This window comes from Hydra vulgaris, chromosome 07 (assembly GCF_038396675.1).
Source record: "Hydra vulgaris chromosome 07, alternate assembly HydraT2T_AEP".
Lineage (NCBI taxonomy): Eukaryota > Metazoa > Cnidaria > Hydrozoa > Anthoathecata > Hydridae > Hydra > Hydra vulgaris.
In genome coordinates this window covers 38,489,453-38,622,500 of record NC_088926.1, presented here as the reverse complement: position 1 = coordinate 38,622,500, position 133,048 = coordinate 38,489,453, and the positions used below count along the sequence as shown (strand labels likewise).

The following is a 133,048-nucleotide window of genomic DNA, read 5'->3' as shown; positions in this document are numbered from 1 at the left end:
CGGACTAGGGCTGCAGACGGGTAAACTGGTATCTGCCCGTTGGTTACTACCTGGGTAGCATTATCAAATGCTTCTTTGTTCAAAAAAAATTCTTCATTATTCAAATGCTAATAAAAGGTAGCATTATCAAATGCTACCCGTTCTCCCAATTACCCAAATGTTACTGTTATCCAAGCAAAAACATTATATATATTTTATAATTTACAGATGATTAATTATGTATATATTTTTTAAGCTTGCAATTATTAATCATAATAACTTAAAAATATTAACTTGTTTTGTGAAAGAAGATCTTGAAGATCTTGTCAAAAATTTCAACTGTAAAGATTTCTTTATCATAGTAAGAATTATCGACTTACAGTTTTTTGATAGGTTAAGTGAATTTATTTTTTTACTTTCTATCATTGATAAAAGCTTAAACCAAGAGTGTTGCATGTAGCAATCACAATTATTTCTATTCACTTTTTGTTCAGTGCAAGTCTTTGTAATTTTAAATGGTTATATATATTTAAAAAATGTTCATAAGTTGAAAGTTAAATTAAATTTTTTTTTTAAACATTTTACTTTACATAATTTTTTCTTGAAGTCGTAAACTACTACTACTATTTAAAATGTTTTTGTTTACTTTTTTCATTTCATTTTTATTTTTCTACAGGAGGAGGGGGACTCTAAAAGTTTGACAAGTTGTTGACAAAGGAGAGGGGGAGGGTAAAAATTGTCAGAAAATTGTTGACATAAGTAGTTTTAAAATTAATTGAATTCAATAAAAAAATATTATATCATAGCTTTTCATTAATTTTTGCAATGAAAATAAATTATAGAAAATATTATAAAATGTTATTAATTTCAGTCACACACACACACACACAAAACGCAAGAATGAAATAATTTTTAAAAGTTTTAAGCATCTATATTTATATATCTAAAATAATAATAGATGTTTAAAATTGATTGTTTTTGAAAACTTTTAGTTACTAGTAACTAGAGACTATGTTTTTAATTTTAATTTTGAAAATAAATTTATCAAAACAACTAACAGGGCAATAATAGTAACATTTTTTCAAAGATCTTACATAAAACACAAGTTTCATGTAAGTTCTTTGAAAAAACTTACATAAAGCACAAGTTTTGTACTTTATGTAAGTTTAGGAAAATTTTCTAGTGAAAAGTAAACTTTACTAAAAATGAAAATTATTTAAGATGTCACAGGATAAGCAGAATTATGATAAATTTATATAGTTGATCATCTATAGGGATGATCAATTATCTTAACTTTAAAATATGTTTTAAAAATACCTTGTTGCACTTATATATGTTACTTTGAACAAATACTTGAATTAGTGTTAAGCTTAAAATCAAAACTACTTTAAATTAAACTAAATAAACAAAAAAACTAATTTTTTAAAACAAGTTTTGAATGTTTGATGTCTTTTAAAATTTTTTATATTTAATCCTACTTTATTATCTTATGTAAAAAGCTTTTGTTATAATATATTAATTATTTAGTAGTAGCATATCTATTTCTTATTTCTTATTTCTTTTTTACTTATTTTATAGGTTTCCACTTATTTATTTTTAAACTCTTATATTTTATTTTTAACTAAAGTTACAAAAATCTTTGTACACAAATGGCAGGTCTTGTTTGCAATCAATAATTATATATACATATATAAATATATATATATATATATATATATATATATATATATATATATATATATATATATATATATATATATATGTATGTATGTATGTATGTATATATATATATATATATATATATATATATATATATATATATATATATATATATACATATATGTATATATAACATAATAAAAATTATATATTTATAAAATATACATATATAATAAAATCAATTTTTAAAAATTATATAATAAAAATTATTTTCATAATATAATATAATAAAAATAGTTTTTATTGCTTTTAATATATAATAGTAATAATTTTTATTATGTTTTAATATAAAAATAACATATTTATCAACCCAATTATTGTAAGCATCAGTGACACAACCAGGATTTTTTTTTTTTTTTTTTTTGGGGGGGGGGGGGGGGGGGGTAATGTAGAAATATTTTTATATTTTGTATCACATTTGCATCTCAAAAAAAAAATTAAAGGTCCTCCATTTCTAAGATATTTTAGGACTTTGGACTTTCAGATTATGGTGGTGGTGGGGGAATGCATAAACTCATCCCCCCCCCCCCACCTGGATCCATCACTGGTAAGCATAAATATAAAAAGATTGTAAATCTAATTTAAAATATTTTTTATCAAACACCAAAATAGTATTTGTATTAATTGTACCTGCAATTATATTTATGATCATTATAAATAATAAAAAGTATTGCATTAAATACGAATTTGTATTGAAGTAATAAATATAAAATAAAATACCCAAACATGTGAGACTTTATTATTACTTTCTTTTTGTATTTTGAAATAAATTTGTATTTTGAAGATAAATATTGTCAGTAAAGCATTTGACAATGATATTCCAGTGATTTTTTAAACTGGTGCAGAGCTTTTCTAAAAAACAGTACTTAGAGAAAATATTTTTGAATCTTATAAATGGTTTTCATCAGGGATCAGTAATTGGACCATTATAATTCATTTTATACATTAATGATATTATGTTAAATATAAAAAACAAATGTAAACTATATGCAGATGATACAGAATTAATCTATATTAAATTATAACAACAGTACAGAAGATTTACAAGAAGTTCTGAACAAAATGGTTCATTGGACAAAAAATTAGTTGATAAAATTTAATTATGACAAGCTCAAGGTTATGCATATTGGAAAAATAATCCTAAAAACTAGTACTTGATGCCTCATAATTCCAAAGATAAAACATTTGCTACTAAACTAACAAAAGCAACTTTAGATAAAGATTATGGTATATATGTACCAAATGATCTTAACTGGAATTACCACATTAACTATACAGTTAATAAAGCTAACCAAAAATTAGGCCTAATAAAACACTCTTTTAAATATTTAGATAAAATAGATATAAAACTACTATTTACTTCATTAGTCAGACCTTATCTTAAATATGGAGCACCGTTATTATAATGGTAGACTTTGTTAGACTCGTTCAATCATATTGATATGTTTTTGTAAATGTGGATCCTATAATGATTATAGAATCCACAAAGAGCATCTCCTATCCACACTTTAAAAGGTTTACCATACAAAATATATTAAATAAAATTATTCTTTCGAAATTGAAAAATAGAAAAACAGAAGGTCGAGGGGTGATATAGTGCAACTATACAGGTTTAACTTAGTCGTAATTAATTGGTACAATTCTCCTATATTTATAGAAAATTAAATTACAAGAAGGCACAACAAAAGAATATGTAGACAACAAAGCAAAAAAACAAACGGTCGACATAATTTTTTTATAAATAGATTATTGCACAAATGGAATGTTTACAACAAGATGTTGTGGATGCGAAAAATTTAAACCTATTCAAACCCCTTATAGACAATTATTTTAAACTGCAAAAAGCTGTTACAGTCTGACATCTACCGTTGTTAGACTTTATACACTATAATGTGTATCACAGCTTGTTTGTTTATTTTATTTATTTATTGTAACTTATAAGTAAATAAATTAGCGAATATAATAAGAAAATGTACTACGAAATTCAAAACTTTTAACAACACTAATATAAATTACGTTTATCAACGTTTATATAAATTACGTTTATATAAATTACGTTTATATAAATTACGTTTATCAACATTCCAACGGAATCTTACAACAGAATTACATACGCACGTGTGGGATTTAATCGACACTGCGCGGATAAATTGTGTTGCATAGCTATATTTTTATATAACTATATTTTTATTATAATTGAATCTAATAATTTTATTATAAAAATATAATAGATATAGTATTATTTTTAATAATACTATATCTGTTATATTTTTATATTACATGTGCTATATGCCATTTAAACACATTCATAAAATTTTTGAGAAAATCTATATTTGTTTAAAGTCGACAAATTTTAACTTAATCACTTATTTCTTCGTTCTTGAAAAAATTTCATTTTGGTACCATAACTAAACTTACCGTAGTATTAAAAGATTGCATCTGTTTCTTTTTTCTACAATTACTACGATGGTTGCTGCTCAAGCGAGCTATCATCACTTTTTCCATCAACCGAAACCAGGTCTCGCGTAACTCCGTCATACAGCTAAGTTGCAACATCATACATATAAGTTGTAATCTTTAGCTGTAACTGTTTAATCGTGCTAAAAAAAACTTTCCATCTTCATGTTTTCTAGAAACACACAGCAAAAATATATTTTTAATAATAGTTACTTTTTAGAATAAATAATATTCATTGTAAAACAAATATATTTATATTATATATTTATATTATAACATAAATGGTAGCTTGCCGCTATGCTGTAAGTGGTTTTATTTAGATAATGAAAATAATAATAATATAAATAATAATAATAGTATATATATATATATATATATATATATATATATATATATATATATATATATATATATATATATATATATATATATATATATATATATATATATATATATATATATTGTATATATGTATATAAACCGGACAAGAGCATAGTTCGACATAACAGTTGAACGAGAGTCGCATTTCTTTCAAACTTTCACTGGAATGTGAAAAAATTGATTTTATAATTAAAACAATGAGTTTTTATCAAATCTAAGCAATCTAATCTTAAAAGTTAAGTTTATTAAAATACGTAAAAAGGATTCGGACAAAAAAAAATATTTCGAGTAAAATTTATTTTTAAAACATTTTGTTTTTAAATTAAACTATTTTAGTTTTAAACAAAATTGCATTAATTCTTTGTCGGGAAACCCTTTAGCCTAAGAATGCTGTTTTAAAACGACGAGTTAAACGAGTCCACAACTTGATAATCTTATCAACGTAAATATTTTTCTTTTATTGTATTAGAACCTCAATTAAATCATGTGTAATTGTTGGTTTTCGACCAGAAATTTGTTGATCATGGTGGAAATATAGATGTTCGATTAGATTAGAGGTCGAGACTTTGCAAAAGTCATATTTTTTTTAGTATTTGAAAAAAATCTTAGGAGGTCTGAAGCACGCTTTGGATCGTTGATATCAAACATTTTCAATACCATCAGATCTAAATAACATTAACTTCTTTTCAGCACCAAAAAGTACTTTGCCCATTAGTCTCTTATCCATATAAAACGTTTATTTGCAAATTTCGCGCGTGCGTTTTGATTCTTTAATAAAATAAAAAGCTTCTTAGCCGGACGTTTTCCGAAGTTTGCGGACCGAATAGGTTTTCCGGTTTGCAGACCTCAAACTTGAAGAAATTTAACAACTTTGAATGAACTTTATTAGCCTTTAACCATTCACTATAACTTTTTTATTTAAAGTTCATTTCCGAATAAAGTTGCAAATGTCATTGTTTGAAAGATTTATGTCGTCAGCAAACTTTATCAAGATTAGCTTTATTAACGCATTTTTAAAATGTTTAGCATTATTATGTTAAAACATGAGTGGTTAAGAATCGGCTTTTGCGGAACTCCACTTATAATCATCGTTCACTCATCGTTCTTCAGATTCCTAAATAATAAAAACATATTGTTTTCTATTAATAAGGTTGAAATTTTGAGACTCGAAAACCAGATTTGGATTGTGTAAAAACCATTGTCGTCAACAATTTGTCAAACTTCCAGAGACCTCCTCCCCTCCCTTTCCCTGCCCCCTTCTTCCTCTCCCTCAAAAGTTACATCAACATTTGATTGTCCCCACCCTCTTCCCCTCTAATAATTATATTAAATTAGAAAAAAAAACATTATTTTAAATTGACTAGTTTCAAATAAACAAACAAGGGTTTAAAAGTAAAACGTTTAGGAAAAAAAAACTTAAATTTTATTTTATGAACATATTTTACATCAATGTAACCTTTAAAATTACAAATGCTTGCTATAAACAAAAAGTGAATAAAAGTAAAAGGTATGAAAAAAATTGATAAACTTTTAACTTATGAACAAGTTTCCAATTTTTAACTTAAGAACATATTTCACAATAAAGTATACGCCTTACACGTTTAAATTATAAACATATTTCAAATTAATATAATTCTCGTTTCTTTAACATTAGATATAATCCTTATTCAGAGTGAAAGTCAGTTATTTTTAATAGAGTCTAGAAATTGTATAAAACCAAGGTCGGCAGCCTTTTGAAATGGAACTTTTGAAAGTTACAATTTACCAAGTTTTTTCAGTTTTTAAAAATGGAAGACCCAAAAGTTATGCGGCCGTGGTGTAGTGGTCAGAGCGCTTGCTTTATAAGCCAGAGATCCAGATTCGAAACGAGCTTTGGACATATTTTTGCATCACGGTAAGGAAAGAGGAATGACCTTCCTGGTTAAATGCACTTCCGCGGAGCTCAGTGACAAGACCGTTAGGTCTTCTTGGGGCACCTTTACAACAACAACAAAACAAAAACAAAAAAGTTACAATTTTCCAAGTTTTTTTCAGGTTTTAAAAAACATCATTTTAATTTAAATATTCTGATGCAAAAATTAATTTAAAAAAAAAGTAAACTATTACTTATTTAAAAACACAACTTTTTCAATAAACTTGTAAACAAGAAAAATATTTCATCAATAATTAAAATATGAAATATTTATAAATAAATGTTATTCTTTAATGTCCATTTTGAAATTAATACAAATATACCCTTTACCAGCATAAAATTAACATTTTACGCAAGACCATAACTTGCAAACTTGGCTTTGGGTTTTGATGTTCTTCAGGTAAACTTTCAGAATAAGTTCATGGCATTCATAATCAGAATAATTCATAATAAGGCTAGCATAATCATGTTCTGCACTTACTTTTAAATTTTCTTTCTTCAAAAAATGTATTAGAAGATTTAGGAATAAGAAACGTTGTTTGGTAATCAATATTACCTTTGATTAACCTGCAGATAAACGTGCAGATTATTGTTAAACGTGCAGATTATTGTTAAACGTGCAGATTATTGTCAAACGTGCTTCTGACTTGGGTTTGATCTGATAGATCTCAGACAATTTGCTTATTCTAAATGGTCTGTGACAAATAATGTTAAGAAATTATCATCAGCAAAGATGTATGCATTGTATAGGTAAATATCATTTTAAAAAACCTTGTGGACTTATTAATAACTTTTTAAAAATTGCAAATACTGAAGTTTCTAGTTGCTTTAAATTATGGTTACAGTGTGGCAAGAGTGATATCATTACTATTTTATCAATTTCATATGAGAAAAGTAGTTGTTCAAGATCAACAAAACTTTATATTCATTGAAGACTTCAAATACCTAATATAATGTTTTGACCTACCCCAATACAGTCAAGTGCAGCATTTGTAATTTTGCGATGAAATTGGGGAATTTCCTTAAGCATTTATAAGATTACCAATTGGACATTGGTCTTGTGTCAAATATGTTAGTGTGTTCTACAAAAAGAAAGTTTATAAAGAACAGAGCAGTGATAAATTAGTAAAAAAAACACTTATCTAACTTGAGTTGATTAGGTTGGTGTTCTAAAATATATATTTAGTAAATTCCTGGGACCCTCTAATTATGCTCCTATTGATGTAATAATGCAGTATGCAAAAAATCTTTGAAATAAATTATCGTTTAGATATGTCTTAAAAAATTCGATTGGTCCATAATAAAAATGCATAAAAACTCTTCTAAAACATGTACACCCACTCTTGCTCCATTTTTTCTCTTTCTTCGCGGCTGACAAATAAATTTATAATTAGGAAATTTGTAATTAGAATTCAAATCAAGTTTTCGTTCCAGGTCTCTAAATAATATACGACGTTAACGTGTAATTTATAATATTTAAAAATTCTTTAATTTATCAAATTTTTTATTTATGTTTCTAATATTTATCTAATATTAATTTAAATCTAATATTTATGTAGTATTAATTTAACTGACACAGAAAAAGAATTGATTACTACTGTTTTTTTAAATTTAGAAACATAAAAGTAAAGTGTATTTTAAATTTTCAATTCCTTTGAGTATCTTAAAAAATAAATTAGGTATTTGATAAAATATCTTCAACAGGTTCAAAATTTGATAAAATGTCTTCAACAGGTTGAAAGTGTCTTCAACTGGTTGAAAATGTCTTCAACAGGTTCAAATTGTCTTCAACAGGTTCAAAATGTCTTCAACAGGTTCAAAATTTCTTCAACAGGTTCAAAATTTCTTCAACAGGTTCAAAATGTCTTCAACAGGTTCAAAATGTCTTCAACAGATTCAAAATGTCTTCAACTGGTTCAAAGTTTAAATAATAATTTAAATCTTTTTCAAAAGCTTTCTTTAAAATGAAATAAATTTTTAGAATAAATCTTTTTTAAAAAACCCTTGATTCAAAACTCCAATCCTAATCGCTTGTTCAAACTTGATTTGTCATTTAATAGATCTCAACAAGGAGTTTATTTACTCTGCCTTCTGTTTTTTCCATTTTTTTGTCGTTGTCGTCTCTTAATTAATCCATCAGTACGCAAGTTTTTTACTCTATTTCTGATTCTCTATAATAATTTTTTTTTTTTTTTTTTCGCTGTTAATATAAAAATAAAATTACAATGAAACTTTTACGTTACACAAAGAAATATAAAACAGACAGGGGATCAAAGAAGATACGGATGACTGGTGTCACCACAATCTTTTCATAGAGCCCCTTTACAATAACATTTAAAGCCCACATGGCTTTAGTAAATTTACAATGAAATATTTTTTCTAAAAAAAATACTACGTGAAGAATAAAACTCAATAACATTTAATAACATTTAAAGCCCACATGACTTTAGTAAATTTGCAATAAAATATTTTTTCTGAAAAATACTAGGTGAAGAATAAAAACTCATATATACATCCTCATATGTACACATACACAAACACATATATAAACATACTTACACACAAATATATAAACATACTCGCATATATATCAGAAGTTTAGGAGATGCAATTTCATTTGTCGTTTAAAAGAGAAAGTGCTTTTCAAATCTTTTATATTGTTATTTTTTAATTGATTCCATAATGACGGACCTTGGTTAATAATTGAGAATTTTGACACTTGTGATTTTACTCTGCTCAATTGATAGTTATGGTTGCTATTTGACCGAAGATTGTATTTTTGTGAAAACGCCAATGTAAAAGTATCAGAAAATACTTTTGGCAGCAAGTTATTCTTATATTTATGCATAAATATTAATATTTGAAGCGAATTAAGTTTTGATATATTTAACACATTCATGTATTTCATTACAGAGGAACGGTTTTCTAATCTTTTTAAATAGTTAACCGCTTTACATGCGTGGTTTTGTAGCCTCTGTAATCTTATTAATTTAGTTTTGTGTGTGTTAGCCCAAACAATATTAGCGTAAGAGAGATGACAATGAACAAGACTAAAGTAAAGCATTTTGCGTGATTTATAATCAAGAAAGGCCCTAGATTTATATAATACACTTATAGCAGATGATATTTTTGCTTCAATAAGACTAATATGTTTTTTCCATGATAGGTTCTCATCAAATATTACTCCCAAAAACCTTGTATAATTTACTCGATTTATTTCATTTTTATTAATTGACAGTTTTGGCAACTTTAACGGAAGATTAGTTGATTGTCTTATTTTATGGAAGAGAGTAAAGCTTGTTTTTTCACAATTTAATGATAACTTATTAGCTATAAACCATTGGTTAAAGCTTTCCAGTTCAGTGTTCATTGTTTCGAACAATATTTTTACATCAGAATTGTTGTAGAATAAATTTGTACCGTCTGCATACATAATTGACGATATTTTATGAGAAGCTTTATTCATGTAATCATAAATTCTAATAAAAATTACCCTTTCAAATATTTTTGAAAAGACAGGGAGTAGTGATATAGGGCGGTAATTGGAAACAGAAGAACAATCACCATTTTTAAAAACTGGGTGAATTTTAGCTAATTTTAATTTATCAGGAAATATACTATTCTCAAATGAAAATGCTATTAAATAAAATAATGGTTTACTTATACTATCCATAACATAGATAGCTACATTACTAGTAATGTCGTCATATCCACATAAATTATTACGCTTTAGTTCAAATAGCACTTTGTTAAACTCGTGTTTATTTATTTTTTCAATAGATATGCTAGTCGTGGGTTTATCTCCCAAGTATTCATCAAACACTTTAGTCGACTGAACAATATTAGATGCAAGAGAGGCGCTTACATTAACAAAATATTTGTTAAATTCTTGACATATATTTTTCTCACTTGTTATAGTTTTGTTGTTAATAATTACTTGTTTTGGTAAGCAAGAGAGTTTCTTTTTCTCTCTTCCAGTTTATAATAGACCAAGTTTTCTTGATATCAAACTTGTTTTTAACTTTAGTTCAATATTGTCTGTTGAGGATTTTTTTCCTGCATTATCTCTGCGATAATTATCATTATCTCTGTGATCTTGTTTGACTTTAATAGTTTTTTATTTACAGGTTTTTATTTCTTACATCATTCTTTCACCTTTATTTACAACTTTTTCAAAGAACAAAATTGTCGCATTTTCTAAAGCAATAAAACGGCAAAAGATAAAAATACTATATGAACAATAATATAGCAACAATAAATATAGCAACCTTGAATTATAGCTAATTTGCTTTATTAAACTATATAAAAAGCTTTTGTTTTTGGACACTATTTTTTATCCTTTTTAAAAATCTGGTTCAAAAAAATACCTGGTACTGATCTTTTTGAAAAGTATTAAATTCAGTAAATTGACTTTTGTGAGGCATATCGGGGCAAAAAACTATTTATATAATTGATTATAGTCAGTTATATAAATGGTAGTAATCTATAAATTACTACCATTTTATAGTGCTTTTTACAATGCGATGATTTTTTTTCTAAAATATTGTTTTTTTATTTTGAAAATTAATATTAATTAGCGGATTCAAGGTAGAAATTATTAGAAAAGATGGCGATACATATTGCATCCAAATCTGTTCTACGTCGGCATATTACCAATAATCAAGGTCATCAAAATTGTTGCAAAAATATTGCCAGTTATTATATAACCATTATTAGATATAACTATCACTGACAAACATAATTTTTACAAATAATGAAAAAAATTTTTTTGTTACCTAACTTCACCTGTTAGCGCACACATCTCTATATGATTTAAGATTACTATACTTGTCGCAAAGTATATATACAAGTTATTGTTGCTATAGTATTGTTATTATATTTGAATATTTTAAATTTTTAGTTGAAACTGTATGAAAATAGAGTTTATATGAAAACTAGAATCCAAGTTTAGTGCTGCATTATACAACTTTAAATGACTATATTTTATACTAGTAACTTATACTAATGACACATGCTTCTACAGTATGCAATACACATGCTTCTACAGTATGTAATACACAACCTACAATGAATAAAAGCATCACCTGCACTAATGACACATGCTTCTACAGTATGCAATACACAATCTACAATGAATATAAACATCATGTGTACAACTATAACAAATTTTAACAGTTTACAAGTCTCACCAGCGCTCACTATACACTGCAACAAATCACTATTTTCCTGTTTTGCACGGCTAACTTAAAAAATAGGAAAAGTTTGCTATTACAGATTTTCACTACTTTTGTTTTTGCAATTTTTTATCTATAAGTTTGAAAAAATTTATTAAGATTAGTATTTGTTTCTTAAGTGTCCCTATATACCCCCTTCACCTAAACTGCTTTTTTTTTTCAATAAAATACTTATTGTGGAAAAGACTTTAGAAGTATTCAAAAATTCTCTGTTGATTAACCCTGTACCTCTTCTTTATCTAATAGAATGGCGTAGATGTACACCTAATTTATATTTTCCTGCCTTAAATTATGAAAGCTAGATCTTTGTGACTATACTCATGGGTTGTTATTTGGTTGGCTGTGGCTGTATCTTTCTATTATCTTCTAATGAGAGCACAGCTCTAAAACTCAATTTTATAATGCTGAGGCTGTCTGGTAGTGCGGTTTTCTGAACTCTGTGATAGCTCTAAGAGAGACTGATTCAACAGCTGTAAATTATTAGAGTATTAACATTGATATTTTGAATATCGTTGATGTCCCTGTTGATTCTTTTGTTGAGAACAAAAAAAAGAAGCTCTTTGTTCGAATTTACGTTGATTAGGGGAGTGAAGCATCTGCATAGCTTATTACTTAATGTACCATACACTATTTATAGTCTATGTCAACTGTCATGCACTACCTATCTATAATTATGTAAACTCTATATTTTAACTCTGTTAATATCATGAATGAAATAAAATATCTATAGAACTTGATAAAAAGTAAAAATGGAGTGAAACGCATTATGCAAGAAAAGTATCCAAAATCAAATAAACTTTAAAATTTGGAACAGAGTGTCAGAATGCGAGAAAACGTTATCGAGCAAATTTCTATGGAATAAATTTTGAAGTGAAAATTGCTGAAAATAATTTTTTTTTTATTTTAAGTTTTTTGTTGGGCTTGATAAACTTAAAAAAGTAGAGTCGAGTTTATTGTAATCTGTGATATAATTTTTCACCAGCGAAATTTTTGTTCAATTCAACATTCTTTTTCAAATTACACAGGAATTATTGAGTAAGATAAGATGACTCTAGATAAAAGTTTATAAACTAAATATCACTTTTGTGATTATTGTAAATGATGACACTTTAATGACTCTAATTATTACAATTATTATTATTTTTATTGTTATTATTGCTATTATTGTTATTGTTATTATTGTTATTATTATTATTATTATTTTTATTACTATAATTATATATATATATATATATATATATATATATATATATATATATATATATATATATATATATACATCATAATTTTATTTACTATTGGGAGAGAAGCTGTAAGCAAAGTCAACCTGAATTTTATGTTATCCTTTTTATTAGGTTTACAAAAACATTAATATCATCTCCAATTAAATTAGTTTATAATTTACTTGCCTTTTAATCACCCTTAGCGACAATAGCCACTATAAATATTCTTGGCATTCAAGGTAACGACTTATCCAATTTGTCGAAGTCAATTTTATTCCACTAACTAATAAGTTTTTTCCACATCTTATGCATCATTAGGCATTAGTTTTTGACATTACTTTTGGTTCTTCGCATAAAAATCCGATAGGAGAGAGATCTTGTGATTGGGGAGGCTAGATCTTGCTTTTCTCCTTTAAAAAAAAGTTGTTTATAGTTTGCAAAGTCATAATAGTTTTATGAATATCTATCACTGTACAGTTACATTAGGTTTAAAACACCGAAATGTTAAAAATGCATTGACTGTGTTCATTATAACGATCAGAGATATTTTCTTAAAACAAAATGTATTTTCTTTGTTTTCTTTTATAAATGTGGGAAAATTTGTAAAGCATCTATTTAAACGATGGTTTGTTGTTACCTAGTTTTTGATATTTTTATTATCGATGTTTGTTTCATCCGTATACTATATTATAACTACAAATGGAACAAATGTTTAAGGATTTTTTTTTTGTGTGAGAGAAAGAGAAGCAAGAACTCAGCTATGATAGATAAGAAATGTATTCCTGGAAAAAGTTAGTTGAATAATGTATGATTTATTAACAGGTTTATGATGAATATTTAATAATTAGGTTGGTTTATGATTTATTATTAGGTTGGGTAAAGTATAAATATATATATGTGATTGCGAGACCAAAAGCTAAGGGCACTAATTTTAATTTATTAACCTTTCAATAAAAGTCTTAAAAATATTGATCGCCAATATCAATAACAAGAATTAATTTTGTTGGGCACCTTAATAACATGATAAATATGCTTAACCCCAAAATATAATGTAAGTAAAAAAGTTTGTACAAAAACAAAAACTTGAAAATGTGAAAGATTATTATTAAAAAACGTTTTTTATTACAGATATATTACAGTAAATGAAAATAGAATAAAGGCTTGCTTTAGAAAAAAACTTATTAGTGACGCGCAACATAGCACGGGTAATAAACTTCACAATTGTATTAATAATAATATAGTTATTATCCTAACTTAGTTTTTTATACATTAAAATTAAATTATTTTACTTAATATTACAAATTAAATCAAATTATTTCACCTTATGTTAAAAAATTAAAATCCAAATAACATCTACCATATCTAAACCTTAATAACCTAAAGCACATCCATCAGATCTGCTTTCTGAACCGCACCATAGTACTCGATTACCTTGCTCGTCGTAACGAACCTGAATTATTTGACCTCGTCCAAACATCGAACGACTAAATTCTGAAACAACTACAACGTTATGACCCAGACCTTTTAATTCTTCAATTATTTTCTCCGGAATTCCTTCTTCTAGATATACGATATGCGGTTTAATGTTGTGGTACTTAACGCAGTATCTAGGGTGACAGAGGGCATTTTGAGGTGTCATACCAAAATCAATCATGTTTGACAAAGCCTAATTTATTATTGAAAAAAATATATAATAAAAAATATTGTCATAAAAATTAATTTAATAAAACTTAATTAAAATGCTCTTTTGTTACAAAACAGAAATATTTATAAAAACTTTATACATAAAAACTTAACAAAATCACTCATACTCTTATATTAAAGAAAAGTTATTAATGCAATAGTGAACCAGAGTTGTTAACAAAGCAAAAAGTAGCAGGGCCATGGCCACGGCCACATGTTACAAAGCCAACGCTAAGACCAAGGCCAAAAGTTACAAGGCCAAGAGTTTTAAGGTCAAGGCCAAGATTAGGAGTTTCAAGGCCAAAGCCTACGCAAACATTTTCAAGACCAAAGACTTCAACTTTTGCATTACGTTTAGGCCAATTATTAACAAAACTGTAATTAGCAAGTGCTGTGACAATAAAACCACATTTTGTAAAAATAGAGCAAGATTATGTGCAGAATTCAACAAAATCAATAAGAAAATATGTATTTTTTTAAGGCCAAGGCCAAAACAATCAAGGCCAAGACCACAATTTTTAAGGCCAAGGCCAACAGTTTCAAGGCCAAGGCCTCAATTTTTGGCCTTAAGGCAAGGCCGAGGAGTGATCCTTACGTAATAATTAATGTTTGGATAGATGTATAATGGATTAAATGTATAATAAATAAAATGTATGGATAGATGTATAATGGATTTAATTGGTAATAAGTAAAATGTATGGATAGATATAAATGTATCTACTATGTTGCAGCAAAGATGATAATACAGGAATTTAACACAGAGTTAACGACACGGGGGGAAAGAAGGGACCAAGGAGGGTCCCCACTTTTTTTCTAAAAGACTTAAATTTTTCTAAAATTTAAGTTAACTTTATATTTATTTAGTGTAGATTTAGGTTGTGGAGCAGTTTTTGAAAACATCAACATGATACATCTTTAAGTGACGCTTTTTCTTTTTTTTAGAAAATTTAGATATATAGGACTTTTTTTAGAAACTGACGATTGTGCCCTCCACTTCGAAAACCGTGTTGGCCATGTAACAAAACGAGTTAAGTGTTCTTAAAGTGTCCTTGATCTTAAAAATAATTTAACTCAAAAATTTGAACTAACCAAAAATGAGTAACATATTTTTGAGGCTCATTAACTTATATCAGAGGAGGAATATCATTTTATACAAATGAAAAACATTTGTACATAAATGAAATGTAATTGTTATAGTCTAATTAATGGTTTATAAGTTTTAAATACACAGAGAAGTAAAAAAGTAACGCACTAAATAATTTTTTTTGAAGTGTTTAACTGTATGATCTTTTTCTGATTAACTTTTTTTTAAATATTTATTTCAATTATTACTAGGAGTTACTAGAAGTTATCATAGTTACTAAAAGAGTTATCTGCAGGTGGAGCAAAAATTAGGTGTTTCAATGTTCTGAAGTGTTAATGTGAAGATTTTCTAAAGTGGCTGTTCAATATTCTCAAGTTTCTTTATCAATAAAGCCTGTTTAAGAAGAGTATATCTTTTTTTACATTTGTATATTTCTTTAAAGAAGTGCTGTTTTAATTTTCCATGTTAATTATTTTAATTGTTTAGATATATTTTTTTCTTAAACAGCTTTGTGACCAACATAACTTGCTGAAAAAAAGAATAGGTTGCAGAACAAAAAACAGGACAGGTCTGCAAATTATATTTAAAATCTGCAAGTTATTTTTGAAATCAACATCTACACATGTCGTTGTGAATTTATATGTTGTCAATTTTGAGGAAAATATTGCACTTAAAGTAATGAAAATTAGTTGAGTGTTTAAATATATGAAACATTTTAATAAAAAAAAAACAGCTAAAATGTATGATTAATATATATGAAACATTTTAAATTAAAAGAAAAACGTTTAAAATGATGATTATTATGTGAAACATTTTAAATTATAGAAAAGTTAAACAGATTAACAGTTTTAAAAATTTGGTAAATTATTTTATTTAATTAACCACTAAAACAGATGAGATCTATCACAATTTGGATGTAAGGTTCATTTATGTTACTATATAAGCCATTTATTGTAAACCATTGTCTTAAATTATTAGCAGATAACATGATTGTGATTTTTTATAACTTTTTATTTTAGGTGCCCCAAAATATACCTTACAAAATAAAATTCAATTATCAAAATGTTTATGACTCATATGCAGCAGTCAAAAGTATTTACTGTGCTTTTCCGACATTATGCCAGCATGTTAAAATCTGTATACCAAATTTTTTATGAATAAGATTAAATGATAAAAGTTAGTGGCAACTATTTCACAAAAATAAGTGGTTGCTGCATTATTATGTCATGTAGCTCATAAAATAGAAATTATAAGTAGATACTTGCCTTAAATTTATAACACAAACCACACTCCTATATCAGATCGTTAATGCCCTAGCATCGGTTTTCCGCTAACGAAACTTTGTTAACAAGCTAACAACATAGAGTCATCTGTTCTCTGATTAACCTTGTACAGGTTGCAATCATCGGACCGTTAAATGAAATAAATAATTTCTATTGCCTATTTCCAATTTTATAAAAAATATAACTACCAATTTATAATTAATAATTATTAAAATTTTCAAGTTTTATTTCTAACCTGCACGTGACCTTGAGGTTGCATAAAAGCCCCCGTATTTCCAAAACATGCAAATAACTCATTATTTGAAACATGTGTGACCATTCCAGGAATGATTGTATGATAACTCCTTTTTTCTGGACCAACACAGTTTCCGTGGTTATCACGTAGAGAAAAATTTGATGCTCTGTTCTAAGAAAATATAATTTAACTTTATATAAATATGAATATCAAATAGTTTATTACAAACTAGTTTTTTTGTAAAACAAAAATGATATAATATAAATACTGACATGGAGAGCAAATCCGCAATTTTTTGGGACTAAACCACTGCCAAACACATTATAAATACTATTGATAAAAGAACAAGCGTTTCCATCGTTGTCAACGACAGAAAAGTAGACAGTATCTGATCCAGCATGTACCCCGGAACGGCAATAAATTTTCGAAGAAGCTCTAAATTCGTTTAAAGTTACAAGTAAATTACAAAAAATACAATGCTACAAAATTTAACTATTAATTTTAGACTTGAATTCAAAGATTTCTAGTAAGTTTTAACGGTTCAAATGAGGTTATGTTTCAAGAAAATTAAATGGTTCAAGGGGGGTAATGTATCGAGTGAGTTTTAACGGTTTAGTTCATTCCTTACCACATCCCTGGTATAACCGCGCTCAACTTGTTTCTCCGCGCAGCGGCCTTGTTCGTCAAGGTTTGTGTTTCAGAGTTATAGATTTGAGAGAGAGTTGTAACCACAGCTAAAGTAGCCTCCTCGACTGTAGTGGCCTTTAAGGCCTTGGGGAGGTGAACTTAAATTGAAAAAACTTTGAGGTTGTGTTTCGAGTAAGTTTAACGGTTAAAATTTCTTATATTTAAAGAAGTATATACCATTCACTTACTTTTCAAGATTTATGCTTTTTCTCTTTTCTTCCGCATTTGTTTTTGATAATAATAATTCGAGATTAACAGGTTTAACTGATGGATCAAAAATACATTTAAATCCTTGTTCAAAAGCAAGATTAGTTGATTCGATCAGTTTATGTATTAAAGATGACGACATTCGATTTTCTGTAAGATTAATACGCTGTTTGTAATAAATAAAATGCTGGCAAACTTAAATATATCAAATAAGTATTACGCTTAAATAATCAAATAAATATTATTTAAATATTTTTTTATCATAAATTGTTATTGTTATTATAATGAACTATAACTTTATTATATGTTTTTTAAAGTGCGTTCGATTGTTCATAATTATACTTTTTATTTGTCTACTCTTATCTTATTAAAAATGAAATAAACAAAGAATTTGATTTAAAAAAAATAATTCAAACGTGGATGTCAATTATCAACTTACGCGAATGTAACTCTTTTAAAGACTCTTCTTTTACACTAGGAATGTTTATTGATTTGCCTAAAGCATTTGATACCGTCAAGCATTTGATACCGTCAAAGCATTTGATGCAGTCAAAGCATTTGAAACCGTCAAAGCATTTGATACCGTCAAGCATTTGATACCGTCAAAGCATTTGATGCCGTCAAAGCATTTGAAACCGTCAAAGCATTTGATACCGTCAAGCATTTGATGCCGTCAAAGCATTTGAAACCGTCAAAGCATTTGATACCGTCAAGCATTTGATACCGTCAAGCATTTGATACCGTCAAAGCATTTGATGCCGTCAAAGCATTTGATACCGTCAAAGCATTTGATGCCGTCAAAGCATTTGAAACCGTCAAAGCATTTGATGCCGTCAAAGCATTTGATGCCGTCAATCATCAAGTGCTGTTTTAATAACTTTTTTCATGTTATGTTTCAAAAGTTATCTTGCTAACCCCAAACAGTTTATTTACAAAAATGACTCTATATCTCATCTATTAATGATTATAACATATCGTATTCCACAAGGATCCATACTCGGTTCACTCATACACAGCATACTCGGTTCACTCATTTGTATAATATACATAATAATTCATTAAACTTAACAACAATAAACTTTGCAGAACAAAAATTTTTTTCTGTCTCATAGAGATAATGTGCTTTTATTAATAACAAATGAATTAAAAAAAGTTTTTGTTTGGTTTAAACAAAATAGATTATCTCTAAATATAGAAAAAAATAAAATGAACACTCTTTTATCCACCTTCAAAAAAAACCAGAAACTGCATATATCATGCCGCTTTCCCTATGTCATACCAGATCTTTTAAATGGTAATATAAACATTAAAGAAACAGAAAAATTTTCTTGAGAGTATATATTGATAAAAATATATCTTGCAGAAATCATATCGATAATACCTAAATAAAATTGCTAAATGCATCGGAATTCTATATAAAGCAAAAGGTACATTAAGTAAATACCAGTTAACACAATTGTATTATTTATTTAGACGTTCTTATTTAGCTTGCCTAAGTTTTTAAAAAAAAAATTAAAACTTATTGGGCAGCTCGCCCAATAAGTTTCAAATTTTTTTTGCATGAAACAACTTTTTAATGAAATGAATGTTTTAAAGGAATATCAACTAAATGTCTTTAATATTTTATGTCTTATGTTTAAATGTAAAGAAAATTTGTCGCCAAATGTATTTCAAAATTTTTATTGTTTAAAACCTAAAAACAAATATAATCTTTTTATTAATAACTATCTTATTGCCCCTTTAATGCCCCTTTTTTCCATAAAAGCAAAAATAAGGTCTTTTTGTCTTTTACCGAGGTCTATATATACAGGGCCTTCGAGAGAGCCAATGGCGCCCGGGTCGAAAATAGAGAACGGCGTCCTTATTTCAAACCAAGAAATTACAAAATTTAAAGTTTTGTGAATGCAGCAAATATCAATTTCTGATACAGCACATTGTATTTCTGCGATACTATTATTTCTCTCGAATCAGGAACGGTTTAATAATCAAAACTGAAATATTCTAAAACATTAGTTTTAAAACTATATACACAAAGTCAATCAACAAAATCTTCGAGAAAGGTAAATAAAGAGGTTAAAAGTAATTTTTTCGAGCTTTTCTGGCTGCTAAAATATTGATGACATAATCGTAGCTGATCTTTTTAGTCAAATCTTCTTCAATAAAAATAATCAAAAAAACAGTAACGCGATCCTGGCACATGGTCAAACGATGAGTGCTTTTTACAATATTCTGTTTACTAAACGATTATTCATGATTATTAGTGTTGAACATCTTGAGCATGATACAAATGAACAGAAAAAGGCGTTCAGCCTTCTCCTCGAAAATTTGATTGAATAGCTGCAGTGAATTTTCTTGTTTAAAAATTTTTAGGGGCATTTTTAAAACCTCTTCAATGAGATCCTCTTTGTTCACGTCTTTCAGATAAAACTGTACAAGTTCGCAAACTTTATTTTGAACGGAAAGATCATCATTATCCAGCCAGATGAATAAAAACAAATTGCCAACCGTTCTGCTCGCCTCAATTCTTGAACCAATCTGCTGGATCTGACTATTTAAACCAACATTAAAAAGATTGACTTAGAATTCTTTTGTTTGGTTATCGTGGAAATAAACTGTGTTTGATGACTCATCGCGAAAGCGCTTCAGGTTACGTTTTCTTTTAGAAGCGAGTTCAGTTTATAATCCTAGCGGTCCAGCTACATGTACAGCCTCTTGGAAAAATTGCAACCAAGAGCCCCTAATCCATTTAAGACCTTCCACTAGCTGTATAATCAAAAGTAGCTCGTTATAGATGGTATTGGCTTCAGATTGTAGAAGACGACTAACGTCGTTAACAACATTAAGGGTTTTGTATCTAATCGTAATTATCAAAACAAATTCAAAAGATGATAACCTTTTTATAAGGCTCTTTCTTGGCTGTGCTGCTCACTAGTTTGATCAAGGTTTTTTATGAATGGGTTAAAAGCTGCCAACAATTCTCCAGGCATCTTTGCGAGTGGTTTGATTGCGTTGGTACAAGAGCTCCATTGTCTCATAAAAAGTCTCTGCGGTAAAATTCCTGTCACATCAGTGAGGATCTTCCATTAGGCATGGCTTTCACTAAGAAATACGTACAAAAGTTTGACATTTCCAAAGAATACTTTGATCTCAATGGCTGATTCAACTGCGTACACACCAGCAAAACTCAGACAGTAAGTGCTAGAGGAAACGTACAGAGCTTCCGAATAACTTTGTCTTATTAAGGTTTGAGTTCCCTTGTAAGCACCTGATATATTGGATCCATTATTGTATAGACAATATTGTATTGTACGCGATATATATTGTACGCGACAGTTTCAAATATCTGAACCAAGCTTTGCAATCACATCAGTGATAACCTTTAATTTATTGACTCCATTCTTCTTCTCAAAAGCTTCAACACACAAGAATCGTTCTTTGATTTGTCAGCAATTAGTTTCTCGTTCAAAGAGGAGAAAACGAATAACCAAGGTTATCTACTCAGTGTAAAATGTATCGGGTTACCATTGATTATGATGGTGAAGTAGATACCATTCTGGATTTCTTTCACAGCTATACTTCGGATGACACCAACACATTCTCTGATGAACCCATTGAGTCGACAAAGAGAGGTACCAATAAGCTCCATACCGGCAAGAAGTTATTTATTTCCTTTCCCAATCACGTGCATTGTTGAATCTGCAAACATAATTTTATATAATAATTATAATTAAATTATTACAATAACTATAGAAATAATTAAAATTGATATTTATAGAACTTTATAATTAGTTACCTAGAAAATTTCCTTGAACCCAAGAAAAGAGTCACACCTAAAATTCCACAAAGAATTGTTCTCTATTAAGCTGTCTCAGAATTAATTTGCTTCTTGAGCTCTGAATATATACCAGTGGAGACTGTAAAACAAATGTATGCCTCTTTCTTGAACTATTGATGCAATTGGGTTGATTGAAGATCCATTACATTATTTATGAATTTCCATCATTGATCTCTAGTTCCTCAGTTCCAACAAAAAAGGGCTGATACCCGCTTTTGAATATTGCTTTCGTGCTTAAGAGAGAGATCAATAGAAACAGTAGAGAGCATTGGTGGTTGAGCATCAAACCAAAAATCAATTTTGAATTACTTAAAATGTTTCTAATTTTTCCAAATTAAGCAAAAATTGATAAAACATGTTTAAGGGAAAGACTTTCTTCTTAGAATCACGCAGATAACCTCGTTGCTTTAGAGAATATTTAAAATAGTTAAATCAATCTTTTTGACTCAAAACAGAATAATTGGGTAAAAGAACATAAATTAGTTGTATTTTTCTTACGGTTTTGGCGTTAGAGTGTTTGCAACAGTCACTGATTGTGTTTTTGCTATTTTTTTCGTTAAAAACTATTCTATTGCCTTATTTTTTATTATTAAAGATACTGTTTAAAATATTTTAATTTTCAGAAAACTTGTAACATTCAATACAATAAAATAAATCTGCAATAGACCATTACAACAAATCCCAAAAAACACTTCGTTGTAAACAAAATATTGGCTTGTTTAGAAAATGCAAAAATAACTTTAGGTGCCTTAAGGAGCCCTTAGGGCCTTATCACAGAGCAACTTATTCCTACCCAATCTTGAAAAACTTGCCCAGAAATGGCTTTGAACCACTGATCTCGTGCTTCTGAGGCAAGCGTGTTACAATATCTAAAAAAAAGGTATAAAATTTTAAAATCCTTACGTAGGCATTTCGTCTACTTAAAACCCGATACAAAAACTCAAATACCTAATAACTGATCGGGTCCTGGTGGAGGCAAGGCCGTTTATTTGCCTAAAAAATGCTAAGCTGTGATTCTCTCTTTTGCTTCAACAGTCAAATACTGTTTGAAAGTTATTGTGAAATTGCCAACAAATGTCTCGTTCGCTTCAACTCTTCAACAATCGCGTTGTTCACCCATGAAAAGGATTACCTAACGAAGTTTTCAGTGCTACCAGTGTCGGTTGTTTCAAAGTGAAGTTTGATTAGCTACCATTATGACTACCACAGTGCATCATCTTCTGCACAGTTGAGCATAAGCTAGCATGGCTAACTGTACATGGACTTACGGAACACGTTTGGTTCCGTCTAATTCAATTACTACTAAACTTTATTTTTTTCGTAAAAAATAGTTTATTATTAGTTATAATAAGTTATTAAAATTAAAAAAAAAATTTCATGTGCTTTTATTCCCAAGTACTAAAGTTTCAATCTCAAATACAAAAACTAAGCAGATTTCATAATGTCAATCATTAAAATGTTTTCTTTTTATTGTAATAAAAAATAAAAACGGGTTGTCCGGCGCCTCGTTATTCTTGGCGCCCGGGTCAGTTTGCCCCTTTTGCCTTTTCCTTTCAAAAGCCGTATATATTAATATATATATATACATATATATATATATATATATATATATATATATATATATATATATATATATATATATATATATATATATATATATATATATATATATATATATATATATATACAGTGTCCGAGAAAAAAAAATCTTAGGTAAACTCTAAAAAAATTACAACAAAAAAGAATGACAATCAAATATTCTTTACAATATATATATTTTTTGATACTATTTCAGGAAGAAATAATTCATTTCAATAGTGTATCTTTAATATTCTAGAAATATCTTTGGGCAAACTACAACCACATGTTTACTTTAATTCGACATGTCAATTAGAGCTTGACATGTCGAATTCCGGATAAATTTTTGGCGAGTTGTGAAAAAAATATTTATTGTGAGCGAAAACGTAATCCTAAATTATTTTTCTTGCTTCAATTGTCGCTTTTTCTATCAAAGCACCCAAGTCGAACAATGCGCCAGACAAATTAAAAAAAAATAAGAAAACAACTCACTGAGTTTGAAAAAGGGCCAAATTGTGGCATGGCATGAAAGTGGATACACTGACCGTGTGTTTGGCGGTTACATAATGAACGTTACAATCCACTAGTAACACAGCCAACAGTAAAGCACGATAAAAAAGTGAATGTATGGGGATGTTTTACTTCATCGGGTGTTGGTCGTTTGTATAAAATTCCTGGTATTATGGACAGTAAAATGTACAAACAAATCTTAATTCATCAACTGATACCTAGTGCAAATGAGCTCTTTAAAGATAAAAGTTGGGTCTTTCAGCAAGATAATGACCCGAAACATACGGCAAACAATGTGAAAAATTATTTGAAGAACAAAAAATTAGTGGTTCTTTCTTGGCCAGCTCAAAGTCCTGATCTGAACCCTATTGAGAATCTCTGGAATATATGGGATCATGGAATCAAGACAAGAGCTCCAAAAAATGAAGAAGAGTTGTTTCAAATTCTTCAAAATCAATGGAAGAACATTTCTGGGGAACTCTTACAATAACTTGTTGATGCCTCGTCGGTGCAAGGCAATGATCAAAAGCCGTGGCTTCACCACAAAGTATTAGTTTGGTCTATTTCGTTATTTCAATAAAAATTCTCAAATTTTCGTCATTTTTTTCTTGTTTTTTTCTATCTAAGAACCAATGCACCAAATAAAAAATTTTATTTTTATGTTTATTTTTTTCTATTTCAGTTGTAGAAATTTAGTTGAGTTCTCTTGCATGTCTATCAAAGCTTTTTTTTTGTCGGACACTGTATATATATATATATATATATATATATATATATATATATATATATATATATATATATATATATATATATATATATATATATATATATATATATATATATATATATATATGTATATATATATTCATATAAATTTATGTTAATTTATGATAAATAATTTATGATGATAAATTTATAATAGCTTTGCAACAAAGTTATTACTTCTATAGTTTAACTACAAAATTTTGGGTTAAACTTTTTTCTTACCGTTTTTTAAACTATATCCTTCTAATATATTCAAAGCCATCAACGCCACAACGCCCTGACCATTAGGTGGCATTTCCCATACTCTAAAGCCTCGGTAATCTGTAAATATTGGTTCATCATAAGTGCTGCAATGAGATTCCATATCCTCCATAGTTAAGCATCCTCCATTTCCTTGTACAGTTTTTACAATTTCTTCAGCAATTTTTCCTTTATAAAAACCTACTTTTCCGTTTTTCGCTAAATCCTTGTAATTAAATCATATTTAATTCCAAATCTACATAATCTTTGTTTATGTTAATTTAACACGCAATTTATTTTGCTTTTTAAAATAGTAAAATATTTTGATTACTTAGGATCTTTTTAAAACAATAGGAAATAAACAAAAAAAAATAGGAAATAAATTTAAAAAAAACTTAAAAGAACTAGAAAAAATTCTTCATCAAAAATGATTGAAAAAATGTTATTTTTTTTTTTTACTTAAAAGATTTTTATAGCAAAATACCTTTAAGACCTCAGCAAACTTTTGATTTCGAACAAGTTGACCTGTTTTAGGAGGGTTACCATTGATTAATAAATCACTTCCGTAGGAAGTATCATTTGTTTTTAGATGCAAGTAGTTTTCGAGATACAAAGTAGCAGTAACTTCGTGCATTGGAAATCCATTTTCAGCTAATTGAATAGCAGGACGAAATATTTCTTCTAACGATATCTAAAAATTGTTTAGACTTAAAAAATTTAAATAATAAAATGGATGATAGACGGTCATTAGAAGTTGGTAGCAATCCTAAACATTTATTCAAATAATGTTTCATTGTGTTGCGAAACCAATAAAATTAAAATGAACAGCATAAATATTATATGAACTTTAGAAAATTACATAATAAATTCTCTTATTAGTTCTTAATAAATATAAAAACAAAAGTTACTATGAACAGGGACATTGCACAATACTATGACGCTATAACAGGGACATTGCACAATACTATGACGCTATAAAAACAAAAGTTACTATGAACAGGGACATTGCACAATACCAATGGAATGTGGCCGTCAATCGTGGTTATTTCATTACTTATCATTAAAGATTAGATTATATTTGTTTGTTTATATAATAATACCAAGTTATTTTTTAAAGACACTTATATAAGATTTATGAATTATACAAAAATAAAATTTTTTGTTGCTAAATGTGACCACTGTTTGGAGCGGTTAACATTTTAAAAGAAAAAAATTTAAAAACCCTTTAAGAAAAATATGTAGGGAATCGTGAGAATTGTGTTTTTCCTGATTGCAAATTATAAGATTACAAGTAATTATACAAATTACATAGGCAAGAAAGCTCAGCTTTTTGATTAGTTTCAGAACTCCAACCTCAATTCAAGTCCAAATTCCGATGCGACTGAAAAAAAAGATTTGTTAAATTTCTCAAAAAATACCATAAAGAAGATAAGAAATAAATTAATTTTAAAAATTGCAGCTCATTTTAGTAATAAATAAGGATGATGTTCATTTTAGCGATAAATGTTAATGAAACAACATTAATAACATTCAGAAAAACAGTCTTAATTTTAGTTTTGGGGTTCCCGTCTGATACTTTGACTATAACTGTTAACCAAAAATGCAGAACTAGCTTGGTTAAACTGGATAATTTAACATATATTATGCGAGCTGCTTTTGCTTGGCTTGATTTCTGTGATTTAATTTCTAAATACTTGAAAAATGAGATTCACAATAATTATTTCTCTGTGTTTTAACTAAAAAAGATACTGTTTTAAACAGGAAATTGGGGCTTGTCTTTAGGGGCTCTGAGGGGGCTCTAGAATAGTTTTTAAAATTTGATAAAAAATATTTTTACATTATACACAAACACTAGAATGGGAAAAAATTCAATTTGGGTGGTTTTGAAAATTTTTTGCGTAGTGGATATATATATATATATATATATATATATATATATATATATATATATATATATATATATATATATATATATATTTATATTTGTATAAAATTAATATTTTATTAAATGTCTTAATATTCTATTAAATGTTTATTTAAAAAACAATAAACGAATGAAAAAAATAAAAACCGAAATTTTATTAAAAAGTTAAAATTGAAAAAATATTTTAAAATTGTGAAAAATCCTATTTTCGCTTTGATGCATAGGGTACGACAATCGGAAATTCACAACTAAATGTGTATTATTTACTGTATATATCAACCGTGTTCAAAGACAGAAGTATTTCACAAATGATCACACCAAATAAATAAAAACAATGCTATACTATGGCTTGATAAAAGATAAATAAGTCTGCTGCTACAATGCTTTTTAATATTTTAGGCAGTGAAATGTAAAACAAAACACTTGCAACTTTATAAAACCAACATTAATACAAAACTTTTCTTAGCAAATACTAACTTTGCAATAAATTGCATGGTTTTTATGAGAGGCCTGTACTCAATATATGGTTTCTATGAGAGGCCTGTACTGAATAATAACTAGAGAAAACGTAAAGTTATATGGTTTCTATGAGAGGCCTGTACTGAATAATAACTAGAGAAAACGTAAAGTAAAAATTCTAAGAAATAAAGAATAATGTTCTTGATCAAATACAACTTTAGTACTGCGGTTAGATCGAAACCCAATTTTAACACTGGGATTTGAACGGACTGATTCAACGTTTTTGAAAACTTTCTGAGGAACACCACATAAACTTTATGCAAAAGACGTCATACTTTATTAAAAACCCTTGATATGTCATGAGCTATAAACCTCGTTTCACTGCTTCAATCCAATACATGTTAAAACATTTTTGGTTTTAGAGGTTAAAAAGTCAGAAGGACCCAGCATTTTCAGCAAGTCAGCAGTAAAATGAGAGGGTTAAAACTAATACTAGAAGTCTGGTAACTATATTTCTATAATTACTAAATAATAATCTATATTATAACTAGTATTAGTTAGAAAACTGGTAACTATATTTTGAGAGGTCTAAGTGATTATCAGAGTATTTAAAATTGGAACTTTTTTAATTCAGTTAAACTTTTCTTAATTAGTTTAAAGGGTGATGAAAAGAGCTTTGAAAAGAACAGTATCTCAGGAATGTTGTCCTGATCCCGAGCTGTAAAGGAGGTTAAATGAGAAAGAGTTTTAGTAACAAAAGCCAAACTGATTTGAATATCAAAAAGTAAATTAATTTGTCGTCATAATCAAAAAATAAGTTAGAGGAAAAGTGCTTCTCATGCACTCACAGATTTTACCTAATATATGGTAGAGGTAATAAGATTTTTTCCTAATATATGGTAGAGGTAATAAGATTTTACCTAATATATGGTAGAGGTAATAAGATTTTACTTAATATATGGTAGAAGTAATAAGATTTTACCTAATATATGGTAGAAGTAATAAGATTTTACCTAATATATGGTAGAGGTAATAAGATTTTATCTAATATATGGTAGAGGTAATAAGATTTTACCTAATATATGGTAGAAGTAATAAGATTTTATCTAATATATGGTAGAAGTGATAAGATTTTACCTAATATATGGTAGAGGTAATAAGATTTTACCTAATATATGGTAGAGGTAATAAGATTTTACCAAATATATGGTAGAAGTAATAAGATTTTAATTAATATATGGTAGAAGTAATAAGATTTTATCTAATATATGATAATAAAATTATACTCATGTATGAAAGAAAAAATGTTAAACTTGTCTTTATCAATGATCGTGTTTAAGATTTTCTATTTCTTATCTTAGGAGATAAAAATATAATTATAAAAATATATATATAAAAAAATACGAGATTTTTTAATCTGAGAATAGAGAATTTAATGCCTTACAATACATTTTTTAATTTCTTGTAATTGTAAAAAGGCGTTTGTTTTCCAAGGAGTTGGCTTTGTAAATTTAATGAAAGAAATGATACAGTTATAAATGAAAGTTATACAGAAAAAGCACATACAAAACATGACACTGTTAATGCCTCTATATTTTGCAGTTCTTTTTAGAATTAATATCTTTAAGAGCTACCGTAGATCTCAGTAAATCAGGCTGGTGTAAATTTAGATTTACATCAGACTTACATCTAAGATAGCCAATTAGATAAAGAAGGGTTGCCTCCTTTGCTAGAAAAAAGAGTCCTACAAGACAGATGGATATGAGGTAGATTTTACTGGAACACATTTTACAAGTCAGAGTGTGATCGTTAGTTCTAATCCTGATTGGACCTCAATATATTGCAAAATAATAATGGATTTAAAGAAGTTACTGTCACATTTTTCTTGTTATAACTTAGCTGCTTTAACTTATATAAGAAAAAACATTATCAAGTAAGTAATTTTGAAGGTGAATAAATCTAAGGACTTTATTCTAAAGGCAATTTATATTGTTTAGGTTTGATTTTTGATAAAAACAGGTAATTGAAATTTTCTTAAACAACTTAAAACGTCCTTTTACACTTATCACCTTTTTGAAATTTGCTCTCGGTTAGTTAACAGCAAAAAAAATGGTCACATTCGGAGAATCAAATTAAGCGCGGTACTATCACGTGGGGATCGATATTGCACACAATCATCGAAACAATTATAAAAAATATGAACAAAAACAAAAAAACTTATTTAGGAAACAGAATTACACACAATTTGATCAAGTCAAACACAACTTGAATAAGTCAAACACAATTTGAAGATTTTTAAAAAACAAGTATGCAGGCGCTCATAAAGGTTTTTGAAATTAACAAAGAAATTTGACAACGCAAGTAATAAAAAAAATATATCAATGCAAGTATAAAAGAATAATGAAAACCTTTCCAGATCCAAAATTTTCCACGCAATCAATCCAACCTGCTGCGGCACCTGGGACCATCACAGAAAATGCAGAAGACCGTGGAATTTTCTTAAAACCTTTTTCTATAGATATTCCTTTTTCAGAAAGCAAGTCTAAAGTCAGTTGTTTTGGAGATCTTCCGCTAAAAAAATGAAACAAAGTTATTTTTAGCAAGTTCTGATTGAGAAATTTAAAAAATATGTATAATCGAGGCAAATAATTTTTTATTAGCAAATAATTTTTGTTATAATTACTATTTTACTATAATTAACGAAATAAAAATGGGCAAAATTTTTCTTTTTTTGAATATTAAATCTTGAATGTTAATCTTGAATATAATTAAATATTGAATATTAATCTTGAATGTTAAATATAAAAAAATACCAGAAGGTAATTTTTTTTAATCCGAAAACTATCTTCCGTTTATTCGAATTTATCCTATTCGAGTTATTATCGAATTATTTCTATCCAAAAATTACCTGTTTATTCTGCTTTATTTTATTCGAATTATTACCTTCCGTTTATTCCTTTCACAATCTTTTGTTTATTATCGTAAAATAACACAAAACAATCTCCGCCGAGACCAGTCATTCCTGGGTCAACTAAATTCAAAACAGCGGCAATACCAACTGCAGCTTCAGCAGCATTGGCTCCATTTTTTAACAAACTCAAACCAATTTCGCTGGCAGTTGGATTACTAGTTGCAACAGCTGCATGTGTTGCAAGAACCGTTGATCTCCGAGAATAAAATTTCTCACTAAACATTTTAAACTAAAACAAAATATAAACATTTTGGTCTTAAAAGTTATTTATGTTTGAGTTTAATTTAGGTAATAAAAATACAAAATACAATTAATTTAAAAGTTAAACAAGGTATATATTAATTTCATCATTCATTATATATATATATATATATATATATATATATATATATATATATATATATATATATACATATATATATATATATATATATATATATATATATATATATATATATATATATATATATATATATATATATATATATATATATATATATATATATATATATGAATATGTATATATGTATATAAATATATATATATACATATATATATATATACATATATATATATATATATATATATATATATATATATATATATATATATATATATATATATATATATATATATATATATAAATAGTATATATGTATATATATATATATATATATTTTTAATTATATATTTCGTCGTTAATAGTATTTACAATAACAATGTTCATGAATAAAAAACAATATATGACAGGGGCAAAAAGAAGACTATAGTTGCCTTATCACTAAGCCCCATAATAAATATACCGTAAATTACAATGCTAATAAAAACCGTAAAAGTTACATATGCTATAAATTATTTTTTTTTATTAACGCTTAAGTTTACTTTACTTACTAAAAAGACCAACAATAAAGAAGAAAAAACAAACAAACAAACAAACAAACAAACAAAACAAAACAAAAAAAAGAAGACAAAACAAAAAAAAAAAAATAAACAGAAACAAGACTAGAGACAAGATTATTTATCATATTTATGTATTAGAATAGACAATTAATAATTATTAATAACAATTATTAATACTAAATCATTAATAATAGTACTCTCATTTTAAACGCTTCAGAAGAAATTTAGTTCATTGTCGTTTAGTAAAAGATTTTGCTTAAGTTTAGTTTTAAATTGATTAAGCGAAGAAAGTGGTTTAAGATCATTATTTAAAAGTGTATTCCAGAGTTTAGGTCCTCGGTTTGTGATTAAGTATTTAGTGGCAGAATAGTAGGTTTTGGATTGAGTATAGTTATTATTTGAAAATCTTGTGCTGTATATGTGATTTATTTTTTTAAATAAAGAGTTGAATAAATATGGTGCCATTTTTTTATCAAGTTTAAACATAAATATAAGAACATGATAGAGATTTAAATTATAAACATTTAGAATATTAAGTTTACTAAAAAGTATTTTTGAATGAGAGAAGCGATTTTCATTTGTAATAATCCTAATGGCGTGTTTTTGTTTACATAGAAGTTTACTTAGCTTTGTAACATTGGTGCTGCACCAAGCAATGTTAGCATAGTTTAGGTAACAGTGTATAAATGAAAAGTATATGTATTTAAGACAAGATTGGTTTAAGACCTGTTTAGCTTTATACAGTATACCAATATTTTTAGAAACCTTATTCTCAACAACACTTATATGTTCTCTCCATGTAACATTTTCATCGAGTATTACGCCCAAAAACTTTGACGATATTTCCCTTTTTATTATATTTTTATCAATAAAAAGATTTGGAAGTTTAAGTGGAATATTTTCTTTTTTATGAACACGATGGAATAATGTGTATTTAATTTTAGTAATGTTTAAAGATAATTTATTGGCTTTAAACCATTGGGTTAGGTTATCAAGTTCTTTGTTAACTGTTAAAAATAAAATATTAATGTCTTCATGAGAATAAAACAAATTCGTATCATCGGCGAATAAAGTTGTGTTTAAAATATTAGAAAATTTATATAAGTCATTGACATAAATTAGAAACAAAAGGGGCCCTAGAACTGATCCCTGGGGAACACCGCATGTAATAATCATATTATCCGTTTTACCACCATCGTAAGAAATATATTGCTTCCTATTAGACAAGTAACTTTTAAACCAAGCCAAGTTAGAATTTTTGATGCCATAGAACTCGAGTTTGGACAAAAGAATTAAATGATCGACAGTATCAAAGGCTTTACTTAGATCTATGAAAACACCTAAAGTATATTTTTTTTCATTGAAACCTTTAAATATATCGTGGACAATACATATATATATATATATATATATATATATATATATATATATATATATATATATATATATATATATATATATATATATATATATATATATATATATATATAAAATATGTATTAAGATATGTAATGTATATGTATTAATATAATATTAATGGTTTAATAATCAACCTCTGATTCATAGCAAACAAATTATTCCTAAATTATCAAAAAACTAGCTTTACTCTCTTTCATAAAAACAAAACAAAAATCAATTATTTTTCTTTTAAAGCTGCCTTATTAATAATTTTAATTTAATAATTTTAATTATTAATAAGAATGAAATTAAATGTGAAAATTATACAAAATTTTTTTGAGTAAAATTTATCACGGAGATATCATATTGGCTTTCTTGAAACAAAAATATCTACTGTAATAAACGTTTTGTAAAAATTGAGACCTTTTTTATATAATAAATCACGTAGCACACTTAAATTATGTTATAAGTATAATAGAAAGTCAACATATTAAATGTTAACATACTTAAACTTTTATACCTCTTGTACCCATATATTTTTATACTTTGGTAGCTTTTTACTATATATTTGATTTATTCATGATATTTAAATATTTTGCTGATGCACAGGGAGTTGTCAGTTTCCTATTTTTTAATGTTTGCTACATTCTTTATACAACATTTATTTACATTTTTTTACGATTACTTATGACACTATAGGGTGGTGGTTAGTGCGTTGCGTCGTAATCTGTAGATTCAGAGTTCGAACCTTGTAGAACATGTATACTTTGTTTTTTCTTTTTGTATTGCCCGAACCATTATTTATTACCATTTTTTTATTTACTTATTTTATTTTATCATTTTATATTGTATGATATTTTTAGTCATGATAGCCACTAATACACCGAGGGATTTATACATACTAGTTTACTCATAGACCATTGTTTTAACATTTGCTTAGGATGACTAGAGTGTGAGTTATTGTTCACCTTTTCCCTGTAGTCCTGAAGTTTTATTCCTCCTACAAAATAGTCTTTACATTCATTCATTATTCTTACCCAATGACATCATCTACAATTTACTTCTATATTCACATCTCTTAGGTCTACGTAACTGGACGGCTTCGTTGGTCACTTTTTGCAATCATTTTGTTGCATAAACTATAAATATATTTTTTGTGGCTGGTGAACCCCGACTTTTTCCAATGTACACCGCAACGACAAAGCAGACATTAGTCTATCCTGCTGGATGTGGTTACAGCGCTCAGTAACCTAATGACTACATTGACACTCACGCATACGTACATTCGGAAGCTCCATTATGTACGTCGGATCAACGCTCGCTGACTATGTGCTCGGATCTAAAATCTCACTCCATAGCACATCATTCCACACCAACACGGGGTAGTAGCTCTTTTGGCTAAGAGTGGTGGCTTGTGGCCTACGGTGACTAATGTGTGCATTCAATCAATTAAAATCCATTCTGTAGGTCTTACGTCTGGCTCTGATGTGCTAGCCCAAAAGCACAAGAAGTGAGTGTGTTTAGCTTTCCATTCACCCAATTTGAAAGTGGACGAAAACATAACGAGACCATACTAGACGACCAAACGGTACATACTAATGCACTACACCATCACCCCTGTAGACATCAACAGTCTCTAAAATTATTATATCAAATATTTGTTCGTTGTTACATATGATCTACGCACAGAGTGACTAGAGTGTTAGTTGTTTCTCCCCTTGCCCCCCGAGCATCTAACTTCATTCTTCAACATCACAAAAATCTTACCACTCATTTTATATTTTCTTATGATTTTTATTTTTTATTCAACGACACCATCTACAATATTTTTTTATTTTCACATCTCCCAGGTCTTCATAACTGGACAGCTTGGTCACTTTTTACGATCTTTGTGTCGCATAAACAATTATAAATAAAAATTATCAAAAGTATAATAAAAAGTAATATTATTAAAATAATATAATAAAAATGGTTTTTAACTTTTTTTTTCAACAATTTTTTTTTTAATTTATTCAAATTCACAATTTTGGTGTCAGAAGTTTGTTACTTGAGTCCAAAAATTTAAATTATTACAAGAAAAGACTGTTTGGTTACTTTTAAACAGGTAAATAAATTAAATAACAAAAGAAAATATGAAAAATGTCTAATGTCTATAGACAACATGGACACGGTTGTTTTTAAACAAAATAATTAAACAGAATAGTTGATTAAAATCATTACATTTAGATCAAAAAAAATCAAACAGAACAGTTGATTAAAATCATTAAATTTAGATTTAAAAAAATCCAACAGAACATTTGATTAAAACCATTTCATTTAGATCAAAAAGACAGAGAAAAAGCTCTTAATGAATGGAACTTCATAGCATAAAAACATTGAAAAGAAGAAGTTGATGGTACTGAAGCAAAGTAAGAAATTTAATCAATAATAGACAAATGTCTGTAAAGAACGCGAAAAAATTTCAAGATGCATGCGATGGACTAAAATGTGAAATGAGGCTTATTGAATCTACTTATATTGAGACCCAAAAAGATGGTTTACACATTTTTTTAAGGACACAAATTTATCAAAAATATTTCTAAACAGTACAATTTCATCGATAAAAGCAGACAAATTTAAATGCAACAATGTCGAAATGTACTGATACAATATCGAAATTCAATAATACAATGTCGAAATTAGGTGGGAAAGCCTGTACCTTACCCCATTTTAGATATTGTCACATTATGTTCTGTGGATAAATTTATTATCTCTGAATGTAAAATCATAAGAATTAGTCCCACATGGTCCATAATTCAAGCTAAAACACACGCATCCCAACCTTTTACAAGTCTTCAGATCTTATGATATTAGTAACTTAATATAAGGTTTCTTATTTTCAGTTGTTATACCCTTACCCTTAGGAATTATTATGTTTAAACTTTAAAATGAAATAGTTCGAATATATATTTGAGGAAATGTATCGTTAATCAATCGCAGACATCAAACAAGATACTTAATTAGTAATTGATATACTCTATTAACGTCACTTAAAAACTCCACAATTACATGCGAAAGACAAAGTCTGTGGAATCCTATTCATGATGAAAGTACGAATAATATAATAATGCCTAATATACTTAAAAACTGTAATGTATATATATATATATATATATATATATATATATATATATATATATATATATATATATATATATATATATATATATATCCATTTTACAACTTTAAAAAGTTTTCAAAATCAATTTAATGTCATGATTTTGTCTATAAATATTATAATATTGTAATTTTGGATTTATAATAAAAAATTGTTAAACTATTTGAGAAAATTGAGTTATTTAACAAAATATCTGATTAAGTCTAGGAATTTAATAAGACGCAAAAAATACTCACTTTTTTTGAAACAAATATTAGAAAATGTAGGCTGAATTGATTCACGCCGCCGATTGATTATCAAAAATTATGGTAAATATTTTTAAAAAAGTAATTTTTTGAGATAAAACGAATTAATTAAAACATTAATAATGTAATATGTCTCTAAGATAAGTTATTAATTACGTGACGAGATTTTCAATTTTTTAAATTTTTTAGTAAATTTAATATGAAAAGTACACCATTAAAAGTTATTAAACAAAAGTTAATAGCACTTAGGGGTATTTAAAATTAAAAGTATTGACACTTACTTTAAAATGAAATATGAAATTTTTAATTAAAAACTTAATTAAAAATAAAATATGAAAAATGTTTCATGTCTATAGACTATATATGGCACGCTTGATTTTAAACAAAAAAAATTAAGCAGAACAGTTGAATAAAATCATTACATTTATATAAAAAAAAATCCAACAGAACAGTTGATTGAAATCATTACATTTAGATCAAAAAGTTTGCTCTTGGTTTTCTCTAGAATTTTTAGTTTATTCGTCAATTCCAGATTTTATTTGGAATACTTATATGCAAAAAAATCAATTTGAGTGTTACAAAAAAGACATTAATAGTGCCTCCTAAAATCAATAATTTAATGCTGTTTCCCACGTTGACTTTGCATAGAATTTCCACTGTTTTGAACAGGTTCAACTGCAGGCACCTCATTTCAGCCCAGCACAAGTGACAATTTTTACACTAGCAATTTAGCGACATAAAGTTTGTAAAATATGACTTTTTTAAGAGATGTTTACGAAATGGGAAACAACTTGTTGCTCCAATATCATAAGAAATCGTTAAAGCTTTTCCGGATACAGTAACCGATAAAAACTTCTACTTTGGCAATGCTTGCAGTCAAAAGCAAGTTTATTATGTATTTCATTACACAAGCAAAATCAATTTTTCAAAAAACTGTAATGAATGGAACTTTTTTTAGGAGAAAAACATTTCGTCAATCATGCAGGCAAATTAAAAACAAATCTAGTAAATTAATGTAAAAACATAAGATTTTTTATTTTAAGTAACTATTTGTGTAATTTAAAAAACTCTAAAAACATTCTTTGAACTAATTTTTACGTGAACAGCAATATTCTTTTCATATAAAACTTTTTTTTAAGTTTTAGTTTTAACTTTTGCAATTTGAGATTATAGTTTAAAAGCAAAATACTTAAATTTATAATATAAAAATGTTTGGTTTCTTTTAATAAAAAATTTAATAAAATAATACAGAATTTGGAGCAATTAAATCTTAAATATGTAGCATAAAAAACGCATTCTCAGCGTTAAGCATATGACACAGAAAATAAATTTTATCTCACCTAGAATTGGTGGTTTCTTTGTCCAAATAATTGGTTAAGACAAATCTTGGCAAATATATTATCAATACAAAAAATGTTTTATCGCTATATTATTGATAAAAAAAATCTTAAATGGGTAAAATTTTTAAAAAGTTGGTGAAAATTGCTCTTAACGTCAAACACGTGAGAAAATTGCTCTTAACGTCAAACACGCTCAGAATTGGATATATATATTTACATATATATATATATATATATAAACTTCAATTCCAAATTTCAAACCCTCAAACTTGTGTAAGATTCAGCGTAATTTCATTTACTGGATCCGCCTATAAAAACACCTGAATCATTTAGAGGATTTTAAGCTAATTTAATTTAACAGCTTAAATTTACATTCTTTAAATTTTCGCTTTTTTCATAATAAAATATTTTGTAAGAAAAGATAGGCAAACGAAATAAAAAAAAAACATAAAAAAATTGATGATAAAATAAATAGTTTTTTGAAAGGAAAATTTAAGTGATTATAAAAGTTAATGAAAAGAAAAAAAATAAATGGAAAACTAAACCAACGGTAAAAGAGGATGCATGTTGCTTTTTTTGGCTCAATCGCTCAATTTGGCTCAATTTTTTGGTCGCAATCCGAAAAATTATCTATCGTTTCTCAGACGTTAAAGTTAAATTTGAGTTTTATAATCTTTAGCAACTGAAATTTTTTTTTTTTTTTTTTTGGTTCTTTATTACAACTTTTTAATAATTCATTTTACAGGTTTTATAAATAAAAAAATAAAAATTTAAATAGAAGAAAGAAAATACAATAAAAAGATATTGTAATAAAAATAATAAAGAACGCGGAAACTCGAAGAAGACCGGCAGGTCTTGTCACCGAGAACCGCTGAAGTAAAACACTTATTTTAAATTTAAAATAATATAAAAAATATATACACAAATAACGTTTTTTTCACATTAAACATTAGTCTACAGAATAAAATAATTAAATAAACTTGAAAATATTTTAAAAGTAAATCAATATATTTGTAATTGAAAAAATTAGTTTTTTAAGATTAAATTTAAAAGAATTTAAAGTACAATCTTGAGAAATATCATTTGGAGCATTTAAAATTACATTGCTCCATAAAAATGGTCCGCGAAAAGAAATACAAAATTTTCCAAAATTAGTTTGAGAAAACGGTTGTCGAATTAAATTATTATTCCATAATATATCTTTATTTCTGTCTTTTTGTAGATATAAATTATGAAAAGAAATAGGCAATAAGTTTGTTTTACATTGAAACATGAAACATAAAATATTAAGTTCGTATATATTAAGTTCGTATATATTAAGAACTTTCATTTCATATAAAAGAGGTTTGGCATGAGCAAAACGGCCTTTAAAATTTATAAGCCATGCAACATGCTTCTGTTGCCGATAAAGAGGTTCGAGTTTTCCTTTATTTGTACTGCCCCAAGCAATATTAGCATAGCTTAAATGGCAATGAATTAGTGAGTAATATAATTGAATTAATGTATGTTTGTTTAATACGCTTCTTGCTTTGTATAAAATCCCTATACTCTTAGACATTTTATTACATAAATTTGCAATGTGGTTCGTCCAAGTAAGACTTTCATCAATATACACACCTAAAAATTTTGTTACTATAACCCGTTTAATAAGAATATCATCAATAAAAAGATTTGGCATTTAATTGGAAGTTGGTGTTTTTTACCAGCTGGATGGAAAAGAATCCATTTAGTTTTTTCAATATTTAATGATAATTTGTTTAATTTAAACCAATTAGAAACTTAAGCCAGCTCAATGTTCATGTTGTTAAATAATGTTATTATGTTATTATGAGAGAGAAATAAGTTGGTACCATCAGCAAACATAATTGTAATTAGATTTGGATCTTTAAATAGGTCATTAATGTAAATTAAAAATAAAAGAGGTCCTAATAATGTATGTATTCACCCAGTAGTTGGTGGTTTTTAGTGTCACAACTTTGTTCGATATGTTAAAGTAAGTAAAACGCACTATTTCTATTTCAAAAGTAAAATGCGAAAACAAAGTAAAAAAGTTTTAGCATTTATTGTATCTTGGTTTTTGTTTGTGTTGTGTTGTTTAGAGAATTTTATATTATATAATATTCGTAATCTGTTAGTGGGGGATAATTTTAATTTGCTTGTTTAATATTTGTTTGTAGGTCACTATTTAAAAATAAAGCGTGAGAATGTTCCGTACCGCCAACCAAGACACAATCAATAATATAATAGATCAGAAAATTCTGAAACAAACTTTGAGCAATACTGAACCTGATCAAATTTCTAATCCACTGTACTTTCTTTTATAAGTAGACTAGATTCCTGATTATGAATAATATAAGTATAATACATTATACTTGATTAGCAAAGTGTATAGTCGTATGTTACTACCAAGTAATTTCAACTTTCAGGATATCAAATGGCATGATCAAATTACTAAGCGGTCAAAATAGTGCAGTTCCTGCTTTTCTTTATACTTTTCTTGATCATAACATAGAATAATAAGTTGATTTCTCAACATTCGAAGCATCAAATGGAAAAGCAAAAAAGCATTATGGATTTAATTATTGCAGGCTCTTCATCAAGAGTAATTAACTTATACAGCTTTTTGCCGTTAGATGATTCTCACGAGACCATCACATATTTAGCTAGAATGAAATCGTCTTTTCTAAAACTCGGACTACTTTCTCAAGTAAGAAATATGACTTTAATAAAGATGACTATGTAAATTTTGGTGAAAAGATTATGGAAACTAACTGGCAGCAGTTATTTGAAAATAAAAACACTAACAAATGCTATAAACTTTTCTGCATTAAATATGATGAACTCAGCCAGCAACTCGTTCCGTTAAAAAATGTCGTAATGCACCGTGAATAACGAAGTCCATACAATTTGTAATGCACCGTGGATAAATGAAAAGTTTACACTATTCTTAACGCACGGTGGGTAAATAAAGAAGTATTAGCTGTGATAAAGCAAAATAAAAACTGGGAACTTATTACTTATCTTCCACAGACTAGCGATCAGCGACACTGACTCGTGAATGTAGGAAACTAAAAAGTCAAGTGTAGAAAGCATGTAAACGCCGTGTTTGAATATTTGAAGGCTTGACATCTACAGCTTGGAAGCAGTCACACGTCACACCGTTGCTTAAAAAAAGAAGTCGTCTCAATGTTATTAATTATAGACAAGTGCCTATCAGATCAGTTCCGTGTACAGTAATGGAAATGATTGTAAGGGAACATATAACTAAAATGGAAAGTGTCGACTACATTACGAAAGCCTTAGCTAAAAGAAATTCAATCGATATAGCATTTGAAGACTTTGCATAAGTGTTTGATAAAATTTCTCACTGTAGACATAAATTAGTAGCATATGGGATCAATGGCAATGTTCTAAAATGGATTGAGTAACTTTTTATTAGTAGAAAACAGCGAACTTTTTTAGGTAAACACTCTAGCGACTTGATCAATGTTCTAAGCGGAGTTCCACAAGAGTCTGTACTTGGTCCAAAACTGTTTATCGTCTATATAGGCGGCTTAACAGATAAGATGAAATCATTTCATAAAATCTATGCTGATGACACTAGACTGTTATAAGAAATAAGTCCTGAGTTTCACAATGCTGGTTAAATATTGTCACGGAATGATCAAAGGAATGGTTAATGAAATTAAATGTTGCAAAACGTAAAATTATGCACCTTGGTTATGGAAATAGTAATCAGGAATATGTAATGAATAGTGGAAATACATTTCTAACTTTTGAAGCAACAGAAATTGAGAGAAACTTAGGTATCAAGTAACCACGACGTGGTTACTTGATCCAACAGTTCAAACTAGAAAACAATTTTACGATTATCAATCATAATTTCATGATATAATCCACCAATTTGCAAATCACCACCCAACGTTCTTATGCGTGAATTTGCATATAAAAAAATCACACTCAAATCGTATTGTCAATTGTTGGAATAACTTGGTGATAGCATGGAAAATGCCTACGTCAGTTTTGCGTTTAAGAATAGAATTGACAAGTATTTTTTTTTTTTAAAGGTGCAAACAGTACATCTTTTACTAAAGATGTGCTTCACGTCTGTTATTTAATTTGTGCTTAAGCAGCTACAAATATTAATTTTGTTATATATTATTTATTTTAAATCTCCAGATATTTTTGTTAGACATAAATGAATGTGAAATTTAGTGAGTTCTTTTTAAACATTGTTAATTTTACAAAGAAATTTCAACAAATTAATCGTTAAATTCGCTCTTAATAAAAGTTTATTACGTAAGATATGGTAGAGAACTGTCTATAAATAAAGTTCGTATAGTCTCAAACATGCTAAAACAAATAAGAGCCCTAGTTTTTAATTTATTATTAAAAACTGGTTGATAAACTAAAAATAGCAATAGTAGTCGATATAAAAATGACACATACCATTTAACTATAAGCCTTAACCTCAGATCTCAACCTGCATTAAATTGTAAAAAATATGCTATTCTAGAACCTTTAATTTTCTAGTCTGTGTTTATAATAACCAATTATCTTCTTCCTGGCATAAATTTCTTTTCTTTTCTGTTCATAAAAATAATTTTTGTTCCACTAAAAAATTAATCTTTTTTACAGTAAATCAAGAGCTAGTACACTTTAAGTTAGCTAGTACACTTTGAGTTAGCTAAGTACACTATAATAATTGGTTTAAAACAAATAAGTTGTTTGGGAAATTTGATCCATATGTATAATAGATTGAAAACATTTTTTTGCATTATCAAGAAATTTTTATTTTTTTCAGACTCAAAGAATGTAAATTAAAAGGATAGTTTTTTTTTAACCACGTGGGCAGTTATTTAGGGGCAGTTTAGCCATGATTACTTAAAATTAGGCAATTTAACAAACCGAGAATCGGCTTATATCTGTTTTTACCACGTAAAAATATTTTTTGTTCTCACTATTGTTTCATAGTTTTGGATCTTGGTATGCTATCCAGAGTACTTTAATTAATTTATGGCAATATAAAAGTATATCATTGGTTTGTTGTTAGAAAATTCTTTTCGTTCACATTTTTCATAAATTTAAAATTAAAGTGTTTTGCAATTAAGTTATTATTGCAGATATACATAAGAAATAAGCCTGAACACTAGTTGTACTATTGGATATATACATAATAAATAAGCTAAACACCAGTTGTATTATTGTGTGTAAACATAAGAAATAAGCCTGAACACTTGTTGTATTGATAAAGTAAGCAAACTTTCAATTTTCTGCTGTAGACAGAAAATTGAAAGTTGGTAAAACGTTTCAGTTCAGATAACGTTGAACATCAATTTAACATTTTAGTGAAATGTATACACAAAAACAGATTGTTCAACTTTTGAACTTACAAGTATTTGCCGTGTAGACCACAAAATTCAAAGGGTTTGGTTCTATGGTCTAGGTACTTTTTCTAATGTGCTAGAGAGAATTCCTTATATCTGATACTTTTTGTATCTTATAGTTTTTGTTTCTAATATTTTTAGTAAATTAATTTTTTCATTTTAACAATTTTCCTTGTTGAGGTGTTGTTTTTTTTTTCTTTTTCTTTTAGTTGGTTGTTTATTTGAGTTTTAATTGTTGTTGTTTTTTTTTACGTTAACATATAAGTATTAGGTTTTAATGATGTATTAGTGTCAAGCTTTAGTGAGATATCTACACATATTGCAAACGTTATACTTTGTTCATTTTTATATATGTATGATATAAAAACATATTATTGAATAACAAAGGAAAAAATAATTTTAACAACAATAGAAAAAAAAATAGTTTGAAGAAAGCTTACTCACTATATAATTCTTCTTCCTATAAAATAATAACGATACAATTAATAATATTATGAAAACGAGGGATATAATGGTGGGGAGTTCAAATAATAATAGAAAAAACTCAGTATCACTTTAGGTCATTTAAAAAAATAACATTCCTTGCTGTACTAGGATTTTAAATAGATTTTAAAAACATACACGTAACTATGTATTATTTACTTTTTTTCCAAATAAAGAAAGAGTTAATTGAGTATCTCTGTTTTGTGTTATTACACTCTAAATAAAACAGTAGGAGTCAGACATCCAGCTTTTGTTATACGTCATTGCGCGTGATTTGTTTGTTTAAAAGTTGGAATCTAAAAAACGTTTTTTTTTGTGCGCAAGTTTTTTTATGCAAATATTTTGTTAACATGGTTTCAAAGCTGTCACTAAAAGTATTGTTGTGTAATGGTAAATGTTAGAGTAGATTCGTGTAATATGAGCACGAAGGTAATATGAGCACCTAGGTAATAAGAGCACCTAGGTAATATGAGCATACCAAAAGGTGTGAATAGGGGCAAGTGTTTGTTTTGTCTTATTATTAACCGCAATATTATAAATTGTTGTAAAAACACATTTATTTATCTTTCATCAATTCATAGTAGAGTATACTTTTATTTATTAGGTGTAATAATATGCGAATTTTTTTTATTTTTGAACACGGCTGCAATGTTCAATAAATGATTCTCAGAATTCATTTTAATCTTTTTTTAACTAACCATAACAAATAAGTCTACGTCATCCATGTTATTATTTTTATTATAATTATTATTATTATTATCATTTATTTTGTCATTTATAAACATTTTACAATGTTTTTATTTTACGAGCTTAATCAACAAAATTTAAATAAAATTTAAGAACGACAAGAGTAAAAAAAAGACTTTAAGAAAAAACTTTAAAAAAGTCTTGTCGTCAAGCCCCTATAGTAGGGCTGGAGCGGGGTTGGTTGTCACGCGGGTTGGTTGTCACAAAGTTTATTACAAATAATCTAAAAAGGTTTAAGGATGACTAAATCGTGCAACAGAAATCTTATTTAAAAAAAAGACATTTTGACGGTTATTTCTTTCTTTTTTTTAACATGTGGAAAATAAGTTATTTGTTTGTATATATTTTTGATATGTAAAAGATAAATTTCACATACTTAAAGTTTTTCTTTTTCTAAACAGAAATTATTCTATTGTGTTTTGAAAGTACATTTATAAATTTTATTATTTATTTGAGAAATTTTATCTATAAAAAATTCTCATGCTCATTCTCATCAATAAAATATTCACACGCATTTAGGTAAATTTAAAGGAGTCTTTCTACTAACATAGAAGAGGTTAATTTTTACAAAATAAATGCGGACAGCTGTCAAATTTGCCTCTACTTGGTTAGTGCTGCATAACTTTGTTCAAAAATACAGCATCACAAACTGTATCACAGGCTTTATGTCCCAATAACATTTGAGTATATTTGCTGCAACAGATATTTACCCATTAAATCCTGATACTTTTACTGATGCTGGTTATTGTCCTAATTATGTAACTGATTGCCCAAATCTATCTTCTTTACATGCTGATTCAAATAAAAAAATCCGCCAAACGTATTCAGTTCAATTAGAACCACCAAATAAAATGTTTAAAGAATTTATTTAGATACCGGCTAATCAGCTAGACAGAAGTACAAAATATCCACTTGTATCAAATAAAATTTCTAATTATGACCCAATCACTCCATTAGTTTTTAAAAATTCAATCATCCCACCTGTGAATATTAGGCCTCTGTCTAAACTCTTCCCACCCACCTGTGAATATTAGGCCTCTGTCTAAAGCAGATTAAAGGTTAGCAACAAAAAAAAGAAGGAAAAAGCCTTCAACTATAATTCTAACTCTCCTGTCAAAGCTTAATAATGATAAAAACAAAAAAACTAGTAAAACTAAAAATCTTTAATTACATGTGAATGGAAGTAAAAAAAATTGTTGAAATCAAATCATATTAACAAAATTAAGTTGTACTCAAATTTGCATTAACTGGTTATAATCCAAACAAACAAAGAATTGTGACAACCGACCCTACACTCTGTAATAACAAACCCCGTAGTTGGGGTTAATTGTCACAGATAATTGGATATATATATATATATATATATCCAATGGATATATATATATATATATATATATATATATATATATATATATATATATATATATATAGTGTTTGACACAATTAAGCTAATTGAAATATTTATCTAAACAATTGTTACATTTTTTATCGGACGCTTAAATAGAAACCAAATATCTTTGCGAGTTTGCGAGTACTTAACATCATCTGCTGGATCTCGCTCTGTGACGGCTATCCATTTTTTCTTCAAATCTTTTTGTAGCTAATTTCTTGCTTTTCAATAAGATTCCTTTTATAATTGACCAATAACTTTCAATAACTCGCTACTCAAGACATTTTGAAAGATTTGCTTCCTAAGGTATAAATTCAACGCCATTTTGTTTATACCAATCAGACCAAAATATTGTGGTCATTCTATGCTTTTTAATAAATGGCAAAAGGCGTTTATTGAAGCATTCTTTTATATATAAACAAGCGTTCAAATGTATCATGTACTTTTTAAACCACATGAGCAGATTGCTTGCCATATAAGAAACTTGGGAGCAAATTTTCAGTATGAATATACTTGAATTTTTTGGCAACACATCTACCTTTCGACTGATAAAAATATTGTTGCCCTGACAATTATGAAAAATCCATATTCCAATATGTTTAATCGTCTTCAATTATGCACAAGTTTTCTCGGTTAAAAAAATTGTATGCTCTTTTGAACGACGAATAGCTTTAATTTCTCTATTATTGGATTGCTTTGGAGTTTTCTTTTTACGATATTCTGTATATTCTTAAGATCTAAGTACTTTTCCTATCAGAGCTTGGCTGCATTTAAATTTTCTTGCAAGATCACTCTACGACTGACATGGATTTGCCTTTATGGAGCGAATGATTCATTTGATTTTACGTTTATCTTTAAATTCTTTCTTTTTTCCATGATGAGTTGAATGCCTTTTTCGATTACCAAACTGTTTGCTGAATAAGATATTATGTTTTTCAAGATAATGATGTGTATAAATATTTCAAGATAATTATATAGTCTGTTATACATTATACGCAAGTTTGAAAAACAGGAAAGAATAGATGTAGGTCTGTAGTTAGATGGTATATGTAGATGTAGGTCTGAAGTTAGATGGTATATGTAGATGTAAGTCTGTAGTTAGATGGTATATGTAGATGTAAGTCTGTAGTTAGATGGTATATGTAGATGTAAGTCTGTAGTTAGATGGTAATTATTGAGTTAAGAGAAGCATCATCAGACCTAGCATCATGTCGTACCGCTACACTATGCACCACTGTCGTACCGCTACACTATGCACCACTTAGCGAAAATACGATTTTTTTAATATTTTTTATTTCTTAACCATTTTCCACTTTTAACTTTTTAAATATTTTTTACGGAATTAGCATAGTAGTTCATAATTAAAAAAAAACTATTTGAAACTTTTTTAACTTTTCTTTTTTAAGAAAGAGAGTATCAGAGTTAAAAAAACATGTTTAATTGTTTTAATTCTTTAATTGCTTATGATAAAAATTAAACTTCTGCATTATACTTATGTATTATTATACTTATATACTTATGTATTTTTCATTATACTTATACATTCTGCAATATATTTAAATTTATTTTTTTATATATATATTTATTGGCCTTCAATAAAAAAAATTACAATTACAGAATAGCTTAATTACAAGTATAATCGGCAGGACTTCCAGAAGATCATACGATCTTATCATGAAGTCCTTTACAATATCGAATATAATAATAATAACAATAAAATCAAATTAACCAAATAAATTAAATCAACATGAAATATATATAACTGTGCATTTAAAATGTACATGTACTGGATAAAATATATGAAACAAAAGAATTAAAAGCAAGAAAAAATATTTTCTGCTGAGAAGATAGTTTCTTTTAATTTTCGTTTGAAGGAAGTTAAAGTCCATAACTAACACAAATATAATTTTGACAAAACTATTCTATTCCATAAATAAGGACCTCGATAAGAAATAAATAGTTGCTTAAATTTAGTTTGGCAAAAAAAAATTCTTGTAGATTTTTTCCATAGCGGAGATTGTATTTGTTTATGGGTTTTACATAATAAAGGTTTATAAATACATCAGGAGATAAACAGTTTTTACATTTAAACATGAAACGTAAAATATTATAAACATTTAGTTGGTATACATTTAAGGCTTTCATTCCTCTTAGAAGTGGTTTTGAGTTTGAAAAACGTTTTACGAAATTAATTAGGCAAGCAGCGTGTTTCTGATGCTGATAAAGAGATTTAAGTTTAGTTTTGTGCACGCTTCCCCATACAATAGTTGCATAACTTAAATGGCAGTGGATAACGAATAATATAGTTGTTTTAATTGCCATTTATTTAACATATGTCGAACTTTATATATAATTCCAATACTTTTAACAATTTTCATGGAAACATTATTGAAATATTCCAGAATATGTTTTCGTCTACAAGAACTCCATGAAGTTTTGTAACTTTTTCCCTTTTTAGTATTGTATTATCAATAAAGAGGTCGGGCATCGTATTTGGTATGGGAGACCGGGGAGACTTCGAACAATTTTTACTCTAACTGGGCTTATTTAACAACTATTGCATTTTTTCGAAGTAACATTTTTGTCAAACTACAATGATTAAGGTATCTGTAAACATTTTATCTTTCTTTAAATTTCTTGATTTTCAATGTTTAAAAAACTATTTTAAAAATGCTAGTCAAGTGTCCGAAGTCACCTCGCATGGGAGTGTTTCGTACACGTATATCGGACACGTATATCGGACATCAAACAAATAAATACGCAATTTCAACAATGAAACTTTATTTTTTATTTATAAATTATTGCAATTGGTATTCATCCAACTTTCACTTAAAATAAATCATTTCCTTAAAACGAGACCTCTTGTTTTCTGTAGGAACTAGCAATGCACGAACTACATCGGTATTGGCGATGAATGCAAATTCTTCATTAGTTCTTATAAATGTATTGGAAGGGATTTTCCTTTTGTAAAACTCCACTTCATAACCACCTTTCGCTTTTTTAACAATTTTTGCTGTATAGTTACGACTTGATTGTTTTCCACATCCATTTACCATTACAATTATAAATCTTCCTTCCGGCACATCAAAATTATCAGCATTGCTGTCATTGAATCCATCATCATCAAAGTTATATGTACTCTCAATCGTTAAAATTTGTAGGTCCATTGATTCATCTGATGACGATTCTCGAATGATTGCTTTTTTTGAGGTTTTTTCCTGTATATTCTTCTTCTTGGTTGTCTTTTTTTTAAGCTTCTTCGCCATTCTTATTTTTTGTTTTTTGCAGTCGCAAAAGGCTCTTTTCCCGGGGTATCTGCGGCTATTATCAATCTACCCTTACGATTGTGCAAATAAAAATTTACAAAACTATAATAATTTTCCGAAGGGAATTCATATTTTTATTTTATTAAAGCACCGGACTTTAAACAATTTCCGAAAAGTCTGAAGTCTCCCTATTAGGGGTATATTGAAAAAACCAAGAGAATCGTTACAATCTCATATATAGTTTACAAGTATTTACATTCCCAACGTCCACAGGTAACCCTTTTGTTATAAAAAAAATTGCACTAAATCTAGCAGAGTTCATAACTTGGATCTGAATGATTCACTTAGAATTAAAAATTTTACATCAAAGAACCAAAAAATTATTTTTTCACTCTAAAATCTGTTTTTTAGCGGGAAACTGTCATCTAACTGTTTTAAAGCTAAGAGAGTCCAACATATCGACTTTAGACAAAATTGTCCTAATGTTAACAGGGTAGGACATTTCAAAGTGTCAGTTCTCTCCCCGTGTCCGAAGTCTCCCCGGTCTCCCCTAAACATTTTTTTCTAAACATTTGTTAAAAAGTGTCCTTTTTTTTTTTTCAAAATTGAGGGACAATCTGTTTTTCTTAAACCAATATGAGATTTTATTTAATTCTTGTGTCATATTATTAAAAAGTGTATTTATGTTTTCATAAGATTAAAATAGGTTTTTGCCATCAGCAAAAATTAAAGTGGTTAAGTTAGAGGCTTTGTAAATATTCTACAATTTACCTATATATTCTGCAATATACTTATATATTCTGCAATATACATTTATATCTTTAACTTCATGATGAAAAACCAAAAGAAAAGAAAAAAAAAAAGTTTTTGCATAATAGTTTTTTTCTCGTTTAATTCAACTCGCAAAGATTAACCGATTAAATCATGTTGATGCAGAGGTAGCCAGTTTTTATTACAAACTTTATGCTACAAATTGACTTTTTATACGTAAACAGGTATTCTGGCTACCTCTGCAGTAAAATAAATTACTTTATTTTTGCGGGTGGGAGCTGTTTAAAGAACCAAATCAAAAACCTTTCTAAAACCTTTGTAACTTATTGTTATTAAAAACAAATTGTTATAATATATATAATTGGTATAATACAATGATATGATAAATAAACATTCTTTAATATTCAATAGAGAAAACTATCGGTTTGCAACTCTTTAATACCAGTGAACTAAATTAATCCGGAAAATAAGAAAAAAAATAAGATGTTCTGAAAAAAATTTTATGCACTATTTTTTGAACTATTGTTCTGAAAAACTATTGTTCTGAAAAAACTATTGTTCTGAAAAAAATTTTATGGACATTTTTTAGCACTAAAATAAATATACAATGTCCTTTGAAAAACTTTTTGACACAGGGCATTTTTTTTAACTTCAAAATATTTAATGGTTTTTCGATAACTTATTATGATAACAACTTAGTTTATTTTTTATTGGGAGTGCGATGCTTAGTATGCGACACTTAGTACGCGACACTTAGTACGTGACACTTAGTACGCGACACTTAGTACGCGACACTTAGTACCCGACACTTAGTACACTAGTAGTAAGTATTATATCGTAATAGTAGTTGCCATGGTGCTTGTTGTACATTTCGTAACATATATAATTTACGCTAGTTGTAAATGTCAAAAAAAATATATGAAACTTAAGCTAGTTGCATTTGTCGAAACAAACTTTACATAAAAAATAAGATAGTAAGCCGAAAAAATGGAATGCATAGTTTTTATAACCACTATAATTTTGATGCGGATCTCCGAGATCAACAAGCTGAACATTATTATATCAGGTCTAATGCATGAGAAGCACTCAAAGCAGGGGCGGATTTTGTCACTCGCCAAGGAGGGGGCTGAAAAGGTCTTAAAAAAAAATTCCCATATTTTAATTTATAAGTAACTTTCTTTTTTAATTTTTTGTACTTTAGTGTAATATTCAAGTTCATATACGTATAACTACGTATAATAGTTAATTTCATTCGTCAGTATAATAGTTCAATTCTGTATGATAGTCAATTTACAAAACAATATTTCTGAAAAACAAGTCCCAAGGAAGGGGCTACTACCCCCAAATCTCCCCCCCCCCTTCCTCTAAAACCCGCTACTGAAGGAGTACTTTCTTTAATGTTAGCTTGAAAACCTTACCTTAGTAAATTAATGTAAATAAGCTATTAGCATTCACCGCGAGCGGACGTGTTTTTTTTTTACTTACTGGTTATCAAAAAAAAAAAAAAAAAATTCAAAATGGCTACTAAAAATTTTACATCTGCACAGTTAAAAGATATTTTGGAAATTCATGAAAATACTATTATGAAGATGTTTAATGATAGAATTGAAAAACTTGAAAACAAATTAAACTCAGTAATTGACGAGAACAAGGAACTAAAAAAGAAATTACGCGAACTTAATAAAGCTGTTGAATTTGTGAGTAATAATTATGATAAAATAGTCGCTGATCATCTAACATCAAAAACATCATTGATAAATGAAAATGCAAATTCTAAAATGATTAACAAATTGGCAGAACTTGAAGACAGAAGTCGACGCAACAACTTAAGATTCTGCGGGATTGAAGAAATTGAAAAAGAAAGTTGGGAAGACAGTGAAAATAAAGTAAGGGAGTTTTTAAATAATAAACTTTAACTACACGGAAACTTTGAAATTGAAAGGGCGCATCGAGTTGGCAAAAAAATTACCTGAAAACAATAAAAAAAATAGATTGATCGTAGTAAGATTTCTTAACTACAAAGACAAAGCCACGATATTAAGAAAATATACGACGATGAAATTATGGACTTAAAAGGTTTACATAAATGAAGATTATAGTAATCATATGCTGGAATTGCGAAAAAAAACTCCTGAATAAGGTAAAAGATTTAAGGGCGAAGGGTAAGTACGCTAAAGTTGTATATAATAAATTAATCAAAACGGGATTTATAAAAGAAATTCTTTGATCTCATTTCGAATATGAAAAAACAAAAATTAAATGGATTCTAATAAAAGCTTAAATTTTGAGTCTAGTTTTTATGATTTTTTTCGAACTAATGATTTCTTATTAGACGAGGAATCTGATCCTGATCTTAATTATTTTACTGATTCTGATGTTTTGCAAAATAAATGCAACTACTTTTATACCCATGAAATTAAAGGATTTCTTGATCAAAATAATACTAACACAATTCACATTAATATTCGAAGTTTAAAAAAAAATTTTGAAATCTTTGGTAATTTTATTGAAGAAACTAGTAATCTTTTTAATATAATCTGCTTAACAGAAACATGGTGCAGTTCGGATGACGTAAATTCTTTTACCAATTTAGAAATGCCGGGTTTTAATGTAATTTCATTGGCACGAAAAACAAATAAGCGTGGCGGAGGCGTTCTTATTTATGTTAAAAATAACTTAAAATATTCAACCCAGCATCACTGAAGCTAATAAAGAGGTTTTAACGATTGAAATTTTAACTAATAAATTAAAAAATAAAATTCTAAGTTGCTGTTATCGCCCACCTTCAGGTGAAATTAAAAATTTTAATTCGTTTTTATGTAATGACGTTATTAAAAAAAGTAACCGCGAAAATAAATTTATATACTTATTGGGTGATCTGAATTTAGATTGTTTTCAATACCACGTCAATAATAACATTAAAAAGTTTTATAATAGCATTATTGAAAATGGTGCGATTCCTTTGATTAGCAAACCGACAAGAATTACTCAATCAAGTGTTTCTTTAATTGATAATATTTTAACCACTGATGTTTTTAACGTATCCTTAAAAAAAGGCATAATTAAAAATGACATATCTGATCATTTTCCTGTTTTCTTTTCTATAAATATAGATAATAAATTACTTCCTAATGAAAAACGAGTTTTCAAAATGCGAATTTTTACAAATAAAAACCTTGAATCGTTTAAAGAACAATTATCTTTAATTGATTGGAGCTTTATTAACGCCTCTGATAATACAAACTTAGTTTATAACTCCTTTTTTAAAACTTTCTATGATATTTACGACACAAATTTCCCAGAAGTTAATTTAAATCTCAAAGCTAAAAGTATTAAACCGCCTTGGGTTACAAAGGGTTTGCGTAAGTCTTCAAAAATTAAACAAAAATTATACATTAATTACTTAAAATGTAAAACTAATGAAAATAAAATTATATATAAAAATTACGCTAAACTTTTTGAAAGCCTCAAAACAAAAAACAAAAAAAAAATATTATTTAAATTTACTAGATAAATATAAATTAAATTTTAAACGCACTTGGTTTATAATAAGAGAAATTCCTGGCAGCAAAAAATGTACATCTCACCTTTCGCCAAACATGGTTAAACATAATAATGAATTTTTATATGATAAAAGACAAATTACTGAAAAGTTTAATAAATGTTTTGTGTCTGTAGGACCAAATCTTGCAAAAAACATTCCTATAGCAAACAGCTTAATGATTGATCTATGTTTCCCTCTAAACTCTTACTTGAACTCTTTTGAATTATCTTTTAAAGAGTTTGAAATTGCTTTTAAAATGTTGAAATCTAACAAAACAGTAGGCCCTGATGGTATTAACGGTAGCATTATTATAAGTTCATTTGATGTTTTAAAAGATATACTCTTTAAAAATTTTTCGATATAAATTAAACAGAGAATTTTTCCACAAGCTCTAAAATTAGCAAAAGTCATACCAATATTAAAAGGTGGTGACGTTGAGAATATAAGTAACTATCGTCCAATTTCACTACTTTCTGTATTCTCTAAAGTTTTAGAAAGAATTTTGTACAATAAAATTTATAATCATCTTACTATAAACAATTTATTATACAGCAATCAATATGGATTCCAAAAAAACAATTCCACTGAACATGCCATTTTACAATTTACAAAAAATATATCTGACTCATTTGAAAATTCTCAATTTACTTTAGGCGTTTTCATTGACTTGGCAAAAGCTTTTAATACTATTGATCACAAAATTCTTTTTAAAAAGTTGGAGTGGTACGGAATTACTGGAAATATATTAATTTGGCTTAAAAGTTACCTAAATAATCGAAAACAATTTGTTTATGCAGATAATAACGTATCATTTAATTTGTTAAGTATTTCATATGGAGTTCTTCAAGGATCCATATTAGGACCCCTCCTATTTCTAATATATATTAATGATCTACCAAAAGCTTCTAACCTAATGACAATTGTGTTTACTGATGATTCTAACTTATTTCTTCCTCATGAAAACATTTTTACACTTTTTAGCAACATGAACATTGAACTAGCCAAAATTTCCAAATGGTTTAGATTAAACAAACAATCATTAAATATTGATAAAACTAAATGGATTCTTTTTCATCCTTATGGTAAAAAGCACCAGCTGCCTAGCAACTTACCCTTTCTTTTTAAAAAGAAAAGAGTTCTAGTGACAAGATTTTTAGGTGTATATATCGATGAAAATCTTAATTGGAAAAGCCACATTGCTAACTTGTGCAATAAAATTTCAAAGAGTATAGGCATTTTATACAATATAAGAAACTTTCTAGATAAACATACCTTAATTCAGTTATATTATTCGCTAATTCATTGCCATTTTAATTATGCAAACATTGTTTAGGGTAGCACTTATAAAAGTAAACTTAAACCTCTCTATCGGCAACAGAAACATGTAGCCCGCCTTATAAATTTCAAGGACCGTTTTGCTCACGCCAAGCCTCTTTTATATGATATGAAAGCACTCAATATATATGAGTTAAATGTTTTTAATATTCTTTGTTTTATGTATAAATGCAAGACCTACCTATCACCCGTTTCTTTTCGTAACTTGTATTTACAAAGAGATAGAAATAAATATATTTTAAGGAACGATAATTTAATTCGACAACCATTTTCTCAAACTAATTTTGGAAAATTTTTTATTTCAATTCGCGGACCATTTTTATGGAATAGTATAGTTCTAAATACTTCTAAAGATTTTTCTCATGAATGTAATTTTAAACAAAATCTTAAAAATCTCATTTTTTTAACTGATAATATACTAATCTACTTTTAAATTTTAAAATTTTTTGAAAATCCTTTATCTCTATTAGTATATGTATATATTTAATGTATATTCTTTTTTATTTATTTTTTTGTTTGTTTTTTTATCAACAAGCAATTAGCGGTTTCTCTGTGACAAGACCTGATGGTCTTCTTTGTGTAATCCGCGTTCTTTATATTTTTTTTTTAATATTTATTTCTTAACGATATCTTGACTTGTTAACTTTTATTATTGTAACAAAGTTTTATTTATTTAAATTGTAATAAATATTGTAACAAAGAACAAAAAAAAAAAAAAAAAAAATGTCCAAGAAATGCTTTGTCACGCTTAAAAAGAACGGAGATTATAAAGAACCAGCTTATAACAGTGACGCACAGTGGGGTATTTTATCAATTTAGGCAGCCAAAACTCAACTTTTAAAGACTGTCAAAAAAAAAAAAAAATTTATTTTAACAATACTGAATAATTAGTGAATATTAAAAAACATTAAGTAACCCCAAAAAGTTTTTAAAATCACTAACTTTTATTTCATCAAAAAAATAATTCTATAAATTTCTTATTCATGAAATTTTTCACAGTATTTAAATTGTTTTTTTTTTAGTTTTTCAATTACTTTGGGATTGAACATTATTAATGAATTCACAGTATTTTTATATACATTGTTTTTTGTTTTGTTTTTTTAGCAGACTGTGGCAGTTTGAGTGTTAATGAATCTTAAAGCTCATTAAATGCTCACTCATTAAATGTTGTTTTAATAAAAATGGATTGGCAAAACCTGATAAACAAAGTTCAATATAAATTCTTCTGGTTGGCAGAAACTTTTTAAATTAAAACTCTAGTAAAAATCTTTTCATGGTTTTCTCTAAATAGTTTCATAAATTGAGTCATCTTTAAGTTGTAAGCGTCCATAACATAATCTATAAGCGTCCATAACATAATCTATTAACATATCTTTTATAAAATCTCTGTTGAGAAACTAACACTTTGCTCAAATTTGTTTTAACAGTGTTGCTTAGTTACAAAACAATTACTTACAAATTGTACAAACAATAGATTTTGCTTTAACTCCTTCCCTAGACAATCCTCATGGTCACTTTCAAGCCTTAAGCAGACGTGGTGCAGTGGTTAGTGGTCTATCTCAAAACAAAGACGTTCATGGTTCGATGCTGGTTCTAGAAAAAATCTTTTCTACCTGTTAATTTTGACTTTATGATTAAAGCATTTTTTTACATACACTTGTTTTACGTTCTTTTTCTCTCATTCAATCCATACTATTGGCTTGACAACTATGCAGAACAATGTGGCAAAGTTGCTTTTCATAACTTTAAAAAAAAATCTCGTGAACTATAACAGAACCATGACACAAAATTTATGAAAAAAAGCTAAAGTTTGATGCAGTAAATTATAATTTAAACAACGTATTGTTTATGTTATAAATGTATTTCAATATAATTAAAGTAGCATTTCAATGTAATTTTAATATAGGGGAACATGGGGTAAGATGACGAATGGGGCAAGATGACAACCTACAGTTATCTCTTAAGCAAAACTAAATATAACAGTTGACTTTGGCTGAAAGGGAAGTAGATTAGTTTTACTAGATTTATCAAAGGTTTCTTTTTAAATATTATTTTTGTGACGAAAGTTAAGTATTAAAAAGTTTTTCCGACATTGAGAAAAAAACTTTTTATCCTCGTTTTACTTGATTTATTACATCGCTACATCACCAGCTAAAGGTAAGCGAGAAATTTAATTTGATGAAACTGGAAGCCATACAAAAAGTATAAGGCTATGATAATTTGATTATGTACTGATTCTGATTCATTTTAAAGATTGTATTAGCCTGGGGTAAGATGACCGGGGCAAGATGGCTTGTCCGTAATCTATATTAAACGGAAGTTTACTTGTACTGTTTGCTATTCTTGTATTGTTCAGTAATTATTTTATTACGAAATACAATATTTGTTTGACAATAGTTTTATTTTGTTGCGTTGGAGTTTGCTACAAACTGATTACTAGGTTGTTACTGGTTTTTTTTGCATTGACCGATATAAATGTATAATTTATTAGTTTTAAAAGTTACACCTTTATTTGTATTACTTTTTTAATAAAAAAGAATTTGTGATGATGGTTTTTGAGGCGTTTATAGCTTCATGGAGTTTTTTTTTCTTAAAGTTTTAAACTTTGTTAACTCAAATTGTCATCTTGCCCCGTATGCGGGGCAAAATGACGATTTGAGTTAACATCGTTTAATGAGTTTTTCCTTAGCTATTTTTTACTTTTAGAGTGGTTTTTTGATACATCAGTGACGCGGAATGATTTTTTATCACTTTTAAATCAAGTTTTAATTTTTAACAGATATTGACTAAGATACAGGCGTTTTTCGAAACGTTCGTCATCTTGCCCCATGTTCCCCTACCGTAAAATCGACTGAGTTCGGTCGTCATTTAATTTTGATTATTTAAGAATAATAGCAAAAATGCGTATTTCAATTTTTAAAAACTTTTTTTTCTCTAGCAATATTTGTTGTCACTTTTGGCATAAGATTCATAACAAAATTATAATGAAAAATTACTAAACTGAAATTACTAAACCGAAAATTATCCATACTATTGAAATCTATAATAAAAAAAAGTCATGAATAAAATGTTCAAATTTAGCACTAGTATTATTAAGAGTCCTCTTGTTAACAATATTTCAAAAAAATCGATTTTCAAATACAAAGTTTTTTTTTTTTTTAAATCTGTGAAATTTTGAAGTACTATAACAGCGATCACTTTGGGGTCGTCCATAAATTACGTCACGCTATAAGAGGAAGGAGAGAGTTAAGGTGTTAGTGGTTTTGTGAAAACTCATACAAAACTTGCTTCTTAAGTGTTACGATTTTGGGACTAAGGGAGATAGATGTCAAAAATTGCGTGACGTAGTTTAAAAGCGATCTTTTATTAATTAAGCGCGACGCGTCACTAAATGATAAAAATAACAATTAGCAGGAATGTGGTGAAACCTTTATACTGAAAAATGCATGTAAACCATTACAATTACACAACATGTGTTAAAAAAAATTTTTTTTTTTTAAATATGCCTTTTCTTTAACTGAATTAAAAAGGAGAAATTAATTTTTTCTTTAAGTTTGACTCATTCGAGCTTAATTTAATATAAAAGTGTTTCTTGGAAATTCTAAAGTTTTTACATCTTCTAAATTTAATAAAACGCAAGAACATTGAAAAAGTAAGGCTTACACCTTTGCTGAGGGGAAAATCAAGCAAATTAGGACGATAGAGAAGGTAAAACAATTTATAAGAAAAAGCTCCACATTTTCAGTGTTCTTGCGTTTCAATACATTTAGAAGATGTAGAAATTTTAGACTTTAGCTCAAATGGGTCAAATTTAAAGAATAAACCATTTTCTACTTTTTATTCCAACTGAAGAAAAGGTGTACTTTAAAAAAAAAAGCTTTTATAATAATTATTATGCCATATTAATATAAAAAAAAAATCGCTTACTTGATAGATGGACGTTGAAATTAGATATATTTAAATACTTTTTTCTCTGTTTGTAAGAAATTTAATTTACTTAGATTTTCATCATAACAATGATCAATAATTATATTTCTTTTGTTTTTTTTATTTGTTTAATTTAAATATATTTATGTTTTTTTTTATTATGTCTTTTTGTGAATAACATTGCTAATTAAATACATTTTATTTTCGTTAATAAGTTTTACTTTTCTACTTTCTCTCAAACTTAATAATTTTTTCCACTTTACTAATTATATTATCAAATTAATTCAAGATATTTCCGCATAATGTAATTTTCTTAATCACTTAGAATTTCTCTTAGCTAAGTTTTGTTTTGAAATGATTTGTTTAATTGCAATCTATTATGATGCTACATTGTAAAGCGCATTTTCTTCGATTATCTTATATTTAATTTGAAAACACAATTTGTCAATATTTTCAATTTGCTAACTGCTAATCCCTTTAAAATTATCAAATATGCTTTATATATATATATAAATATATATATATATATATATATATATATATATATATATATATATATATATATATATATATATATATATATATGTATATATATATATATATATATATATATATATATATATATATATATATATATATATATATATATATATATATATATATATATATATATATATATATACTTTGAGTATATTTAATAAAACATTTTATTATATAAGTTCATTAAATCAAGACAAAATGAGAAAAAAAATAAAAAAAATTTATTCCAGATTTATCTAGATTTTATCACAAGTTTAATTAATAATGGTTTGGATGTAATAGTTTTGTTTCTGGATTTCGCCAAAGCGTTTGATTCAGTTGATCACGAAAGATTATTGTTGAAATTGAATGCTCTTGGTTTAAAATCAAAACTACTCGACTGGTGCCAGGGATTTTTAAAGAACAGACTTCAAAGTGTGGTGATTGGAAATAATAAGTCAGAATGGGAAGAGGTCGTGAGTGGAGTACCACAAGGATCAGTGCTAGGACCACTTTTATTTGCAGTGTATAATAATGATATCTCCAACAAAATAAAATCAAGCTGTAAACTATTTGCTGACGACATGAAAATTAAAGATTTCATGTCGTCAGCAAATAGTTAGCAATAAAAAACGATAATAATTTTATTGAACTTCAACAAGGTATAGACTTATTAATGAAATGGTCGAATGAGTGGTTGATGAAATTTAACCAGCAAAAATTTAAGGTAATGATAATAGGAAATAACTAGCACAAAGTTTTAATGAATAACACAGCTTTAGCCTACAAAAGCATGGAAAAGGATTTAGGAGTGTACATTTTAGATGATTTGGAATGGTGAAACTCTTGTTTATAGCCTTAGTACGTACACATTTGGAATACGCAGTTCCCATCTGAAATCCTTATCGGCAGTATGTTAAAGATAAACTATAGAGTGTGCAACAAATAGCTTCTAGAATTAAAAGTTTGAAAGTCACGGTAGAAAATTTGATCGGTTCATTTTAAGTTACGGCTGCGGATATAAATGGTTGATTTTGAAATTTACATTGTACGTGTAGCATTGTGGTATCTCATTGGTTCCTCTTCCAAGATGATCCGAGTTCGAGCCCTTTCCTTGGAAAAATGTTTTTAAATGTTTTTAGGCTATTTTTTATTGAAAGTTACTATTATTGTTGTATATTGAAAGTTACATTGATTTTTACTATTTACATACATCGACTGATATAGGGGTAGGCGCAGTAAGTGTACATACATCCGCTGATTTAGGGATAAGCGCAGTGAGTGTACATACATCGACTGATTTAGGGATAGGATATTTAGATAAATAATGGAGATAATAGATAAATAAAAGATAGAGAACTATTAGCTTTAAATAAAGTGACCAAACTTAAAACAAGAAAAGAAGGAGATTTTACTTTATGAACAATAAAGCAAAATCGAAAACAGCTAGTTTGACCAAACTTTCAATACCAACTCATAAGTTCAGTCACTATATACATTCCAATCAACACATCGCAAAACTACAGGTTTAACATTTCATTAACACATCGCAATATCACAACATCGCAATATCACAAATTCAGTATCCGAATAGCACATCGCTATAACATATCACAAAATCAAAAACATCAAAAATTATGAAAACTAGTTTTCTGATGTTATTTTATAACAAAATTATGACACAAAATCGCTTAACTCAATTTTCAAATAAGTTTTTTTTTATAAACAACTTAGATAAAAAAGCAAAAATCAAAAATTATTTTTAGCAAACAATTTTATTTAGACCTTAAGTTTACTATCAATAAACTTTAATAATACTTTCAGAGTTTGCGTATTGGAAGATTTAATATTTTTAAATTTTTATATTCAAACAAATTCAGCGTGGTGCAATTAAATTTATTTTTACACCTTATCTTATTTCACTGCGCTGTAAGTATATAAGAATTACAACAACAAAAATGTTGAGCATCTTCTACTTATCGTAGAGACCTTTTTTTTCAAAACATGATCCGCCTAACATTTTATATAAATGCGATAAGCTACTAGATTACTTGGATTACAAAAATAATATATATATATATATATTATATATATATAATAATGCTGTACACTTAAAGAGTGATGAATCCAAACTACTTAGAGTTTGTAACTGTAACACCTGTAACACCTGTAACACACAAACATACAAACATAATAAAAGTTAGTATTTAAAATGTTCATCAAATTTGTTTTTGAACTGGTTGATACTAACTGCGTCTATTGTTTCTTGTTTAAGATTGTTCCAGTTGTTTTATATTTTCTGTATACTGCCTTCTCAGTAGATAAAAAATTAAAGCAACATGTTAACGACGCTATCAGTTTGAGGAACAATATTTGATTATCATAAACACAGATTAAAATTTTTTAGTTACTTCTGCAGGGAAATTTTTGTTGTTTAATAATGACAAAATTTGGAAAATAAAATTGAGCAGTTTCTTTGAGGTTATTATATTCAAATTTCGCTTTTATACAACCTCGATGTAACTCTGAATTTGTGTGACCCAATCTTACTAACCATATAGCAAATCTAACAATTAGAGTTGCCAAAATACCGGATAATTATAATACTGGTTCTCGGTATTCAAAATAGCTCAATACCGGTATAAACCGTTATTGCGCGGTATTTATAAAAAACGTTTAGCCAAATTCTTAAAAATCTATATGAAAAGAAAAAAGAAAATAAAAATAGAAAATTTACACATTTTTCTTTTTCTATTTTATTTTATTTTACCTGTGAAATATATATTTTATTTTATCTGTGAAAAAAAAACCTAAAAAAAATTTTTTGTAAACTTTTTTGTAAGAATATATTTTTTTCAATATTATTAAAAATTTAAATAAAAAAAATTAATTTTATAAAAATATATATTTTTTTCCATAGTAAATGCTATCAGCCAACTTTCCCCGTGAAAATTTTGCCAACTTACCCCAAAAGCCTTTTTTCAATAAACAGTCTGTAGATCCTGAAAAACGGCAACTTTGAAAAAAAAGTCTGACTGAATATAGTAAAGCAATTGTGACTGGAACTTTTGCAATTTTGGAACTTTTGCACCTTAGAGTTAATAATATGGAGTTTATGCATGTAAGACCATTTTATAAATCTTTTATAAGCTCTACGATAACGGAAAAGATGGGTATGTTAATTTTTTTTGCTCTACAGAAAAGATGGGTATGTAAATTTTTTTTGCTTCTACCATTATCTAAAAAAATATTGAAGTAAATAAGGAATAATTATATAAAGGATTGCTGTGGAATAAATAAAATTTTTAGAAATGATTGGTGGGGAATAAATTAAATTTTTAGAAATAGTTGGTTTGGTGAAGTGTTTTATGGGTCCGGAAAAAAAATTAATTTGCTACTTTATGTAAACTGCTAGTTTATGTAAACAGCAAGACTACAAGACCAAATATATAGGTTTTCAATCAGAAATCTGAACATCTATTTGCACTCAATGCTAATATAACATTAAAAAACCATCCCTATGTCTCAATCTGTACATAGAATGATATAGTTTCTCAGAAACAAAAAAAAAATGCACGAGTTGATCTAACCTTCTTGGCAAAAAAAAGCTATGGATACAGCTAATTATTTGTTTATGACATCTGATATGTACCTCTTTGGCAAAAAAAAAAAAAAAAAAAAAAAAAAAGAATAAAAAAGAGTGAAGGCCAAAAGGTTTCAAAAAGCAAAAAAATTGGTAAAGAAATTTCAATATTGTTTATAATAACAATTCAAAGTTTTCTTTTTCTTTTTTTTTTATATTTACGACACAATTTAATAATTTTTAATTAGTAAATAACTAACCTAGGAAGACCTATATCATGAACTAAAATGTTATACTTGAATTTTAAGAAAAAAACGTCTTTTTTCATAGCCACAAGATGTTAAAAACATCTATTAGAATAGAACGTTGAGGAACTTTGTTAGAAACCAAAGCAAAGAATCAGATAATAGCAGATTTGTTTTTATTGATTTGTTTTCAATTTGTTTATATTTAATGATATTGTTTATAATTAAGTCGTGTTTGTGATATAGTTTGTAAAATTCTATAAAACATTGGTGTTTATTGTTTTTTGAATATAATTATCCAGACTTATGTAGTTTTCCGGATTAGTCCGGATGAACCGAGTCAGGAAAATTGTAAAAATGTTCATAAGGTTCCCAACAAAAAATGAAAATTATTTATAAAAGAACGTGAAAATTGAGTTTGAAAAGACCATCCATTTAAAATATTGTGCTAAAAAGACATTTCTAGATTTAGAATTGGATTCCAACATCGATGATTGAATAAAGATGAAAGAAAAAAATTCAGAATGATATCTGATCTAGTAGTACTTTTGATTTTCGTTAAAGCAGCAGTGGAAGCACTTTGTCTACGAGACGTAGCTTTAATTTCCGCTGACATCGCATTAGAGTTCATGTTGACAAAAATAAAACAACAATAATCTGAAATTGAAAAATAATTGTATGATGCCTTAAGTCACCGAATCAAAGAAAGGAGAACACAACTTAGTAGCCATTTTAGTACCACTTAGCTTAGTTTATTATCATAATTGCCAAGTTATTTCTTCAAAAATACCAGAATTGCTTGTACCAAATACATGTAACAAAAATAAAAAAAATCATGACAAACCCGATAAAGCGTTTAGACTCGGCAGATATGTAGCTGTACTATAGAATAATAGCTGCAGACTTAAGTAGTAATAGCGATGTTCAGTTGAACCAGACTTTATCAAGCCACAAATGTGGTAATAACGTCAAAACAATTCGTGAAAAATTAAATAAAGTTATGGAAAAAGAAATGGCAGCAATACGAAAACAACCTATATACATACCTTTTGTAAAATTTCTACTGCAAAATCTAGGGTTTTTACAAGCTGTGTTTCCAATCCTGATTAGATATGAACTTGGAGTAATAAGTATCTACTAGAGACTGCTTGAGAACATTGAACAATCATGGATCTAATCCCGCTCATTGAGGCCAATGAAATTTCTTGTAATGATCATTAGGCCTGCAGTCCCATTAGCAAAAGAAACATAAAGACTTTGTGTATCCACCAAGCAAGAAGGCAATCATCTTGAAATCACATCTACAAAGATCCCACTTGAATTCAAAATAATTTTGACAAGAAGTTCTTTGACATTTTCATAGTCTTCTGTTCAGTGTGAAAAAGGCAAAGATGGACATTGGGTAGAAAAGATAAGTTCTAAAAGCCAAAAAGAAATGTTATTTGAAAGTGGTAGTATAAAAGGTACTTTCAATAAATATGATATTTATAAGGCCAAGAAGTGTGGAGTTCAAACGACCATTCTTCGCTGCTGGGTTTTTATGTTCAGAAAATTGAACACGATTATGCGATGAAATGATTGACTGAGTTATTTATGGTGGTATTTTCAAAAATAAATATAACTTGCGTATACTCATATATATTTATATTATTTTTAATCATACTGTGTTATTATTTTAAGGTATTGCTTTATAATTTACTTGGGTTCGTTAATGAATGAAATATTTTAGTTTATACATCAGTAAATTAATCGTTTACATATCAGTAAATTAATCATTTTAAAGTTTTTGATGAGTAGTTCTTCTCACGCTTCATCTCCTACAATTACGTTTTTACATATTCAATCCAGGGGGCAAATTTCTTAATTCCGAAATCCCGCGATTTTTGCCATCCCAATACTTTAAGTACTTTACGAAGCGAGCCCTCTACCACTACCGCATATGAACATTTAGCCAATTGTTCTTCCTTTTTTTGTTGTTGATATTTTTAAATAATTTTGATATTTTATGTGGGAAAGCGAAGAAAAGTTTTACAAAAAATTCAAGATACTTCAATTTTTTTTTATTGTTTGCGGATGAATCCAATCTGTTCTCATTAAGATAAAAAAAACCTTTCTTTAAAGATCTCATCATTAATAAAAAGATTTTATCTTTAAAGATTTTTATAAAGATAAAAAAAACCTTCAAAGTAGTTAAAATAGAAAAATTCATTCGGTTACTTACGGCTGGACAACAGTGCACAACTTACACTATCACACTCTACAACTCAATAATAACTACATTATCTTGAACCAGGCAGTGTACGCTTGGTAACTTGATTTTGATATTTAAAAATATTATTTTAAAGATAAAAAGTTATTTTATAAACAGTAAACTTTTTGTGCACAAAAAAAAATTATTTAGAGTCTTGTTCGATCAATTTTATGGCTGTCGCTAATGTTAATCAATTTAATTGTATATTGGTTGAAATAAGATTTTAAAAATTAAAAAAAAAGTCTCATTATTTTAAATTAAATCTTTTTTAAGGATTCAACAATGCAACTATATCTAATGATGATGAGATTCTTGCCACGGATTCAATGTTTCTAAAAATAAAAACCATGAATAATTTAAACATAGAAAAAGAATTTGTTTTTGTATTTTAAAACAATAGTTATATAATAAGTATACTCATGCGATTTAATAGTTGTTTAAAAACTATAACTTTCGAATTAAACACATGACTTCATACTAAGTGGTATGACTTCAGAACTATGCTTATTGTGCTTCAGAACTATGACTATTGTACTTCAGACTGTAAAAAGATCTAAAAATGTTATGAAACGTTCAACTATAAATTACGTTATGAAACGTTATACTGCTGAATTAATTAACTCTTATTGCTTTCTAAAAAACCCCATTTTATATCATTCATTTTGCACATTTTACTAAAATATTTTTGTCATCATTAAAGAACACATAAATACCGTTTTTATTGCTAGAACCTGTGTACAGATAAAATATTACTTTTTTTAGAGATTTATCGTTTTTGTCATAACTTTTGTTCTAGAGTTCTAGCCTTTAGCATGTTTTATGTCAGTTTAAACTGAGCAAATTGAAAGTGATTTTTTTATGAGAAACTTTAAAAAAAAACTCTCAAATTCAATCTAACTTTTGACTGGTTTCAGCTGAAATTTCCCAAATTAAACAATGTGGCAAACTTTTAACAATATTACAATTGGGAAAAACAACCTTATAAAGAATGTACCCAAATCTTTTGATTTGCTAAAAATGAATGTAACAGGTGACAGAGACATAATATTGTATTTTTTGCTTTGGATAAACAGATTTATAGATGATTATATAACAATAGTATATGTAATTACAGTGCATAGTAATATCTAAAGTTTTTATATAAAGTTTCATTTATAACATACAAACATCTGAAAATTTTAAAAGCAAATCTGTAGAACTTATATAAAAAACTTTTTGTATGTAGTTTTTTGTAAAAAAAAAAAAAAAAAGGTCTTTGTAAAAATATATAACAGTGAGTAATAGTTGTCCTGAAGTATTATAAGTAATATGTAAAAGCTTCAGTGGGATTATGGTAGATCTTGAGGGTCCTCAGTAAGCTTTGAGTTAAGGAGGGAGGGGGGGAGAGAGGGGGATTAGCACGTAAAATTCGCATGGTTGCGTTTTGTGCGATGTTTGAGCGGATGTACTGTTGAAAGTACATGAGACACCCAAAAAATAATCGAGGATATGGTTGAATTGTTCCTGAAGTGTCTACAAAAATATAAAGAAAGCCATTGCAATGAAATCTGCCCGAGGCATAAAAGTAGGCATAACTACTGCCCGAGGCATAAAAGTAGGCATAAAATCAATAAAATCGACCCATTTTGCTAAATTCGCATTTAGTGCGGTACCATGTTTGTTTAATGTAAATTGCTTAATCTTATTTGTTTAGGTTGTATCTCATACCAGTCAAAATGAATGTTTGGAACAATATTTTAGCAGAAATGAATGCTAATGATTTCAACAAATAATCTACAATATTTAGTTAATTTAAAACTAGCCACGTGTTGACTCATATAAATCACACTGGGTCAAGTCACCTACTAGTAGTTAGGTCTATCGAGAGACGCGATGGTCCGACTTGTTGTATTAAAAACTGGCATTATGCTGCGAGCCTCTAAACAGAATAGTATAAAACCATCGCAAGCCGATTGTCCACATAGAGCCAGCGATGTCTCCATAACAATCTTTATGCACCGTTCAACTAATTGAGTGTGACACGGATATCTATCAAACTCAACAGCGAGTCTCCATGAGTTGCTACAAATAGTAGCAAATAAATATCAGCTTCTGTTATGTTCATAGTCAGGGGTGGTTCTGTTACTGCTGTATCTTTCCAGTCAATGAGATCGAAATATTCAACAGCATCAAAGTTTAGTTTCAGAACTGGCAGAGAGTAGACGATTTTTCCAGTTGTGCTTTGAGAACTTGACGTAAGCCTAACTCACGGATATTTTTCTTACATCGCTGATCATTGACAACAACACATTTTCGGGGTGTTCGAAGTACCCATTACATTGAAGTACAGGGTCTATAATGTCTAGCTACTCTTAAGTTAGGTAACCTGACAACTGAATTGTGCTAAAAAAGATATCTTGCACCATCTTTACATGGCGGATGCATTACTACCTTAATTTGATCAAATAAAACAACTGGCAATGTCTGGCAGTTTGCTAGCGCTTTACTAATTGGTGCTCTGAACGCTCTTGGACCTGACGTTGATTTTTCAATGTTACTATTTACGATGAAGCTAGCAATAAAATTTCTAATATCTTTTGCTGTAGATCCCTTTGGTGTAACATAGCCAAGATACAATGATCCTGGTTCTTGAATTAAAGATATGTGTTCCTCGGTAACAATACAACGGTAAAACTTTGAACCTTTGTTATTGTTGTTCATAGTTTTGTTCTTTCTACCATCAAAATAAATGCACTATTTTTGAGTCTTGAGATGGTTTCATTTCAATACGCTTCCTTTTACCTTCTTGGCGTATTTTGCTGGGATCTATAACACTGGATGAATTGTTTTCTGTTACAATACAATAATCCTCTAGCAATGGGATAGCTATTGCTGCTGCGGACCGGTCAGAAATACCATATCTGACTAAAGTACATGAGAATATTGGAAGTTTTCAAAGCAATACTGATTTTACATTACTCGAAGGAGTAACTGGTGACCAAATGATCATAAAGTATACCAGCCTCAATTGATGTTTTGTTTTCAGAGCAATCATCGTGAATCTGACCAGCAATGTTGTGGTCACCAGAAAAAGTACCGTCACCAAACTCATCACGATCATGGTCATGTAAGTTTTGAATATTAATTGTAGATGAGGGTTTACCTGGCTTATGCTTTAGCAGTCCCATTGTATGCATTTCTTTGGCTTTTCAAAATGACTACATGGCAATCTTCTTTGTAGCAAGTTTATCAACGCCACCAATGACCATTAATTGTAGAGTTCTTTGATTATGCAGAAATGTCTGCTCTGCAGAAGGCGCATTACGATTCTTGTCACAGGAACATTCTTCAAAAATGCATTTGCAGGCTGAAATATCGAAAAGCCTACTTCTTACATTGTTTCTGAAAGTATCGATAGCCACTTCGCTGTTTTTATGCTCTATATTTTTCATAAGCTTCATGAATTTGTTGTGATAGGAGCGAATCATCTGTAAAATTTGAGTATGCGAGACAACAGTTATTGAGGCTTTTAACAAAACTCATTCAATGTTTTGTGCGACCTTCTCCAATATAAATGCAACATTCGGCTCTTATGTAGCTGTTGGTTTCATCCAACGTTTGATCAGAGTGTAGTATAGCATAACATATTCGATGTCGGGCATATCCTTTGGCATACCAAATACACTACAAGCCACCATCTTTCTATTATTCCGCACTATTGCCATTTTGTACTTTTTATAACTAGAGATATTCTGAAACTCTTTTGTACACAAACAATGCATTAACATTACGCTATAATGCAGGTCAAACTTTTATTTCACTTTCACGTAATTCAAATCCACAACATAGTCACATTGATATAGCTATAACTCTATTTTATAAAAACTATTTGTGAATGATAAATGAATCAGTAAAAATAGAATATTTTCTGAATATTCAGAATATCCAGAATACTATTCTGGCTACTCTAAAAATTAAATATTATTTCATTAATTTTCTTCCAAACAATAATGTAAATAAAGAGTTGATATTAAACAGAAGATTTAGTTTCATATCTTTGAGAAACAAATAAGAATAACAACAAAGCATTTGAACAATAACATTACTAAATACAATAGTATTACTAAATGCAAATTTAGCAAAATCAGTTTATTTTTATTGATTTTATGCCTACTTTGATGAATTATGCCTCAGGCAGTTTTCATTGCAATGGCTTTTGGTCTGTAATTGTAGAATCTCCAGGATCAACTCTACCATATCCTACATTATCATTTGGATGTCTCATGTACATAATAGAAACATGCAAATTTTACGTGCCGACCCGAACTCAAAGCTTACTGAGGACCCTCAAGATCTATCACCCACTAATCCCACTTAAACTTTTACACATTACTTATAATATGTCAGGACAACTTTTCCTCGCTATTATGTAATTTTACAAAGACAAAAAAAAATTCATTGCACCCTAATAACCATCTAGGCTATATATTAAAACATTCCAGAAAACACTTTACATTAAAATTATATTCCGGAAATACCAATTTAAATCCAGAATTTTTTTGAATCTTCTCGAATTTTTTGTGCAGGTAATGACTGAAAAAGTTTAAAAACTAGTATGCTGCAAAAATATATATTTAAATATACATTTACTGGAAAACTTTTTGAAAATATAATATAACACTAAAAGTTGAAAGAATATCTGAACTTCGAGATATATTTGGAAAAAAAATAATCCTTGAGTTCACATTTATTCAGGTTGCAGTTATGTGTTAGGTTAACCACATATATTTGTAAAACAGCTTAGTAATGATTTTTTTTTTTCACTTTAAAAGACATGACTTAAAACACATTAATTTGCTTTCAGAAAAGTAATTCAAGTTTGGAATATGGAGAGTAAATTTCAAAATAGTATTTGAAGTTATTATCTTCCTTGCTGTTTTTAGAAAAATAGGAACAATTTTAACTATTAGAAAAATATCTGAAATATATCTAAAATACATCTTTGATTAAATAAGTCTAAAAAAGCTACATAAAAAACTACATAAAAATAAAAACTACATAAAAAACATTTATATTTCTTTATAAATATATTAGAAATAATTTATTAATGTATATAATAAATGTATATATTAAGGTGGTATCCTGGCATTATTATGGAAAAAAAATGAAAAATTTGAAATGATATTTAGACAATTGAACCTTGTAGAAATCAATAGTAAATATCTTTTATTAAAATAATACCACAAAAGATTTTTGTGTTTGTGATTTTTGATGATTTAGATGAGTAGTGTACATGATTTTTAATTTTAAAATTGATTTTTCTCAAATTTTTTTTTTTATGAGTAGCTGCTGTAGAAAAACAATAACTCAATAAAAAATCATTATTTTAAATAAAAATTTTTAGGATATGTTCATTAAGTGTTTAGTACCTGAACCTAAAAAAATAATAATAATAATTAAACTTCACCTAAAATTACCCTATCAAATGAGTGTTTTATCGTTAAAAACAGTTTTTTAAACTATTAAGTCTGCCATTTTAGATCATTCAACTTTTTTTTAATATTTTTGGTTCAGGCGAAAGTTACACTAGTATATTAGCATTTTGAAAAATTTATATCTTTAATATTGATGTAATCTTAAGATATTTATGTTTTCGAGATGTTAGTTTTTGACTTTTTTTTTTGCTGAGTCAGCATTTTTTTTTTTAATTGAAAATCTTTTTGCAATATGTTTTAGATTTATATGTTAATATTTCGTCAAAGGTATTTATTATCAGTAAAGTATGAGAAAATAAAAATAATGCCAGGATACCACCTTAATGCATATAATAAATGTATATATATTTTTGTATATATATTAACTAGTATTTATTAAAGTACTTACTTGAGTTCTTTCTCATTTCATCTAAACAAATTAAAATTATAAAATTAATGAACAATTAGTGACATAGTAAAGTTGTTATTTTTTGACTTATTTTTATAAAACTTTAAATTCAAGATTCATTAAAACAAAGAATATTATTATGAAGAAAAACTTCATATTCTATTTTCAATAAAAGTTTTTCTTTTTAATAAAAAAAAAAACTCGTAATTCAGAGAATGTCAACTTTTTGGCTTCGATTCTCATGAGTTAACAAAAAAAAAAAAATGATGCAAATTATACTTGACAAATCTTCACAATTCTTACTCTGTTTTCACAATAAGCATTTTAACATGCTATAAACATAAAATAAAAATTGTTGAGCTTTTTAGAGTATAGCAAAAAAAGACATTTTAATTATGAACAAACAAGAGCGATACTATACAAGTATATTATATAGTATGTTATTTTATATTTTGATTTAATATAACATTGATACAATTATTTGTATTAACATGAATACAAAGTTTATCAATATAGTAAGTCATTAGAAATAAGAAGTTTTGGGTGAACATGTAACAGTAAATGACCAATAGGCATCACAATATAATTGCTTATAAATAATTGTTTATATATCAAAGACTGCAAATATCTAGGGAATTTGTTTAAAATTGCAAATATATAAAATATTTGTATATAATTGCTATATAAACTTCTAGGGAATTTATATGTAAATTATGTGGAATTTCACAAAGAGATATTAGCATTTAAAGTTACCCATGAATTACATCACGCCCTGGGGTAAGTGGTTTTATGACAACTCAAACAAGACTTTGAGTTACTGAGACTTTGTTACTGAAGAGTTACAATGTTGTGACAAGAGGGAGAAAGGGATCAAAAATTGAGTGAAGTAATTTATTGACCACCCCTTTACGCATAACAGATTATTTTTTAATGTGAAACTACATATCTACATAAACACTAGTATAAAACACATGAATCTAGTATAAAAAAATGCGATTCACATGCTTTTACTAAATTCACTTTTTACTGTACTTATCTTTCCAAGACCCATGATTTATTAGTGTTAAGAAGGCTACTTAATGTTTTTTTTTTAATTATTTTAAATTAAATCTAATTTATCTAGTATAAATCAGTCATAAAAACACAACAGTATATGGTGATATTGTTTTTTATTATTGTCATAATTTCTTGCTACTGGTTTTATTCTATACCTCTATACTATTGAATATTATTGTCATATTTGAGCGAGCTTTTCTAATATCCTTTTATTGTTAATTTTTTACCATTTTTTTAATATGAACTTTAACAGTTTTTAATCTTATCTTAATTATGGAACTTTAATTGTTGTTAATATTAAAGTTTATTTACACTATTTAAAAAATCATTGAGTAACATTATATATATATTTTTTAAATCAAATACTCTGTAAGATAAAATTTTCTACAAAAATAATTTTAAAAATAGGGGGGGGGGCTGCAGTAGCTCGAATTATAACAGAATTAATTAACATTAATAACAAAGCAACACATACCAGTCACAGGAATTTTCCAATATAAGTAAAGCACAAATGATGCAGATAAGTAGCACAGAGAACATTTCTGAACCACAGGTACTTTTAAGAGTTTGTAAAGAGAAACTATTTGTGGCATAAGTGGAGGAGGAGCCATTTTATAATATTTAACCTAAAATTAAATTTTAAACTATAAATATAAATGGGAAAGCAGAAAAGTATCTAATATTAACTGCTTAAAAAATGATTAGGGTCAATAAATAACTAACAAAAACTCATTTTAAGGATTAAATTTGAAATTACGACTTTCTGATAAATGTCGAAAAGTATTTATTTCCAAATTTAATTCTCTCATGAGCTATTTCGATTTTTCTTTTGAGATTTTTAATACATTCATTTTTTTACAAGGTTTATTCTCTTTCGATAGTTATTCGAAATATTCATTTTCGAATTAATTTCAGTTCGGCTGTTTTCGATACTTTTACTAAACCCCTAAAATATACATCCCTATATCTATCAATTTGTCATAAAAATTCTTATGAAAAAAAAGTATTATAGAAACATAAACTTATATTTCTTGCATTATTTTATTTATTAACACTAATTATTGAAAAAAAAAAATTTTTTTTTGATGAAAGTATTATTTAAACAACTTGCAATACTACTATGATTGTCTCTTAATAAATACCTTAATCACAATGAATCAAAAACAAAAATTTGAATCTTAAAACAATTCAATGTTTTTGAAATTTTATCTATTTAATTTCCCCAAACAAGTATTTTCCCCAAACAAGAAAAAACAAAATGGAAAACTATTAGATTAAATGGAATGTTAAACTAAAAATTAATCAAAATTAAAGATTTTATACAAATATATAAATAATGTGTTATATGCAATATATAAGAAATAATATTATATAATATAATATAACAAATATTTTTTTATTATACAATATTATACATTTTTTTAAGACTGATGAAATAAACTTTTGCTCATCACGTTCTGCCTTAAAAAACGTCTTTATAAATGGTAGCAAAATTACAAAGAAAGAGAAACTCTAGAAATAAAATTATTTCAGACTTCTTATACTTTGCAAAAAAATCAACAACAAAAAAAGACTCTGTGTGTGAGTATAGTGAAAGATTTTTTGGTACTGAAGAAAATTTCAAAACTAATATGCAGAACACGAAAAAAACTTAGCTTTTGTTCATATAAACTGTAAAAGTTTTGGAGAAATAGATTTATAGATAGTTATATAACATATATTTATATATATATATATATATATATATATATATATATATATATATATATATATATATATATATTTATAGATAGTTATATAACAATACAATATTTCATTACTAATCATATTAATATTTAAAATTTTTATAACTATAACATAATGCATATTGTATTTATTGTTATATCTTATATATATTATACTTCATCCCTTCATCTTCTAGGATTAACTCATGTTTTTCTTGGAAATCATATATCAAATCAATTGCAAAATTAGTATCTAAGTTTGATTCTCTTTATAGTGCTTCCCACTTTTACTCCAGATTCTATTCTTTATCTCTATAAATCTGGAATCCGTCCTTGTATGGAATAATGTTGCCATATCTGTGGCGGATCTTTAAATGATGCCCTTTCTCTTTTAGACAAGGTGCAAAAACACATTGTAAATATAGTTGGACCTGCTCTTGCAGCAAACCTCCAACCATTGACACATCATCATAATGTTGCTTCTCTTTCTCTTTTCTATACTATAATGGACACTGCTCTAAATATACTAAATAATATTAATCATATAATTATAACCAGCCCCTATCAACTTAAATGCAAATTTGACAGCTATCTAAACTTTCAATTCTTCAACAATGTCGAAGACGAAAGTATGATGTGTAAAACTCATCAGTTCTTCCATCAATCTCAAAAAATCACTTTCACTTCAAAACAATGACAACAAAATACTAAACTCAAGCAACTAAGATTCTAGGGTAACAAGTTCTTTTAACACTAATAAAAAAGACGAGGCCACAATCAAAATACAAAACAGTACAAAAACAAAACAAACAAAATAAAGAAGTCAACAACAAGGTCTGTATATATATACCCTATATTTGACACTTGCATATACCAATTATGGTGAAAAATGGCTCTAAACAATTTTTGTGTTTAAAGTTGACAAAAAGAAGTAAACATTCTGTAAAAACTATTAAAATAAGTGAGCTAACCACAAAAACGCAACTTAATAGACTAAAACAGGCGACATGTAAACGACGCACCCCTATGAAATACTAATAATCATGACTACTACTATCCCAATCCTTCCTGTCAAATAATGAATATATATTTCGTTGTGTTAATCTCTTATATTGGTTCAAAGCATGTACGTTAAACTCCATTTATCACTTAGGGTAAATTGATGTAATTACACTCTAATTAAATTAATTAATTAATTTTGATAGGTCAGTAAAATATTATTTTCGACAAAACGTGTTTTAAACTTACAGGAGTGCACTGTTTACATGTCCGCCCTAAAACATTGTTAGTTTTTTGATTCAGAGTTCTTGTTTCTCAAATGTAATAAAAATATTTAGCTTATTTTACTACCTGTATACAAATACGCAGATCCAAGTTGAACCATAATTAAACAACATTTTAAATATTGTTAAAGTTAGTTCTTTTTTAACAAAACCCTGTACAACTTATCTTATCATTAAGTGGAACCTTATTACCACTTTTTCTACGTAACAGCAGTATGCCATATTATTTTAACTTTTTTTTTTATTTTAACTATGTAATTTAAGTTTTGATAACTTAATTTTAAAATGATATCAATCTAGTAACTAAAAATATTGAAAATATTAAACTCATCAGAAGTATTTTAATTCTTTTGTTTTCATTCGAACCATAAATAAAAAAAATTATAAATGAAGAAAATTTATATTAAATAAAGATTTCACTCTACTAGAAATTAAATAATAAACTATGTTTATATAAAAACTCTATAAAAAAATTAAACACACATTCACCCATTCGTTTCTCAAATCGTAAGTTAAAAAAATAAAGATTAAATTCCATTTTATTTTTAACCTACTAACGACAATACCAAGTTTTAATTTACTAACCACAGTAAGTACCTCGTTAACAAGACGAACTTACGCAATAGTCTGCTCGTCAAGAGTAATCGAATTAAGCCTCCTTTACAAACACTGAATGCTGCAAAAAGTTATATTATATTCTTTTAAAGAAAGTTCGGCCATTTCGGATAACCGCGGACCTCAGCCAACCCTCTTTTCGGTATTTCAGCAAACAAGTACTTTTTATAATGGCTGGCAGAAAAATTGCAATAAAGGCAGTTGACTGGGCAAAGCTTGGTGCCTCGATTCCTAAAGCTCTTTCTGCAGATTTTAACGGTTTTCGTGTAAAACACGAAGAAATTCGTGGAAGGTTTGTTTTGTAAACTCTTGTAATTACTAGATAATATTTATATTAAAGTTTTCAATAGTTGCCCCTAGTTTTATCAGACCAATCTGTTCTAATTTTTAAGAGCTTTGTCAGACAACCCCTACATACCTATAACCAACATTATTTTTAATAGCCATGTTAATGGTAATAATAAGGTAAAGACATAACAACTAGAACCAGTCGCTGTGAAGTTAAATAACAGTACAAATTGCATTTAACAGCCTAGTTCTAGATAGTTTTTGTTTTTGTTTTAATAAATAAGTTTTGTTTTAATAAATTTTTTCAACTTGTTTTTTAATATATTTATTGAATCAGCTACTTGTGTATTAGACATTGAATCATTCTGTAAATTTACAATACATTTTTGAAAAAAAGTCTCTGTACAATAGGTATTTAGATTAAAATTTTTAAACTGATCAAATTCTAGGTATTATATATCATTAAAACAATAAACTCAATATTTCAAAATTGAAAATAATTATCAAAATCAAATAATTCCCAAAAAAGTTATGATGTTTTAAGTATCGTCTTTTGGATATATGGATTTGTCAAAGAAACTGTGGTCAAAGTTAAGTTTTTTTTTATAAACTAAAATTAATATAACTTTGTCAATTCTTATCTTAATGTTTATAACTTAGTATCAAAAGGTAGATGTTCAGGGGTTATCTTTTTCCGGATATGTTTGGAATTCCGGATATATCTGGAATTCCGGATATTTTTCTAAACTTTTAGTTTTTCATACACACAAGTTAACATGTATATTTTTGTAATATATTTATTTTTTAAGCTTTTTCACTCATCACTCACACAAAAGTTTTAAAAAAATTTGAAAATACTTTAAAAGCAAAATCAAGAGTAAAATTAGGGAAAATATATTATGGATTTTTTCCAGATATTTTACCCAAACTATTTTCGGATTTTTAAAATATGACCTGGATGATCTATGGACATAAACTACCATCTTATCCACCAAAAAATTCATATTTTACTATAAAAGAGCATCTTTTTGGAGAAATGGTAATTTTTATATACAAAAAGTTATTGCAATTTTCTTTTAGACCGCCGCCAATTATGAAAAGTGTACTTTAAGGTTATGGTGGATATCAAGATGGTGGTTTAACTTACCCTATAATCAAAAATATTTCATTCATATAAAAGTTTGTATATATATTCAAGAAAATAATTCTATCATCAAAAATGAAATTCATATTTACTACTTTACAATATATACTAGTGGGGCGCAGTCATATCTCTGGAAAAGGGTATCCTTCCCCTATGTCCTCCCTTTCCCTCAACCCCCCCCCCCCCCAAATCCTGGTGAACTTTTCTAACCTAATAAAAAAATTTTTTTTAATAAAACATATTTTAAAATAACACTTTAATCAATTTGTGTCTCAGCTTTTAGTTAATGATTAAGATAATAAATAAACAAAACTACATAATAATCATTTTTAACAATAGATACAACGTGAATGTAAGTCAGAGTCGTCTATCAAAAAATTTTCTTTTGAGAAATTATTATATATATATAATCCTACTTATGGGTGTAGATGTAGACATATTTAAATATATATTAAAAAAAAAAAAATTAGCAAAAAAAAACACTGTTTTAAGAGTTTAGAATTTAAAATCTAAAAATTTATATTTTTATACCATTTACCATGATTGTATATATACAAGTCATTAATGTTAATGAAGTTTAAAAAATTTTTATTTTTTATAATAGTTTTTTTTTTGTTTTTTTTGTTTTTTTGTTATTCACCTCCTCAAGGCCAAGAAGGCCGCTACAGATGAGGAGGCTACTTACTAGTGGTTATAACCCTCTCTCAACTCTCTAACGCCGAAACACGAACCTGACGAACAAGGCCGCTGCGCGGAGAACAAGTTGAGCGCGGTACTACCAGGGACGTGGTGGGGATCGAACTCTGAACCTCTCGCTTATGAAGTGAGCGCTTTACCACTACACCACTACCGCTTGATTTATTACTGTGTTATTACTTTTATAAAGCACTTATAACTTTTAAAGTTCATTCTTTGTTCAAACAGCATTAGTAATTCCAAACTTTAATTAAAATAGATAAGCATCTAAAAAATATAAACTGGATATTTAAATATTATTAAAACATTGCGAACTTTTACAAATACTTAAACAACTTTATAAAAAGTACTTTATAAAATGTTTGGCATTATAAAAAATGTTACTAATAGTCTGTAAAAACGCGTGTTAATTTTAAAATCAACCAATAAAAAGTTTTGATTAGTTGATTTGAAAATTAACATACGTTGTTATGGACCATTAGTAAGGTTTTTCATAATGCTAAACTTTTTATACAGTGTACGTTTTTATAAAGTTGTTAAAGTTCCTTAATAAGTTTTAAATATTTGAATATCCGCTCTATTTTTCTAGATTCTTTTCTACTTCAATTAAAATAAAGTTTTATAAATAAACACACTCTTATATGTAACAAACTGTCTGGTTGTCCTGCCGGGCTACTGACAGACATTTTAAATTTCAGTTGCCCTTGGAGAAAATGTGTCGTCCCGTCCTGTATCAGTGGTATACCCAAGGGTACACCACTGATATATACAGGGGCTATTCTAGACCAATTTCAATAGCGTTGGCCGTATTTAGGTGCCAATTTGTGTGCCACCCAAATTTAAATTTGAGGACCTTTTTTTTTACAGCTTTTTTTTCACAGTTTTACGTCAAATATTGTTTTTTTCTCAAAAAAAAAAATTTTCTGCCAAAGTGCCGTATGGAGGGAATGCCGCCGCCTAAATTTTTTTCCTAGAATAGGTCCTGATAAATACAGAAATCAGTTGTAAAATATCCTGTTTTATAGAGGGCAATTCAAACATGTTCGAATTCCAATTCAAACATGTTCGAATTCCAATTCAAACAGGTTCGAATGTTCAAATTTTTGTCATTTTTTAAGAGGTTCAAGTTTGAACTTTTTTTTTCTAAAAGTTCAAACATGTATATATATCAAATCTAAATTCTTAATCATTATTTTTTAACAGTTAAACCAAAACCTTTTTTAGACAGTTTTTGTGTCACTTTTTTAGACAGTTTTGGTTACTATTAATTTTTTTGTGCAATACTTTTTTCAAAGGCAACACTTTTAAAGTTTAAGTAACAAAGGAATATGTAACAAATGATTTAGAACGTTACTTTTAAAATTTAAAATTAAAATAGTTATGTTACATATTTTTAATTGTTAAAGAAATCCTGTGGTAATACTCATTAAATAGATTGTTAAAATTCTGAATTAAAAAAAAAAAGATGCGTTAAATGATGAGTTAAATGTCATATGAAAATATATAGCGTTGACGAGCTAATAAAAGTTTTAGTTGTACGAAATAAAAAATATGGATAAGTTTAAAGATGTAAGCACAACTAGAACATCTGAGGCATGGGGGATATTTTAAATTTTCCAAATAATTACAGAATTCAAAGTGTATACTCTGTAAAATTATTCTCAAAACATCTGGCTCAACAATAACAGCTATTACAAGGCATTTAAAAACAAAACACAAAATTGAAATTCTTAAATGCAATAACTCTGCGCCCGAGGCTGCAGCAAACATTCCTGCTGTCAAAATACTGCAAATTAAAAGTTTTTTCAAAGATGACCTTAAAACTCTACCTGAAATTTTGAGTCGACTAACAGCTATTGATGGAATCAGGTTTCATACCATTGCTAAAGGTGAAACTTTGCGATCAGCATTTTGTGCCAAGGGATACCAAATAACTCAAAGTCTTCAAACCGTTCGCAATCTTGTTATTAAGTACTTCACGTTAGTCAAGAAACAAGTTATAAGTTCTTTGAAAATGAAACTTAAAGAGAAACGTAAATTTAGTCTTACACTTGATAAGTATACTTCAGTAAAAACAGAAGGTATATGAACTTAATTCTACATCATTATGAAGAATTTCAATCGCTCAGAATGATAAGAATCCAAGGTACAATGCCAGCAACAGAAGCTATTAAATTGATCATTATCACTGCTTAATTCATTTGATTTAAATTTGGACAAAGATAATGTAGCTTCTGTTACTGATGCAGGCATTCACAGGAATGGCGTGTGATCACATTCTATAACTGACCACGCTAATAAATTTTTTCTTTATAATTTGACCACAGCTGTTTTAATTTTTAACAATTTAAATGCCATAAAAAATCATTTTCTTATGAATAACAGTTGACCGTTCTTTTCTAAAGATTTTATTTTACATGAAGGCTTAAAATAAAACAAAATGCTAATTATAATGTTCGTTTAAAATAAACGCATTTTGTGTAAATTGAATATGTAAATTTTTTTTAGTGGGCATGCATTTTTTATGATAAACTTAAACATTTGAAACTATTTTTCCATGTTTCTCCAAAAAAAAATTCATAAAATTACTTTTTAAAATACTTTAAATTGTGAATAAGTTTAATTAAAACCTTCCCATTGCAATGAAATGATTTAATTGCTTTATTTTTTTGTTTCTATTTTTACAAAGAATTGTTTAAAAGGTATTTTTTTTAAACTTGACTTACTAATGAAATGATTAAATATTACTATTTTAAAAAGACTAAGTTATTATTAAATATATATATATATATTTTTTTTCAAAAACTTTTTCAGAAAAAATTTTTTGTTACAATTTAAAAATATTATATTTATTTCATTTCAATAATTTAATTTTATATTTTAAATAAACAACAATTTAAATGAAATTTGTTTATTTATTAAACAATCATCAGAAATACTTTGTTAAAGCATTTTATGTAACTTTAATAAAATGTTTTAAAATATAAGTTTTAAAGTAATTTATTTCAACTGCAATTAAAAACGTAACAAAAAGTAAATTTCGCCTTGAGTTATATATATCTATATATTTAAAGCTTATATACTTTCTTTTTTGTGAGAAATTGTTTTCTTTTTAAGTTTTTTTTAAGTTAATTTTTTTCATAGATTCAAGACTTAAAAAAAAAAAGACTTGAAAACGCTGAGCTAAACTGTTTAGCTTAGCTTCTTCTTTTTTTCAACTGCATGCCATTCCTGTCCAAGCCTGCTGATGGAGCTAGCTTAATGAAAAAAATTGGTCATGACACTAAACCTGAACATCAAATGTGTTACAACTTATCAATACAACCCCATCACACATAGATGAATTGTAACACATTTGATGTTCATAACCTGAACATCAAATGTGTTACAATTCATCTATGTGTGATTGATGTGCTTTTTATAAAAAATATAGTTGATGCACATGGTTCTGATAATAACCCCGTTGATGGTGATATAGAAGCTGTAGATTATGATCAAGGTTATAGTGATGATGAAGATGGGACTGAAGTTGGTGATGATATTCAAACTGTTCATGAAGTTAGTGAAGATTTTATTCCATTATTTACAAAGCTCTTCAAACAATTCCTCTTACATTCGTAGATGCTGAGAGAGCTTTTTCTAGTCTTAAAATTTTTGCTACTAAAATAAGAAGTTCTTTAAAAAAAGGAAACTTTAGATGCGTTAACTTTTTTGAAGCAAACTATGAAGAGTACTCATTGATGTTATTTACTTTTGTCCTAATTAATGATAATACGCATACTTTTTTTTTTTTTATTATTAATTCACCTCCCCAGGCCAAGAAGGCCACTACAGATGAGGAGGATACTTGTGATTATAACCCTCTCTCAACTCTATAACTCCGAAACACGAACCTTGACGAACAAGGCCGCTGCGCAAAGAAACAAGTTGAGCGCGGTACTACCAGGGACGTGGTGGGAATCAAACTCGGAACCTCTCGTTTATGAAGCGAACGCTCTACGACTACACCACTACCGCATTGGTATTACTTTGGTCTGATTTAACATAACTAAAATAAAGTTCAAACATTTAGGTTCGAACTATTATGCACAAAAGACGCTAGCTTTTTAGAGCAGTGCCCATTATAGCGTTTATAGAAATGATAAAAGAGAAGCAACATTATGACAATGTGATAATGGTCGGAAGTTGGCTGCAAGAGCAGGTCCAACTATGTTTACAATGCATTTTTGCACCTTGTCTAAAGGAGTAAGGGCATCATTGGAAGATCCGGTGATTTAAAGCGTTCAAAAATTGAGTGACATAATTTATCAATAACTCTTATCTAGAATTTAAAATAGATTAGTAGTGCAACTTTTTTTTTTTTCCTTTAAAATTTTTCAAGATAAAACTATTAATTATAATAGTTGCAATAGATTTTCCATTTGTAACCATATTTTAATATTTATTGTATTATTAGTTCGAACTTTTACTTGTTTTAAGGGAAAAAGTTGTTGAGATTTTTCTGGAAAAAAATTTTGAACTTAAAAAAAAATCATTTTTAAGTCTTTAAACTCTATTCAAAATTGTAGAAATAAATTAACTTATTAAATTTAGTATATTATATAATCAATAGAAATAACAATAATTTATTTTATAAATGATAAATAATTAATTTAAATAATAATTATTAAATAAATAATAATATAAATATGAAATAACAATAATAATTAATAATTTCTCGATAGACACTTATATTTTTATCTGTATTCAGTTGCTTATATAATTATACTAATATCATATTAAATCAGGTTATATTTCAAAAGATTTTTTCAAAGTCAAAAAAGTCTGGATTTTGTATTATGTTTTTAGAAAATATTTGCGTTAATTATCTTTTTTTTTTTTTTTAGAAAATCGATTTTTCGGTAATGGTTTTTAAACAAAATATTTTTTATTAAAATTCTTTTTTTATATTTAGATTACTTTTGTTACCAGAAAAACCAACACCGATTGATTGGAGTTACTATCAGAAAAATGTTAAAAACCAGGCCCTTGTAAAAAAGTTTCATGATGCTGTAAGCTAATCTTTCTTTTTTGTACCAGTGACTTTTCTATATGATTTCAGTGACTTTTCTATATAGAAAAATAACTGCTTTAAAGATAAATGCTGCAATAATGCAATAAAAGCTGGAATGAAGTTTTTAACAGTAAAGTTAAATAAAGTTGTCTGTTCACTTATAACTAAATTAAAATGCAACGTAAAATTCTTAAATTAGTTTGTATTTTTATTTAAAATTTTAATCAGTAATTTTTCATTTGATTGCTTTAATACCCTTTTCTTCTATTTTATTGTATTGGCAAGTAAAATACACTTTAAGAATGTAGTTCCCTGTATGAGATATTAGCAGGAAACTTTGTCACCAGTCTCTTATAAAAGAAAAGACATGTATGAACCTTGAATGATATGAGTTGTTATTCTAATGATTCCATTTAGTGTTTTGTTTTTATCCGGAATATAATATTTTTTTATAGTTTTTGCTTATTTATTATTTTTTTCTTTTTTACATTTATTATCATTATTAAATTATTAATATTGTATCAGTCAGATATTTATATTTATAATATTATGTCTTTTATATTTTACAATTATGTCAATCATAGTATTCGAAAGTTGTTGTTCCTCGACCAGTTGATACCGAATCTAAAAACATTGAAAACAAAAAAAAAGAATTTGTATGTTTTTTTACTTTTTCAACTTTTTACTAATGACTTAAAAATTTTTATGATTTTGAATGTATGTTTTATTATTTATTTTATTTTCTGAATTTTTATTTATTTTTATCAAGTTTATTAAGTTTGTCTAAGTTAATTATAAATTATTTTTGTTTTATTTTTAGTTATTTAAATAAATAAAAGTTGTATTAGTATGACAATTAATTTACTATTTTTAATTTTATTTTTTTAATTTTTTTTAGGACATTGAGGCAATGAAAGCAAATGAAGAAACTACTGCTGCTATTGCACAACTACAAGCTGAAGTTAGTACTATCTAATTTTTTTATTTTTTTTAACATCATCTCTGCTATAATCATTCTATGCCTTTAATGCTCTAGTCCAATTTTTAAACATTAAAAACAGCATGCTTTTGTATTCGCTCAAATTTAGCATTTTAGTCATAACCCCTCAAAATATATTAATAAAAACAATATGGATTAAAGAAAATATTGAATTGATGTGATATAGTCTTAGTAGTAGGATTCGCTGATGCTTTGCAAAAATATTAGGTAAGCTCTAGTTTAGCTGCTGCACTTAACTTGAGGTGTACTTGAGTTTGAGACATGTAAAACAGATGCTAAAGTGCAGCTCACTATCTAACTTGAGTTTCTACTGTCGGGAATGACATTAGAAATACCTGATGATCCTACTGAAGGAAAAACTGACAGTAAAAGCTCAAATTAAATAAGTGTTTTTGTATTTTTATATATGTATAAATATGTGTGTGTATATATACAGTGCTGTGCAAAAGTCATTATAACAGTAATATTTTTAAGGTTTTTTTCTATTTTCTTGTAGCGTTACAAATAAAAACGACTGAAAACAATTGATTTGGATTATTTTTTTTATTGCAACTGTTCATACATTTTAAAATTACACAGTTTATTAATACTTTGTCTGCCCACCCCTTGATTTGATGACAGACTTGATCCTACGGGGCATAGAGCTAATCAAGTTCTGAACAGTAGCTGGTGAAATATCATTCCATATGTTCTGTAAATGGGCCCAAAGTGCATCCTTATTGCTAGGGTTTGCTCCTTGCAAGTGTTTAAACATTATTTCCCACAGGTGCTCTATGGGGTTGAGGTCTGGACTCTGGGCTGGCCAGTTCAGTACCCATATATCATGATCCTCCAGATATGCAGTCACAAGCCTTGCTTTATGGCAAGGAGCATTGTCCTGTTGGAACAGGAACTCTTCTCCATTGCCAAAAAGCAAATTGGCTGATGGCAGCATACAGTTCTCGAGGACCCTGACATACTGGTGTTGATTCATGGTATCCTCACACCTGTACAACTGGCCAACCCCTGCCCAGGACATGCAACCCCAAACCATTATGGAACCTCCCCCGTGCTTAACTGTTGGAACAATGCACTGTGGGATGAACTTTTCCCTGGCTTTCCTTCTTACATAAGCCCTTTTACCCCCACAAAACATCTGGAATGAGCTTTCATCGCTCCACAACACCCTTTTCCACTCCTCAACACCCCAGAATTCAACAGACCAAAAATTCCATTTTTGTAACATGATATTAAAAAACAATTTTGAGGGCTAAAAAAACCAAAATCTCATGCTTTCCACATAAATCCATAAGTAAAATACTATAAAACTGCATAAAATGTCATTAAATTACAATTACTAAACTAAACAATAGTTTAGAAATAAATTTTAACATACCTGCTAAATCGCCAAAAATTGAACATTCACCGATCGCCACGAGAAAACCCGATAAAAATGGATAAATATTAATAAAATAATACAAAATGTGTTTAAAAACAAAGTCAGCTGCTGAAGCAACCATTTAAATAAATAGTTAAGAAGTATTCGCCAGATGGCAGGACCCTATGGCGTTTTAAATGCACTGTAAGCTTGTTTTCGACGCTGTTATAATGACTTTTGCACAGTATATATATATATATATATATATATATATATATATATATATATATATATATATATATATATATATATATATATATATATATATAAAATTCTAGATCGAACAGATTGAAAATTCAAAACCTTTTGAAGAAATGACGGTAAGGATAATGTTATTTTAAATGGTTTTAGTATTTTTGTTTTATCAATCTTTTATTAACTTTACGAAACATTTGATGCGTTACGTATGTTTAAGTATTTTTATATTTTTTTTAGCCTGAAGAATACGTAGAAAAGCATCCTGACATAGCAAAAAAAACTCTCGCTGAGATGAAAGAAATGGGATTCCGTTAGAAATTTTTATTGAAATGCTTTTTAAAAGTATTTCTTCAAAATTCTAAATATATGAAATAGTCAATTCACATTTTTATTAGAAATAATTAAAAGGCTTGTAATGTTTAGGAAAATAAATAATTTGTAAAAATGTTTTTCGTATCAAAACTTTTTGCCTTATAGACCAGCGTTGATCCAACTTTTTTGACTCTAGAGCTTCATTTAAATACATGAGCCGAAGAGTCGTAATAAATTAAATTAAAGAAATTTTTGATTTCAAAATATTTTGAAGTTTATTTGTGCTGGCAAAACATTTGTTGTATTTTTATACCATATTATTTAATACATTAGAAATTTAGATTTTTATGGAACAAAAATTATTAAAAAAAAATTTCTTAAAAAAAACTACGGTAGCGTTTTAAAGTATTTTACTACTAGTTTTTTTGGTTAAAAAAAAGTATAAATATAAGGTGGAGATTTATTTTTTATTAAATGTACATTCGTGTCATCCTACTAAGGACCGGTAAAGTCGATTAATTTATGAGTCGAATTTAGATGAAATACGAATTTATATCATATGCATATACCGAATTTAACTAAAAAGCAAGTTTGGACTTCTAAGCCGAATTTGGATTTTAAAAACACATTTAATTAAAAGAAGTTTTATAAAAAAAAATTTTTTAGCACCTGACTTTAATCTCGAGACCTACCTCTCTTGTTACAACCCTCTCTCAACTCAAAACACTTTTCGGTGTTGAAAGAGGGTTGTAACCATTAGAAACAGGTTGATATACATCAAACATATAATATATTTTATAATTCTTCTTCTTTATAAATTGAAAAAAAACTTTATAGATTTTGAATTTAACTGAAAGCTAAATGAAATTTTGAAATAGTTAACGAATTTAAGCCGAATTTCTATTTCAACTTCGCCTTTCAGTAAACTTCGTAATCCGAATATTTGCCGGTCCTTACATCCTACCGCATTATAAAGTTATTATTGGGCTTGACATTAATATATTTGAAATAATTATTTTTTTTAATTTTGCTCGAATCGAAAGTATTTTTACTGTCAATTATATTTGAAGAAAAAAAACAATAAAATAAAGATAACTAAAGTTCATGACATTTATAACTACATTATTCAATACTTGGTAGCACAGCCTCTGAAGTAATTTTAGCGGCGAATCTTTGAGGCATTGAGTTGACAGGCTTAATTAGTTTGTCTATAAGGATATTTTTTCATGTTTGGTGCAAACAAATTCTTTTTGTTAGAAAAATTCCCTCTAGCTTGACTATCAATACCATTGATTATCAAAACCCATAAGTTTTCAATGGGATTTAGGTCAGGATTTTGACTACGCCAGTCCGTCACACGGACTTTATAGATGTGAACAAATTTTTCGCAGCCTTTAAAGTGTGTTTAGGGTCATCCTGCTGGAAACGCCAACGTTGTTGCATTTTTGCTTTAACATGTGGGATATGATTTTTCATCAAATCGGTACAGTGCCAATTAGATGAAAAATCGATGTGTTTTACGGTTGGCACAGTATACTGAGGTCTTCGCTTTTATTTGTTGAACTTCTAACGTACTTAATTTCATCAGATGAAAACAAATTATATTTACTTTCATCACTCCTCCAAAATTTTATCTCTGTTTAAGTCCAGTGTAAATTCACTTAGGCGAGTTTTACTCGTGCCATCCGGTTCTTTTTTGAAATTGATGGTTTTTAACTAGGACTTCTTCCAAATAAATTGTTGTCACGTAAGCATCTTCTGACAGTTGACTCTTGATATTTTTCTTTTGATAGACAGTTGATTTTTTACTTGAGAATATTTGTTTTAGTCAGAAGTAATCTGAAGTCCAGTAAGGCGACCATCACCTTTTGACATTTGACAAAGTTGACGATCGTACCTTTTAGTAGTTTTTCTTGGTCGACTGATCTGGGTTTTGTTTCAAAAGTTCTCCTGCGAGCTTTTTTCTTAATCCATGCACATACAAGCTTTTCGGATACTCCAAAATAAATAGCAGCTTTCACTTTTGTTATTTTACAATAATTAACTGCATTTAAAACTGAATTACGAAGATCTTCACTATACTCTTTGTATTTTTAAAAAAAGTAAAAATATTTTTGACCGCCACTGTATGTAAAAGATGTTTTTTTTACAAAACAATAAAAATTAAATATTTTATAGAAGTTTTTTACTATATTTTATAAATACTATAAATATATTTTATAAATGTTTTTACTATCTTGATAGTAAAAAGATAAAAAAATAATAATACAATTTGTGTAATAATACAATATTTCTGTATAATAATACAATTTCTGCGTAACAATACAGTTTCTGTAAAAAATAACAATACAAACTCCTTACCAATTTGCTGATGATACTAACTTGCTCATTATCAACAAATCTTTAAAAAAACTTAAAAAATACATTGACCATAGTCTTGTTAATCTAGTTCAGTGGCTTTGCTTAAATAAACTTTCTCTCAACTGTCGCAAAACAGAACTGGTCATATTCAAATCCAATTAAACAAAAATCAATAAAAACTTAAACTTTAGATTGAATAGCCAGAAAATCATTCCTGTAAACTCAATCAAATATCTTGGAATTTTAATTGATTCTAACCTAAAGCTTGTATCCCTTAAAGAGTTAGCCATGAAATTAAGCAAATGAAACGCTGGCTAAAGTTCGCCATAATGTCAATCTGGAAACACTATTTAGTATATATTATGCCATTTTTGGCTCACATATACGGTATGCTTGTCAAACACGGGGACAATCTCAACAGCGAGCAGTTTTAAGATTATCCCTTTTTCAAAACAAACTTAAAAAATAATACATATTCAGAATTACAAATTCAATCCTAACGTGATCTTGTTCAACTTTTGAACTGCCAATTTGTCTGGAATCGCCAACACAAAAACCTACCTCTTTCCTTCAACATTTTCTTCCCCGAAAATGCAAATAACCAATATTATCTTCGACCGATTGATAATCTGAACCAAGCAGTCTTAAAACACCGTTCTGTTACTTATGGACTTAAGTCCATAAAAAACCAAAGTATAAAATCTTGGAATAACCTTCCCTATGACCTAAAAGTTATCCATTCAATATATGTTTTCAAGAGTAATCTATTCCACTCCTTCCTAATCAAATACAGTTAATAAATCTAAAAATATGTGTACCTGTGTACAAGTGTTTGTGATAAGTGTATGTATATATGTATGTATATGTATGCATGAGTGTGTATATATGTGTATGTGTGTGTGTATATATATATATATATATATATATATATATATATATATATATATATATATATATATATATATATATATATATATATATATATATATGTATATATATACAGTATCGGACAAAACATGGTGGACAAACTTAAATTTAGAACAAAAGTTGATCAATAACTAAGAAAAACTAGTAAAACAATTAAACATATTATTTTTTAAATAGTTTATTATGTTCTCAACAAAATTTAAAATGTTTGAGTTATACTAAGAATCAAAAAAAAAAATTTATAACACATTTTTCTCAACAAACTACATTTTTCCTTGGACAAAACAAGGTGGACAAATCAAAACGACGCTTTATTTATAAAATTTCATTGTCTTTATTCAATTTACCATATTCTTTTGTTTTCACTTTTATCATAACATTACTCTAAAATAATAAAATAGATTTTGGAACATCTGACCAATTATTTTTTCAATTTAACTAAAAATAGATTTAACTCGTGATATATGGCGTATATTGCAACTTAAAATGGCTTACGACAAATTAGGAAGTATTTTACCTGAAAATATTATTAAAGATTTGAAAAGCGGAAAACGTCAAGCTGAAATTTGTAGAAAATATAATATACCTTAATTGACTGTAAACAAAACTGTCAAATCATTTGGATCTTGCTATAAAACAAACCATCGGGGCGGACGAAGCTATAAAACAAACCATCGGGGCGGACCTCTAAGAAAAACATCACAAAGACTAGATCGAATAATTGTTAAAAAGCTTTAAAAAGATCCATTTTTGTCATCCATAAAATTAACCGAAAAACTTGAACTACAAATCTCTAATCGCATTGTGCGACAAAGAGTTAACGAAGCAAAGTTGTTTTCTCAAATGCCTGACAAGAAACCACTAACTTCTTTTAAAAATAGAAAGCTAAGACTTGCGTTTGCCAAAGCACACCAAAATTGGACTGCAGACCAGTGGAAAAACAAACTTTTTAGTGATGAATCAAAATATAACCTTTTTGGAAGCGACGGTCAGAAGCGAGTCAGGAGACCAAAGAACACCAGATTCAATACTAAATATACCAAGAAGAGTGTTAAGCATGGAACGTCTGCTATGGTTTGTGGATGTTTCTCATCACTAGGAACTAGTTCTATTCACAAAATTAATGGTATTGTGGACCGTTTTGTCTACAAAGATATAATGGAAGATAATGTTTTCACATGCTGAATAGGAGATGCCTCTAAAATGGATTTTTTTTAACATTGTAAAACAATGGTTCAAGGACAAGAATATCACCATAATGAAGTGACCTGCACAAAGCCCAGACTGAATCTCATAAAAAATATCTAGGGAATAATTGGCAAAAGGATTGAGCGTACAAATGTGAAGACCAGTGAGGAATTATTTGAACAAGTCGAGAAGGCCTGGCGAGAGATTGATATGAGAATTGTTGACTCATTAATTGAGTCTATGCCTCAAAGAATGAAAGCAGTAATTAAAAGTCGAGGAGGTCTAACCAAATATTAAGTTAATTTTTTGAAGTTTTTCGAAAAATAATAAGTTAAGTTTTAAAATTATTTGAATTTTCAGTCGATTTTTTGAATGTCCACCTTGTTTTGTCCAAAGAAAAATGTAGTTTGTTAGGGAAAATGTGTTATAAAACTTTTTTAGTGATTTTTAGTATGATTCAAAAGTTTTTAATTTTGCTAACAACATAATAAACTATATAAAAAATAATATGTTCAATTGTTTTACTAGTTTTTTTTAGTTTATGATCAACTTTTGTTCTAAATTTGAGTTTGTCCACCATGTTTTGTCCGATACTGTATATATATATATATACGTATATGTATGTATGTATGTATGTATGTAAAATATATATATATATATATATATATATATATATATATATATATATATATATATATATATATATATATATATATATATATATATGTATGTATAAGGTGTGTGTATATATGTATTTAAATATCTGTATGTGCAGGGCCATCCCGAAGAGATTTTAAAGGAAGGGTGGTAACCCACCTGTTTTTGTCGACAAAGGCCTATAAAAACTTTTTTGCCGACTAAGATCTAAAAAGAAAAAAAAAGGTCCTCGTTGGCTGACGTTTGCCAAATGCCAAATTTAGATTCTAGTGTCCAATATGCCGACAAGTAAATTTTGTAGAAGGGCTAGCCAACGCCTTTCCCTCCTCGGGACGGTTCTGTGTATGTTTATGTATATATGTGTTTATATATGTGTGTGTATATATATATGAATCTATATATATGTGTGTATATTGTGTATGTATACAATACAGGTGGGCATAAGTAAATGTGTTTATTAGGGTTATGACTTTTTTTCAACCTCATTTTCCTGTACTGTAGTTTGATGAACTTTTACCGAAAAAGCACGAAATGAACTACTATTTGAATATCTTTTGAAAAAAGTTCACCCTGCCATTGAAAAATCAATTTTTAACTACGCAAACCGGTTTTTATTGTCGTCATTATTGAAATTATTAAATTTATTTAATCATTGAGATATACTCATTAAAATATATAACTGAAATTAAATGAATTCCCCTAACCCTAACCCTAAATAACCCTAACCCTGAGCATAGGGTTGAAAAAAAGTCACAACCCTAGTGTTTATATGCATTTGTAAATGTAAGTGTATATGTGTTTGTATATATGTATTTATATATGTATGTATACGTGTGTATGTATACGTGTGTATGTATACGTGTGTATGTATACGTGTGTATGTACTAGATTACTATTACTTTTGTTATGATTATTGTAGTATAATTTTATTTTTATTTTAATCATTTTAAATTTATTATAATCATTTTTATTATTATCATTGCTATTGTTGTTACTACTTTTATTATTATTATTATTATTTATTACCACTTTTATTATGATTATCATTAATTTAAACTTATTAAATTTATTATGATTATCATTAATTTAAACTTATTACCTTACCAATGGGCAGATGTAGCAGCGCTAGAAAAAGTTCAAAACCGTGCTACAAAAACCATTTCTGAGATTAAGCATTGCACCGCCGAGCAACGAAGATTCATGTTAGATCTAACGACACTGGAAGAAAGAAGAATAAGAGGTGATTTAATTCCGATGTTCATGCGTGAATTCGATGAAATAAACTTTCACGTATTATTCAACCTTCATTGCCAAAGTGTATTATGCGTGGTCATAATCAAAGACTTGCACAGCAAAAGTACTCAATTGCATGGTAAGAGAGAAATTCTTCACGAACCGTGTTGTGTTGCAGTGGAAAACCCTGCCGCAAAAAGCAATTGACGCGACTTCCGTCAACATTTTCAAAAATCGACTAGATAAACATTTAAATTAGTTAAAAGAGAATTTTCAAACGATAACTGGAAATAAACTTTCTCCACATATGTTTCCAGTATTCTATTATGTTCTTATTGAAATCATTAACAGTGACTCTAAAAATACCTTAATATCATGCTGTTATTAACCGCCACAAACATCAATAGAAATATTCTCATATCATCTTCAAAATAATATTTTGAAAAACTTCCAAGAAAAAAAAAATTATTTATCCTAGGAGATTTTAGCCTTAATTCTCTAAATTATGAAAATAATAAAGAAACACAAAGATTTTACAATAATTTATTTCTATTTGGTGTAATTCCTTATATAAATAAACCAACACGAATTACTAAAAATTCGGCAACACTAATAGATAATATACTAACAAATTCTTTATTTGTAATCTCCTTAAAGAAAGAAGTAATTAAACATCTATATCGGATCACTTTTCGATATTTATTTCAATAAATACCTCAAATAAAATTAAAATAAATAAAAAAAAAATCACAAAGCGGAATTTTTCTTTGGATAGCCAGGTTAACTTTAAAAGTGAGTTAGCCAATATTGACTGGTCAGATTTAGAATCCTCAAATGATACCAATTTAATGTATAATACGTTTATAGATATTTTTTATTTCTTTATAATAAACACTTCCTCAGAGTAGTAAAAACAATTAAATTTAAAGACATAAATTCACCTTGGTTGAGTAAAGGTCTTAAAAAATCATCTAAGCGGAAACAACGATTATATATAAAGTACCTTAAAAAAAATGCGATAAAACGAAATCTGAATACAAGAATTATGCAAGTCTCAAAATTAATTGTCTATTTGAGAAAATTAAAAAAACCGCTAAAGCTAGTTATTATAATAAACTACTTGAAAAGTGTCAAACAGGTTCTAGGAAAACATGGCAATTATTAAATGAAATTATTGGTAAACCAAAAGTAATAAACTGTGCTTTCCTAAAACTATAAAAATCAACCACAAAACAATTGATAATGAAAACGTCATTGCAAATGAGTTTAACAACTTCTTTGTTAATATAGGATCTAAACTTGCATCCCAAGTTTTTAGTGTAAATAAATTTTTTGATAAATATTTAGATCGTAATAAAAATGAATAGAATAACGAAAAATTAACCATGTTAGAATTTGACAATGCTTTTAAAAGCCTAAAAAGAAACAAAGCAACCGGAATCGACGATATTAATAGCAAAATTATAATTAATTGCAAAACGAGTTTACATCAACTGAACACGCAATCTTTCACTTAGTTGATGAAATAAAAAACTCTTTTACAAACGGAGAAGTTACATTAGGTGTATTCATAGATCTCTCTAAGGCTTTTGATACAGTCGACCACAAAATATTATTATCAAAGCTTAACATGTATGGCATAAGGGGTAGAACGAACAAATGGATAGAAAGCTACTTAGATAAACGTGTGCAATCTTTATACTATGGAGATAATAAACTCTCTAATCCTTCTATATTAAAGTGTAATGTTCCTCAGGGTTTATTACTTGGGCCTTTGCTTTTTTTAATCTATGTTAACGATCTCTATTGGGCATCAAAAAGAATTTTAACTATAATGTTTGCTGATGATAGCAACTTTTTTATCTCCGGAAAAATTATAAACTAACTGTGCGTAGAAATGAATCAAGAATTAGAAAAAATTTCTGGGTGGTTTAGGGCTAATAAACTTTCTATTAATTCAAGTAAAACAAAATTTTCTTTATTTCATCCTTCTTATAAAAAAAAAGAAGTCGAATCTTCTCTTCCAAAATTGTTTATTAAAAATAGAGAAATAACTAGGGATAATGTTACTAAATTTTTAGGTGTTTTTATTGACGAAAATCTAAATTGGAATAAACATATCGCCTATTTAGGTAGTAAAATATCTAAAAGTATGGGAATAATATACCGATCACGGCATTTATTGAAAAAGCCGCTACTCAAACAAATCTACTATAGCTTTGTTCAAAGTTATTTAAATTACGGTAATACAGCGTGGGGTAGTACCTATAAAAGCTTACTAGAACCTCTTTATCGTAAACAGAAGCATGCTATACGAGTAATTAATTTTAAAAATAAAAAAGAACACACAAAGCCTCTTTTTGAACAGATGTCTTTACTAACATTGTTTGAACTAAATATATAAAAGTATTATGTATAATAGCAAAATGCAAAAAATCCTTTAATTTTCTATAGTCTTTATAAACAAAAGCCAGAGTATGAATACCTGTTGCGCACAAATAGTACCTTTTTAGAGCCTTCATGCAAAACTAACCTTTAGCATTTTAAAATTACTTATCGTGCACCTTATATCTGGAATAAGTTTTTATTACTTAATCAAAATATTATTGACTTTGAAAACTTAAATGGCTTTAAAAAAAATATTAAAAAGAGTATTTTAAAGTATAAAAATTTACTTACTGATTTTTTCTAAATTTGTTCACTGCAAGCTTCTTATATAAACTCTTATTTTTTAATATACTTAAATATATTTTTCAAACATTGCGTTAACAATAACGTGGTAATATTAAGAAAAAGTAACGATATAGGCTGTATAATTGTTATCTTACATTTTAATACAATTATAATGTAACAATTTAACCTAAAAATTTTGTAAATATTTTTATTTTTCTATAGTATATATATATATTCTATGACAATGTAAAGCGGTTCTTGATGATAAGACCTTTTGGTCTTCTGCGAGTTTCCCGCGTTTTTCTTACAGTTCGTATTACAGAAGTTTGTTTATTATTTATGTTTGTGATTTTTTATACTTATATGCATATTCAATCTTAACGAATTTTTATTATGTAATCACGAAAATGTATATGAAACAATAATAAATTAAAAATAACAAAATAAAAAAATAACAAAAACTCTTAAAGTATGATACTTGTGTCGCAGATGTGCACAAGTATCTTAAGACTGTTAGTATAGAGATGCCTGGTGCAACACATCTTTGTTGGTAATTTAGACATAACATTTATGATTTTTCAAAAGTCTATAAATTTATTACGGATTGTTGTAAGTATTTTAAATTATTGACCACTAATATAAACTAAACCAAACTTAAAAAAATGAAAATTAGGCAGCGTTTGTAGTCGTGTGTTACATACTCACCCAACCTTTAGTATTTTAATGACATTATCTATATTCTACTTTTTTTAAACCGTGTTGTGCTTTAAAAATACCTGACACATACAGAACTAAATAAGCACACACGAGTTGTTTACTCTTAATACTATTATATTTTCAAAGTTTGTGTTTGTTGGCCTGATGTAAAAACAAATAAAGTTTTATGTAAGTACATAACCTGGATTAGATTATTTAAATGTTTATAAACCAAAATCGGCAACATGCTGCTCGCAAGCATTTTTCCAACCCTGGTATAAACATTTGATGTTAAAATTTTCATGTTATAATGCTGCTCCTAAGCTCCACGCACAAATACTATTATAATATTATAAATACTAATATATATTATATTATAAATTATAAATAAATAAATTTCAGCGCCATGCACAAATACTATAATATTATAAATACTAATATAATTATTATAACAACGAGATGTTAGTAGCTCTTTAAAAACTGGAAAATTTCTATAAATTATAAACTTTTGGTCTTCTGTTTTAAAAGATTGCTAACCCTATGTTTATACAAATTATCAAATGCATTATTTTGTTATACTAGACTCCATTAGAATTAGTTTGCTTTTAATGTGAAGTTGGATTAGGTCTAAAGTTAAAGTAAGGAGGATTTGCACATTCATGCTTTGTGATTCCGCACTGTACATAAATTATGATAAAAATGTAATGATAAATGTTTAACGTTATCTAGGACTAGGTCTGTTGACAAGTACGTTGGTTACTACCGTTATCCCAAATTCCCCAAATGCTAACGATATTCAAGCAATAACAATATATATAAATATTTGTATTTCATAACTTACAGATGAATTATATATATTTTTTTAAGTTTGAAATTATTAATCGTAATTTAACAACTTAAAAATATAAACTTGTTTTATGAAAGAAGATCTTGAAGATCTTATCAAAAATTTCAATAGTAACGATTTCTTTATCATTGTAAGAATTTCGGAAAACATCGAGAAATACTCTCCTACATCAAAATTTTAAATGTTTTTCTTTGTTCTTTTTTTTATTATTGACATAATATCGACTTTCAAAACAAAAAGTATTGATGATAATTGTAGTAATGACAAAAATAAAATTAAAAGAATATTCAAATCGTAAGGATATGTCAAAAAGTTAGAATAAAAAGTTTTTGAGAATTTTTTTAAATTGATATTGCTTAAGATGCAGTAAAGGTACATTGTGTATTTTAGGATATAGTTTTTTGGGCTCACTCAAAATGCATGCAAGGCTCCTGTTCCATTCACAGACGCACTGATAAACAATAGAATTTTTACCATACTTCTGGTTTTTAAAAGATGGTACATCTAGTTTTCCATTGTGTATATTTCTAGTAGAGTAGAAATGTAATAGTCTACTTTCTGTGAACAAGTTTGTGATAGGAAATAGTAAGTTTTTATTTAAGGAGTCAAAAACAAAAAGAAAATTAGCATACTTTACTAGCGCTGAAAATGTTGGAATGAAAAGTTTTTTGCAGGACTTCGATGTATCTGATTTAATTGGTTGAAAGTTTATTATTCTAATGGATTGACGCTGAGACGATAGCAACTTGTTAATGCAATAGTTTCTAACTTGACCCCAAACTTGACAACAATATCTAAGATGAGATGAGAATAATGTATAGTAAATATTCTTTAGTGTAACTTTATCGACATAATGACGAATTATCAAAACTTTTAGCTCGAGATTTCTGTTAGTTCAGTTTTTTCAGTGTTGAGTGAGATATAAGGTTATCATCTAACCAGTAAACTATACCATTTAGATCCCAATTAACATTTTTACATAAAGAATAATACGATTTATTGATGTGCAAGAGACTTGTATCATCAGCAAACAGATGAAGTGAAGAGAAGTGAAGAGAGTTGATTTGATCGTTAACATAGATTAAAAATAAAAGAGGGCCTAGAACAGAACCTTGAGGAACATCACACCAAACTAATTTATTACTAGAATTGAAACCAATAATACTTACAAATTGTTTTCGATCTGAAAGATAAGATTGAAACCAGTCATTTACAATACCGCGAATTCCATAATGATTTAATTTAGAAATCAAAATGCTATGGTCAACGGTATCGAAAGCTTTTTGTAAGTTGATAAAAACACCACAAACGAAATGACCGGTATTGACAGTATAATGACCGGAGCATTCCCAATTTTTTCCGTTATACTTATTATTGCATGGCAAGTAGAATGTTTTGATCAAAAACCAAATTGTATATCATTTAAACAGTTAAATGAGTTTAGAAAAGAGTACACTATAGAATACATAAGTTTTTCAAGAAGCTTACTATTGTTAGATAAAAGAGAATAAATATTAGGAAATGTTGCATTTATAAATGAGGTATTAAATAGTTTAGAAAAAATATGTGAAAATTCATAGTTAAAATCTATAAGAATACTTGAGCCTATGAGATGCATAATGGTATAAGTCACTTTTTTCAATATTTTGAGTTATTGCCACCAATGGTTAGCATTTTGTTTATTCTACTACATGACAGAGTGGTATAAGTCTACTGATATCGATAATGATGCTGGAACTGTTTTTTGTTATGCTCTTCACTAAACAGCTGTTTTTGTTCACAGCCATAGTGATATTAGTCATACTTCTCAAAACTAGATATGAGTGACTTATACCACTATGCATCTCAGGGGCTCATTTGTGGGAATGCTGTTTAGACCTAATAATTTTTTTGGATTCAATTTAGATATGAAAGATGAAATTGGTAAACGTCACACAATATACGTATTAGTTAGTTTTGTGTGGGCCACATGTAAAAAGCATATGCAAGCCATATACTAACCACTTTTCTTTATTGGATAGCATTGATGCGGTCCACGTGTGGCTATAATGCTTCTGCCACAGAAAACCATACAAATGCAAAAGAACGCCGCACTTTGTATGTGAAAGTTTCACATCCCAGGAAAAAAAGTTTTATAGAATTTCTATAAACTTTTGAAACATATGATCTATAGAAATTCTATAGAATTCTATAAAATTTCTATAGAATCTCTGTTAATTTCTATAGAAATTCCGATAGAACTTTTTTTCTACTTTTTTTCTATAGAAAAAAAAGTTTTATAGCAATTTCTATAGAAATTAATAGACATTCTATAGAAATTCTATAGAATTCTATAAAATTTCTATAGACCAAATGTTCCAAAAGTTTGTAGAAATTCTATAAAACTTTTTTTCCTGGGATGGGCCGCGTGTGGAAAGCATATGTCAGCTATATAGTTACCACTTTTCAATTCTATTAGAAATCATATCAATTCCTTCGATCCAAACCAAGCCAGAGCAGTTATTTCATTTAAGGAAGCATGGGATCAAAAAAATACTGGATGATACATCGAAGCTCAATATGTTATACAATCAAGTGGAGAACGGAGTTTTTCATAATAAAAGTGACCGCTCAAATTAAATTCTCTCTATTTTTTAAACTGATGTTGTTAGTTAAACGGGTAAGATAATATTTTAATTTAACGAAATTCGACTTTTAGGCAAAATATCAATTTTGCCTAAAAAACGAATTTTGTTGAATTAATTTTTTGTTGAATTTTGTTGAATTAATTTTCTTACCCGAAACGAAATTCGATTTTTAGTCAAAACTTGTCATCCCAAGTTAAAAAAATTTTAACTTAGGATGACAAGTTGATAAGAATATGAAAATGGCGTCCCCGTGGCTATGATTAATTGTTCTGAAAAAATATTTTATAAAGTTTTCATGATGAAGGACAGAACGCGTTTTGTTTATACAAATGCTTTTACTCGTTCAAAATACCTAGACAAGATTTTTTTTCTACAAAAAACGCATACAATAAAAAAAAATAAAAATAAAAATGAAGACCTTTAAAATTGCGTTTTGATTATCTCAACTAATTTATAAAACAGTGCTTTAAATACTAAGATATTAATGACATCATAAGCAGAGTGTTGTTGTTGATAAGTCACGCAGTTTTACTTTAAAACTGCGTGACTTATTAACAACAATAAGATTGAGTAAATAATACCGTAAAAATAATTAACAAAGAAACAACTTTTTTAACGATGTTTAAATTAAGCAGAACTAGTAATCTATGAAAAGTAGAGTAATCTACATTGAAATATAATAAAAAACTTGCAATTTTTTACTATGTATATACATGTAACTATAATATTAGCATTTTAGATGGATTTATAGATTAAAATCTAAAAAAAGGGCTTTTCAAGTTTTAGTCCTTAAGTCCATCTTTGTTTAAAAAATTACTTTTTTTAATTTAATTTCAGGTTACTTAATAGTCACCTTAATTTTTGATTCTTGTTTTCAAACTGTTTAGGATAAGTGACTTAGACAATATCATTATCAAGTAAGTTTTAGCTGTTGACCTTGCATTACGAGAATAAATGTTGTCTAACTGTTACAAATCTATGTTTTACTAGTGTAAGTATGTGGACTCTAGTTCTTTTCTATATGGCTAATTCAAATCATATTTTATACAACATTGTAGACAACCGATGTAACATTTTTTAAGCTTCTATTAGATCAGTTCTGTTCCATGTTTTTGAAGTGTCCAAAGACTTAGTTATAGTGTGCTGTCTGTAAATGATAAATATTTTGCAGATGTTATTATTCTAATAACAGTATGTTGTATTTTTCAATTATTTTTTATCTTTGACATATAAAGATGACTAATATGTATAATATTTTATGTATAAGCATATAATACATAAAATGTTTCAAACACATGGTTTTAATAAAGTTTCATCGTAATGTTAGTGTTCTCATAGGCTATGGTATGGTTTTATATTTCAAAAGTTATGTTAGGACTAGCATAAGTTTTCATGCACTGATTGAATGTTTTAGAATTATTTTATGTCACAAACCCAAGATCCATTGCAGCCTCAACTGCTTTTCAATCCACCTTACTTTGTGTTTTATAAAATTTAACTGATCGCTTAACAAGTTTTTGTCATTTAAATGTTCACTTAACAAGTTTTTTTCATTCAACTTGTTTTGTTTTTGTTTCAAATAAATTGTGTTATTTTATTCAACAAAAAATGCTTAATGTTGTTAAAGAACAGAGCATTAAATTAGTACTTTTTACATTAAATATTTTTTTTGTTTTTGAAATTTAATTTGATTTTTATAGGAATTAGTTTTTTTTACAAACAAACAAAATTTACATTGTTACATCGTTGGCGAAATTGAAAAACATTTTTGTATATTTTTGGCAACAATAGAAAAATGATGAAAATTATTTTACTTATCTTGTGTATTCATAGTATCGAGTTAAAAAGTAAGTGATATTTTTTTAAATTTTTAAATAGTGAAAAAAGTCTATCATGTAAACCTTTCTCATATAAACAGTTGACTTAGTTTGACAAATGTTAACAAACTTGGTTGGTAATGTTGTTAATCTTTTATAATATTTTGTTTGTCTGTACTTTCTAATTTCTTATGCTTTAAAAATGATGGTTTTTTTTTTTGCTATATTAAACCAAAAATCTTTTATTTTGATTAAAAACATTTCCAAATGACTTGGAGATAAATCAACAAAGAAGCAAGTCAGCATGATAAAATAAAATCAATTGTATTGGGTAATAGCTCAGCTTTCTAATATCAAAAAGTATAAAACATATTACTCACTTCTTATCTTTATTGTCACTTATCTTTCTTTTGCTATTATTTTTGATTGGCTTTTAAAGTTTTACCCTAACAAATCTTTCTGTTGCTATTTTTTTATTGGGTTTCACCTTAACAAACAAATTCAAAAATTTACTTCAAATTACTTTGTTTTAAGCTACAACTTTCCTGCATTAAAAACCAAAGAAATATATTTTTTTAATAATTCAAAGTCGTTAATAACTGAAGGGTAGGATGGCGAATAATTGACTAGTTATTTTGGACCAATAATTAAGCATTTTTCAAGAAACTAGAAATTAAGACTTTTAATAGTTGTTATGTCTGTTAGTAATTTATTGCAAGGAACATTATTTCTATAAAAGTTAGTTTTTTTTAATGTTTCATTAAAAAAACTAACTTTTAAAGCAATAATGTATTTAAAAAAAAACAGTATTTAAAAAAATTAATAAACAAAATTTTAGTGAAAAAAAAGCAGTTCTTAGTAATTTAATAATCCATTATTTGAACAACAAACTTTTGTCTTAATGTGAAAAGATTTACTTTCAAGAGTAAATCATCATCATAATTGTCATCCTCATTATAAATGGTTTTTTACTCGCAAAAGCTGGTTTTATGCAACATTACTTTGTCCATAAGGAAATCTGAGAGTATTAGAAGCACAGCTTAAAAAAATTATATCATTATGATTTTGTTTGTTACATATCATTATGATTTTGTTTGTTACATTTTTTCATTATAAAAAACATATTTTAATTCCAAGTGTTGGTTTTTGATATTGAGGTGTTGAAATTTCTAAATAGTTTTATTTTTGAAGAAAAGCTTATTTTTTTAGTTAGTCAGTTCATGAAACTAAGTTAATGAAATTTATTACTCATAGTTATCAAATAAAATAAGGGGAAACATAAAAATAAAAAGGGGAAACATAAAAGTTTTAAAAATCTACATCTTAAATACCTGAATATCTTAAATAAATTTTTCAGAGTTGTGATTAAAGGCTTTGATTGCTCTGCTCTATCTCCATCACATTTTGAAGGAATTATTCACATTTTTCTTTTAATAGTTTGGACAATAGAACTTCTTGAAATTTTTTAAGTATCTTTTAATGGTCTTATAATTATCTTTCACTAGATTAACTTTTATGGGTCATTCTGATAATTTTTTAGTGTTATAAGTTTTTTTTTCTTACTTGCGAGAAATGGGGTGATATTGAGCAGCCTATTTGGAGTGACTTTAAACACTACATGTTTTTATTTCTTCGATTATATTTTCTTTTCAGCTGTTTGTTCAATTTTTTAATGTACTTAATGCGACAGTGAAGTAATGATCGAAAGAATAGTGAAAAACAGTATTTGTAATTAGTGTCCACTAATTTTTTTTACCTTCCCAAAGCTGAAGGGGCCACTACAGTTGAGGAGGCTGTTTTTGTTTTTGTTACTGTGGTTAAAGTCTACTCTCAACTCTCTAACTCCAAAACACTTCCTTAAAAAGAAAGACTGCCCCACAAGGTAACTAGTCAGGCGTGATTGATTCTTACCATCTAGACTAGGTTACTAGTCTACCTGGTAAGAATCAAAAAAGATATGGTCGGGATCAAACATGGAACTTCTTGCTTAACAAGTACTCTATTTGTAAACAAGTTCCGAAGTTTGATCCCCACCCCAATTTGTTATTATTTGTTTAGCTAAAACTAAACTGCAGTTAAGTTTTAGCTTAAACAAATAATAACAAATAAAATATAAAAAATAATAACAATAAATAAATTTTTTTTTAGATTGAATCTTTTGATTTTTTTCTATTAAAATTTTTTAGAAATAAAGATGACAGTCACTGATGGTCAAGCAGTAGAGTTAGAATATCATGTAACTATGTTCACAATTCAACTCAGGTAACTATTCCCACGATTTCCAAACATGAAAAAAGATGAGTCCACCCAAAACAATGATCCTGACATTGCCTGATCTAAGGAAAGCTTTTTTTTGGTTTAACAGTGAGTTCCAGATTTCTCATCCTTGGATTTATTATTTTGGGTCAATCAAATAAGTTTTAGTCACAAATTTGCAATAATTTAAGAGTTTTTTATATAATGAATTTTTTTTTAATGTTTATTTTTTAACAAATAATTGCAAAATATATTTACTTTAAAAGAGAAAAATTTATATATGTATTCTTGTTATATTTAATTAAAAAAATAAAATAAAACTATACTATAAAACTATACTTATTGTTAATATTATTCAGCATGGAAATTAAGAAATTGATGACAAGCAGTCAATTGGACCAGCTAACACATGGAATTGACGCAGCGCCGTGCTGTAACTTTTGGGGACCCTGTGCAGAAACTAAAAAAAAATTTTTTCTTTTAATTCGTAGTAATTTATGGTATTAGAGAAGTTTTTCTAATTTATTTAATAGGGGGCCCAGTGCGATTGCACTTGTTGCACTTGCGATAGTACGGCGCTGAATTGACGGTCAATTGTTTTTTTTTTTGGACGGTCAAAATTTTTATTTTTTTCTTTGCTTATTATTTATCTTAATTTTATATATACAAAAATAACAAATAATGCTTGAAAATTACCATATTTGTATTCCTTTTAAAACAATAATTTTAAATAAAACCAATGCATTTTTAAACGCAAACGCAAATAACATTCAAATTACCAGCTAATGTTATTAATTAAAAATAAATCTTGTGCACCCAAATTTCCATTTAATTAAAAAAAGAAGTTTGGTACCATCCAAGTAATTTAATTTTGAACTTTTTTCATCATGATTATTTGTCAAATCTTGTTTTTCAAAACTCTGATTTTTTTTCAACCAGTCAACCATGACCAACAAGAATTCATTTTGGGAGGTCAAAATAGCAATTTTAGTCATTTTTGGCTGTCATTGACCATTGGCCAGCCGTTATTTTCCATGCTGATGTTTTTAGTTATATTTTTATAAATTGTGATTTATGAATAAAAAAAATATTTGCATTTAGTAAGCCAGTCTCTGAACCAGTAACATTAAATCTGACTGCAGAAAACCAAAATATTGCATATCCTTTGAAAAAAAGTGTAAGTCAAATTGAATTTATTTCATATAATTTCACTTAGAAATAGATTTTAATGTTTGAACCTAATTTGCTTACATATTTAAAAAAATAGAGCAAAATATTATGTATATAAAAGTTGTATATTCAAATACGTGATTCAGATTTAATACATGACTAAATGTTCCATGAAACTTTGTCTCATTTTAGTTCATCAAAAATTTTTTGATGTATTTTTGTTATATCATTTTTGGTAATTGATTGTTCAACAATCAAATGTTTTTTATACTCAGTTTCTTAACCCTTTCAGTTCCTATGACCTGCTATGTGAGTTATGATATATTTTAGCAAATGTGACCTGGCTAAAAACGACATTTGATCACAAAACTAAGGCTAAAAATTTTTGAAAGAGTTTTAAAAAAAAGTTTGGCTGCTATTTTTCTGACAAACAAAACAAGGTCTCATTTGTGAAATTCTGACAAATATGTTTTATTTTATAGCTTTTAAATTGATAATAACATTTTTCTTACAATCATCTTACTGTTTTTTGTCTACGACTGAAAGGGTTGAATTCAAAAGATTTTAAGCCATTTTGAAACAAAATATAGATTCATTTTATTGAGTCATTTAAACATGAATATGGCTGCATTTTAGTTGCCTGATTGATTTGTTTTAACGAGCACTGAATTTTCCTGGTATTTTACAAGCATTTGTGATGATGTTTGTGATGAAATTTGTGACAATGTTATAAATTCTGTGTTCTCAGAAGTAGCTATAATGTTTTAACTGTTACCGTGGCAACAACCTTTGACTTTCATTTATTGAAAGTTTTAAAAAATGGAGTTGAATTTTTGATTTTGAAACAGTTTTTTTTTGTTGCAGATCTTTTTATAGATGCTTGTGTATTATTTCATTTGATGATGCCTTCAAATCTGTCGATACCTTAAAATTCAAGATGGCAAATGAATTTCAGAAATTTGATATTTAAAATTTTAGTTATATAGCTTGTTTTCAAGTTATGCAGTTTTTTTTTCAACAATGCAAGAAATTTAAAATTAGCTGCTGGGCTATCTGGACCGGATTTTTATTATTCCTTTTTAATAAAGTTATTTATTAGCTGATTATTAAAAAATTCAGAATGTTTTGAATGGTGGAAATAGTAATTATAGTTTAAAAAAAATGCAACAAGTGTTACTTGTTGTTACTTGTTTTTTGTTCCAATATGCAGTCTGAACTTCATTTGCCCGAAATTTCATTAACTTGATTGCTGTTTTTTTTTTTTTAAACAAGTTCACACTTAACAAGACTGCAGTCAACCACTAAAAAGTTGTTAAGTGAAGCTAATAAAATTAGAAGTTAACATAAAAAAACAAATTAAGTTGACAAACAAAGTAAACAAGTTCAACAAGGATGCAGTCTACTAGCCACTAGTTAATTAACCTAGGAGTTAACAAAGATAAATAGGAGATTTATAGACATAAAGAATGGAATCAGAAGTAAGAAGACAGCAAGCACAAACAGGTGTCTTTATTAGATAAGAACATTGCAATGAATTGTTTCCATTACCCCTAAAGTTTCCATTGCAATGGTTTCCATGAGAGGTCAGTAGTGAATAATCATTAAAAAAAATGGTTTAGGAAAAATGCCACGAATCAAGAAAAATAAATCAAGAAGATTGACAATGTTGAAATAATAGTAAATAAGTTTTGTTTGGGTTAAAAATTGCCAGCTACTGTAAATCCCAAGCTATCACAAAAAAGATATTCAAGTTCAATATCACATTCATGTTTGGTCGCCTGTTATATGCAATTAAATTGTGATGGCTTGTTGAGAGTTTAGAAACTGCAATAGTTAGATTTTTACTAAAATCAGTATCTAATTTACCAGTATCTAACTGATACTGATTGTACATTAGTACACTTGCGATCAATTTTTTTTATAGCCAAAAATTAAAATCTATATATATATGTTTGTGTGTATATATATATATATATATATATATATATATATATATATATATATATATATATATATATATATATATACATATATATATATATACATGTATATATATATATATATATATATATATATATGTATATATGTATATATATATGTATATATGTATATATATATATATACATGCATATATATATATATATATACATGTAAATATATATATATATATATATATATATATATATATAAATATATATATATGTATATATATATGTATATATGTATATATATATATATATACATGCATATATATATATATATATATATATATATATACATATATAAACTTATATATATATAAATACTCATTTTTTTAAAATATTTTCAGTAATAATAAATAATAAAATATTTTTAATAAACAGAACTTCTCAATTTTTATTTTTTAAAGTTTAGTAATAGTTTAAAATATTTAAAACTTTGCAATAAACATTTCTTTAAAGTAAAGAAAATTTGTTTCACAATTTAGATGTGTTTCAGGTTTAAGTAGACTCTGCACCTATAGAAGTACTATGCTCAACATCTTTGTGCAGTGGCCTTGTTTAACATGATTTGTGTTTTAAAGTTTTAAGTTGAGAGTAAAGAAAGAAAAACAAAATAAATAAATAAGTAGTCTCCTATTGTAGTGGTCTCTCTTGAGCCTTAGAGCAGTGATTTTTATAAAGATTTTGAAATATATTTTTTAATTTATTTGAAATTACTTTTTGTTTGTTTAAAATTTTTAAAAATTTTTATATAAAAATCAATAACTTAAAAAACAATAAAAATGAACAAATTATAAAAGTTTATATAAATATCAATAACATAAAAAAAAAACACAAGCAACTCATAAAAGTTTATATAAAAATTAGTAACATAAAAAACAATAAACATAAGCAAATCATAAAAGTTTATATAAAAGTTAAAAGCATAAAAAACAAAGGAAAATTTTTAAATATTCAAAGTTAAAATAGCAAACTAAAAATTAACTTAAAGTTAATATGGTATACTCACAAGTTTAAACTTTTTTTCAAACTAAACTCATTTAAATTTTTTTTTTATAGATTACAATTCTTCCATCAGATGACACTACACCACAACTGGTGTTTGTTTATGGTGCAAATATTGGCAACACATATATTGATATCAGTTTTAACTCCACAGAGATTGAAAAAGAGTAAGTACCTGTTTTTTCATGTTGAAAAAATAAGATGCTTTTATCAATAATATTCTAATATGTTGAATAATATACAATTATAATCTCATTCTTCTTCTTTATATTAGACTTGTGTTTGCCATGCATTGGATTTTAATAAACCTATTATAGTTAATTAGTTAATAATAAAAACAAACACTTTAGTAGTTTGGTAGTTTAATAATAATAATGTAAACGTGGACTTAGTTAGGATAGTGAAAGTCAGTATAGCACAAGTCAAAAATATATGATGAGACTTGAAGATAAAAATCACTAAATTTTGTAGACATTAATATTACCAATGACAAAAATGGCTGTTTTAGTTCAAGATTCGCTGCAAGGATGTTATTACCACTATCCAAATTAAATCAAGTTTAGGACATGATCTAAAAGTTCTTGAAGGTCTCTTTACTGGTTTCATTTTCTCTATAAAAACCTACTTTAATAATCTGAAAATTATTTCACTACAGTGGATACCTGGTGTAAACCTGAAACACGAAAAAGTACATCAGGATTATGGTTGGAGAGCTGTTTTTTAATCTAATTTTAGTTTAATTACAATATTAAAAAGTAAAAAAAAAATCTGTATTGTCATGCTTCAGCAAACCAGGTGTTTATAAATAAACTTGTAGTTATCGTAATGTAAAATCTTTGATTTGACAAGAAATGAAGTATTTTTAGTGTAACAAATTATAAAAAAAATTTTGTCAAGAAAATAATTGGCTAATGCCAAAGTATTAGTTTTTTTACAAACTAGCTGACATGACCTAATGGGGATAACTTTGTATGACAGTCAGTATCTAAACACAGGTTTTTAGAAACCGATGATGTGGTATATTCAGAATCAAAACTGAAGTCAATACAATGTTTTTGAATATTTTTTGTAAAAATGTTTAGTTTTACATTCTGAAGATTACTAATAATGAAATAATCTAGTTATTTTCAATGTTTTCATAAAAAGTAGTAATTTTTAAAATAATTTAGTATAAAAATTCATGCCAGATGTCCTTAAAACAAATCAAAGTTGATTTGATGTTGATGAGTCATAGTTTTCCTGTTTGTTTAGTGTGTCATCTTGTTTGTAGAAAACAACAAAGTCTATAAAAATATATATAATACATTAAGTTAGGCTTAAAAAAACATAAGCAATAAACTCATCAATTGGAAGAAGGGATATGCACTACTTTTTGACATTTTTATCACTTTTCTGAATTTTTACATTTTTCAGACATAATATAGACATTTTTCAGAGCTTAATAATTAAGCTTTTTCTTTGAAAATAGTATTTAAATCCTTTGAATAATTTAAGCCCTTTCTTCGAAAATAATATTTAAGCCCTTTTAATAATTTAAGCTCTTTCTTTGAACTCACAATTTATGCCTACGCCTAAATAATGTAAAAGTATAGAAAAAGAATATGTCAAAAAGTAATGTTTAACTCCCTGTTTCCTATTGATGGTTTAATTAATTTATAATATATTTAAAAATTATGATATTAATATTACACATTTAACTATAATAAAAACTAAAACTAAAAATGTTTATTGAAAAAAAAACAAAGCAATGGCTGAAACCTGGCTGATGGGTAACCTGGGTAACAGGTAAATTGACAGGTTAAAAGTAATGGAAGGTATAATCAATATATGTTATTATATATTTTACTATATTGTTTGCAATCAGGAAAAAGAAGTATAGACATGTTTTGAATGAGTTCAACTCAATAAACTAAACAAAAAAAGTGTGATTTATATATGTATATATATAAAATATTTTATTCCTAATGCAATATGAATAAAGAAGTGTACAGAATTAATTATATATATATATATATATATATATATATATATATATATATATATATATATATATATATATATATATATCATTAATATACAATATGAATTAATTAATATACAATATAAATTAATTAATATACAATATAAATTAATTAATATACAATATAAATTAATTAATATACAATATAAAGAATTAAATGATATAATATACAGAAGAATTAAATGATTAAAATATATATTATAAATTGAATAAATTTTTTGAGATATTAAAATTTTTTTAAATAGTGAAAAGCATGACCGTGTACGTATTGTTGTAGTTAATTCATTAGCTATCAAATTTATAAGCATTTTGATTGGTTGGGTTTATTTTCTGGCATGGTCTGTCTCATTTTATCCTCAAGTAAGCTTTTGTAATTTTATTTTTATATTTTTAGTTTTTATGGAATTTTAAATATTAAATTGTAACTGGTGATGGTGATGTAAATATTTTTTTTTTAGACTTACAAAAACTTCAAGAGAAAAAGGTTTTTATTTTATTTATGTTTTGTTAAACTTCTTTTTTTTTTCCTTATTACCTTGTAGTTTAAGACTAGCTGACATAAGTGAACAAAAAATAAATTTATAATTTGAGTTATTTGAGTATTGAATTAGTAATTTGAGTTTTAAATTTAAAAAAAGTATTTTTCTTGTTTTTTCCCCCTGCATGTTTTATTGTTCTTTTTCTTTACATGTTACATTTAATTCAGATTTTAACACAATTTTTTTCAGCTAATTATTATCGCAATAATCTAGATCTTCCTATATTTATGAACTAGAATGTATTAGAGTTAATCCTAGAAAATGAAGGGTAGATCCCTTCATTTTCTAGGTTAACTCTTACTTTTAATTTTTCTTGGAAGTCATATATCAAATCAATTGCAAAAGCTAATAGCACATGCTAGGGTTGCATCTTTTTATTGTGCTAGCCACTTCCTTACTACAGATTCTATTCTTTATCTCTATAAATCTTAAATCCGTCTTTGTATGGAATACTGCTGCCATATATTGGATTCACAAAACTTTAATAAGCATAAATTTTTAAAAAACTTTAAAAGCGTAAGTTCTAAACTTAATAATTTTTGTATTTGCAAAACTTTGCAGTTGCTAAGAACAAAACTTTGCAGTTGCTAAGAACAAAACTTGTGATATTTTTTGTAAGTTAGATTCTTAAATTATGGTATTCACAAAACATCTTAAGAAAATGCTCAGCTAGACTAAGGCAAGAAAAGTTATGTTAGGTAGGAGCTACCTTAACTTTGGAGTAACTTTAAAATGTCATATATATATTGATTTTTTTTGTTAATTTGTTAATTTGTGATAAATAAAGTGTGTATGTCCCTATAAATTATAGTATAAATTATAGTATTATTTATACTATAATTTATAGGAACATATACACTATATTTATAACAAATTTTAAAAATCTTATCACAAATTTTTAACTAAAAAAAATTGATCTATAATTTGTAGATTAAACTACATTTTGTTAAAGTTTGATGAAAAGTATTTGTTTAACTTATAACTACTTCTCTTTGCAGTAACTACATACTTTGTTAAAATGTTGTCAACTAATTAGCCTGTAATGTCATTTTGCAGTAACTACATACTGTGATAAAAGATCTTATACTATTTAGTTTACACATTTTGAATATGTTAGTATAGGTATAAAAGAGACAGAAGTTTTATGCTAGTTCTAAAAAATTTCTTATTTTGTTCTAATAGAATAATGTTTGTTTGTGTGTACCTACAAATAAATAAACTGTAAACTGGTGCTACTAAAACTTTCAGTCTGAAGGGAAAAAATAATATTCCCAATATTAAGTTCAATAAATATATATTTATTAAAAGATTAAGTTAACTGGTTTTATGTTTAATAAAATATATTTATAATGTATAATTTGGAGAATTAAATTCATAAGAATTTTGTTATAATTATTGTCAATTAATTAAGTTTTATATTACCTTTTTTACCTTAAACATAATTCATTGTGTGTGTGCGTGTGTGTGTGTGTATATATATATATATATTAAATATTGACATCTTCAATGGATTTTATTTGTTTAAATATTTTTTTTAAAAAACTTCTTTTTATGGATTAATTTCTATTTGTTTAAAAAAATATTTATTTTTAAAATATTTCGAGGGAATATTGATACCCTTGTTATCAAGTATATTAAAAACTGTTATAAAAAATAATATTATACAAAACTGTTTAAATTCAAAAAACAAAGTTCTTTGTAAGAGCTTCTTTTTAAGAGTTTTTTAAGAGAGTTTTTTGTGACTTTGAACATGGGCTTCCAAAATGACGTCGTCACATAATTGCCATCATCCCAGTTAAGACCATTGTCACGAAAGGTACTTTCGTTGTGTTGTATTTGTGTTGTATTGTATAGGGAAGTGTTGTATTGTGTTGTATGTATAGGGAAGTGTTGTGTTGTATAGGGAAGCGATGGAAATACAACACAATGAAAGAACCTATTGCAACAATGGTCTTAGCTTTGATGATGGCGATTATGTGACGATGTCATTTTGAAAGCCCAAGTTCAAATTCTTATGTCACAACAAAACTCTTAAAAAGAAGCTTTTTCAAAGAACATTGTTTCGTAAATTTAAACAGTTTTGTATAATATTATTTTTTTATAACGGTTTTTAATATACTTGATAACGAGGGAAACAATATTCCCTCGAAATATCCTAAAAATAAATATATTTTTAACAAATAGAAATTAATCCATAAAAAGAAGTTTTTTTAAAAATATATATACATACTTACATATATATATATATATATATATATATATATATATATATATATATATATATATATATATATATATATATATATATATATATATATATATATATATATATATATATATATATATATATATATATATATATATAATCAACCCTCAACGTGCAGAGTTTCTACATATATAAACAAAAATATACACAAAATCAGATTTTATAGCATTTTTGATAAAAATGGGGTTATGGTTAGCAATTTTCATCTTAATTGTGTTTTATACCATTTAATTTTTGTGATTTACCTATACAATGTAAATTCTCTAATAATATAGAGTAAAAATGGGTCAAACCGATCATACTGTTTTTTTGATCACTGATCGAAAAGTTTAAATAAAACCGGAACTGATAGGAATATTTAAAAAATAAAAACACCAGAAGAAAGAGAATCATCTCCTCTATTCAAATGTGTCAAAATAAAATCCGAGTCATTTTTCAGTCATTTTATTTTTATAAAAGTTTAAAAGAGAGTCGTAAAAATTTGCTTTTTTTTTTATTTGCTATCGTAATAATTCGGAAACCAATAATTTTACCTCTATCTTGTAGAAAATTTAATTTTAATACCAACTACATAATTTTTTTTCGTTTTATAGTTAAAAATTAGACAAAAAAGTAAGAAAAATTAGTATTATATTTTTTCTGGTAAAACCGAACATTCACATATTTACTTTAAATTCCTTTATTAAGTAGTATGTGAATTTTTAAATTAGGTACCTAAGTGAATTAAATTATTGGATTTTCTCATGTGTTAGTTCCGGGTTCTTCCTATATAAAGTTATTTTACAAAAATGACTCAATGATATTTATTAGTTATTCACTTTCAAGATGACAACAAGTAAAAAGTCATACAATGAAGAAGATATAGAAGCTGCGTTAAATGATATAAAAGAAAAAAATACTTCAATCAGAAAAGCTACATTCAAATATGGCATACTGTTCTCAACTAATAGGTCGCAAGAACAACAACAATGCTAGCTTCAAGGGATCAAGATCAACAACCGTACTCTCACAGCAAACTATGTCAATTATGGTGCATGCGTTTAAGTTCCTATGTGATTGGGGTTATGGTTTAGCACGAAGTGATGTTATGGACTTCGTATGCGGTTACCTTCTTTGTACAAATCAATCAGGCCTATTTAAAAACGGCAGGCTTGGCAAAGGCTGGTTTTATGCATTCATAAACTGATGGTCTAAAGAAATTTCCACAAGAAAAACTCACACTTTAGCATATGCCAGAGCCGCTTCTTGTACGCAAGAAATAATTGATAATTATTTTGAAGTTGTCACTAAACAATATCAATTGTCTTGGATAACTTCTGGTTGTCACATTTGGAATTCCGATGAAATGAGTTTCTGTGGTGATCAAGGCAAAGCAACTGTAGTCGAAAAGGTGCAAAGCGTGTTTTGAAACTCACTGGTAACAATGAAAAAATCCATTATACAGTGAACAATTGCTGTAATGCTGATGGATACTTTACACCATCATTCATGGTATACAAAGCAAAACGAAACTTTAGAGCTGAGTGATCCGACTGGCACCAAATATTCAATTTCTAAATCTGGTTGGATGGAGCATGACACATTTATTGAATGGTTGAAGGAAGTGTATAAACCAGAATGTCAAGCTGTTAGTGGTACTCATATTTTACATCTTGATGGACATATGTCTCACGTCACATCATTCTTCAGCCACTAGACAGAGGTATCTATTGCCATGTTAAGCAAGTGTGGAAGGCAGTTCTTAGCAAATATTACAAAGACACAAAATGCAAAAACTTAGATAAAGTAAATTTTCCTACATTGCTCAAACAAGTGTATGAGAGCGGTAAGTGTTTTACACGTTTGCACGCTATTGCTGGTTTTGAATATACTGAGTTATTTCCACTAAACAAAAACAAAATTAATCAACAGGCATTCAATGCCATTGCCAACAATAAAGCATTATCTTCTGAACCAGCAACAGCAGCTTCGAGGTTCGACAAGTACAGAGCACTACATGAGAGAATGAAAATCGAAATGGAAAATGAGCTAAAGAGTTTTTTTCAAGAAAAAAATCAGCCTCATGTAAAAAAATTGAGGCAATCTAATATTCCAAAAATTGCAGGTCAATGTATTACAGAACATGGTGTTGCAGATTATCTCAAAAAAAGAGAAGTTAAGTAACTCAAATTAGCTGAAAAACATGCTAAAAAGCGTAAAACCATCTGCAAACTCATAATGCCATTGCCAAACCCTGCAGAAAAAGAAGTAACTCAAAATATAGATTATATGATTACAACACCTTCAGCCAAAAGAAGAAAAGTTGTTAAATGCAGAAAGTGTAAAAAAGAATTACATTCGGACATGATGTCGTACGAGAATCCAAATTGCAATACTTGGCTCTGCAACAAAACATGTTTGCCAAAAAATTTTGCAATGGGTTCAGATTTTTTTTGTTGTAAAAAATGTAAACCTTAAATCTTTTATTATTTCTGTATCCTATATAAAAAATATATATCATATTTCTGTATGCTATATAAAAAATATATAAAAATATATACATTTACATATATAAAATGTTAAATTTATTAAATGTATTTTATATTGATCGGTTTTAATAGACTTTCTGCCAAAAACGATCTTTTTTTTTCTTCTTATTTTCATAATTTCAAATACAAATGCTTTCTTTAAGAACATGAACTTTCAAAAGTGAAATAATATATTTAAAAAACTTTTGATGCTATAAAAAAATATATATACATATATAACTACTTGTGTTTATATCTTTATTTAAATTTCTTATTTCTATAGTGCTTTCCAATCAAACTTAGGGATTTTTTCCTTAGATTTCAATAAGTTTATTACAAATTTATGGAGCTTTTTATAGCCATATCTAATTTTTGATGCCTTTGTGACTATTCCAACAATTCTTTCCATATTTTGACTATGACAAGGATATTTTGGAATACTTAATGAACTATCATTGGCTTTCAAAATATCTTCATTTGAAAAGACATTTAGTAAAGGTGGTGAATTAACTTCCTCAGCATCCCAATTTACCAATTCACTATAATCATTGGCTACAAGATTTAGTGTTACAGGAAGTTTAAAATGTCTATTGTGTTTGTTAGTATTTCTGGACTTGAGTATCCTTTGTATGGCTGCAGTACTAACTTCTTTTCTTTCGTCACTTACCATTGCCAATAATCAGAGTATAACCAAATGGTTTAAACCAATTGAAAAAATATCAATTTAAATTAAACTAATTTTTTAAAATAACTTTTAGTTTTCAGCTGGAAAGTAAAGCAGGGTTTCTGAAGGAGATATAATAATAACTTATGGGTGTGCTGCTTATATGCTAAATCTTTTAGCAAATTATCTTAACACTAGAAAATTCATGGGCGAGTTTTAGCAACCTTTTACACATGTAAATGATAATTATATTGAGAAGTCAAGTGAAGTTGGCGAAGACAAATAAATCTTAAATATATTACATACCTATTGAGTGTTTACATGTGAAAAATAATTAAAATCAAAAATTTAAATGACTTAAAACAAGTGTTAAAAATATAAAAATTATAAGTTTTATGAAAGTATTTCTTTATAAATTATATTACTCTTGAGTCCTAAATAAAAGGCAGAGGGGATGTTTATTAACTTTTGGAAAAGTTTCCCACCTACCCCAAATTTATTTAGACTACCCCCCTTCCCCCGTTTATTAATTTTTAATTGTTGTCAACAAAAACTTCATCTCAAAACTAAAAAAAAAAAAAACAGTGAAATTCGACCTTTAAAATTAAAAAATAATTTTTTCAGTTGTTGATAAAAACAAAAACTTTTAGTTTAAACAGGCTTCAAAAATCACCAACCTGGCATAAATCTCATATTAAATCCTATTGAAATTATGCTAAAACAGCTGTTCGAAAATGCTCATTTGATTGCAAGCCACACTAGAATTAAATAGTTTTAAGCGTATTTTGTAAAAAATATTAGTTTAGATTTATAAACTAAACTTTTTTAAAACAAAATACTTATATTGTATCATAAAAAAATTCCCAATCCCCCTTTTATTAAACATATTCCCTCCCCTGTTTATTAGATCTAGACTTAAGTTCCCACCCACCCTCCTTTTATCCCCCAACCTCTCCTCATCAATTAGTAAATAATAAAAAAAAATGAAAATAGACTCCAATAGGAATTGAGCGCCAATCTATTGCCAAATAATGTGATTTAATATGAAAACATTCTGTTGCGTAGCATTGCATATTAATTCTAACCAACTCAAGTTCTTTTGTGAGCCACCAAGCCACTCGATGGCTTTTGTGAGCTACCAAGCATGATGAATATTTCCAGGAGAACTTTTAGATATTTTATTTGAAACCTCTCCTTATTGAATAGATAAACAGATACTTTAAAAATATTTTTGATCTGAGCCTAATGTACTGAGGAAGTATGTGAAAAGTACCTTTATTAACGTTATGAGCAAGTATATGAAAAGTACCTTTTATTTTTTCGAAAATAATTACTGCTAGTTGGTTCAGTCTTCTGTTATTTTTTTACCATTATTTTCTTTAAATGATGGTGGGCCAGAAGTTTTTCTATCAATTAACTCAAACATATGTTTAAATGGAATATAATAATATGGAATATAATGAAGTAATATGGATGAAATATGGATATAATGAAATAATATGGAATATATGAAATAATATGGAAGTTCATTTAAATGGAGTTGACAAATGAACCACTAGATTGGTCTATTAAGTTCTGTTTTTGTTAGTTTTATCACTCCTCCAAACTTATCAGTGTTTACTACAGTTGCAACACATAAGATAGCATTTAAGAAACCACTACTGCCAGTTTTAAATAAATTAAATTTTATCAGCAATGCAGCGAGAAGTTCCATTATCAGGTGTTAGATGATCTATATAACTGCTTTTTGGTTCTCTAACTATTGTAATATGTTCTTCTTTAACTGTCCCTGTAACTGTTATTGTATTGTCTTTTCTTCATTCAAAACCAATACATTGTAATTTTAAATTTTCTCCCAATTACATTTTTTTGTCCAACACAAAGTCTTTCTCGTTCTGCTTTTTTCCTGTCAACCATATTTGATTCATTTAGTATTCCCATGCCTTTACTTGTCTTGAGCAGCATTAACAATAGCAGTAGTTGCTCTGCAACTGACATGATATCGATCTGCTACAATAGCCAGTTCATTGTAAAAAATCATATTTTGATTACATTTGTAAAGAAATTTTCAGATTCATAAAGTTTATCCTTTTCATCATTAGATGCATCTAATTCAATACTTTCCTCAGATTCATACAAATCATTAGTAATATGATCCATCTCTTTCTCTACATTTTTTCTTCTAATTCTAGAAATTTTATTTAAATTGGATGCTTTTTTCATTAATCTACATACTTTTAAGAAAATCTTTGTGTTGTTGGAAAACTAAATTTACACCATATATGTTTTCAATTTTTGTAGTAACTAATTGATAACATTCATGAGCAGAACTTGACCCTTTGCCTCTAGCATCTTCATTTCTGCATGCATAAAAGCAATATTTTACAACATCTCTTTTTGCAGATATCATTGCTGTTGGAAATTTAGAACCTTTCCCATATGTTAAGTTGTCAATATTACTGCAAGTATGAAATGATGCCATATACTTTTTATTAATTATATACTACTTTTAATTACTAAGAAATAAAATATAAACATTTATACTATAAAATATATGCGGTAGTGGTGTAGTGGTAAAGCGCTCGCTTCATAAGCGAGGGGTTCCGAGTTCGATCCCCACCACGACCCTGGTAGTACCGCGCTTATCTTGTTTCTCCGCGCAGCAGCCTTGTTCTTTAAGGTTCGTGTTTCGGAGTTATAGAGTTGAAGGAGGGTTATAATCACTATTAAGTAGCCTCCTCATCTGTAGTGGCCTTTTCGGCCTTAAGAAGAGGTGAATAACAACAAAAAATAAAAACAAAAAAAACAAAAAAAAAAGTATAACAAATATAGAGGCTAAAAAGAATTTAATAAAATATTATTAAAATTTACTGCAACTTGTACTAATTGTTCCAAAATAACATAGATTTTATTATAGCAAAGTAATATTGTTCGAATGGGATGTAAAATTCTATATTAAAATTATAAAAATAAAATAATATATAACTAAAAACTTAAAAATTAGTGTTACATGAATTAAATAAAATTGTTAAGAGATTTAAATAAAAAAGTTTTTAATTTTTTTATTTCATGCAAAAATTGGTAAAAAAAGTGTATGGTGTAACCCTTTTGGGTGTGTGTAAATTTTTTTTATAGTTTATATAATTTATTATACCAATTAATAAACACCACAATGTGCTTCTTCTCAAAATTTAAATTATAAAGTATGGTTATGACCCGCCCTAATGTGTATATATATGTGTATATATATATATGTGTGTGTATATATAGAACTCTTATATGTTGTCCGAAAGTTTTTCCATATTTTGTTGACAAAAAGTAAAAATTAAAATGCAAGACCAGAATTTTTTTTTTTATTAATTGATAGACTGCCTGCCCCAACCAAACCCTGAGTCAATGTAGCACCACTCCCTTGCAGGTCAGGCTAAAAGATGTAGCAGCACTCTGTTGCGAGTCAGGTTATTTGTCAGTCGATATAGCAGCACTCCCTTGCGAGTCAGGCTATTTGTCAGTCGATGTGGCAGCACTCCCTAGCGAGTCAGGCTATAAGATAGTCAATGTAGCAACACTCCGCACATGATTTACAGTAAAAAAATCAAAAATAAAAACATTTTATTAAAAAAATTAAAAATAAAAACATTTTCTTAAAAAAAATAAAAATAAAACATTGTTTATATTGTTATAAACATTCAGAATATTTTAAAAACATTCAGAATGTTTTTAAAAACATTCTGGTCAATTAAATTTGCATTTTTGTGGTTTTTTTAAAAAACGATTAATTTGTAATTAAATTAATGGTTTTGACTTTTGTCCAACACGCAAATGTTGGACGAAAGTCAAAAGTAATTAAAAGTGATGTATGTGTTGGCGTAATCACGAATCACTTTTTTCCTTCCGTGCTTCCCAAATGCAACAAACTATAGAACTATATGTATATATATATATATATATATATATATATATATATATATATATATATATATATATATATATATATATGTGTGTGTGTGTATATATATATATATTATATTTTTCAAATTCTATTCTATATTCTTGTAAATAGTGAAGTTGTACTTGTTATTTGGCTAATATTAGTTTATTTCAATAATTAATGTCAGTAAAAAAATTAAGATCTGTAGTAAAAGAATTTCAGGTGATCAAAAATATCAAAATATAAATGTTCTAAATGCTTTGATTTTTTATTTAAAATAAGGTACTAGAGTTTATTGCTCTTTAGCAATACACTCTAGTACCTTATTTTAAATAAAACTAAAGTGTTATACCTTATATGCATCATATATTGATATATTGGTTCTTATTAAATTGCTTGAGCAATAATATTAGAAAAATAGGTTTAGAAATTACAGAGTGAAAAATTGAAAAGCAAACCACTTTAAAAAGTTATATAAGCGAACCACTTATTGTGCCAGAGTATAATTCTTTGTTATTCCTTTTTTTTTTTAGTGGAGAATAAAAAAAAAAATATTATTTCTAATTGTACAATATAAAAACTGATGTATTGAGAAGAAAAACATGTTCTTTTAGAGTTTCAAAAATGAAAAAACTGAAGAGTTTTTTCTTGAAATATAGATGCTTTTGTAATAAAGAATCGTTTTTTTTTTTTTGTTTTGGTATAATCTTACAATCTCAATCAACAATCTTATTGTCAATGATGAAGCTATTCCACAACCTCACAGTAATCAAAATGACTTCAATAATCATTTAGTTGATGTTAATGTTATTATACAATCTCTTGCCTTTGTTTGAACATGCCTTGACTGTAAGATGAAATCTGTTAACATGAACATAGATCATAAAAATAAAAAAAGGTTTAAGTTCTTTGTTGCTATTCAATTGCACCGAGTGTTTATGGAACATGAAGTTCTATACCAGTAAAAATGTGGCTGGTGAACTTTAATTCAGATAAAACCCAATTTTTTCAGCCAATCGTTACCACAATAATTTAGATCTTCGTATATTTATGAATGGTGATGTACTTGACAAGTCATCTACCCTTCATCTTCTAGGATTAAATCTTACTTCCGATTTTTCTTGTAAACCATATAGCAAACCTATTGCAAAATCAGCATCTGCTAAGGTTGCATCTCTTTATCATGCTCGCCACTTTTTTACTCTAGATTCTATTCTTTATCCCTATAAATCTCAAATCTGTCCTTGTATGGAATACTGTTACCATATCTGGGGCGGATCTTCCAATGATGCCCTTTCTCTTTCAGATAAGATGCAAAAACGCATTGTAAACATAGTTGGACCTGCTCTTGCAGCCAAACTCTAACCATTATCACATCATTGTAATGGCATTCTTTGGAATTCACTTCCTTTATCTTGCTTTCCTGATTCCTATAATTTTCAGTCTTTTAAGTTGTCTATCAATCATTATCTTGCTCAATAAACTTCATCTTTTCTCTTAACTTTCTAGTAATTTTCGAAGTGAAGATGTTTAAAAAAAAATGTTTTTTCACAACCAGATTATAGCTAAAGTTTTACAAATATACATTTGTATATATTTTCAATCGCAGTCAAATTGTTCAATCACAATCAATTTACTTAATCACAATCAATTCATTTGATAACAATCATTTTATTTGATCTCAATGAATTCATTTGATATCAATCAATTTATTTGATCACAATTTATTAATTTGATAAAGATCAATTTATTCAATCACAATCGATTCATTCAACCACAATCATTTAATCACAATATGCTTTTTTCACAATATACATTCATTTTTAATCAATCACGATCAAATTGTTTAATCACAGTTGATTCTTTCGATCACAATCCATTCATTCAATCACAATTCATTTATTCAATCTATGACAACAACAACAACAACATTTACTTTTGAATAAATTAAAAAAAAAGAAATTTTTTGTTCAAAAGAAAGATTTTAATTATTCATTCTTATTCTTCTTATTATTTTCTATTTCTACATTATTTCTTTAATTCTGGAGACAAAAGGCTCACAACTTTTTGTAGTACTCTTTGGATTTAGTCACCTGCAAATTTTTTAAAGTTTTTTAACAGTGTCAGCAGTTACAAGATTTGTAACTCTTCAAAATTTTCAAATTTTATAAGTTCTGACAAAATTTTTTGCTTATTGTTTGCGGTTATTAACTTATTATAACTGCTGTCAACAGAATTGTTAACAGTAAAAACCTGGCATTTGTCATTTTTAATTTTAACTCAACTTCATTTATTATTTAATTTTATAATAATAATATGTTATTAAGAAGTTTAATAACATATTATTATTTAATTTGCAATTCATACATCATAAATCTTGGATACATCATAAATTGATGTATCATCAATTCATATATTATAAATTGATGAATCTTCAATGGTCATCATTAGCATCATTATCTGATTACGAATTTTTTTCTTCAAATTTTCTACAAAATCTCGAGTTAGACTAAATAAATTTTAATAAAAAGATAAAGAATAAAAAAAAATGGTGAAGTTTTAATAAATACACTGTGTATATAACAATATGATAAAAAGTGACTGTTTTTTCTTTCTCAATCAATGTATTTTTGCAATTTATCTTTTTCAATATTTTGAGCATTATCCTATTATGAAATTAAGTTTTGGTATCTAATCATCTAATTTTCCGCTAAATAGATTTTTAATAAAATCTTGAGGTTTTAAATAATGTTTGTTTACTAGCGGGTTTACTTTGTGAGTTTAAACTTTAATTTTGTCTGCTATAGCATGACTGGTTTGTTAGCATATAGTTTTTTAAATAAAAATCTTTTGATTTTAATTATTATTTTTTTACTAGCGTTGTGGGTTTAAACTTTGATTTTGTCTGCTACAACATGACTGGTTTCCTAGCATATAGCTTTTTTAATGTTGGATTGTTTTGGGTTCCATCTATACAGGTATTGCTTTTTTTAATTATAGGTTATTTGGGGTTCCATCTGTGCAGTAAGTTATAGTTTTTTGGTACTTTTTGGCTTCATAATCGGTTTTATGAATAATAGATCAACCTTGGTTAAAAAGTAACTAACAAGCCGTTGGTTTAAATAAAACCTTTTGAAAAAATTGCTTTGTATGACCCTTGATTATATGCTGGGTCCCATATATCAGAAACAATTGTACAAAAGTATATTAAGCTGGGTTCCAAAATAACCAGAATTAGAGATTTTAAAGTTTACAATCTTTTTTTGCTTTTTAAAAACTTTTTTTTATAATATCTTATATTGCTATAAAATATTATAAAAAATGATCTTATCAATTTTTGTTAAAAAAAGTTGTTTTTTGTATGTAAAATCTCTATAAAATTCTGGGTTTTTTGAGACCTAGGTTAATATGATTTTGGAGAAAATATTTTTTACTAATATTTGGGACCCGGTGTGTAATCAAGGGTCATACTAGGTGATCTGTTTTAGAAAGTAAATAAAACCAAAAAACATTTTAGGTACTTTCAAAATCAAGTTTCATTTATTTTTCATCGGGCCAAAAAGTTATAAGCCTACTTTTGCAGTTTTTTGTTTTGTTTTTCTCGTTAAAAAAGAAAAGAAATAAAAAAAATAAACAAAACGTTAAATGAACAAAATAAATTCTCATTTTGTTTGTTTCTTGTTGTTTTTTTGTAACTTGCTTATTACTAATACTCCTATATTTTTGTTTAAACTAAAACTTTATTTAAAAAACTTTTAGAATGATTATTTTAAAAGGTATGGAGGTACAGAGATACCTGTTCAAGCTAACGATGTGTTTTTTAGTTTACATGCTGTAACTTTGACTGGCATTACAATTATACAGTGCATTATATATGAGGTTTTTATTTTTGATTATTTGTTATATTTAAACGCAATTTATTATAATAAACCTTTTTATTCATTTTGATACTGTTTTTTCAGAGAGGTGGACAAAAAGTTTCTAAAGTATGCATAGGATTACTTTCTGTAACTTACTTGTTTGCATTTTCTGCATTTATACCAGCTTGTTTGTCAAAGTTAAGTTGGTTAACATATCTTTATTACTTTTCATATATCAAACTTGGAGTCACCCTTATTAAATATATTCCTCAGGTTCGTTTATATTTTTGAATAGGATAAATTTTCACAGCTTTTTTCAATACAATATTAGTTTTATTTGTTTTCTGTTTTATTTTTAGGCCTACATGAACTACAAAAGAAAGTCAACTGTTGGGTGGAGTATCGAAAATATAAAGTTAGATTTCACTGGTGGTTCTTTAAGTATTGTTCAGATGATTCTGCTTGCATATAACAATAGTATGATGACATTATTTTTGTTTTCATAAAAATATTCAAATTTAAATTTAAATGAACTGCTTTAAGGCTAATTTTTTATATTCAAATATTTATTTTTAGATGAATGGAATTCGATATTTGGAGATTTCACAAAGTTTGCTCTTGGTTTGTTTTCGATTTTATTTGATATCCTTTTTCTGTTGCAACATTATGTGTTTTATAGACATCATGGTAAACGATGTCATCATGATGAAAATGCTCCTCACGATGAACGTTGTCTAATCCTTCCTATTCACAGCTGATTTTAAGACTTACAGTTACTTTTATTATGTTTTTAATATATTTTTTATATTTCTAAATAAATCCGATATTATAGTTAACTAAAACACTTAAGTTTTTATGATTGCATTGTATGTATTTTGCATGGTTTGTATAAAAAACTAAATGGTAAAATTAGAGATGACGTATCTATGATGCGTCAACAAACGGAAAATTTTTCATTTTTATATCTTTTTTTTCTTATAAACATTTTGTCCTTTAATGGATAGAATTTTTTTTACTCATAAATGGATTTTATTTTTACAAATGTTATATTCTTTGAACTTTTCAGTATAAATATGTTTATATTTATATAGAGAAATACTCATATTTTAAGATATATTCATATTTTAACAAAATGTTTTGTAATGTTTAAAAAAAAAAAGAAGAATATTCCCAACTATATTAAGTATTTTTTGCAATTTTGTTTGGATTATAATAATTAAAGAAAAAAATTATTAAAAAACGTATGCTTATCATCAAGAAAGTTAGCGTTATTTATATCCACTTAATGCTGATGATCATTTAAACTATCATGGATAGACAACCTTTAAGGAAACTAGGTAAAAACGAGAAAAATAAGTTGTTGTTTCTATCATTGATATAATTATAATTTTGTACTCCTGAAAAAGGATTTCTGGAACTTCTTACATTAAAATATATTTGTACTAATGTCAATCATTTAAAGCTACTTTAACTACTGACTTCTACTCTGACTTCTATAATCTGAAACCACAATAGATAAATAAAAAAATTTTCCTTAATTTATATCAAAATGAAATTTGTTAAGCGCCAATTCATTTAGCTTGAAAGATGAAATATAAATGTTGTTACCATTGGTAAAATTGAATTGTAACAACTTTTATGTAGATTGTTTACCATTATACACGATTACCATTTTATTAACATAATTTATATATGCCAATATAGCTAAACTGTTACATATCATTTTAATGTTTTTTCATATTGTAACTGTTGTGTGTGATATAACTATATATTTATATAAAAGTTTAAACTGATAAAAGGTGCAATTTTCTTTAAATTTGTAAATTTTTTATTCATGATGGTGAAGCATTTTCCTTCAAGATTGTTACTTTTTTTTATAGTCTTTTTAAAGTGAGTGTTTAATTTAAGAATGTACCGGAATTCTGTTTCGGCCGTAATTTGTGACTTTTAGGTCATTCCGGTTCCGGCTGGAGTTACGATATTTCAGGCCGGAATTTATTTTTAACCTTTTTTAAGACATATGACACAGACTATAAATTTAATGAAAAGTCATTGTCCTAGAGGGCGATGAAGAACTCTAGATAAACCTGCGTAAAAAATGCAAATTTTTTAACAAATGCTGAGGTGCACCAAGGCTTTCACTTTCAATCTTGAAAGTAAAAAATTACATAAATATAGTTCTTGTTCCGGCCGGAATTTTATTAACAAAAAATTTCCATGCCGTTCACCCCTAGTTTAATTACGCCTGTACCAGTGGATACTTTACAGAGTCTGCGACAAAATGTTTGTGCCCTGTTGCTAAAAAATTGGAAACTCTAAAGCATTAACGTTTTCTGCAGTCCAATTTCTTTAAAATTGTAATGCTATTTGTAATGTTTATCCAGTAACTAATTACTAAAAAATATGGAAGTTAAAATAAAAGTATAAAAAACTCACAACATCAGAACTAGAAAAGCAAAAAAAAAAAAGCATTGCAAATAAAACCGCTATACTTTTAAAAAGTCAGGAAAAGGTATTTACCGATATCATGTGAGCAAATTTAAAAGTAACAACAGATCGACTTTCAAACCGGAATTCGAATCTGCTAAAAATATTTTTAAAAACAAGCTGGGAACCTTGGTGAACAATAAATAAAAGAGCTTATCGGATTGGGAAAATAAAAGGAAAACGAATCTCCGAGAACAATAACTATTAAACTGTTACATTATCAAAACAAAAAGAAAATCTTACCGTTATCGAAAAAAGTTACGCATTGTTAAATATGATAAAATATTCTTCAGAGAAATTTGAAAATAAAGAAAGCAATGAACTATAATTGACCACAATCATAGTAGTTAAAAAATTTTTAAACTGACAAAATGACTTACGGAACAATAGACATTAAAACTTACGGAACTTTCTGACATAGGAACAATAGACTTTAAAACCTAATCCTAAAATGGAACTGGGGGTGGGGGGCTAGACCACCAAACTTATATGAAGGGGAAGGGGGGAGTGTGGAGGTAAGACCATCGTGAGGGGGGAGGGAGTAAGACCATCAAGCGTACGTACGCATAGAAGGAGGGGGATGGTTAAAAACTTTTAAGATTTATTAGGGGGAGGGGCGTCTATATTTAGAGATTTTTGCGTACGTATATGATATATATATGAAATAATACATAAAACAACTGTTTTTTGTTTTTTTTTGAAGAAAAAATATTCTAAAGAGGAGAAAAAAATACAGTTTATGTTAGAATGATCTAGATAAAAAGGTTGAAAACGAATTTTTATTTTCTGAGGTTGACAATGAATCCTGCAATTGAAACAATTAATCAAAATATGAAAAACACCTTAGTAATTATTTGTTACAATCTACCTCACCTGATGGCAATATCATCAAATTCTATGTATGTATGTATGTATGTATGTATGTATGTATGTATGTATGTATGTATGTATGTATGTATGTATGTATGTATGTATGTATGTATGTATGTATGTATGCAGAGGCGTAGAAAGAATTTTTTGGTGTTCGAGATAAGTTTCATAGTATTATCTATTAGCGTTTAAAAATTATTACTACATATAATGTGCAACCCCCTCAAATTGAGGGGGGTTTAAACTTTATATGGTCATAATTTTTGAACGCTAAAATATTTTTGAAATGAAATCTAAAATTTATCGATGAATATATGTCTAGTTAAGAATAGTACAAATAATACTTCATCAACTTGTTGCTCTCACATTTGGGGCAGGGGGGGGGCGAAAATTTTTGGGGCATTTTTGTTCCCAGCCTCCAATCATCGCAATTTTTTGCAAACACTCATTATTTGACATAAGTATAAACATATAAATGTTTGGAGTTTGCTCCGTGTCTGGAAGTTACCTATCTGGAACACCAAAAAATTCTTTCTACGCCTCTGTATGTATGTATGTATGTATGCATGTATGCATGCATGTATGTATGTCTGTATGAAGCGAAACAACCAAATCAGCAATATGATATTGAAACAATTTTATATATTGTCAGGCGAAAACCAAGAAACCGCATGACCGTTTTTAATACGAGAAAATCAAGTTTTAAAATTTAATTTGTAAAGACTTTCTACCATAATGTTTGACTAAATTTTTGAATATTTTTTAAACTTGTTTTATTTTTGAGACTAACTGAACTCAAGTTCTTACCAACAAATTTATACATTTACCAAATGCAGTCGTTCATCATAGTCAACATCAGGACCTGTTTATTGTATTTCAATGTGTGAAAATCTTCAGTTAGTTTCATATCCAATTGCAGTTATATCCAATTAAAAACTGCAAACTACCCAAATGCAGGCAAATTTTGAAATTTTTTTTTTTTACGACACGATTACACAGGTCAACAAAAAAAATTTTTTTTTCTGGTGCCGAGCAAATAATTTATTTTTTGTATAGCATTTCTCATTTTGATTTCAAATATGCAACTCTTTTTTTACCATCACGTCAAGTTGTAAAGATATTTAGGTTCAAATCTTAAGTATTTAGGGTAAAGTCCCTAATATTGTCGAAAAAAAAGTTATTCAAAAGTATGTCAACCTGGGTCTCAAAAGAAGCGTATTTTCATAGAGGTTTTAGAAAACATAAACATTTTTCTTTAAAATTTATTGACGAAAAAATTATGTGAAAAAATGCTAAAGACTCTTAGAAAAATTTCAACAGAATGTTATTCAGCAATAATACAAAAAATACTTATTTTTATTACAAATGAATAACATTTTTAAAATCTCTATGAAAATACGCTTCTTTTGAGACCCAGGTTGACATACTTTTAAATAACTTTTTTTCGACAATATTAGGGACTTTACCCTAAATACTTAAGATTTGAACCTAAATATCTTTACAACTTGACGTGATGGTAAAAAAAGAGTTGCATATCTGAAATCAAAATGAGAAATGTTATACAAAAAAAAATTATTTGCTCGGCACCAGAAAAAAAATTTTTTTTTGTTGACCTGTGTTATAGTTAAAAAATTGAAAACTTTTTGACCAAGTTGATCTGTCTGTTTGACTTTGGATCATCTGATGCCATTCAGGAAATCAAGAAATCCAGATTTTTAAAACCTAAAAGAGAGATTGTTATGTTGCATTCTATTTTGATTAATAAAGAGACAGAAACGCAACAACGGATGGTGACGACAAAGTTTTTGAAATTTAAGCATAAATTCAAGAAGTAAGATACAATCAACAAGTCATGCGTAGCCATAAAGAAGAAAATAGACTAAAAAACAAAAACTGAATAATCAGGACGTAGAAATTAATGATGAAAAGCAGAGTATCAAGGAAGGTATTGATATTGTTACTGTAGATGCTGTTTTAAGGTGCTTCTCAAATTATAAAACTCGATAAATAGACGATCAGAATGTGTTACTCATCATTTTCCCTAAAAGAATCATGTAATGCAAAGATATGGCCTTTGCGGCAGAAAAGTTGCCTATGGATACTATGAATGAGTCTACCGTAAAGCTGCTGGTGGAAAACCCAGTGTTTCCACTTTGCATGATTTATCACGTTTTGTAAAATTTTTCAACCTCCTTTTCCTGAGAAATATGATTTTTGAGTTTATGTAAGACTTTATGATTTTTGTTAGATTTTACTGTTTTTACTTGAAATAAAAATATTTTTCACAAATTTATGAATTAGCTGTATAAATTTATTTTACTATCATGAATTTGGTAAAAAAACATTGTACGAGCTAGTTGTCACGTCGATTATAGTTGTCACGTTTATTATAGTTAGCTATTTCGTAGTAATTTTTGTGTACGTTTTAATGACTATTGTAACTATTAAGAGTTATCAAGAGAGAAACTTTGTATATAATATACTTTGTGTACGTTTTAATGATAATTGCAATTATTTTCAAGAGAGTTAAACTTTGCATGTATAATAGTTTGAGTGAAAATGTAGATTAATTCAAAATCTCAAACATTAGTTAACACAATATGAACACGGTAATGCAACATCTACAGGGTTAGTCAAAAGTTTTGTCTCCCCTTAGTGGGACTTTTTTTGAAGTACATTTAATCTCTTGTCAGCGTTGTAATTTATAGATAATTATTTTCAGTATCTAACCTTGACCTTAATATTGTTGTTTACTGATGTTATTTTTAAAAATATGTTTTTGACATAAAAACTATTTAATTTAATATACGAAGATTTTATTATAAAGCAGGAAGGTAAGAATATTTAATAAGGTGCTGTTATTAAATAAACGTAGTTATTTTATAATGAGCATGATTAATAGATAGTATTTTGTCTATATTATTATAAAATGAAAACACGGATTGTTAGGGTTTAGTTTAGTGTTCAAAATTTTAAAGGTGAAATTTTCATCATGCATGTCAAAAGTTTTGTCTCCCCCCACCCTAAAATTAAATTTCAATTACAAGCGAAGTATTCTGGAAAACTTATGTTTTGTATTATTATTTTAGATGGGAAAAATAGCTGGTGTCACAAATACAGCTCCTGCTTTAAGAAAAAGAATGGCGGAACTGCAGATAGCTGGCATGACGAAGACACAAGTTGCCAAAGTGTTGGGGTGTCATCCACGAACGGTTCAGCGGTACTGGACAAAATCACCATCGTCAAAGTTTAACGACAAGTTTCGTTCTGGTCGTCCGAAGGCTTTGTCACCAGCGTCAAAAAAAATCATCACCGAAACTATAAAAAATAAGTGGGGTTCATCTCCAGGTGCTTGCGCAAGAAAGCTGAACATGTCGCATCGATATCGGGAAAAAAATAAAATCGTATCAGAGTCAACTGTACGAAGATTCGTTCGCGAACAACCGTGGGGTAAAATTGCTTATAAACAGCCAATAAAACCCCTACTAACTGCAAAAAATAAAGACGATCGCTTAAAGCTGTGCCAGTGGTTAGACGAAAACGGGTATCTGGACGATAACCATTTGGGGCGTATCAAGAGGAGTTACATTCTTTGGACGGATGAGTCGCCCATCGAACTTTTCCCGACTCCGAACCGACAAAATGTCCGCATTCGCACTGACGACAAAACTAAAATTATCCCGGCGCAGAAGCCAAAAAATGGACTTAAAATTATGGTTGCCGGTGGAATGTCAGGGTATGGTTTGACAAAATTAATAATTGTCCCAGAAAAAGTTACGATCAATGCTGATTATTACATAAATAATATTCTTCCAGTTTATAAAGAAGCTTGTGTAGGAAAACAAGCCGGTAATGATGCTGACTGTCGCCAACTTGTGTTTAGCCCTCAACATGTGTTATTTCAGCAAGATGGTGCTCCAGCACATTCTGCAAAGAAGACCCAGGAATTTTGTCGTAAAAATTTTGCCGCCTTTATCCCAAAAGGTCGGTGGCCAGGTAACAGCCCTGACATGACCTGTATCGAACACTTGTGGGCAAAACTTCAAGACAGTGTGCTGCTTGAACCACGGCCAAAAATAGGGAAGAACTGGTACGCCGTGTTCAAAAAACTTGGAAATCGATGGATGGTGATTATCTGAAGGCTCTGGCGGAATCTCTGCCGAGTCGTGTTGCGGCTGTTCGAGCTGCAAATGGAGGACATACTAAATACTAAGCATGAATTATATTTTTATTTTATTGGTTTATGTATTGTTGTGTTTAATAAATATGTATTTCTTGCAAATCATTACTTGTTTTTGTATTAAAGTTAAAATTGTTAGACCAGTGGGGGAGACAAAACTTTTGACTAACCCTGTAGATGACAACATAATCAATGACACATTCTAATTCTGATTTCGATATGGCTAATAATATATAAAATGGCTGCTATGATCTAGTATTGTAACTTCAGTCTTAATCGTCTCACAGTCAAGCTACTGGACTTGGTTGAGGTTTAAGATTGTACAGCGAAATCACTGACAAATTCTACGTTGACTTTGTTACGAGATCACGTAATCAGCTGGGATAAGCTTGTTGGATTTTGTGCCGACACCTGCAATAATAAGTTTGGCGCACACGACTCTGTCTCTGTCCATTTGAAAGCAGTCGTCCCTCACTTTTTAACTGTGAACTACTCCTGTCATATTATTCACTTGAGTTATTCCAAGTCCTGCTTGAAGCTCTCAAAGAAGCTAGAAGATTTAGTATGTGGGGTTTACAATTACTTTGCCCACAACACTAACATGAGGGTTGAATTCAAAGATTTTCAAGAATATGCGAAATGTCAAGAACATTTTATTTTAAAGCCAGGCCAAACAAGGGACTTACTATGCACGATGCAGTCTGTAGTATTCGGTTGCGTTTAAATGCTCTTATGCTGTATTTCGAAAAGGAATGTAAAACAAATCTAAACTACAAATGCTTTGATTTTTTACTTTTGTCTGATCCACTTACTAAACCGTACTTAAAGTTTATGGAGTACATTTTAAATACGTTGGCGGACTTTAACACAGTATTTTGATCAGAAATTACGTAACTTCATGAGCTCCACAAGTATTCCCAGTCGGCAAATTTAGTTGTAAATGCGCATTAGAAACTCGTTTAAATACGTATCGATGTGGTATGTATGTTAGCCATTTTATCGTGTCGAACACGCATTAGAAATACGCATTAGATGCGTATAAAGACAGGTATGCAATACGACGCCTACTGAGTATCAGACTCGCATTTGAAACTCTTGTAAACACGTATAAAACACAATAACCAGAGAATATTCAATACGATATTTTCCTGGTATTACATGCGCATTTAAAACTTTCCAGAATACGCATTATTTACGAATATATGTTAGCCATTTTATCGTGTCAAACGCGCATTAAAAATAGACATCAGATGAGTATAAAGACAGGTATACTATACGACGCCTACTGAGTATCAAACTCGCATTTAAACGCGTATAAAACACGATAACCAGAGAATATTCAATTCAATTTTATTAATTAATATGAATTCATAACATAATTATAATGACTAGCAGTAAGCAACCCGGAATACGGGTTATGAGTTATTAAACCATTAATAACAATAAAAACACATTAATAACTTGATATATTATCTAAAATATCAAATACAAATTTATCTATAAATATTTTAACTTTGACTCCGTATCATAATGACCGCATTAACGGTCATTATGATACGGTTAAAATTTCAGTTGAGTTCTTTTTAAAATCTGTCACGACACAAGTACCAGAAAAGGAAAATCAAGTAAAGCCTGCAAATATCTAAAAAAAGACAAGAAAAAAAAATTACAATTTTTAATTACAAAAGTACTATTTGCATTTTATTGTTAGTAGAATTAGGATAATAATAACAGAAAATATATGAACCTGTCATTTCGAAAAGGGCACAAGTCCATTTACTAGAACTTTTCAAAATCAACAAAAATATGACTTTTATTACAATGTCTAGGTTGCTAAAGAAATTAAACATAGAAGTAGATAAATAAAGAACGTATATAACTTATGTATTTTTTATTTTTTATAAAAAAAACATAAATCATACAGAAATTTTTAATTCAAACTTATAAACTAACTGCTAAAAGTTTTGGACTTATGTCCTTTTCGAAATGACAGGTTCATAAATTCTGTCTACAGAATAATTAAAAAAGATTATAAAAAGGCTAGACAACACAATGTACACATTGTTACTATAGTAACGCTGGCAAATAACACCACAACTTAATAAGATATTTTATTAACTTAAATACTTGGACTAAAAAGATTTCATTTATTACGATATTTGAACAATCAAGGGACAATTATAGTTAAACAATTTGAGCAACTATATCATAAAATAGCAAGCAACTCGTAAAAAATTTCTTATAAATGGTCATTATCATTTGTGGTATTAAGAAATACGTAAGAGCTCAGTAATTACATAAGTTTTATTAAATCTCCCTCTCATCTAAGAGAGAGAGAGAGAGAGAGAGAGAGAGAGAGAGAGAGAGAGAGAGAGAGAGAGAGAAAGTGTTTCCAAAGCAGCATGTTAACAAATGTAAAAAAGCACGGAATAAATAGTAGTCTCTGGTTTTATTATGTTACAAGTAAACAAAATTACTTTTACCTTGATTAAAAGCTAATTTCCAGCATTTCTTAATTAAGCTCCAGCTTCTCTCTAACTGTTGACTAATGATTAATAGATTAAATTTCACATCATACTAAATTTACAAAATTAAAACCATGTTTCAACAGTTAGCTAACTAATCAAAAGATGACAAAGGAAAGACAAACTAAAAAAAAAATGAAAAAAAGAACATAATTATGATATTATAAAAAAAAAAAAAATTATTTAGATTTAAAAATGTTTATTGTTACTATAAATAGTTAAACTCATACTTTGCTTTGTTCTGAAGTGTCTAAAGTA

The 133,048-nt window shown here is 27.5% G+C and overlaps 3 protein-coding genes and 1 long non-coding RNA gene across 6 annotated transcripts; 2 read left to right on the top strand and 2 right to left on the bottom strand.

The window, feature by feature from the left end:
- Nucleotides 1-14,131: 14,131 nt before the first annotated feature.
- Nucleotides 14,132-43,448, bottom strand: LOC100196991 (glutathione hydrolase-like YwrD proenzyme). 2 transcript variants are annotated; one of them, XM_065801839.1, is made up of 9 exons: nt 43,238-43,448; nt 30,339-30,595; nt 29,804-29,966; nt 25,497-25,703; nt 24,995-25,238; nt 18,066-18,234; nt 17,463-17,625; nt 17,191-17,361; nt 14,132-14,571 (listed from the first exon to the last, which is right to left on the bottom strand). In XM_065801839.1, exons 2-9 carry the CDS (start codon nt 30,587-30,589, stop codon nt 14,275-14,277), a joined length of 1,665 nt encoding a protein of 554 aa, XP_065657911.1. In that variant the 5' UTR covers nt 30,590-30,595; nt 43,238-43,448; the 3' UTR covers nt 14,132-14,274. The 2 variants fall into 2 exon arrangements, with proteins under 2 accessions (XP_065657911.1, XP_065657910.1); XM_065801838.1 differs by lacking the exon at nt 43,238-43,448 and adding an exon at nt 41,856-42,091.
- A 21,653-nt stretch (nt 43,449-65,101) lies between these two features.
- Nucleotides 65,102-75,512, bottom strand: LOC101237903 (uncharacterized). The gene is made up of 4 exons (XR_010639709.1): nt 75,377-75,512; nt 72,248-72,398; nt 70,717-70,737; nt 65,102-65,186 (listed from the first exon to the last, which is right to left on the bottom strand). It is a non-coding gene; the product is annotated as an uncharacterized LOC101237903 (long non-coding RNA).
- Nucleotides 75,483-85,652, top strand: LOC100215977 (ATP synthase subunit d, mitochondrial). Its single transcript, XM_065801837.1, has 6 exons — nt 75,483-75,686; nt 82,477-82,573; nt 83,160-83,231; nt 83,474-83,536; nt 85,271-85,312; nt 85,428-85,652. The coding sequence occupies exons 1-6, from the start codon at nt 75,565-75,567 to the stop codon at nt 85,503-85,505; spliced, it is 474 nt and encodes a 157-aa protein (XP_065657909.1). The 5' UTR covers nt 75,483-75,564; the 3' UTR covers nt 85,506-85,652.
- A 14,750-nt stretch (nt 85,653-100,402) lies between these two features.
- Nucleotides 100,403-123,900, top strand: LOC100211656 (cystinosin homolog). Of its 2 annotated transcripts, XM_065801834.1 has the most exons (11): nt 100,403-100,558; nt 102,715-102,790; nt 103,886-103,961; nt 106,996-107,108; nt 109,207-109,321; nt 109,420-109,445; nt 121,747-121,846; nt 122,628-122,747; nt 122,831-123,001; nt 123,088-123,205; nt 123,305-123,900. In XM_065801834.1, the coding sequence occupies exons 1-11, from the start codon at nt 100,507-100,509 to the stop codon at nt 123,484-123,486; spliced, it is 1,149 nt and encodes a 382-aa protein (XP_065657906.1). In that variant the 5' UTR covers nt 100,403-100,506; the 3' UTR covers nt 123,487-123,900. The 2 variants fall into 2 exon arrangements, with proteins under 2 accessions (XP_065657906.1, XP_065657908.1); XM_065801836.1 differs by lacking the exon at nt 122,831-123,001.
- The last annotated feature ends 9,148 nt before the right edge of the window (nt 123,901-133,048 follow it).

Bases quoted from the DNA above. Each gene is read 5' to 3' on its own strand.
- LOC100196991 (XM_065801838.1), bottom strand. The intron at 18,235-24,994 runs GTAAGAAAAAAG...TTAATCTTACAG, and splicing joins AGGATATAGTTTAAAAAACG to AAAATCGAATGTCGTCATCT. The intron at 14,572-17,190 runs GTTAGAAATAAA...ATAATAAATTAG, and splicing joins AACCTCAAGGTCACGTGCAG to GCTTTGTCAAACATGATTGA.
- LOC100215977 (XM_065801837.1), top strand. From the start codon at position 75,565: ATGGCTGGCAGAAAAATTGCAATAAAGGCAGTTGACTGGGCAAAGCTT. The intron at 82,574-83,159 runs GTAAGCTAATCT...TGTCAATCATAG, and splicing joins TAAAAAAGTTTCATGATGCT to TATTCGAAAGTTGTTGTTCC. The intron at 83,232-83,473 runs GTATGTTTTTTT...AATTTTTTTTAG, and splicing joins AAAACAAAAAAAAAGAATTT to GACATTGAGGCAATGAAAGC.
- LOC100211656 (XM_065801834.1), top strand. From the start codon at position 100,507: ATGATGAAAATTATTTTACTTATCTTGTGTATTCATAGTATCGAGTTA. The intron at 123,002-123,087 runs GTTCGTTTATAT...TTTTATTTTTAG, and splicing joins TTATTAAATATATTCCTCAG to GCCTACATGAACTACAAAAG. The intron at 123,206-123,304 runs GTATGATGACAT...ATTTATTTTTAG, and splicing joins TCTGCTTGCATATAACAATA to ATGAATGGAATTCGATATTT.